This window comes from Schistocerca cancellata, chromosome 2, assembly GCF_023864275.1.
Source record: "Schistocerca cancellata isolate TAMUIC-IGC-003103 chromosome 2, iqSchCanc2.1, whole genome shotgun sequence".
In the NCBI taxonomy this organism is placed as follows: Eukaryota; Metazoa; Arthropoda; class Insecta; order Orthoptera; family Acrididae; genus Schistocerca; species Schistocerca cancellata.
This window is the reverse complement of record NC_064627.1, coordinates 346,935,326-347,079,504: the sequence shown is the minus strand read 5'-3', so window position 1 is coordinate 347,079,504 and position 144,179 is coordinate 346,935,326.

The following is a 144,179-nucleotide window of genomic DNA, read 5'->3' as shown; positions in this document are numbered from 1 at the left end:
CCCCTTCTGCTTCTGCAGACACGCAGACGGCGGAAGAGACGCCCATGGAGACCGAGGGAGAAGAAGAGCTGAAATTTGAGTGCCTGCCCCACCCCAACAAGAATTGTGTGAGGGAGGTACTCAGCAAGATTGCAGACTCCCTAAGCGACGAAACCCATACCCCTTCATTGAAACCGGTATCCGTCCCCTCCCCCATAAACCCTATTCGTTCCACTGGGAGTGTGAACAAGCCGTCCTGTACATCAAACAGAGCACGCCACCAGTGGACCACTCCCGTCTGAACAAAATAGGGTTCGGACAGCCAGGAAACCACAAGCAGAAGAAGAATAAGAAGCCACTAGAGACATCTGGCCGATAGTTCTTTGTTACAGATAGCCCAGAGGCCCATCCAGAACCAGAGGCAAAACCCAACCAGCGAGGAATAGAGGAGGAACAGTTTCCTAAAGCTTAAACTCCTATCACTCGGGCCAAGGACAAGGTACGACATTTTAGCGTCAGTGTCAGGAACGTTATTATTGTACTGGGCTTCCTGTGGCCGCTATAAAAACAAGCAGTGACGTTACAGTAAACAAGCACAGTAGTGACTGAGGAAAGCGCATCGCAGTGTGAATGACTTGAAGGCAGTACTGCGCGTCTTCGTGAAATTTCACGATAAAAACTCAAGATAAAACGACCGAAGCGGCCTCATTCCCAGGTGCAATAATATTGTAGTCGACTAATATTTACAAGTCAAATCTACCTTTCAAGTGGTAACAACATAGAGAAGGGGACTTGTAGTGAGATGCTCAGCGCATGTCACTGACTGCATGTTCACAGACGACTAGACGTTTCACTGATCGGTTCAGGTTGAACAACTTCCAATCACCGACGTTAAATACTACGGGCCTTATTTGTTCTTTGGTGGACAACCACCAATGGACAGCTTGTGCTGTTCGCTTCCTCTTTTTTTTCTTCAGGATTCCGCACCTCAGACGATAAAGACCGAGCCCTATAGCATCATTTTCTTGTCTGTCTGTCTGTTAAGATCTCTTTTTTTCAGGACGGATAGAGGTACCGAATTGAAGTTTATGTCAAATAGTAAGAATTACCTATAACATTTCTATCTTCAGTGAAGGTGAAGAATAGTTACAAGACGCGTTTAATGGAATGAACAGTACGATGAATATAGAATATGAACTGAGAGTAAATCGAAAAACGACGAAAGTACTGGGAAGCAGCTGAAGTGAGAACAGCGAGAAATTTAATACCGGGTTGATGATCACGAAGTAGATGAAGTTAACGAATTCTGCTACCTAGGCAGTAAAATAACCCATGACGGACGGAGCAAGGAGGCATCAAAAGTAGACTAACAGTGGGAAAAAGGTCATTTCTGGCCAAGAGAACTCTACTAGTATCAAGCATAGGCCTTAATCCGAGGAAGAAATATCTGAACGTGTACGTTTCGAGCATAGCACTGTATGGTAGCGAAACATGGACTGTGGGAAATCAGATACAGAAGAGAACACTGACAAGAAGAACGGACTGGATGCAAGGACTTGTGTTAACTTCCAGGGTTCTAGGGGGAGATGCAGACGGTAAAAACTGTAGACCGATGTTAGAATACATCCAGCAAATAATTGAGAACGTAGGTTCCAAGTGTTACTCTGAGATGAAGAGGCTGGCAGACGAGAGGAATTACTGACAGGCTGCATCAAGCCAGTCAGAAGACTGATGGCTCAAAATGAGTAAATAAATGAACTAAGTTATATGGTGTCTTGGCGACGTAAGTCAAGTAGTAAAAAGATAGGCCATTTATGCCACCTCTAACAATTACCGTGGCCTTAAAAATAATTCCGTAATTGTTAGGAAATTGGATCCACTGCTGGGTGGAACATCATGATTCAATTTCTCTGTGCTTCCCATAAATTTCCCTGCGCAGTATATGTGAACTGAATTTCACCTAAGCTACTGCTGATTCGGTCCTGCCGTATGATCGCAACTAAACTGATTCTCTTCTTCTAATGACTGCAGCACTCACTACAATATACTTCGCGATGTTATCAGGAAATTCGCAACTCTGCCGACTCATGGTCACGAGCCTTGAGCTGCTGTCGAGGTTCAGAAAATGTGTGTACTGTTGTTGTCCCGGATTGCCACTGGTGCATAAAATAAGGGAATAAATCCTTGTAATTGTGTCAAGGACTGACACGAAGGAATGGTTGTCAGGAAAGGAGAGACGGGGTCAACGGGCGCCACGCGTCGTTGCGTACAGCCGTATTCTGGCTTTCGGCTGGAGGCTGTTTGATCTGGGGTGTGCGTGGGACAGGGTGAGTGGCTACAGAGTGGAACAAACTTCGTCTTGTCCTGTAATCATAATTTATCCTTTTGTCATTTAAAGGTTGAGCGGGATTCCGTATATTGTTTGTGCTTAGCCGACATTATAATTGCAGTGACCTTCTTTGGTTTATCGAGTGGTGCCTTTCTTTGGTTTATCGAGTGGTGCCTACTATTTGATACTTCTTTAAATGGCAAGCCCATCGATGAAATGAGGTCACAGATAGAGGTGTGGTATTTGAAGGCTAAAAATGAAGGAGATTGTAATTGAAGACAAGAGAGAACACGAGCGTAATTCATTTCACCGTTCAAAAGATCCCGGACTAGAGCGCCTAGAACCGCACGGCCACCGCGGCCGGCTTAGTCCAAACAGATAGCGCTCATCACGTAATTCCTGCGACGCTCGGTGTCCACGGAAAGCGTGTGTTAGTTTTCCGTTACAAACAGAATGACCTTTAAATCGGAATTTTACGCATTCATTGCTGTCGCCAAGCATGCAGCGCTACTGAGTAGCCCCTGGAGTGCTGGTTATTCATCGTGTTTTGCTGTCGCTATTAATACGCGCCGATAAAACAGATATCGCGCTAGACTAATTTGGAGCGCTGTATGGTAGGGGCCTTCCAAGCTGTGGCCTTTTTCTCGCAAGTGTCGGCACCTTGCTGTTTGTTGTGTCGCCTAGCCCGAGGGACACGTCGCAGTGCGCCACGCTTTTGTACCATTGCAGAGGAAGGCTGTCGGCAACTTCGAGCCAAGTTTCAAACTGATGCGTCACAATGTGAGACAATTACGGCGTTTAGAAAAAGCGATCTTTTAATTCTGTTGTGCAGTGCAGTTAAGTCCAAAAGAAATCAGTGTTACTGTTACTTGGTTAATCCAAAGGAAGAACCCCTGTGACAATATTTAACCCTGTAAAAGCGAGAGACCTATCTGCATACGATTATGAACAACTTACTAAATCCCACGAAGGTAATGAATCTTTTCATGAACGCAACGCAGTACAGAAACGAAACCAGATTGCTCAAACACCTTCCGTGGCTATTTTAATGTGCTCTCGCTACTCGATTTAGCTGCAATCATTGTAACTACAAGTCACACCAGCGATCGCCAGATGAAATAAATTTGTAGTGGCGCGCGCGCGCGCGCGCGCGTTGTGTGTGTGTGTGTGTGTGTGTGTGTGTGTGTGTGTGTGTGTGTGTGTGTGTGCGTGTGCGTGCGCGCGCGCGCGGCGCGCGTGCGCGCGCGCTAGGGCGTGCAATGAAGACTTAAGTGCTATCCTTCAGTAACACATGCCATAATGTCTCTAAAAGAAGTCAGTTTCAGTCATTGCCACACAAAGAATAAAGCAAGTCATACATCCAATCAAAATATTTTCGTAGGGATAAGCATTTTGGTTGAATGATAAACAGGATTGTCGAGAAGAAGTGACGTACCCAACACCGAAGGACTACGTTATGTCAATATATGCAACAGCTCAGTCACAACTTTAAGACGAAGTGATTTCACAAAACTATTTTTCGTAAAATGATAACAAATGCAAACAGAAAAGTCGAACATTGACTACAAAGTCTTAAAAAGCCACAGGACATGTGGATGGTCGCTACCAAGCTCATCGATCGATTTGTTGTTCTGAAAAAAAAAACCTGCTCTTACTTAGAAAATGTATTAATTCGACGTAAGAATTCACTTCCCACGATGTTCAAATACGCAAGCCGACAAGGCAGACTGAGCAGAAGGATGTCTGCGAATCATGGGACGCATAAAATCCGCTTTCATGAGCTCTTCTTCTCACCAAAACGCTTACAGCAGGAATTGTAAATCTAATGCTAGTACACCATTAGCATGAATATGTAATAAAGACATGGATTCGAAACAAAGAAGACGTGAATCCACCAAAGCAACTTGCTAAGAAATCCTGCCGCAGCTGTACACAGGATTAGACAAGTAGTGACTTTACCATTCCTAGCATTAATAGGGATATGAAATAATGAAAAGTACTGATTCGACTGCTAGCCGCGTGGTTCTCAGAAGGAAAACCATAATTCATATTTACGTAATCATTGAATCTGAAAAGGTAATTAAATGATTGCAGAAGCGTCATTGAGGATTGAAATAAATAGGAAGTGCAGGGAAGCTAAGGCGAAATGGTTGCATAAAAAATGTGAAGAAATCGAAAGACTGACTTAGCGTACAGAAAAGTCAAAACAACCTCCGTTGAGATTAAAAGCGAGGGTGGTGACACTAAAAGTGCAATAGCAATTTCACAGCAGACGACAGAGTGGATAGGTGGAAAGTGTACATTGAAGGCCTCTATGAGTGGGAAAACGTGTCTGATGACGTGATAGAAGAAGAAACATGAGTCTATTAAGAAGAGATAGGGAATCCAGTTCTAGAAGCAGAATTTAAAAGAGCTTCGTAAGGCCTAAGATCGAATCAGAACGGATAGATAACATTCCATCAGAATATTTAAACTCAGTGGGGAAATGGCAACAAAATGATTATTCACTTTGTTGTGTAGAATGTATGAGTCCGGCGATATGCCATCATGCACACAATCCTGAAGATTGCAAGAGCCGACAAATGCGGGGATTATTGCACATTCAGCTTAACAGCTCACGCATCGAAGTTTCTGACAAGAATAATGCACAGAAGAATGGAAAATAAAATTGAGAATGTGTTGGATGACGATCAGTTAGGGTTTTTGAAAGGTAGGGACACCAGAGAGGCAATTCTGACCAAAGAAAAATCAAGACACCTTCATAGGGTTTTTCGACCTGGAAAAAGTGATCGACAATATAAAATGGTGCAAGATATTCGAAATTCTAAGAAAACTAGGGGTATGCTATAGGGAAGACGATTAATATACAAAAAGTACAAAAACCAAGAGGGATCACTAACAGTAGAAGACGAAGAGGCGAAGAACGAAGTGCTCGGATTAAATAGGGTGTAAGACGAGGATGTAGTGTTTGGCCCCTTCTGTTCAATCTATGCGTCGGAGAACCAATGACGGAAATAATAGAAAGTTTAGAGAGTTGAATTAAAATACAAGGTGAAAGGATATCAATGATTCGCTGATGACATTGGTTTCCTCGGTGAAAATGAAGAAGTAGTGCAGGATCTGGTGAATAGAATGAACGGTCTGTTGACTACGGAATATGGTTTGGGAGAAAATGGAAGAAAGATGAGAGTAATGAGAAGTAGCAGAAATGAGAACAGTGAAAAACTTAACATTAGAATTGATGGTCACGAAGTAGATAAAAGTAAAAATTCTGCCACTTAGGCTGCAGAATGACCAATGACATTCGGAGGAAGGAAGATATAAAAAGCAGACTAGTACCGGAAAGGCATTATTAGCCAAGGGAAGTCTACTAGCATCAAACATTGGCCTTAATATGAGGACGAAATTTCTGAGAATGTACGTTTGGAGCACAGTATGGTAGTGAAACATGGACTGTGTGAAAATGGAAAAAGAATCGAAGAATTTGAGATGTGGTGCTACAGAAGAATTTTGAAAATTCTGTAAACTGATAAGGTAAAGAATGAGGAGGTTCTCCGGGGAATCGGCGAGGAAAGGAATATATTGAAAACATTGCCAAGAAGAAGGGACAGCATTGTAGGACATCTGTTAAGGGATCACGGAATAACTTCAATGTTACTAGAGGCAACTGTAAGAGGGTAAAAACTGTAGAGGAAAACAGAAATTGGGATACATCCAACAAATAATTGCGGACGTAGGCTCCAAATGCTGCTCTGAGATGGAGATGTTGGCAGAGGAGAGGAATTCGTGGCGGGCCGCATCTAACCAATCAGAAGACTAATGACCAAAAAAATAAAAACAAAAAAGCAGAAGAGCTTTCTGAAATGAGAAAGTTGAAAAGTAGACTTCAGAACTTTAGACTCCTCCACGGTGCAAACTATGCTGCACTGGAGCGATGTACGCAACTCACGTGTGGCTCTGCAACTACGACGATCACGTTGACTGCCCAGCTTCCCAGGAATGAGTGCTGCGATCTGAAAACATTTCCTCTGTCCCCTTTGCTCGAAGGGCCAGCGGACAGTACCTGGGCTAACATGATCATGCGGGATTCACAGATCATATTTTAGAAGGGGCAGTGTGCGGCTCAGTGTCGATCGTTTCTTCTAGTCAACATATTTTTCGGTCATGGCTGCACATCTTTGGCAGATTTGCGGTTAGTAACGAAACTGAAGTTTGTAAGCTTTGAATTACATCTACTGGAACCTGACGCCCTTTCTTTATCTTAAGTCAACGATGACGATGATGATGATGATGATGATGATGATGATGATGTCCCATACTTCGAGGAGCGTAAGGGACGATGCGGGAGACCCGCACCGCCATACTAGGCAAGGTCCTAGCGGACGTGGTTTGCCACTGCCTCCCTCCGACCGCATATAAAGTCAATATAACTTTGATAAGTTTTACTATTTTAAAGAACACCAGGTGACCTCTTACGTATGTCAGTGATCTCTTATGTGTGGGATCTTTTCAACATTTCAGTTACACTTCCAGTTTCTGGATATAGTTTCGTTCTTCCCAGTTTGATAAATACATATTTTCAGTGCCAGAAAACTGACAACAGTTCGATACTTCACTTTATGGATGGTATCATTCTGCATTGCCTCCTTTAGCAGCAAGCTAGCGTACTATGGCGCGCGGATTGCTGTGTGTACCGGCACTTCGGAGATGTACTTCCAAACAAACTAAAATTTAATTACGTAAATTCGTTTCTTTGAGGCCGTAATAAAATCTTTTGTATGTTGCTCTGGTGAAATTCGGTCGGCATTACTCCGCACCTAAATGACCTCGGAAGAGAGTGCTAATACTCCCACTGGTGGATGACGTGTGGGACTTGAAAGGCCCCACCATATCTCCCGGTCATTGCGGACAAACGCCGACACGCTCCGTTGAGATGGGCCACGGTCGACCGCCCCACGTTTCCAAACCGTACTGCACACACAGCTAAATCTGCAGATCAAATCGCGCTCTGCCATCCGTGAAGGACTGAGATCTGCGCCGACGGCCTTCGAACTATTAACGCTCTGACAATCCTACAAACGCTATGAGGAACAAAAAAAAAAAAAAAAAAACTGACACCATTTGACAGGCAACAATGTCTTGGCAACATCAAATTGAGCGATACCTAACTAGAAACTTAGCGGCGATGCATGGGTCGTTATCCAGTGCTGCGCTTACTTGCTTGATCTGTTGCAGTCTGTCACAATTCCATTTTGTATCAGATACCATGATTTCACCTTGTACTCCTTTCTCACAGAACCGAGCGAGGTGGCACAGTGGTGTAGCACATTGGACTCTTACTCTGGAAGACGAGGTTCAAACCCACGACTGGCCATCGAAATTTAGGATTTCCGTGATTTCTCTAAATCTATCCACGGAAACGCCGGGATGGTTCCTTTGAAAGGGCACGGCCGATTTCCTTCCCCATCCTTGACAGGAGTCGAGCTTGTGTTCAGATGTCTGCGGAAAGTTAAACCCAGTCTTCCTTCCTTTTCTCTCGCAGACTTTTCTGTGAGATATTTATGAATACACTCTGGATATCGATACTAGATCCGCACGTTTTTTTTTCAATAGTTCGGAGCTTGGCCTTATCGAAAGTGCGATCTCCTGACTAGATGGCACAGCTCTGTTCTTTTATGCCAGTTTTCTGCGGTATTTCATCAGTTCACTTGCATCTCTACACCACACTGGATTTGCACGTAAGAAGAATAGTATCGCATAGTCTGCCTGAAGATTTACAACGAGCGCAAATCCATAGAAAGTTTGATCATAACACGAGGGTAATGCTTCATCCAATCATATTGTTTGTCAGTAACCTAAACAATCCAAAATCCCTCAAACAAACGCGAACGAGGAGGAAAGAGCATGACCTCGTCCTACATCCATTGACGATTCAAATGTTACTTATGTCCGTGTCCGTATATTGAATTACCGATGAGTGACTATTGATGAAGTGCAATTCATGTGCACATTAGTAATGGTACTGTATGTGAAATCATGCATAACCGGCTCAACTTTCATAAAGTCTGTCCAAGAGGGGTCCCAAAGCAACTCGGTGAAAATCACGAGAACAATCCTTTGAGAACCTGTGAGCAGTTTTTCAACCGTAATGACAAGGAACATGAAACTTCTAGGAAACGAATTCATCACTAGAGATCCAATACATCACTTGGAGCAATTGTGCAAACGCCGGAGCATGGAATGGAAATTCCCAGAATCTTCATTCAAAAGGAAATTCGGAAGTCATCTTTTTGCAAGACAGGTGACGCTCACAGTTTCTTGGTACACACAATGGCCACTTCTGGAACATTACCATTGTACCTCACAGTGATATGCTTTGTAAAAATTCTATAGCTGGAATTCGAAAGAAACGCCGAGGTCGATTTCCGGAAGGCGTTAATTTGTATGACAACCTTCTTCAGCAAACCGCCGCCAACACTATGCAGATTTTTCAGTATAAGCACTTCGATGTAATGGAATAACGTACATATAGTTTCGATCTCGCTCCGTCAGACTACTATTTGTTTGGTCGACACATATATGAATTAAGAGGCCATCGACTAGCTCCAATGAACCAGTGAAGGAGGTGCTTAAGTGGCTTCTTGCACAAAAGACTTTTTTTTCATCTGGGTTTAGTGGAGCTTCTTCAAAGGTTAACTGAGTAAGTTTAAAATTGTAAGTTTTATACTGTCGTTGAAATAAATTGCAGAAAATGAGTACTTACTGACATACTCTAGTAGATTCATAACAAGAAGTTACAACGGTATTAGAAAATAATCATTGAGCTGTTTCCTTTGTGACTGTTTCATTTAATTATTGCTGCTACGCTTCCTCGATATACAAATGCTTACCACGCCCTTCGCAAATTACAGCTGCCATAAACGGTACAATACAGAATTTTGTGGAACAGTGCCCTTAGGAAAACAACGAGCGATAAAATTATACTAAAATTATTTCAATAAAACTGTTGAGATCACATGGGAGTTGTACGTATTTCGTTTGATGACGCGTTTCGGTCAGACCATCGTCTGACCATTTCTTGTTCTTTGATGACGTCAGAATCCAGTAGAGTGGCATTTAGATCACTGCTGCAGTGATATAACTTTTACCACATATGCTGCAGTGACCAGGAACTTTCTCATAGCGCACAGAAATAATGGAAAGGGGATTTAACATCGGCTAAACCAAGGGGCACTATGTGATCAAAAGTATCCGGACAACAGTAAAAACATACGTTTTTCATATTAGGTGCATTGTGCTGCCACCTACTGCCAGGTACTCCATATCAGCGACCCCAGTAGTCATTGACATCGTGAGAGAGCAGAATGGGGCGTTCCCCAGAACTCTCGGACTTCGAATGTAGTCAGGTGATTGGGAGTCACTTGTGACATACGTCTGTACGCGAGATTTCCACACTCCTAAACATCTCTAGGTCTTCTGTTACCGAAGCGATAGTGAAGTGGAAACGCGAAGGGACACGTATAGCACAAAAGCGTACAGGCCCACCTCATGTGTTGACTGAGAGAGACTGCCGACAGTTGAAGAAGGTCGTAATGTGTAATAGGCAGACATCTATCCAGACCATCACACAGGAATTCTAGTTTGCATCAGGATCCGCTGCAAGTACTATGACAGTTACGCGAGAAGTGAGAAAACTTGGATTTCATGGTCGAGTGGCTGCTCATAAGTCACACATCACAGCAGTAAATGACAAACGACGCCTCGCTTGGTGCAACGAGCCTAAACATTGGACGATTGAACAATGGAAAAACGTTGTGATCAGTGACGAATCACGGTATACAATGTGGCGATCCGATGGCAGTGAACGTCATCTGCCAGCATGTGTGGTGCCAACAGTGAAATTCGGAGGCGGTGGTGTTACGGTGTGGTCGTCTTTTTCATGAAGGGGGCTTGCACCCCTTGTTGTTTTGCGTGGCACTATGACAGCACAGGCCTACATTGATGTTTTAAGCACCTTCTTGCTTCTCACTGTGGAAGAGCAATTCGGGAATGGCAATTGCATCTTTCAACACGATCAAGCACCTGTTCATAATGCACGGCCTGTGGCGGTCTAGTTACACGACAATAAATCACTGTAATGGGCTGGCTTGCATAGAGTCCTGACCTTATTTCTGTAGAACACCTTTGAGATTTTTTGGAACGCCGACTTCGTGCCAGGCTTCACCGACCGACATCGATACTACTCCTCAGTGCAAAACTCCGTGAAGAATGGGGTGCCATTCCCCAAGAAACCTCCCAGCACCTGATTGAACGTATGCCTGCGAGAGTAGAAGCTGTCATCAGGGCTAAGGATGAGCAAACACCATACTGAACTCCAGCATTACCGATGGAGGGCGCCACGAACTTGTAAGTCATTTTCAACCAGGTGTCCGGATAATTTTGATCACATAGTACACTCCTGGAAATTGAAATAAGAACACCGTGAATTCATTGTCCCAGGAAGGGGAAACTTTGACACATTCCTGGGGTCAGATACATCACATGATCACACTGACAGAACCACAGGCACATAGACACAGGCAACAGAGCATGCACAATGTCGGCACTAGTACAGTGTATATCCACCTTTCGCAGCAATGCAGGCTGCTATTCTCCCATGGAGACGATCGTAGAGATGCTGGATGTAGTCCTGTGGAACGGCTTGCCATGCCATTTCCACCTGGCGCCTCAGTTGGACCAGCGTTCGTGCTGGACGTGCAGACCGCGTGAGACGACGCTTCATCCAGTCCCAAACATGCTCAATAGGGCACAGATCCGGAGAGCTTGCTGGCCAGGGTAGTTGACTTACACCTTCTAGAGCACGTTGGGTGGCACGGGATACATGCGGACGTGCATTGTCCTGTTGGAACAGCAAGTTCCCTTGCCGGTCTAGGAATGGTAGAACGATGGGTTCGATGACGGTTTGGATGTACCGTGCACTATTCAGTGTCCCCTCGACGATCACCAGTGGTGTACGGCCAGTGTAGGAGATCGCTCCCCACACCATGATGCCGGGTGTTGGCCCTGTGTGCCTCGGTCGTATGCAGTCCTGATTGTGGCGCTCACCTGCACGGCGCCAAACACGCATACGACCATCATTGGCACCAAGGCAGAAGCGACTCTCATCGCTGAAGACGACACGTCTCCATTCGTCCCTCCATTCACGCCTGTCGCGACGCCACTGGAGGCGGGCTGCACGATGTTGGGGCGTGAGCGGAAGACGGCCTAACGGTGTGCGGGACCGTAGCCCAGCTTCATGGAGACGGTTGCGAATGGTCCTCGCCGATACCCCAGGAGCAACAGTGTCCCTAATTTGCTGGGAAGTGGCGGTGCGGTCCCCTACGGCACTGCGTAGGATCCTACGGTCTTGGCGTGCATCCGTGCGTCGCTGCGGTCCGGTCCCAGGGCGACGGGCACGTGCACCTTCCGCCGACCACTGGCGACAACATCGATGTACTGTGGAGACCTCACGCCCCACGTGTGGAGCAATTCGGCGGTACGTCCACCCGGCCTCCCACATGCCCACTATACGCCCTCGCTCAAAGTCCGTCAACTGCACATACGGTTCACGTCCACGCTGTCGCGGCATGCTACCAGTGTTAAAGACTGCGATGGAGCTCCGTATGCCACGGCAAACTGGCTGACACTGACGGCGGCGGTGCACAAATGCTGCGCAGCTAGCGCCATTCGACGGCCAACACCGCGGTTCCTGGTGTGTCCGCTGTGCCGTGCGTGTGATCATTGCTTGTACAGCCCTCTCGCAGTGTCCGGAGCAAGTATGGTGGGTCTGACACACCGGTGTCAATGTGTTCTTTTTTCCATTTCCAGGAATGTATATGTTGAAACCATAGCCTTTGCCGCAAATCTGATCTAGCTACCATCTTTGTCGTTGAATCGCTCCTTGAAGGATTGCTTCTTGCATTGACAATGGACTTTTACACTTTATCGAAATAAATGGAAGACGAACTCGTACGGTAGCGAAACAGTGACGTCTTCGTTGCTGCAAACACGCGACTTGAAGTTCCACTGCAACTCACATTTACCTTGTTAGCTGAACACGGACCCTTCTCTTTCGCTGTGAGATATAATGAAACTCAATATAATTCTCTCCTGAACGAGATTCGTAAGTGAGCCCATATACGTATTTAACCAAAGATCAGAGGAGTGGAAAACGACTTCGAAAGTGTCGCAAATCATGTGAATACTGAATAAGCTGGTATACGTTACGCGGAAAATGAATACGAAGTTGCATTAAGAAATACACAAATGGTTTTGTGTATTTTTATTGATGCCAATACCCGTAATGCATATTTTTTTTCAGTTACCACATCGTTAAAAACATTCACTGCAGTTTGGATGTTGCAGCTGCCTGTATTCTGCTTGTTGCTGCTGAAATTTTTCGCTTTCAACAACGTATCACTAAGACTTTTCCTTTGTATGTTTCACAAAACTAGCGCAGTATCAGCTATTTTGCCGACAACGTCTTATATTTCGTCCCAACCTGCTAAAAATGACTTTTGCTATCTGTACACTTGTTGTTTGATAAGGGAATGTTCATCATAAGCAGCTTTTAATAAATTACGGTTGCGGTTTGATACAAAATCTGATGACCCAGAGTGTCACATATTCTTGCCCGATCAAGATCTCACTTAAAAAACTTCACCTCATTTAAGGTGTTCTCAAAGTAAGTGCAGCAATTACAGGGGGTTCAAATTGGTAGCCAGGGGCACTCTCCAGCCTGACAGGACACCACGCATATTCAAAATATTACCAAAAACCTTTTTCCCTTATAGAGATTGTCAGTGAAATCGCAGAGAGGTAGTTGAAGGTTAAACAGTTATTTTTTGCGTTGCACTGGGTGTACCAAAAAGTTTCAATTGATTTCACAATATAATATCGTCAAATGAATGAAATAGAAACTTCGGAATTTTTGTATCTATGGATCGAAACCTTGGCGCCTGTCGAAAATTGCCCTTTCGTGAGGTTGCCGGTATGGGTCTCGGTGTAGCAAGCTTTCTTGCTCGTTCATTACCCATTGGTCGTGGAATCGACATGACGATAAATCAGCAACAAAAGGCGTTTTTCTTTCTCCTTTTCAACAGGTGCAATTCACTTACAGCTGTGAGTACGGCTTGTAAGATCATTTCTCATCCCCCCCCAGTCAAAGGTTCGAGTCCTCCCTCGGGCATTGGTTTGTCTGTTGTCCCTAGCGTAAGTTAGTTTAAATTAGATTAAGGGGCTCCGGAACGCCCTATACTTGCAATGTTAAAATAACGCTAATAAATTACATCTTTCCTCACAAAGTATTTAAGGTAGGAAGTTGAACTTTTTACAGATTATTTATTGGAATATGGGCTACAACTTAACACAGGGATTTTACAAAATTTTAGTTCAGTTATTAAAGATGATTTTTTTTTCAATTGTAATGAAAATTCACAAAATTTTTTTGTAATTTTTTATTTATATATTCAAAAATATACAGTTTTTTGGAAAAAGGCTGTGTTAAATTATGCAGAAGGTACTGTATAACATTTACTGAAAGTTTGAAACAAATATGTTTGGAAGATCCTTAGAAAACATGTAATTAGTATGAGAAAATAAAAGTTTTGGGAATCGAGCGACAAAGATTGGATTAACTTTTTAGTGAATTCCAGGTCCATAGGATGGATTATCTTCATCCTCTGCTAACTCCTCCTCCAGCTTCCTCTTGTTCCTCCTCCTGTTTACTCTTGCTTGTATTTCCAGACTCTTTAAAGCCCTGTCTGCAGCCCGAAGGCGTTCCTTGTATAAAGCAAGCATCGCTCGTACCATGTTAGAACCTATCTTCATTCCCATATTTCTAAATACCTTGCACCTTACAATGTTGCCATCATTGAAAGTCGCAACAACAACTTTACTTTTACTCATTATTATACTTCAACAAAACAGAGACTCAAGAAACAGAATTAATTACGAATATTTTTGAGATAACGACAGATTAAATAAACATGAAACAATCGACAATCACACCAGCGATATATATTGAACCATCACAGGTTAGCCACAACACATACTTTATCTCACATCACTAAAATGTACCTGATGAACACGGACGTTAATAATAACACCATTTGACAGCAGTTTAACAGCGCCACAGTGGGTCACGCCCATGTAGAACACATTTCAAAAAAAATTTAAAAATAGTTGTAGTCTTCGGAATTGAATAAATTATATATCTATTAAAAGGTAATAGTCTGCAGATTCAGAAAACGCAAAAAAGTAAAAATTGAACTTTTCATGATTTTGAGCCTTTCCGGAGCCCCTTAAGTAGTTTGTAACCCTAGGGACCGATGACCTCAGCAGTTTGGTCCCATAGGAACTTACCAGCACCTCATTTGTCATCAACGAACTGCCTCAACCGCAGCACTGTCGCAAAGAGTGTACGTATCTGTCATTGCACTATTGGCCATAAGGATTTCATGACTTCGTGGTATGCGAGAAAAAAATATGTTTCGTGGCCTTTTGTGAAAGACAGTCCATGTGCCTCCTCATCCAAAATTTTGGATGAACCGCGGTGCCGTATGCCAGCAACACAGAATGCAGAAATCCAGATTTGCCCGTAAAATTAAGGGGCGATTTTGACTACCGCCTCAGTGTTTGTCGTACGTGGAGCCCACATTGAATTTTTGTGAGGGGTAAATCAAAATTTTGATCATAAATATAAGTACTGAAAGTTCACCAAACATGTGCATGCGTGTAAAAAATATACCCTTATAATATCGTAGGGTTATTTTCCATTTTGAAACGTTGTAGTCCAACTTGTAAGTTAAAATTTACCACAAGTTTCTATCTTCCTGCATGCAGAAGACATAGTCTTGTGAAATCGGATGAATCATTTTCAAACACCTCCGTTGTGTCCTGTCCAGAGATCGAATATGGTAATTACCTGACTGTAATCGAATTGCTATATAGCAGTAATCACTTAGGTCTGAGTTGGGACTTTTTAATGTCTTGTGAGTTACACAGATGCTGGCTGCCAGTGTCAGAAATATCGATAATAATATGACTCTGAGCACTATGGGACTTAACTGCTGTGGTCATCAGTCCCCTAGAACTTAGAACTACTTAAACCTAACCAACCTAAGGACAGCACACACATTCATGCCCGAGGCAGGATTCGAACCTGCGACCGTAGCGGTCGCGCGGTTCCAGACTGTAGCGCCTAGAACCGCTCGGCCACAAAAGTATCGAAAACTAGTTCACTAGTTCACTAATACAGTAGGGCAGATAGTTCATCCAGGTCACAGGTTAACAGTTTATTTGCCGAAAGCAGTGCACCATGCGGGAAGACGCCGAACGCTCTACTGCACACATGATCTTTTCTGTTTCTCCCAAGGTGGCTGCGTTAATACCACTGTCAGTTTATCTAAAATCCAAACTTTTATTCAAGTCTAGTTTACACAGTTGATCTACTGAAAAATTGGAACTGTGAGTTTTAATCGACCACTTCTATGCTAAGTCCAAACGTTAGAGACTGAAAGAATCATTTAGACGCAACATCCAAAACAAACACTTGTAGACGATGTGCTTGATGGTCGATCGCTAGCTTCCCAATGACCACGTTTGGCTGATAACTAAACTTGCTGTTACTCGCGAAAGAGGATTGTAACTGGAACTGGCTTCACAATTGGAACTATGTATAGTTGTAAAACTACCGAAGGCTACCATAGATTATCGAAAGTAAATGTAGACTACGGTAGTTTTTCTACCACCTTTGGTCAATTAAGATCGTAAGCACATTACCTGTAATTTAGATGCGTTGCATATCTATCGTGTGTTATCTTATTTCGATAGCTTTGTTTGCGTATGAGAACAGTGTCTTACTAGATTCCCCTAGTAACTAAGTGTGGATGGAAAGTTCCACGTAGCCTATGGAACACTTTTGTTCAACATAGTTATCCTCCGTCAGTTACTTAAAAATAAGGAGTATTTACGGCAAAATTGGAACTGTCATTGTTTAGTTCAGGTTTAATTCGAAAATTCTTGATTTGTGACGCGAAGCAGAGGGAGGTTGTTGTGAAAATTAAAAAACAAAAAACCAATACAGATCTATCATATGACTCTAGGAAACGCAATTTCCCAGAAAAAGGTAGAAAAATGCTAAACATCACTTCAGTACTTCGCTGAGCTTACATAAAACATATTTCTGTAATTGCTAAACAATTTTCGCACTCTTCAGTTATAATAAATCTCTTGCCTTTGGCCATGATGAACACCGTCCTGTTGAGTACAAAATGACAGCAATAATTATATAGATATTTTATTGTTTTTGTGCATGTAAACTGTACCTGCATTAAAAATAATTGTTTTGGTTACATAAAAGCGCAGAAGTTACGCCAGCAGTTAATTTTTTTACTTATAGTATGCAGTTTACATTTTGTAAGGATATAAAATACACAGTGGACAAACACTGAACGATGTACAGGTCTAATTATGTCCAAAACAAACAAAAGATGGAGAGAAATCGTTGGCTCGCAGTTCCTCTCTCATATATTCATTTATGTTTCTTTCTTACCAGTTCCACCAACATTAGCGGTAATCCTAACATTTAATAAGTGATTTATGTGCTCCAACTCTAGAACTGATCGCTTGGAGACGTACTGTCCCTTAAATATTCGCGGAGCGAAAGAATACCAGTCCCGCTCACTTGCAAACACATGATCGGCATACGAAAAATTATGCGGTTATTTTGGAACCACCCATGCGAAACTGGCGCCTCCGATCTGAGAGGCATCTTCCTTAATCTAGCCCTGAAAAAAAATAGACACATAGAAACACTTCTAAATGTTCTGCCAATAACAGGCAGTTTTTGTTCTCCTTACCCACAACATTTTCTATGCGATTATTCCAGTTTAAACTGTTCGTAATTGTAATTCCCAAATATTTAGTTGAATTGGCAGCATTTATTGTGTGGTTTGTCGTGTAACGGAACTTTAACAAATTCCTTTTAATGCTCATGTGGACGGCCTCACACTTTTCATTCTCCAGTTATCGGTGGACGTCCAACTTGTACAAGGAGGGAGGACCGACGGATTGTTTAGCACACACTAAAGTGTCGTTCGCACGAGAGCTTTCTCAACGTCCGTTAAAAAACACTGAAATGATACAAATGGGTGCCCAAGTATTTATTTACACGTCATTGCTTTTAAGGATGCAGGGTACTTACAAATGGTGGAAAAATCGAAATTTGTTATGACTTTATTAAATTCTATAGTCTCTCCTGATTGATATATACATTATAGGGTTTCAAATGAAGAATGACCTATATATACTAAATTTTAAAGTTACAGTCATGTATGCCGCCACACCCCCTTTATTTCTGTTACGAAAACCAATGTTATTTAGAAAATAACTGAACTTTCTGTTATGAATGGAATAAAACCATTTTTTAGAGACCTGAGTGACCCTGTTTTGCTTAATAAATGTCTTCATGGGGGCACTCAGAATACAAACGAAAATTTCAACCATTGCATATAGAGAAGATTACCCAAGAATGTTTTTGTAGGACTAAATACATTAGACGTTGGTGTACTAGATGCAGTGATATGTTTCAATGACGGAGGGATAAGAAGGTTGGAAGCCCTGAGAAATTTAGGCATAAGATATGGCTCTAATATGGAAGATCAGTTGCTTGAGTAGACAGACAACAGGTGCATGAAGCTGAAAGATTCGCTCTTCAAGTTACCAAAGAAGGAAGAAGTGCTAAAAGGAATGCCAAGAGGAAGCTTGAAGATGAAGAAATGCTGCAGGATGAAGACTATGCTTCAGGAATGTTCTGAGGCACTGTTTAATTGGACTCATATCTTCATTCGCAATTTCCCGCAAGTTGTATTTTTCAGAATTCAGGTACAAATATTTCCTAAAGTTTATAAAGCATTGCTCTAATTTTTTCTGTAACTTGTATTAGTCCATACTTACGTAGTAGACCTAAGCTTTATTGCAGAACCAACTAAATTATAGAGAAAATAACATTTTACTAGGAAAAAAAATTATATAAATTGAAATGTAAGATGTGATTTTTTAACCTTGTAATATACATAATATATGGAATTAAACAGGTCTAGTACCTCAGCCATAATGGCATGCATATCTGGTAAAAATTAGTCTCCCTCAAATGTATAACATTGGATTAAATGGTACTTCAATTTGAGGAAGCGTTTTGGAAAAAACAATTGCATCAATTTCTTTGTATTTTTTTAATAATCCTAAGCAGGTTGAAGAATATTCAAAATACTTCTAATTTGTTTAGAAAGTGTGCTACATTACCTGATATCAACAAAAAATTTGTAAAACATGCAGATTATAAACAGTGCCTGAAAGAAATAGGTGTTGATTTTTAAATAATATTTTGCCGGAAAAGTACCCTGTATCCATAAAACGCGATGCTTTACTATTGAGCAGTGGTCTGCTTAAAGCGCTGGGCGTTGGATGTTTTTTTAAAAAGTACCATACGGCACTGCTAGTTTGTGTTTACACGAGAGGTAAAAAAGTGCCGCCGTTGCTTTCATTAAGTTGCACGCTCTTAGCATTCACTCGTGCCACGTCTGTGAATTACGTACAGGTTTATTGTTCTCACCCATGTACGCCTCTAGCTTGATACGAAATGTCAACGTAGTGGGTTGTAAATTCTGAAGTGTTGATTATGGGATTGAATATCGGTCTTTCGCTGTATACAAAATCATTGCCTGTGTATGGCAAAAAAATCTTTAAAAAATTATGCCTGGGAGGAGGTAGCTGTAAAATTATCAGGAGACTGGGACTCACTAACCAGCGAAGAACAAACAATGAAATAAAATAATTAACAAAATTATTAAAAAAGTCTTTGATGTAGGCAGTTTCAACAAATGATCTTTTATTCTCTTTTCTGTTTGTGGTAGCTTGGTAATTCCACGGAATCGAATCTTACGATGTAAAATATTTAGGAAAATAATTATATACTTCCAGACCTACAGACCTACATAGCTACTTCTCCGGCCCATCAAATTGGACTCCTTCTTTACGTCTGACAATATTGTGCAACACGCAACATACTTTAACTCCTGACATCGCGCGATCGGTTTGAAGATCTACATTGATGAGCCAGAACATTATGACCACCTGCTTCATAGCTTGTTCGTCCGTCTTTTGAACGATTCTGCGTACCAAGTATCCGACAGTATATTGGTAGATTTCGTGGAGGTATGTTGCATTAGATGTCTACGCACAGGTCATATCATTCGCGAAAATAACGGGCCGATAATTTGCCTAGGCGGTGATGGCACCCGATTGCGATTCAGATGGGTTCCATATGATTTACATCAGGTGAATTTAGTTGCCGAGACATCAACGTGAGTTTACGAGGTGCATTCAAGTTCTAAGGCCTCCGATTTTTTTTCTAATTAACTACTCACCCGAAATCGATGAAACTGGTGTTACTTCTCGACGTAATCGCCTTGCGGACGTACACATTTTTCACAACGCTGACGCCATGATTCCATGGCAGCGGCTAAGGCTTCTTTAGGAGTCTGTTTTGACCACTGGAAAATCGCTGAGGCAATAGCAGCACGGCTGGTGAATGTGCGGCCACGGAGAGTGTCTTTCATTGTTGGAAAAAGCCAAAAGTCTCTAGGGGCCAGGTCAGGTGAGTAGGGAGCAAGAGGAATCACTTCAAAGTTGTTATCACGAAGAAACTGTTGCGTAACGTTAGCTCGATGTGCAGGTGCGTTGTCTTGATGAAACAGCACACGCGCAGCCCTTCCCGGACGTTTTTGTTGCAGTGCAGGAAGGAATTTGTTCTTCAAAACATTTTCATAGGATGCACCTGTTACCGTAGTGCCCTTTGGAACGCAGTGGGTAAGGATTACGCCCTTGCTGTCCCAGAACATGGACACCATCATTTTTTCAGCACTGGCGGTTACCCGAAATTTTTTTGGTGGCGGTGAATCTGTGTGCTTCCATTGAGCTGACTGACGCTTTGTTTCTGGATTGAAAAATGGCATCCACGTCTCATCCATTGTCACAACCGACGAAAAGAAAGTCCCATTCATGCTGTCGTTGCGCGTCAACATTGCTTGGCAACATGCCACACGGGCAGCCATGTGGTCGTCCGTCAGCATTCGTGGCACCCACCTGGATAACACTTTTCGCATTTTCAGGTCGTCATGCAGGATTGTGTGCACAGAACCCACAGAAATGCCAACTCTGGAGGCGATCTGTTCAACAGTCATTCGGCGATCCCCCAAAACAATTCTCTCCACTTTCTCGATCATGTCGTCAGACCGGCTTGTGCGAGCCCGAAGTTGTTTCGGTTTGTTGTCACACAATGTTCTGCCTTCATTAAACAGTCGCACCCACGAACGCACTTTTCATAACTCTATCACCACGTCTCCTTCAACTGTCGATGAATTTCAATTGGTTTCACACCACGCAAATTCAGAAAACGAATGATTGCACGCTGTTCAAGTAAGGAAAACGTCGCCGTTTTAAGTATTTAAAACAGTTCTCATTTTCGCCGCTGGCGGTAAAATTCCATCTGCCGTACGGTGCTGCCATCTCTGGGACGTATTGACAATGAACGCGGCCTCATTTTAAAACAATGCACATGTTTCTACCTCTTTCCAGTCCGGAGAAAAAAAATCGGAGGCCTTAGAACTTGAATGCACCTCGTACTACAGTCCTCCTCAAACCACTGTAGCACGGTTCTGGCTCCGAGACACGGACAGCTGTACCGCTGAAAGATGACATCGCCATCGGGGTAGACATTATGCATGATAGGACGCAGGTGGTTCGCAGCTGTCAGCGTGTCTTCGATTGCTACCACAGGTCCCACGCAAGCACAAGAGAGTGTCTACCATAGCATTATCACCGCACTCACCAGCCTGCGTCCTGGGCGCGCTGCAGGATCGAACCGCCGTTCACCCCGACGATGGCGTTCGTGGAGACGACCACTGCCACGAATTTCTCTCCTGTGCCAACCTCTTCACCTCAGACCAGCACTTGCAACCTACGACCTCAATTATTTGCTGGATGTATTCCAATCTTTGTCTTCCTCTATAGTTTTTGCCCTCTACAGCTCCCTCTAGTACCATGGAAGATATTCCCTGATGTCTTAACAGATGTCCTATCACCCTCCCCCTTCTCTTTGTCAGTGCAGCAAAAATGTGATTCACCCGAAGAACCGATATGTGTCCATTGATCGATAGTCGAATTCAGACGGTCGCGTCCCCATTGCAATCGTAATTCACAATGTCGTTGGGGCAACATCTGAACATTTAGGGGTGGTATGCAGCGGAGCTCCATGTTCCACAATGTACGGTGAGTGGTGTGCTCCAAAACACTTGTACGTGTGCAAACATTGTGCTCTTTCGGCAGAGATGCCACAGATCATCATCTATCCTAGTTTACAGAGCAGACAAGCCTCCGAAGCCCACTTTCTGTGTAGAGCCGTGGACGTCCAACCATTTAGCAAAAATGGTTCAAATGTGTCTGAGCACTATGGGACTTAACATATGAGGTCATCAGTCCCCTATAACTTAGAACTACTTACACCTAACTAACCTAAGGGCATCACACACATCCATGCCCGAGGCAGGATTCGAACCAGCGGTTCCAGACTGAAGCGCCTAGAACCGCTCGGCCACACCGGCCGGCTATTACGTCTGAAACTTGCTTAACAATGTAATTATGGCTGGTACCCTAATTAGAAACTGATAATATTAATCAAGGAAATTGATCTCTGACGACAGAAATCTATAGCAAACGAAAATCAGGTATCAGTAGTTAAATAATTAGTCTTGTTCTTTCTAATTTAGGCAAAGACATTCAAGCAAACTGCAAAATTATAAGAAATGGTTTTCGGCGTGGGTATCAAACCCAGAAAGATAATTCATCAGGACAAGATGCAAAGAAGAGAAAAAATACAGACATTGTGAAGAATTGCCATTTCTTGTTCCACACGTCAAAGATGCCAAAACATCTGGAGACTACAACAAGCTATCATCATAACAATTTACTGAATATTCACCGGCTTCGCCAACTCTTGCTTCTAGCATCGTCCAATGAACCACAAACAATAAAAGAAAACGCTTACATCTTTTGAAGACGAGGTTTCAAAAGAATTGAGACGACAGCACATGATGAAGACTGAACATTTTGTCTCTTCTTGATTAAAACGCTGAGAAAGATGGCTGGTTACACTAAACTGTCAGCAAAAACTGAAATATTCAATGTAATTCGTACATTTTCAAATAGATCACTAAAATGAACTACTACGTCGCAAAAAAAATAATTATTTAGTTAACTGGACCTTTGACTTCTGATTTCGACGCAGATAAGATTTAAACACTCTTGATTTTTTCGTAGATACATAGACTGACTAAACCAGAGGTTGTACAGCGTTTCAGGGAGAGCATAAGGGAACAATTGACAGGAATGGGGGAAAGAAATACAGTAGAAGAAGAATGGGTAGCTTTGAGGAATGTAGTGAAGGCAGCAGAGGATCAAGTAGGTAAAAAGACGAGGGCTAGTAGAATTCCTTGGATAACAGAAGAAATATTGAATCTAATTGATGAAAGGAGAAAATATAAAAATGCAGTAAATGAAGCAGGCAAAAAGGAATACAAACGTCTCAAAAATGAGATCGACAGGAAGAGCAAAATGGCTAAGCAGCGATGGCTAGAGGACAAATGTAAGGATGTAGAGGCTTATCTCACGAGGGGTAAGATAGGTACTGCCTACAGGAAAATGAAAGAGACCTTTGGAGATAAGAGAACCACTTGTATGAACATCAAGAGCTCAGATGGAAACCCAGTTCTAAGCAAAGAAGGGAAAGCAGAAGGGTGGAAGGAGTATATAGAGGGTCTATACAAGGGCGATGTACTTGAAGACAATATTATGGAAATGGAAAAGGATGTAGATGAAGATGAAATGAGAAATATGATACTGCGTGAAGAGTTTGACAAAGCACTGAAAGACCAGAGTCGAAACAAGGCCCCGGGAGTAGACAACATTCCATTAGAACTACTGACAGCCTTGGAAGAGCCAGTCCTGACAAAACTCTACCATCTGGTGAGCAAGATGTATGAGACAGGCGAAATACCCTCAGACTTCAAGAAGAATATAATAATTCCAATCCCAAAGGAAGCAGGTGTTGACAGGTGTGATAATTACCTTGCAGTTTAATAAACCGCAGCTGCAAAATACTATGCGAATTCTTTACTGACGAATGGAAAAACTAGTATAAGCCGACCTCGGGGAAGATCAGTTTGGATTCCGTAGAAATATTGGAACACGTGAGGCAGTACTGACCCTACGACTTATCTTAGAAGCTATATTAAGGAAAGGCAAACCTACGTTTCTAGCATTTGTAGACTTAGACAAAGATTTTGACAATGTTGACTGGAATACTCTCTTTCAAATTCTGAAGGTGGCAGGGGTAAAATACAGGGAACGAAAGGCTGTTTACAACTTGTACAGAAACCAGATGGCAGTTACAAGAGTCGAGGGGCATGAAAGGGAAGCAGTGGTTGGGAAGGGAGTGAGACAGGGTTGTAGCCTCTCCCCGATGTTATTCAATCTGTATATTGAGCAAGCAGTGAAGGAAGCAAAAGAAAAATTCGGAGTAGGTGTAAAAATCCATGGAGAAGAAATAAAAACTTTGAGGTTCGCCGATGACATCGTAATTCTGTCAGAGACAGCAAAGGACTTGGAAGAGCAGTTGAACGGAATGGATAGTGTCTTGAAAGGAGGATATAAGATGAACATCAACAAAAGCAAAACGAGGATAATGGAATGTAGTCGAATTAAGTCGGGTGTTGCGGAGGGAATTAGATTAGGAAATGAGACACTTAAAGTAGTAAATGAGTTTTGCTATTTGGGGAGCAAAATAACTGATGATGGTCGAAGTAGAGGATATGAAAGGTAGACTGGCAATGGCAAGGAAAGCGTTTGTGAAGAAGAGGAATTTAACATCGAGTATAGATTTAAGTGTCAGGAAGTCATTTCTGAAAGTATTTGTATGCAGTGTAGCCATGTATGGAAGTGAAACATGGACTATAAATAGTTTGTTCAAGAAGAGAATAGAAGCTTTCGAAACGTCGTGCTATAGAAGAATGCTGAAGATTAGATAGGCAGATCACATAACTAATGAGGAGGTATTAAAGAGGATTGGGGAGAAGTTTGTGGCACAACCTGACTAGAAGAAGGGATTGGTTGGTAGGACATGTTCTGAGGCATCAAGGGATCACCAATTTAATATTGGAGGGCAGCGTGGTGGATAAAAATCAGTGGCAGTATCATATCTTCTGACTAACAAACTGGTCTCTTAGGGAACATCTTGAATACAAGCTGACGGCGAAATATTACGCGTCGTTCGGACCGTGATAGTAGCAGATTTGCCTAATGGTTCATTCGCGAATAAATCATTATGCACTGTATTGTTAAACACACTGTATGAAGGTCCGGGGATCCAGCATCGAATAAAAGTTCGTAAACGATATTTATCTTCTTTTTCATAAAAGAAATGTTTTTATTCTTGATAACTTCTATTACAAATTGATCTCTGGACTTCAAATTAGGTCTATGTGCAAACTTATCTGATTTCATAAAAGGACAATGTCCAATCGGCATTCCTTATCTCCAACAATTGCTAAAAAGCTAGATGCTTTTTTTTCACATCAAAGAGCGTTATCGTCTCAATTAAGGTAGTGCATCATCGCTGGTACTCGCAGCCGGAATATTACAATAACATTACGTTAGGTAGGGATGGTTGCAATTTCTTCGTTGATCTTAACATTTCAATGACTGTTCCGATGGCGGTAATAGCTTCGTATCTTTTAAAAACCGGTTGGTTTAGAGTTGTAAAGTAAAATGTGCTATGCATGGATTTTCAAATGGCACTGAGGCTAACCGGGAGAGGTTGGCGAAGGAAACTCAAGAATAAAGATCCACAGTGGGACTCGCCAGACCGGCTGTAGTTATTATATTTAGCAAGATCACCGGAACTTTGAGTCACACGTGTTGGTTTTCAGCATGAATATTGAACGAAAGCTGGCCTCGGTGGCCGAGCGGTTCTAGGCGCCTCAGTCCGGAACCGCGCGATTGCTACGGTCGCAGGTTCGAATCCTGCTTCGGCCATGGATGTGTGTGATGTCCTTAGGTTAGTTAGGTTTAAGTAGTTCTAAGTTATAGGGGACTGATGACCTCTGATGTTAAGTCCCATGATGCTCAGAGCCATTTGAACCATTTTGAATGAAAGAATGTTACACAGTATGGAACAAAAAATACAGCAAATCGTTTAGATGTTCGCAGAACTGTTTAGAGTCTTTGAAAACGGAGTCATTCACACAATACAAGATTCATTTAACAGGCAATCATGTTCTCGGATTTATGTCGACGACGCGGTGATAATGGAAGAGGTCGACGGTGCGATGCGGATGGTATAGCAGGATGGTGAGAAGCTTCAAGACTTCGGGATGGAATGGTGGTCGATGGTGATGGCTGGTCAGGTGGTTGGATGCGAAGCTGTTAGTGAAGGATTGGAGGCTGGAATGGTACTACTGAAGTCTCACAGCGCCAAGATAGAAGTTCTCGCGACATACAGTAAGATACAAAAGAATGAGCAGGGACAAAACGGCTAACTACAGCGCCGATCTGAAATAAAACGGGTTAGCGTTCAACTCGACCAAACTCGCTCCTGTGTATAAACAGTCCACTTCGGTACGTGTATGTACTTCTTGCATTCCAGAGTATCCAGCAAAAAAGAATAAATAAATAAATAAAATAAAAAATGTCACAGCACGGTGAAAACAATGTACAACGAGATATCTTCGCAACACCAGATGCGTTGTCCAGAGTATCAACAGTTACATTCAAAAATGACACTAGAAATGTTCAGAGAGGATTGGTGTAGTCACATGTGTACTAGCGACTGTGCAGGATGGATCACTGTCTTTGCATAGTAACACTAATCTGCCTAACACCACAAAAACAGCAGCATCACTATCAATCGACAACACTTCCATTGAAGTTTCGTTGTCAGACAAGACACAGGCCGAAAACAACTCACAAAGTCCACTATCTTTATGTCTCTGAAGGCGAATTCATACAATTCCGAAGAATACTGTCCAGAGCAGTCAGACGTCAATACGGTATTCAAATTCTTGCCATACCCGTCCCAGCATGGCATCGACGACTGTGGTAGTCCCTTCCCGTATTCTCTCCCGGAGTTCTGCTTCTTCACGTGGTAGAGGCGGTACGTACACTAGATCTTTAATGTGTCCCCACGTAAAACAGCTGCCCACTTCTGTAGCACGGCCGGTCCATCGATGCGGCAGCTCCGTGTTTAGGTTTGAATGTTTTCATAGGCAGCTTCTGTCGCAGGACCTTCCACACTGTCATTGGAGCCATTTCGAGTTCACAGGACGCACGACGCACCGATTTCTGTGGACTCTATAAACGTGTCTCGTACGTGCTGCACACGTCGTAATGAATTTGCTGTGACAGTGGTAAATGGCCTTCCTTGTTGGTGGCTTCTCACCGCACTTGGTTCTAAACATCCGTTGAACAGCTGTAGCACACTAGTTTTTGTCGAACTTCAACACACAGAAAGCTCGCACCGCATCTGAACTCGCCATGTTTGCCACTAGGGCGCTGATTATCGGCAAATTACCAAACTACGCTATGACGTTATACATGAAATAAACAAAATAATTTCAGGGTTTCTCTTCAAAATGACATATGTATGATATCTGTACAATGTTTGGTTCCTGTGCAATAAATAATTGAAAGTAATTGAAAGTATTGTATATATATATTACAATGTGATTTATTTCACCATGATTGATTTTCTTGTCGGTTGTCAGTACTTGTAGGATATATATATATATATATATATATATATATATATATATATATATATATATATATATATATATATATTCCGTGCTGCACAGGTTATGAGCATATATTGTCTAACGATCTGAAGATTCAGAAAAAAACTAGAAAACTAGACTAATAAAGGACAAAAGAACAGGAAAACAGATAGGATACCCTATTCAGACGAAAGAGTCCACGAAACTAAGACACAAATTCAGAAACTTGTAAAAAATGGAATAACCTAAAGAAAAAAACAATATGTAGATTATCCTACATGTACTGACAACCGACAAGAAAATCAATCATGGTGAAAGTAACCATAAATAATTCACATTGTAATATGCCTACATCTTGATTGAAAGCTCACTCATTTTAGAACACCACGTCACAGCACACAATGGTGACATATTATCAACACATATCATAGGAAACAAATTACATAACTTAAATAATTACTATTTACAGATCATATAGTTACACAAATCATGACATACATATAAGAAAAATACACAGAATTATTTATAGAACATTTTTAAGTCCTTATGAAGGTACACATCCTTTATTTTCAATGTCTTTGGATATGCCAACAGATATGCACCTGGATGTGGCAGTTTTATAATAAAATATTGTCCATGGTATATTCTTTGCCACTTCTTAGTCCTCTTCTCCAGAAGTGAAGATCTCGAATGAGATCTCAATAGTACCAAATCTCCAACGTTATAGTACTGTCTTCTCTTTACTCCCTCTTCGTCTCTCTTCTTTCTCATAAGAGTTATCTCTTTCATGTTGAGGTAAGCATCACGAATTTTTCCTTCCCATGAGATCCTATTTCGGGGTATCCTCGGTAATGCTTGCACCCGTCCATTATTTTCTTCGGTATTTAGGAGTAATTCTTCCGGAGTATAACCAGTAGTTGTATGCGGTAGATTATTTACGATTGTAGCGAAGTCTTGCAACAGATCAATCCACTTGGTTTGCTTCGTTGAGCGGTAGGTTCTCATAAAACGATTTAACTCTCTAAATACACGTTCTATGGGACTCGCCCCAGGATTGTAATATGACGTTTTGACATGTGCAGTATTTGCTTCCCCTAAATCTTTCTTCTAAGTATAACACGAGAAAATCGTTGCATTGTCTGTGAGAACCGTTCTTGGCTTCCCAACATGTGGAATAAAAATCAGAAAACCAATTCTTGATAATGGATTTGCTGGTGGCTGATCGAATTGGTTACAACATTACATACATAGAAAACGTATCCAAAAATCCAATTATATATTTAATACCTCCTCTTGCCCTCGGAACTGGCCCACAAATGTCCACAGATATTAGATCTAAGGGTTTATGTACAATGATAGAATGCATCTCATCTTGTGTACCTTTGTTACAAGGCTTAGTCAGCTGACAAACTTTCTATTCCTTCAAAACCTGCTGCACTCTTCTCCTGATATTCGGAAAATAACAATAGCTACCTAACCTGCTTGCACATTTAAGTAAGCCAAAACGTTCCCAAACATAGTGAGTGTGCAGTATGAGCTTTTCCACGTAATCTTCTGGTATTCATACACACCATTTATCTGAAGTATCAGATTTTCTGTAGAACGAAACATCATCAACTACTTTGAAAAATCTTCGGAGCTGCCCTCGGTCTGGCTAATTCAGTTTATTCAAAATTATAGACCAATGATTATCTCGTTGCTGGAGGACAGATAGGTTACTAAACGTGTATAAATAATAGCCTCTGGGTCCCAAATCCTTCATCAGCAAGATCCTGTGTTGCTTCTCCTCATCTTCCTCAGTGCTAATGTTCTCCAAACCTTCAGGTAGTCCAGATAAAGCACCTGCTTTCTGGTTATGTTGTCCCTTTATGTATACAACTCTGAAATTATAGTCTTGTAAAACCAGGGTCCAGCGTGATAGACAAGCGTGAAGTAGTTTGCATTGTTGCAAGAATGTGAGAGCTTGATCGCAGTACACAGCAGTGCGTGCTCGAAACAAGTAATAGTGTAATTTTCGAAACACCCATATAACCACCAAAGCTTCAAATTCTGTGGTTGTGTAGGAGCTCTCGCAACATGACAAAATGCGACTTGCGTAAGCTATGGGACAGAACGTTCGCTGATTATTGATGTCTTTGATTTGAAACAAACAGCAACCTAAACCAACGCTCGATGAATCAGTCATATTACCAAACTCCAAAGTCATATCCGAGTGCTGTAACAATTTTGCACCCGCAAGTGTCTTTGATGAGCTGGAATGCAATTTCAGAGACATTTGTCCACCTCCAAGGTACGTTTTTTTTTCGTAGAAACTGGTGTAAGGACTCTGCATTCATCACTTGTTTGTTTAAAAATCGCCTATAGAAGGTCGTCATTCCTAAGAAAGATTTTTAACTGCTGCTTGTTTGATGGTGTGGGGAAATTCTTGATGGCGCTGACCTTCGCAGAATCCGGGATTATTCCTTATTGTCTATTATGTGCCAGAGGAAACGGATCCGTTCGAGTAAAAAATAAGATTTTTGCAGGTTATCTGTTACGCCTGCTTTACTAAATGGCTCTGAGCACTATGCGACTTAACTTCTGAGGTCATCAGTCGCCTAGAACTTAGAACTAATTAAACCTAACTAACCTAAGGACATCACACATATCCATGCCCGAGGCAGCATTCGAACCTGCGACCGTAGCGGTCGCTCGGTTCCAGACTGTAGCGCCTAGAACCGCACGGCCACTCCGGCCGGCTTTACTAAATGCTTTTATGACTTTGGCCAAGAGGTTAATGTGTTCTTCCCAAGAAGATATAGCAGTGAGAACATCACCGACGAAAGTCTACGCATTTCAGGTCCTAAAACAACATCCAATGCCTGGATAAATACACCAGAGCTAACATTTAGGCCAAATGGAAGAACCTTAAAGTCATAGGTTCTTCCTGCATAAACAAATGCTGTGTACTTCCTCGATTCAGGTCATAGCATTATCTGCCAGTAAGAACTTCTGAGATCACAAGTTGAAAAGAATTTCTTGCCGTGAAACTTCTGTATAAGCTCATTAATATTTTCTGGATGAGTGCGGACAGGAACTATAATCTTATTTATCTGTCTTGCGTCCAAAAGTAGTCGACCTTTGCCCTCTGGTTTATTGACAACGAATAAAGGACTACAGTATGGGCTTGTGGATGGCTCTATCAACTTCCAATCCAACATTCGTTGCAAATATCCATCGACAGATCGTGGAAGTCGCAAAGGTACAGGATAAAGCCTTTCACTATACCCGGTTTTTCACTAAAGACACCGATATTCTGCTGCAATAAGTATTCTAATTGTCTTCGCTGCGATCGTCCAAACAGTTAGATTCAGATGTACACTCCTGGAAATGGAAAAAAGAACACATTGACACCGGTGTGTCAGACCCACCATACTTACTCCGGACACTGCGAGAGGGCTGTACAAGCAATGATCACACGCACGGCACAGCGGACACACCAGGAACCGCGGTGTTGGCCGTCGAATGGCGCTAGCTGCGCAGCATTTGTGCACCGCCGCCGTCAGTGTCAGCCAGTTTGCCGTGGCATACGGAGCTCCATCGCAGTCTTTAACCCTGGTAGCATGCCGCGACAGCGTGGACGTGAACCGTATGTGCAGTTGACGGACTTTGAGCGAGGGCGTATAGTGGGCATGCGGGAGGCCGGGTGGACGTACCGCCGAATTGCTCAACACGTGGGGCGTGAGGTCTCCACAGTACATCGAAGTTGTCGCCAGTGGTCGGCGGAAGGTGCACGTGCCCGTCGACCTGGGACCGGACCGCAGCGACGCACGGATGCACGCCAACACCGTAGGATCCTGCGCAGTGCCGTAGGGGACCGCACCGCCACTTCCCAGCAAATTAGGGACACTGTTGCTCCTGGGGTATCGGCGAGGACCATTCGCAACCGTCTCCATGAAGCTGGGCTACGGTCCCGCACACCGTTAGGCCGTCTTCCGCTCACGCCCCAACATCGTGCAGCCCGCCTCCAGTGGTGTCGCGACAGGCGTGAATGGAGGGACGAATGGAGACGTGTCGTCTTCAGCGATGAGAGTCGCTTCTGCCTTGGTGCCAATGATGGTCGTATGCGTGTTTGGCGCCGTGCAGGTGAGCGCCACAATCAGGACTGCATACGACCGAGGCACACAGGGCCAACATCCGGCATCATGGTGTGGGGAGCGATCTCCTACACTGGCCGTACACCACTGGTGATCGTCGAGGGGACACTGAATAGTGCACGGTACATCCAAACCGTCATCGAACCCATCGTTCTACCATTCCTAGACCGGCAAGGGAACTTGCTGTTCCAACAGGACAATGCACGTCCGCATGTATCCCGTGCCACCCAACGTGCTCTAGAAGGTGTAAGTCAACTACCCTGGCCAGCAAGATCTCCAGATCTGTCCCCATTGAGCAAGTTTGGGACTGGATGAAGCGTCGTCTCATGCGGTCTGCACGTCCAGCACGAACGATGGTCCAACTGAGGCGCCAGGTGGAAATGGCATGGCAAGCCGTTCCACAGGACTACATCCAGCATCTCTACGATCGTCTCCATGGGAGAATAGCAGCCTGCATTGCTGCGAAAGGTGGATATACACTGTACTAGTGCATTGTGCATGCTCTGTTGCCTGTGTCTATGTGCCTGTGGTTCTGTCAGTGTGATCATGTGATGTATCTGTCCCCAGGAATGTGTCAATAAAGTTTCCCCTTCCTGGGACAATGAATTCACGGTGTTCTTATTTCTATTTCCAGGAGTGTAGTTTGAGATATAACATAAGTTAATGTGCGTGCTTGATAAACGTCTTCTGCATTTCATCCCCGACTCTTCTTGAAACACCTTACAAGCCTAATTGTTGAACCCCGACAATATCTTCCGTGGCTACAGTCTGCTCTGATCAGCTCCAAACACACATTCCATTCTCATTATCAATCTTAAAAGAGGCGCAGCCCGCAGAGAAGTCGAATTTTACGCCCGTCTTCCGGATACTCTCAATGCCCAAAATACATTCCTCTATTAATTTATTTATTACTAGGAACGTGCATAAAGTCGCTACATTTCCTATTCTTAATTTAGCAAGAGTCTGTATCTTTACCTTCTGTGCCCTGGTACCGATTGCACCTATAAGTTCACAATTACTCACAGGAAAGACTGGTAGTTGCCGATGTCGTGTCAACCTCTCAAACAGTGCTGCGGACCGTGCTCCAGTATCAATAATTACTTTAATGGTATGGTCATAGACTTTTGCATATATCGCCGGTATGACAACTTTCTTGCCAGAGTCCCTTACATCACACCCGACCGTTTCACCGGGGAACGATCCGGTCGCCTTTAGTTTAACGGACGAGTTCTGGGTTGGTCAGTGACATCCGTAATCACTGGCGGCTGCTCTCTCCAGTCATTTATATTCAGAGATTGCTGGTTAAAAAATATTTTGTGGTTGCCAGTTCGGATTTTTCCCGTGGAACTGATGATTATTCCGACTATGTAGGTTGTGGTTATTTTGATTCGTGGTTTGCATCGGATTAAATCTTTGCTCATTAGGTTTATTTTTCACCCTGCGAGGTTTGAACTGCACCGCATTCGTATTCAATCTTTGGCCGCCGTTCATCTGTTGTTTGTTATGCTGAGCTTGGAAGCCTGAGCTCTACTGCGCTATACGATTATTATTGGCGCTCGGTCATGGGTGATATGCAAAGTTCTTGTGTACACTAGTCGACGACCCATTCCCATGATTTTTAGCTCTTAAGTCTTCGTTTAATAGGTCGATGGTGTTGACGACAAAGAGAAAGTGTTAGACATTGTCTTCGGGAGCATACATGAGTTTTTTACATATCTCTACCGGTAACTTTGCCTTAATAATCTTCAAAATATCCACCTGTGTGACTGGAGTATCCCAATATCTACTTTTATTCAGGTACTTCTCAAATTACCGACGCAAGTTCCCACTCTTGACTGAAAATGATTCGCCGGCCAGTGTGGCCGTGCGGTTATAGGCGCTTCAGTCTGGAACCGCGTGACCGCTACGGTCGCAGGTTCGAATCCTGCCTCGGGCATGGATGTGTGTGATGTCCTTAGGTTAGTTAGGTTTAAGTAGTTCTAAGTTCTAGGGGACTGATGACCACAGATGTTAAGTCCCATAGTGCTCAGAACTATTTTTTTGAAAATGATTGTGGATTATAAACCTCTTTTTTCACTCGTTCTTGAATTCCCTTAGACCAATACCTACTCAAGAACGCTCGCTCAAAATCCTCGTAGGTGCCAAAGGTTTCCATAATATCGGTGCAACATAAACCACCTTGCCCTTGTACGTAGCCAGCGACAAAAGAAACCTTTTATGCATCAGTCCATGCACGGGGTGAAACACCACTGTACTCGCGAATGAAACCGACGGGGTTACAGTTCTCTTCTCCGGACAGAAAGCTTGGAACTGCCGGTGCTTTAGGAGCTTCTCCTCCATCAACATTTGGACGTATAAATTGTTGGTTGGTATATTGCCATAAATAGGGTCAGATACCACATGTGCACTTTTTGTCGTAGGCGTCGGGCTACTCATCACTGACGCCGAATTCCTCACATTTTGCTTCGGTTCGTCGGAAAACGTGGCATGTGTGTCGTAACCACTCGCTCTTATTTCCTTTATTGATTTGGAACATTCTTCGATCTATGTGGTTACATTGTCTTTCCACTTCGACAGCTCTTCACCAAATTGTTGGCTTATCACTTCACTATCAATCTGGATCCTTGTTGAATCCAACAAATTAGCCAGTTGGACGTTTTACCCAGCTTGTTGCAGTTGTTCATTAACACACTGTGTCACCCTTTCTTCTATAACTGCGACACAATCTAATTTAACACGTTCCAATTTGGACAAAAGAGAATCTGCGGTTGTGGTAACATCTTTTACTTAGGTTTGAATTTTAGAGATTTCCTCAGGAACTTTTTCCTGAGATAGCTTAAGATTTGCCATTCAGCAAGATCACTTTCCTGAATGCTTAAATGATCCACTTCGCATTTCCAACTCTCAAAATCTTGTTTGGTTGCCAATGATTCAACCATAGCAGTAATATCTTGCATAGTTAGCCTGATATTTGCTTGTTGAGTTACTAGCGCCTCCTGTTGCTTAACGAGACCGTATTGTTCAGCAGACACTTGCCTGTTCTACTGCTACAGTAGGAACTATAGTGGCAATTTTGTCTTGTTCCACTACCATTGATTCTTGTGCAGAAGCCATCCTAGACTGTTCAGTTGTTACAGATTGCGCTTTAGCAGACATCGATTGCTGATTTGCAGTTAACGTCTGCACTGCTTGTGATATACTCTGTAAAAGATCTTTAATGTTAAACTCCTCAGTTCTAGCTGTGGTCATTACAGGTACTATCAGTGGAAGGGACATCCTCAACTGATTGAATATTGTCCCTTGTATTCTGTTCCCGTTCCATTCTCGACTCGGCGCGTGTCCTAACCATAAATCACTACCACGAAGTTTCAAAATACACACATAACAGCATTACAAATCTACACATAAATTTTTTTACATATACATCTCTAATTAATAGAAATAGGAAGACTCTACAGAAAAGGACAGTATTAGATTCCAGATGGTAAACGTGCTGTTGCTTGCCTGCAGCCTTGACATTCAGGTGATCTATTGAGATGAACCGTACAGCACATTTTGCCGGCCCCTGTGTCCCCGTTGTGGTCTATGGTAAGGACAGGGTATGCAACACAGAAACACATGTTATAGTACACTTCTTACCAATAGCATACATACATGGAAATGATACAGAATCCTAACAAGTTTCCTAACTTTGCAAGCAGTCCTGTCAATTTAGTCGTCACTCTAAAATGAACGGGTACGTCGTAAAAAAAAATTTAATTAGCTAACTTGACCTTTGACTTTTGACTTCGACACAGAAAAGACAGGTACTGCATTTAAACTCTTTTGATTTTTTTCCTAGATACATAGATTTAAAAATTTTTTTACTTGTCTAATTTAAAAAATTGACTATAGATAAAATATTTTCTTCGTGGCTGCTGGAAGGAGAGAACGGGTTAGGTACAGGATGAGTTGACGGTCGGAGGTTTCCGTTTCTCCGGTTCGCAGAGAACGCCAGGCAAAGTTGGAGAAAACTGCTATAACTCGCTATGAAGACTCCGTCTCTCATGGCAGCTAAAATACTCGCAGTCGCCGTAAGATTTTCTGGAAAACACTTTCAGAATGAGAAGGTTGAACAATAGTGGCAGTATGATATCTTCTGACTAACAAACTGGTCACTTAGGGAACGGCTTGAACACACAAGCTGACGGCGAAATATTGAGCGTCGTTAGGACTGTGATAGTAGCAGATTCGCCCAGTATTGTTAATTTGCGAAGAAATCACTATGCATTGTATTGCTGATCACATTAATAGTTTTTACGAAGGTCCGGGGATCCAGCATCGAATAAAAGTTCGTAAACGATATTTACCTTCTTTATAAGAGAATTTTTTTTTATTCTTCGTTACTGCGATCACAAGTTGACCTCTCTACTTCAGATTACTTCTATATACAAACTTATCTGACCTCAAAAAAGCACAATGTCCAATTCCTCATCTCCAACAATTGCAAAAAAGCTAGATGCTTTTTTTTCACAGCAAAGAGCGTTGTTGTCTCAATTACGGTAGCGTATCATCGCTGGTACTCGCAAGGGCATAACATTACGCAGCAGTCTACGGTTATTAATTGTTAATACTACATAAACTCGGGGTCATATTTTCGTCAGAAGCAGGTAACTCATCAGCACCACTCTCAGAGGACAGACCAAGCGTCAGCCCTCTTCTATTAAAATAATTATGAATTTAGGGAACTGTAGGACGGTAGGACATCAGTTAAGATATCAGGGAATAGCTTCCATGGTACTAGAGGTAGCTGAAGAGGGTAAAAGCTGTAGGGGAAGTCAGAGATTGGAATACATAAGCAATGAGAACGTAGGTTACAAGTGATACTCAGAGATGCAGAGGCTAGCACAGGGAAAAATTCGTGGCGGGCTGCATCAGACCAGTCAGAAAACTCATCACTAAAAAAAAAATAAAAAAAAAATTTAAAAAAATCCGTACTTCTACATCAGCTACAAACTGTTCTAGACCAGATTCGGCATAAAGCTATTTTGCCTCTTTCCACCTTGTTGCTAAGCAACCTCCATCGGGTACCGACACATCATCTTCAACAACGATGTACGCTCACCTGAAGAATTACACAGCGTGTCTCAATATAATAATTGAATTCAGTACCTATGTTGTTCTGAATAAATAACTACTGACTGAAGAATTTTTTTATGTATTTAACCCACTTACTCCAGTGTCACAGCTAATCGTTGTACAGTCGTGGACAAAACGAGCGAGACCCCTCGCCTTTTCGTTATGCTGATCCGCATGGCTTTAAAGTCTGCTACACAGCATAACAGGCAAGGCGACGAAGTGCTACCAACATACTATGCACTTGCGTGAAATTGACAAACTATCTGAACTTTTTTAGGCTGTTTTCAATAATTTGTAAGACTATATTAATGCTGATTAGTGTGTTAAATACAACACGTAAATATAAGACAGAACTGAAAGAAGAAACGCTAATTGGTATGAACTGTACCAATAAAAATGAATTTCAACTTATCGAGATAACATAATTGTTTTAGTAATACAAAGAACGCCGGATCGTTACGAATTAGTAAAATATTATCCGCTTTCGGCCGCGAAACGGTCTGTGTCAACGTTCAGACCAGTCATACTGGATTACCGTTGCTGACCTACCATGAAAGTGTGAAAATTTAGCAATGCGTGAAGATTCATAACGAAATTCAGTTAAAAATCATTCAGTACCACACTTAAGTCAAATCCATTATTGACAGAAGCGGAAAAAGAAGGCAGTAACATGTATGAAATTCTACAAGAGTGTCATATTGACATGCACAGGGCGCCAGTACAGAATAAAGGTAGCGATAAAACGTATTGGGGCCGCGAGAATTTCTTAAAATTGCTTTACTGATATTCTACCTGCCTCCATGAGATTAGAACCGAAAACAAACCAGACCTTCCTTTCACTACGCTAGCAGACAACCCAAGCAAACCTCTATTATTACCCCAGACATGAATAAGCCACCAATTTCGCAATGAAAATGGCATATTGATCTGCAGTTTCTGTTGCATAGAGCTTTCTGGACTCAAAAACATGAATTTTCTTCCTTTATGTCACCGCTTATGTGACAACCATTCGGGATGTTTATCGAAATAGCAAAATACTGTTATTAGAGAGTAAATTTAGTAGGATATTTCTGCACCACCCCAGGAAATAAACGGCTCCACAGCTGCCAAACGTATTCTACACAGTTTCGAATTCTCCACTAGACTCGCCACAGCCGCAAAACGTTCATTAGCCTCAGTGTTTCTTAAGCTAGCTAGCAATGGGAATGTTGGCACTTCTAAAACGCGGTAGCATTAATACTGGGATGTGAACTACCACGTGTATAGGCAAATGGATTCTATTTGCATTCCTGTAAACGTGATTTGGATCGAAAGCGTAGCTACAATTAATATGCTGATATATCGACTGCCACTAGAACATTTCGAATAAAGAGTAGGAGGTGTTATTTAATCAGCCCTCATCTTCAGTATCTGTCGTAGCTGTTTTCGTTGTTAGGATTTCGTCACCTAAACCGGTAAAAACGGAACCCTACAAGTCTCACTTTCTTGACCGTCTATCGGTCTACCCAAACTTTAAAACCCGTTTACCTCCAGAACGGGTAGACATAATAAGCGGAAATGTATCGCACTTCTTGTGGTAACCGGTCCCTTGGTGGTGTAAAAAAAATGAGCTTCTATGACAACGCAATCTAAAGATACGGCCGTTTATGAAAAAAAAATTTACGTGAAAGGTCAAAAAATGGCTCCAAGAACTATGCCACCAAACTGCTTACGTCATCAGTCCCTAGCCCTATAACTACTTAAACCAACCTAACTTAACACACATCCACGCCCGGGGAAGGATTCGAACTGACGGCGCAAGCAGACGTGCGATCCGCGATATGACGCCGTTGAAAGCACGGCTAACCCGCGCCGGAAAGCTGTTAATATCATCTGATGTTGCTAACAAGTTATTTACTTCTGGTGAATGATTTTCTGCGCAGTTCATTTAAGATAGAATAACTAAAATATATTTGATGTTACGGAAGACGAAGGACACCTAATTCATTTCCCTCTCTTTACTTATTATGTTACATTCGCAATCTGAGCATACGTATTATCCATAACCACACTTTAGCGCCACACAGATACGTGAATGAAACACATTGGAGTACAGTTTTAGACATAAAAACTGACCGCCAGCCGCCTGCCACAGAGACTAAGTCCGAGTTTATTCACTTAACGTAGCCAATAAAACTGACCGGCCATCTGCACAATCTGGCAACACTGTAAGATGCGGAAGCGTAAGGAGGAAGTGTTGTCTACTTCCGAGATGTTCTCGGATTGTGTGAGCCCGTGGTCTAGTGCTAGCCGGCACGGTAGCTCAGCGTGTTCGGTCAGAGAGCCGGTTGGCCTCTGTAATAAAAAAACTGAGTGGAAGGATCAACCACCGAACTTGAACAGGATGTCCTGCGACGTCCGCAATGACCAAACACAACGATCGATAATGAACAATAAAAAAAAAAAGAAAAGAAAAAATGGTAATCGTCATGCATTCTAAGCTTATGGTCTCCTGTTCGTGTCCAACAATTTTTTTTTCCACATTTCGGTCTAAAGTTATGATTCTGATTGAGCATCGAAGATAATTCGCTTAACATTCTACCCACCAGCAATGACAAGTATTCCAGAAACAACTCCGCAGGACAGCTCGTGGCTGCGCCGCGATCATAACAGCTTACGCTCGAGCGTTTCCTCACAATGCAGCGGCTACCGGCCACCGGCCAGACGCCACCCGCCGCCTGAAATCCGGCGCCGCCCATGTGAACGCGGCGCCACGCTGTCAGTGTATATATCAACTGTCATTTTCGAATTTGAAGTTCTAGTTATCATCTTGCAGTTAAACATTCGATTTTGCATACTTGAAAATCATGAACTACACTTAAGCACTGTAAAATTGAGTCGCAAGTGGAAAAAGGTGTAACACCTGAAACACAACGTTTATTTTTGGTATAACAGAGGGGTGAATGCAGAGGAGGCAGCTAGAAAGATTTGAACTATGTTTAGAGCGAGTGCTTTTGGTAAAAATACGCCAGAAAAAGATATTCGTGTTTCAACAAAGATCGTTCTGGCATGAATGATTTTCCACATTAAGGAAGTCTCGACTACTGATATATGTGATAGATTACCATTTAACCATCATGCGACATTTGCATTCAACAGGCAAAGTTCAGAAGTCTGGTGTAGGAGTACTGCATGCTCTAATTCGAAACAACAAAAATCAATGGAGTGACTATTATTGAACGTCATCAGGTCACTCATCGAGCATTCCTTTCGGTCGGAGTGTAAGAAAATCGAGCAACAAAACTACATCACCTGTGCTACTGTATGATAACGCACTATGTTGATTTGAGAAACAAAACAATCCAGGAGATTGATAGAAAAGTCGTCTGTCAGGCACTTGTATTGATAGGGAAGTCCTCTCTCAAGCACTTGTCCCTCTCGTCATATATTTGTAAAATTTTACCTTTCCCGCTCTTGATCGATCAACCGTCAAGGCAATTCATTTCTAGACGGAAATACTCTTAAAACTACTCTGGTTTAATGACATCGTTAGAACCAGTAGGCTTCTACAGGCGTAGAATTTGTAAACAACTTTAGCATTGTCAGATCGTTTTAGATATCGTGAAAGAAAATTCTGCTGCTGATTAATTTCTCTTTGATAATTACTGTTGCGTTTAGTAAACTAATGGAAAATGCAATTAAAATATTCACTGTACTAATATAAATTAAATTCAGCTTACTACAGAAACATCACGACGGCAGTCTATCTTAATAAAGCATTATGTGTCTGTGAGACGATCGAACCTATTTTAACACGAATTAGTAGGATATTACCAACTTTTGACTTCGAAAAGATCTGTATTTATTTCATTTCCTGTACCATTCGCAAGTATTATGAAAATGTGACATTTCATAGATAAAATTATGTATTCACAACAACAAAAAATATGTCGGCAGAAAACAAAAGTGGCATTATGAATTTGGCAGTACCGTAAGATTTTCGCTCTGACACTAAGAGTTACTGAAAGTAGCAAGACGAATTTTGCTCAAGCGTTGTCTTACGATTCCCTTATTGGGTTTTTATCAGCCTGCTTGTAGCTGTGCTACAAAAGAATTAAAAATCTGGCTTTCAGCGAGTCGCGAATGGCGAACGAAAGCAGCTTGCACCTGTTAGCTAAGCATGTTACCTGGGAACTGGTTTTTTCCTAAACTGGAAAGACGTCCTTTTGTGGTTGAATTGTTGGCAAATGTCAGTCAGACGTGTGCCGTTGGTCTAAGTGTTACGGTGTGTTGAATTTGTGCCAATGATTTTTCTACAGGTTTCTTATGTCCCAAATAGAGAGCTGAAGTATCCCACTAGTATTTTCACGTCATCCTGGTGAATTTTGCTCATAGTATTTTCGAGTGTGTTCCAAAATTTTTCGACATTTTCGGAGTTTTTCTTATTTTCGATGTTGGTGGGGACACGTGCATTGATGAGTGTATATTTTTTACTGTGGCATTGAATGAGCATAGTCATAAGTCGCTTGTTGATGGGCCGGCCACGGTGGCCGAGCGGTTCTAGGCGCTTCAGTTCGGAACCGCGCGACTGCTACGGTCGATGGTTCGAATCCAGCCTCGGGCATGGAAGTGTGTGATGTCCTTAGGTTAAGTTAGGTTTAATTAGTTCTAAGTTCCAGGGGACTGATGACTTCCGGTGTTAAGTCCCATAGTGCTCAGAGTCATTTGAACCTTTTCATTGTTGATGGGTGTGATTTCTTTGACAGAGTTGATGATAGATCTGTGTTCGAGAAATGCAATGCCGAAGATTGGTACGCCTTTCGCTACCTTTTGTTGTATTTTGCTTTTGAAGACGCAATGGTTTCCCTAATGCAAAGTTTCATTGTCAGTTAGTCGTGGTTCTTGAAGAGCAAGGATGAGAATTTTTTGTCGGTGGATTTCTTTTGTGAGATTATTTAGTTTTCGTGTTTGGATCATTGTATCGATGTTTACTTTTAAATGTATGTTTCTTCCTTGTAGGGAAATTTACCAGAGATCTTCGATATTCTCTGCCGTGCTAACCTGGACTCCCCAGAATCCGAAAATCCAACTGCCGCCTGTCGACAGCCGGGTTGTGTACCACCTGGGGTAAAGTTGACTTTGCTTGCATAGTTCATGTTTGCTTGTGTTTCATTGGTTTGGCTTGGGTGATACGAGGACCGGACAGGACCAGAGGGTGTTGAAGCCTTTGAAAGCAAATATTTTCAGCCAAGCTCATTGAGCTAAGAGACGGTGACCAGAGTAGCGGTGAATTTCACTCAGACGTGTCTGGATTTTGGGTTCAACGGATTTGGTAGCCGTTCAGGATTGTGTTAGTATTTGGTTCACCCCTAGTATTTGATTTCCTCGGTACCACCCATATGGGGGAGGGTTTCCCCTATCCGCCACACGCGATTATTATTATTATTATTATTGTTGTCATTATGTCATCAGCAAATCCGGTATGGTGTATCTTCCCACCACTGAAATAGATGTGTATTGTTCGATTCAGTATTTCCATCACATAAATGTGGGTTATAATTACGTTACATTGCTGCTAGAAGACATATTTCTCACTTTTTCTTAGCCAGTTGCTACCTGTTACTCCATCATAGGAATTTATGTGCGCAAAATTGTTGCAATACAGACGTTCAAATTATCCGATTTCTGTAATTTCGTTTCGATACCAGATAGTTCTAATCGGATTCAGCTAGGCAGTCTTAATGTGGATATCTGACTACGACTCTCATCATGTGATAGACTGGGCAAATCACATTCATAATCGGACTGTTGAATATAGATCACTTATCTCTGACAGGGCCTGAATTCTTAAACACTGTCGAAAATAATAATCCAATGTGCTTATTACAAATACGTTATTTAAATATAAATACATGGACTAACGAGATAATAGTTTATTTACAGGAGCAGAGCCCCATCCATCATAGCAGAGCAGTGCGTGATTGGTTTCAGGCCCAAGAGAGGATAAAGCTGTTGCCGTTTGTTCCACGATCACCAAACATCAACCAGATAGAGAATATGTGGGCAGAGGTAACAAGGCCATTGCCATGTGGATCTACAAAAGCAAGCGACCTTTGGACAAATATAGAAAACATATGTTGGGAAGTAAACCATCACGCTACACTGTCGACGACTTAATGAAATCAATTCCCTAAGCCTTCCAGAAATCTTACGTAATGATCGTGGGTGGGTTGGTTACTAAAAGTATAAAAAAATGTTCAAATGTGTGTGAAATCTTATGGGACTCAACTGCTAAGGTCATCAGTACCTAAGCTTACACACTACTTAACCTAAATTATCCTAAGGACAAACACACACACTCATGCCCGAGGGAGGACTCGAACCTCCGCCGGGATCAGCCACGCAGCCCATGACTGCAGCGCCCGAGACCGCTCGGCTAATCCCGCGCGGCTACTTAAAGTATACTCGTCCACAAAACCCATGTGGGCAATTATCTGATAATCGGTCAAGATTTGCTTTGTGGCAGCTCTTTAGCATACAAGACCATTTACTTTCAGGCTCCTCCTTACAATTCTTGTAGTGCAAGGTAATTGAAAAAACTCATCCACTCGACGCCAACTGAGGAACTGACTGGTGCATGTGTTATTCAACACACAGTAGTTCTCAGCCTCACTAGAATCAATGACTGTGTGTCTGTGTGTGTGTGTGTGAGTGTGTGTGTGTGTGTGTGTGTGTGTGTGTGTGTGTTTTCGTGTTCATGCACAATCTGAATCAATACTATTAACATTAGAGAGACAACCAACAACAAATAATTCATCAAATATGACTGTAAAGTATTTTAATGCGATGGGAAGTTACTAACTGAATTTTCACCCAACACACGTCCTGCATATTACGTTAAGTAAGATGTATTAACTCCATAGTATCGTTAGCAGAGACAGTGCGCTCTTGTTGTCGAGGCTCGCGACAAGCGCAGCGATCAGCAGTGCCCAATGCCGCCGCGATTTGTTTATGTTGGCTGAGCGTGGACACTGCAGCAGACGCTTCGCCATAAACAGAAAGAAATCACCTTGTCTCTGACCGCAGTGAGCGGATATCACTGCCTGCGTGTTCTTATAGTAACCAACGTGAGACTCTACTCACAGGAGCCATGGAGCAATTGCAATGGGTATCATGTCATTAGTCATCAGAATATTAACCAGTGATGAAATGTCCACTCTATATGAATCCCAAGAAAATAGGAACCTTCTCACAACGGAATGTGAGGTGATATCAAAATTTATCCAACATACAAAAATTAACTGCAGGGCTTTCATGTATGCAGTAGTAGCACACAAGGAAATATTATGTCTTGGAAGCGTATATTTCATTTCCTCTTCTCATTTTAACGCCCTTGTTTTAGTATGAAGTGGGAAAACAAACACGAAAAATTCAAGTTCCTGAGAAGCATATAAGTCATTTCCTCTTCTCATATCATAACTTTTGTTTTAGTATGAGGTAAAAAAATAAACAGTTTAGGGTTCTGAAACATAATATGACACCAGATTCTTATCGTAGGCGCTATCGGAAACGCAAAAAGCAGGGAGCTGTCCATTGTTTTGTCCAAAAGTCTGTTTCCTTTCATGCATTACTCACGTTAGGAGATTCTTATTTAAGGACTTGTGGGCATCAAGTTCTTCAGCAGAACAAGCCCTATGTTATTGTGCTAATTACGGTATGGAAAAAATGCAACAAAGACGAGTTCCCCTGGAGCACATGTCTGTATTCAGCAATGACCGCCAGCTGCCACAACACTTCACAGAATCCTTGCGGCGGGCAACACAACTGTGCGTGCACTTCAGACTTCATTCAGTAAGACGTCAGGAGATGGATGGAAACGTCAAATTAACGTTTCTTTCCGAGTCGTATTCAACCCAGAATGAGGTGTTATTAAGGTAGTTGAACGTTCTAGCAATTACACTTATATAATTCCAATATGAGTATTCAGATAGCCAAAAGAACCCGTTAGTGCGAAACCATCTGGAACTGCATTAACATCAAACTGCAAGAACTTGAGACAATACGTGGACTCTTCTCTTCGCTAGGTGACCTATTACTGATATTTAGGATTCTCACCTGCCTAGGCGTAATGGAAACGGAACTTCAGAGGCGCTTTCCGCTATTCTTGACAAACATGAGAAACTTGTAATCACTGCGAGTTACAACTGCGTGATGATAATGGTTCAGGTTGTCAGTAGTTGTGGTGGTGTTATGCTGTCAAACTGCTTACGTCAACGTTAATGGTGGCGCACATAATTTAGCGCTGACTACCTACCTAAGTAAAGATAGTGTTGTGGCGTCGTCGCTTGTCTTTATTTGGCCTCAGCTTGAGTAATCCGATTTAACGAACATAGTACTACATTCGCGGGCTGCTAATGATACAGTATGACTACAGCGATCATCGTGCGGGTATTACATTAATTCTGCAATGAATTGCTTAAAAAATGTTACCCTCAGCTATGCAGCTGGAATGACTCATTACACAGGTACTCTATGTTGCACTTGGTTAAGTGATCAGTTCGCTGCAATCCTGCTTCTTCTGTTTGTAAATGCTTGTATACGTCAAAAATGGTTCAAATGGTTCTGAGTGCTATGGGAATTAACATCTGAGGTGGTCAGTCCGCTAGAACTTAGAACTACTTAAACCTAACTAACCTAAGGACATCAGACACATCCATGTCGGAGACTGGAGTCGAACCTGAGACCGTAGCTCTCACGCGGTTCCAGACTGTAGCGCCTAGAACCACTCGACCACCCTGGCCGGTATACTTGTATACTGACCATTCGTTATTTGACTAAATATGAACTACAATCTAATTCGCATGTATATGGCATGGGTTAGCTCCGGCACGAAGGTATGACTAAGGATTGGTTTCCGTTGGAGTCCCGTTATTTTGATGGCAAGACTAACGTTCGCAAATCACCTCTATTGCCTCAAAAAACAATTGCATCTTAAATATCGAAGGACCGACGTCCGCACTGTCACAGCTTGTTGAAATACAGCAACGACAGCAGATGAAAATTTGTGACCGACTGAGCTTCGAACCTAGACCTGCTGCTTACTAGACAGACGTTCTGACCACTGCACTATTACTTTTTTTTAAAGTTTGAGAAGAATTTCAGCACCAGGTAGGCGGAGGCAAAGAGGGCAGGGGTCGAAAATCCGAGGCCTGGCCACAGTGCCTTCCCCATACCTGTCACTGAGCAGCTGCATTATTCACATGTATTCCATGTTTGCACTCATATATTCCTTTAAATTGTTGAACAAAATTGAAGTAGTAATTAAGGTAAAATAAATTACAGATTGTCACCTCCAATCGCGTGCGATCCTTGTGGAACATAACTTATAACAGTGAACAGGGTGACGGAAAAATAAATAACAACCATTCATTCAGAAATATATTCACAATTTAAGTTATTATGCACTGGATGCATATGAAGTCTGTAAGGAAGCCATATATTTTTCAACAAATGGAAGAAGTTTCGGAGCCAGAGGGGGTTTGCCAAATAAGAACAGTTGTGATTTAAGAACCGACGTAAAAGAATATTCCAGGAATAAAAAAAAGTGAAAGAATAGTATTCTGCTTCTAATCAATAAAACTGTCCATCTCTTTGTAGCCCACATAAAGCAATAGATAAAATTTTTTTAAAACATTCCTTATATTTGTTATTCTTCTTCAGCTTAAAATGTTCTTCTGCAATATAAAACATGCACTCTTCTAAGTTCTAAGTTTTGTTTATTACGACGTACAACACAAACTGTCCCAGAAGCCACGAATAACTGTTATTCTTTGCGGACGGGTAACATTTCCAGTCAGGTTTAAAGATTCAGTTATCGGTACATGACTTTCTGCGGTTCTGTGGATAGTGCTAATTTCTTCCTAGAACAGAAAACTTTAGATGAGCCGCGGAGACCCAAATAATTATACAGGAAGTTTCAGGAGGAATAATAAATATTGTAGGAGGTGGTAGTATAGACAAGTTGCAGAAAAAATGCCATATTACATGTGTCCAATTTTTATTTCGTACATACAGCTGGGTTCAATGCATTTATGTTTCGTATGTTGGTCCTTAAAGGACCCAGTTGACTATATTTCCTTGAAAATGACTTCCAGCGTTATTGGAAGAGGTTTATTTGGCTACAGGAATGCCTATGTTCCTCCAGCATGACGGGGCTCCTGCAAATTCTAGGCGTCAGGTGACACATTATCCAAACCTAACATTTTCTGGAAGATGGATCATTAGATATGGGCACTTTTCTTGGCCTTCAAGGTCCCTGGACGTTCTCTCTTTGGATTTTTGCCTGTGGGGATGGTTAAAGGCGAAGTCTACAAAGAAAAAGTAAACCCAAGAGCCGATTTGATCGTTCGGATTATGAATAGTGCAGCCCTCATAAAAGAACGCAAAGACGACCTCAGAAGATCTAGACGTGGTGTTATCAAGAGAAGTCAAATGTGCATTGAAGTTGGTGGGGAAATTATTGAAAATCAACTTTGAACGTCCTCATTTGCCTTTGATTTGAGTTTGTTAGGGTTACGTACACTTTTTGCCATAAAACTCGACCGGCGGCCGGCCGCTTCAGAGGCTAAGTCCGCGCCGATCGCGACATGGGACAAAAAAACTGGCCAACTCGCTAATTCTCTAAGTCCGGTTATCTGCACAATCTGGCAACGCTGTAGACTGCGGCACTTCCTGGAGGAAAACTTGTCCCAAGATAGAGAGACTCTAGGCTGATTACGCCTGTGGTCTTGCGGTAGCGTGCGTTGTTTCTGTTCAAAATGTCAGTGGATCGAGAGCAGCTGGCATAAAATATTTTTATAGCTTCTTCTGTCTGAATGCTGAACACGTGAATGTAATGGTAGCGCAGATTCAATCTATTTCGCTTTGTGACACACCGATATCAAAATTTTATCTAGTAACGATTTTGCGGCAGATTTCCTGCAGACTGTCCTCCTCTGGACGCCGTATGCGGCAAAGCTCCGGGATCCATTTGCTGGCTACTGGCAGCGGCCGTGGCGACAGCAGCGGCGCTGCACTCCCCCGTTCTTTATCGAAAGCGCCTGCTACCGCTCATCGCTTTTGATGATTTAAAACGCTTTATTATTAAATGTTGCTCCACAGAAAATTTCTACAATTTCCATTCACGCTCAAAAGCAACGGAGACAGACGCCCTGATTAGTAGGCGGGTAATCGGCAAGAGCTGAGTATGGCCCGAAATTAATTTTATAGACTGGGACGAAATTAAACCACCTCACTACATTTGATGAATTTATAAATGCTTCATACCTCGTTTCTTTTCCTTTCAAACTTAATTATTTGTGCAACTTTTGGTCAATGTTTGGATGTTTTCGTCAAGCCAGAGTGAGCGTCTGTGGTGTAAAGTGTATTACAGTTCTTGTTTCATTCCTTATGGTAAGTCTATGCGATAAACTGTGTGAATACCTTGCAATGCATGCTCTGTAGCAGTGCAGGCACACTGCACATTTGGAGTTCCATGTACGGGTTTATGAAGTATTTATTGTTGATCGGAAGTGATAGTTAAGGTCATCAGATTTAAACCAGAAAAATTTGTCGTTTTGAAGGTTTCAGAGAACGGAAAGGAATTGCTAACGCCGGTGTTAGAAAACGTCTACAGTTAAATGCTATTGCAAAAATTTAGAAGATGGGAACTATATTAATGAACAGGTGCACTTCATAAACAACCTTCCGACATGTTAGACCTATATGACGAACAAAGCTCAAATTTATATCGTTGACAGTCGGTTTGAATCTTTTCAGGACCTATTTTACAGTGAAGCACCTTGGAATTTGCAAAGCAGAAATCCATGATATTAACTTAATTTACTAAGTCGAAATCGGACGAAGATTGATGTTTAAAGGCATTCTTTAGATTTCGCATAAGAAATTTTTACTAGCGGTTTGCAACTCCATTAATTAAAATGAAAAATAAAAGGTTGTAGTCAGCGGCTTCTACCGTGATTCGAACTTATAGTACAAGCACTGCAACGCACAAGGGAACCTCTGCGCTAACGACACACTGGCGGCCAGAGGCGATGTTGCCTGAGCCTCAAAACGCAACCTTAAACACACAAACAGAGGCGGTGGAGATTACTGTTTTAATATCCCGTCGACCACGATGTCATTAGAGACGGAGCACAAGCTCGGATTAGGGAAGGATGGGGAAGGAAACCGGCCGTGCCCTTCCTAAGGAACCATCCCGGCATTTTCCTGAAGCGATTTAGGGAAATCATTGAAAACCTTAATCAGGATGGCCGGGCGCGGGATTGCACCGTCGTCCTCCCGAATGCACACACAAACAGGTGTTACTTATGTGAAGAACGCCGTTCTTGGAGTCCAGAAATTAAATATACTTTCTAATTGTGTCATCTTGCAGTGGATTATATCGTACGAGTCTTCGATGTGAAAAACGAATGTCAAGTGAATTTAGCGAGGTAACGCCGACCTACACCCGGAAGTAAATGCACTATCAGAGTGTTGACAAATACTTGCTACGACGCTGCCATTTCTCGGCTCTCTGACGAAGCAGCTCTTCAGCGAAATGCTTGCCGTGATTCTCCGATACGGTTCTTCAGAGTGGAGACGCGCGCGCACGTTTGGTTTTTATGCGGCGTTCTCCCCTGATGGTTTCTGACGTCGCCTTGTGGGCTATGTATACATATGAGACATTCAATTATCATTAATCCAGAATGATACAAGTTTCAGCTTCCGGCGTGGAAGAAGGCTGTTGACGCCGACATTATATCATTTCAACGTAGGGAAAGCAAAACGGATCATTCAATGTTTCTCATTCAACATAAAGCATGTGAGATAAATTTCCGTAACGTTCATAATCATCTAAAAATACAAACGAAGTAAAAATACACCGGAAGCTTATTCGAATTGAATATAATGTAAGATACCAAACGCTTTGCACCTCGATGTCGAATTTGCCCACTTGCAATCGTTTGCAGCATGCACATAGAATGTCATGATTACCACGAGAATGAAGAAATATGTTGGTAAGGATGGAAGCAAGAAGAGACGCAGTCAACAAATATTCTATTCCTCATGGCATTCATTTCATTTGACACGTAAGAAGAGGTAAAGCGGGAATTTACTTTCGTTAACACGAAAGATATGCCGCACATATTGATAACGAGGAAGTCTGCGTCTTCATACGTTTCCTCCTTGAAATCTGTATGCTCTATTATATACTAAGTAGCCCGATCATTGTTTCAGTAATGTTACCCTCTTGTTTGACCCCGTAACGATGAACAGATTCCAAATGCATGTCTCTGCGTGAAAGTAGCTGTTCGAACCCTTCCTGGGTTGTTTTTTGTGTTTTATTGCTTGGAATTCCTGAAGCAGACCACTGTGCCTTCCCCCCTCGTGGGTTACGTCTCAAAACTAAACCGCTTTGTATCCAATGGCATAATTTATTCATACAGCATCAGCATAAGACTCTTCCGAGTGAGAGAATGACAATAACAATCGTAACAAGAACAAGCAAATAATGAATGATGTTTATTCCAACGCAGAACGAGAATGGCTTTAAATATAAAAATCTATATCTATATCCATATCTATTGATCTTTGAGTTGGCACAATGCAAATATATTCTTAGCATTTAGTTACTGAATTTAGTTCTGCATGTTTGCAGAGAAAAAGAAAAGTCGGTACTTCTCGCTAGTGTAATATAATGTGAACCAGCAACTACCCTTTCCTTAGAACACGACTCAAGCAGGTCCTCAAGCAGGCACTGCTGCATTCTGTTCCCTGACATTGCTCTGATGACGGTTAATGTAGATGGTTCCGATTATGAAATACAAAACGTATTGTAGGTTAGTTCCTAGGATAGTAACATTGAATTTGCGTTGTAGATGGCACATGAACTTGATGACTATCCATATTACTCATCAATATAAAAAGACAATATTTTGGGAATTTAGTAGGATTACTCAAAATGAATTCTGAAATTGGGTGACTGACCGCACAGGTGCTAAACGTCGTCAAGAGTATACGATGTCCTAATCGCATTAGGAATATGAAGATCGTCTTCGACAGCTCGCAACTTTCACATTGCTATCTCCACCCTACTCCAGACAGCTCTCGGTGGAGTTGCACTACGTTGCCGATGTTATGGAAGGCCTTCAAACCGACAACAGACCACATATTGAAAAATACAAGCGAATTCTCTTGCAGCGTAAGCTTATTGTAACTAATCTAAAAATTATTGGAGAGGAACATTGTCCTATTCAAAAAAAGTAAAATGTTACACACTGTTGACGTCAAACGGACATTATCTATGTCCTGTCTTGTGTCCTACTCATCTACACTCCTGGAAATGGAAAAAAGAACACATTGACACCGGTGTGTCAGACCCACCATACTTGCTCCGGACACTGCGAGAGGGCTGTACAAGCAATGATCACACGCACGGCACAGCGGACACACCAGGAACCGCGGTGTTGGCCGTCGAATGGCGCTAGCTGCGCAGCATTTGTGCACCGCCGCCGTCAGTGTCAGCCAGTTTGCCGTGGCATACGGAGCTCCATCGCAGTCTTTAACACTGGTAGCATGCCGCGACAGCGTGGACGTGAACCGTATGTGCAGTTGACGGACTTTGAGCGAGGGCGTATAGTGGGCATGCGGGAGGCCGGGTGGACGTACCGCCGAATTGCTCAACACGTGGGGCGTGAGGTCTCCACAGTACATCGCTGTTGTCGCCAGTGGTCGGCGGAAGGTGCACGTGCCCGTCGACCTGGGACCGGACCGCAGCGACGCACGGATGCACGCCAAGACCGTAGGATCCTACGCAGTGCCGTAGGGAACCGCACCGCCACTTCCCAGCAAATTAGGGACACTGTTGCTCCTGGGGTATCGGCGAGGAGCATTCGCAACCGTCTCCATGAAGCTGGCCTACGGTCCCGCACACCGTTAAGCCGTCGGCACACGGACCGTGCATCCGAACGTTGAGCGTTGAGCGTGCCCAGTTTCTGACGTCATAGCGTGGAATAGCACGCTCGGGAGTCTTTCCGAACGTGCAGAGCAATATCTAGCATGTCAGATATTCTGAGCGTGCGTCTGAGCGTTGACCAATGAGATGACACAACGCCATCTACGTCACAAGCACTCCGTCTCCCTTCAGTACAGAGTTGTGAGGCGCCATATTGGCATTCATTTCAAGCCTATATGTATATATGCCGTTTCTGAGCACCAGCAAATTGAGAATCACAGGAAAACCCGTTGTTAACTGTGTAATTCGTTGCAATAAAATAATGAGAAACATCATATTCGTGGCAAAAGAATTATTGTAACTTGCGTATTGTGAGAGTAGGCTATTTGAAGGCAGCGACACACTGAAGATCGGACCAGAACGTATTTTTCTTGGTACAATTTGTTATAATTAAATTTCAGTTAGTAACATATCTACTATTAAGGATTTCAGCAATAGGTAAGATAACCTGATTAGTTGACGAAGGTGTGATGTTGGTTTAGCGTAATGAGTAGAGTTACTGACCAGCGAAGTGTTTTATAACGAGGCCGTGGTTCGTGTCTTGATTCTCCCGAAATTTTTTTCCTAACATTCGTGCTTTTATTAGGTTCTGATACTGTATTATGAGTTTAATATAAGCATATATTATAATATTTGATGTTATGTAAATATAAGTTCACCTTTTTTTTTAGGGGTGACTTTGTTGGATTGGCTTAATCTACAGTACAGCTTGCGCAACTTGTATGAAGATATTTTGTTCCTTTTTCTTTTACGCCTCGTAGTTCAAATGTTGCAAAGTTTCTGCTACTGCGTAGGAACAGTGATCAAGTAAGACTGACCTTGGGGTTTTTACTAAAATGTGGGAATGATGAAATCTTACGCGGAGAAGTATTCCAAATTTGTAATGCACTGTTTATAATGGAACTTCCATAAGCCTGTGTCCTTATTAATTGGACATGGTGCTTTCCTTTTAGTGGACGATGGAGGAAATGTGCGTTTTAATAGAACTAGCGTGGGAATTTTACGCGCTCCCGTTGAGTAAACAGTGTGATTACGAACTAGAAGCATCCCTCAACTGCCGCTGGAGTGCGTTGCGATCGGGTATACCACGTTGGGGCCCACGCACCGTATGCACAAGTCGCATCGTTCCTGAGCGTTGGGCAGCACGTTGAACTTGCCACGCTCCACGTTAACGTTCAACAGCACGGTCCGTGTGCCGACGGCTTTAGGCCGTCTTCCGCTCACGCCCCAACATCGTGCAGCCCGCCTCCAGTGGTGTCGCGACAGGCGTGAATGGAGGGACGAATGGAGACGTGTCGTCTTCAGCGATGAGAGTCGCTTCTGCCTTGGTGCCAATGATGGTCGTATGCGTGTTTGGCGCCGTGCAGGTGAGCGCCACAATCAGGACTGCATACGACCGAGGCACACAGGGCCAACACCCGGCATCATGGTGTGGGGAGCGATCTCCTACACTGGCCGTACACCACTGGTGATCGTCGAGGGGACACTGAGTAGTGCACGGTAGATCCAAACCGTCATCGATCCCATCGTTCTACCATTCCTAGACCGGCAAGGGAACTTTCTGTTCCAACAGGACAATGCACGTCCGCATGTATCCCGTGCCATCCAACGTGCTCTAGAAGGTGTAAGTCAACTACCCTGGCCAGCAAGATCTCCGGATCTGTCCCCCATTGAGCATGTTTGGGACTGGATGAAGCGTCGTCTCACGCGGTCTGCACGTCCAGCACGAACGCTGGTCCAACTGAGGCGCCAGGTGGAAATGGCATGGCAAGCCGTTCCACAGGACTACATCCAGCATCTCTACGATCGTCTCCATGGGAGAATAGCAGCCTGCATTGCTGCGAAAGGTGGATATACACTGTACTAGTGCATTGTGCATGCCCTGTTGCCTGTGTCTATGTGCCTGTGGTTCTGTCAGTGTGATCATGTGATGTATCTGACCCCAGGAAAGTGTCAATAAAGTTTCTCCTTCTTGGGACAATGAATTCACGGTGTTCTTATTTCAATTTCCAGGAGTGTATAATATCAAGTGTACTATGAAAATGATTATATATAATGGATTATAAGGTAATGCATTGATACCAGATGGTGGGGGCCGGCCGATGTGGCCGTGCGGTTCTAGGCGCTTCAGTCTGGAACCGCGTGACCGCTACGGTCGCAGGTTCGAATCCTGCCTCGGGCATGGATGTGTGTGATGTCCTTAGGTTAGTTAGGTTTAAGTAGTTCTAAGTTCTAGGGGACTGATGACCTTACAAGTTAAGTCCCATAGTGCTCAGAGCCATTTGAACCATTTGAACTATTTAACACGAAATTACATTAAAAATTTAAGTTATTCACGAGCAGCTAGTTGAGAATATGTATGAACATTAAATGACACGACGAACCGTCTTGTTCTGCATATGGATTCAAACCCAGCTCATGCAGACTAAGCAAAGGTTTCGTGACTGACGGAAACTAACAGTCATTCCTGATTAGGCATACAGAGAGGGATATACCTCCATTTTAGACAGTATCAGTTAGCAAATATCAACTTTAAATTGCATAACGCAAACACTTTTAACAGACGTGAATTCCTACCCAGCATCTATTGTCCCTGTTAACGAACTACGAGAGATGTTAAATATTGCTTCTTCACAAGTAACTTACTTGAAATGCCGTGAGGTAAAGCTGTGTGTTGGACACAGATTCGAACCCGGAACCTAATCGGATTGCCATCGAAGCACAGTCAAATGTGACATATCGGAATTTCGCGGCAGTAACTAGATGTTTTAACTGAAATGACGAGACGAAACATTAATTTTTTCCTTCCCAGGACACCAACCCGGCACCTATCGCTGTTATATTCTAGAGAAAACTAACGTTAAATATGGGTTTGTTGCACCAGCAGTGACATGTGAGCATGTTTGAACTGAAATAATATGACGAAGAGTTCAGCGCTCACTGGGAATAGAGCCCCACACATATCGTTGTTGACTACACACCAAGAGACGTCAGCTACCGAATTTTTCTCCACCAGCTGCTCAGAATAGCATCTTGAACTTACAGTCATCTCGCAAATAGTTCTGTGTCTCACTGGGAGTTAAAAACGTCGGATATCGTTAGTGTTGACAGCGAATGAAAATACATTAAAAATCAAAATTATTATCCACCAGCAGATAGGTGTTCTCATGCTAGAGCTTGATAATACATAATTAAATCTTTAGTGCCGGGCCAGGATTCGATCCCATTCACGCATAATATGTGAAGGTGTTGAGGAATCTGCAGTTTTGAACAAACAACAAATTGTAGTCGAGCTGTATTGCCACTAAGGGATCAAATTCCGCGTTAAGGGCGGTCTGAGTTGCATTCCCAGTTCAGAACCAATTTTATCGACATACAGAAGCCCAAATAAAAGATGGAATAAGTGTCCTGTGACCATACATAGCGTTTGTGTCGTCACTTGAAATAAATAACTAGTATAAGAAAGGTTACTGGTGATAGAGTTTCTACATGTCGCCACTCCAGACTTTATTGTGGTTCAACCTACCGTCTACTTGGTAAAGAAGGAATATCATCTTTAATGTGAATTTTCAGACCACGCAGCCATTATATCTCCTTCACTTGGTGTAGCCAGGAGAGAATGGAATCTGTCCCTCCCTATCTAAAATCATTGACAGAAGTTGGAATCGAACCCATACCATAGGTATAACAACCTACCATCCGTCCAACAGACCACGAAATCCTCTTCTCTGCGAGTCATTTTTCTATCGTAACGCAGTTGCGCCACACTGGATGAGAATTCTGACACACAGGCTCCCTGTAGTAATTTGCAGCGTGTCCAGTAAATTCATTTACTTGGTTGACCGAATCACCATGAACTAGCTGCCTCGGCTACCCAGTGCATACATTCGACTATTTTGTAATCACAGAAATAAAATCACGTTACTGCCACCTACACACAACTGCCAACATTGTAGGATGCAGAAGTTTCAATAGGAAGTGTTCCTTTCCACTTGAGCTATTCTATTGCGCTATCTGTTACTAGAAAACGTCGTTCAGTCCAAAAGAAAAGCTGTAACTGTTTGTCTCTCAGAAGTCAAGACCTGGCCAGTGCTGTGGAATCCAAAAGTTCTGGAGGAATAGTTGCCGAGCTCTGGAGCTGTTGTAGCTACGTGTCAGCTTGTAGCATAGATAAGATGTCGCGAGTTCGAATACATGCAGTACTACATTTTTTAAAACGCAATTCTGCTCTCTGCTGAAGTTATCAATCTAATGGAACTTTGAACATAATTCCCTTCACTTCTCAACCCAAAGTAGTCGCATGTGGAAAAAGAACTAACTACTGTGACATTTTGTTCTATTCAGGTTTAATAGACAGCAGGCAGCAGATGCATCTCGAAGATGTGCAGGGAGAGCGCATCGTGCCATAATATGTCAGAAAAGTATTTTCTACATTAGCCGTCGTGTGGTAGTGATATTTGATTCTTCTTCAAACTTTGATTGACAGCTTTAACTCAGAACAAATTTTCTACATGCATGTAATCAATAAACTGCATGTGCATTGTCAGACTGTCTTAGGTAACATCAGAGAATTCGCATATATCGTTGATGATTAATTTCTCTCTCATATTTACTATTGTTTTAACAACACTAAAGGAAACCTTACGAAAATTGTGCACTGTATTATAAGAAATGAAATAAAACTAACCATGATAACCTTACGACGAAAGTATCTGTACACAAGCATGCCTCTATCGACACGAATTAATAAAATTCTACTCACTTAGATTTTGATTGGGTCTGTGTTTCATTGGTATGCTGCGTCATACTCAAGAGGTATGCAAATGTGGCATTTCATAAATATAGTTACGTATTCCTAGAAACCCAAAATTCGCTTGTCAGCAGCGAAAAGAGGCGTTACCTGTTGTGTAGCATTGTAAGTTTTTCAACATTGCACTATGAGCTGAAAGCATTTTCTTGCGATTTCCTTATTGATGCTTGATCTGACTGGTTGTAGCTCTTTCACAGAAGGGATAAAAACGTTTCAGTCAGTGAGACTGGAACTGCGAACCGGAACAGACGCTGTTTCACAGGTCATCACGTTACCACAGAGCTGGCGAGGAGGTATGGGTCTCAGCTTCCTATTACGACGGCAATAGTAACTAGAACTCGTAAACCGCTATTTAAAGGTCGAGATTAGTTGCGATTTCCACCTGCAACGACTTTCCTGGGCTGAAAACCGTAAATTTTCAATCTTTTGTTACCCTTCAAGCTTTAATAACTCAGATTATTCAATGGAAATGACAGGTAAAATCAAGTGAACTTTGAGGCTTAATTCCGTGCACACCAGGAAGTAACTCGTCGATCACAGAGTTGCCAAACATACGTTGCGTTGTTGCCAAATCTCAGTTACAGTACCAGCAGGAAGAAGACGAACCGATGTGATCCTACAGCGGTCTGGGAAGTGACCATAGCTGGTGTCTCCAAGTCGCGGCTGCTACGGCCTGGAATACGTAATGCGTCTGATTCGCTTTCTGTAACTAGGTTTAGGGACTGGAGCGTAGTTACTAATAATACTCAGAACTGACTGCAAACTGAGCATCATAAATCAGTAACTCTCATTATTGTTTTTATATTTCTTTCGTAAGTGCACTCAAAACTAAGAAAGTCATTCACAGGCGTTTTCGTGCCTCGCCGATAGTCGAGCACAACATACAAATAAAAATAAAAAAGAATGTGTGTGTGTGTGTGTGTGTGTGTGTGTGTGTGTGTGTGTGTGTGTGTGTGAGAGAGAGAGATAGAGAGAGAGAGAGAGAGAGAGAGAGAGAGAGAGAGAGAGAGAAATAAAAAGCAATGAGAGAGAGTGTAAAAAATTGTTGTAAAGAAATTGAATCATGGTATTTAAAAAAATCTTTCATTAAAATGACACGTTCCACATCATTACGAAATGTCGTATTCATGATCTATGGAACAAGAGTTAATGTAATGTAATCTAATCTAATCTAATCACATCATATTGATGATTAGCCATGAAGAGTCATGAATTACCGAAAGTTTTGCCAATACCAGTAACCAAATCTAAACTTGAAAATAAAAGACGACAATTTTTGTAATAAACCGTGACTCCTATCAAGACCCTTTCATCCCTGTTATCTAACCACGAAATATGTCTGATATACCTCCATTCTGAAGTAACAAAGTGTGCATGCATTTAAAGATGAAGTGCATGATGTGAAGTTCTGTGACGGAGATACGAACCCAACACGTAATCCGATTGTTAACTAAGAAAAATCAAATGTTACGTATCGGTTTTTCTTACGAGCCGCTAGGTGTCTGAATCTAAAATAAGGATACAAACTTTTGTGCCTAAGCGACAATCGAACTGCACACCTACCGTGCATCCACGAATATAGGTTAAGTATCAGTTGCTTACTCATGAACAGTAAGATGTGTGCGTGTTTGACCAGAAATAACGACACCTGTTGCGATTGTTGGCAACACATGAACAGACATTGAAATTGCGCGTTAATTTTCACTAGCAGGTGGGTGTGCACTTGATAAAGCTAGAAATGAAATAATGAATATTTTTATACTGGATCAGGTTTGAGACCCACATACTTACCTTTGGAGGAGACCTAGAGAAGATTGCAGTCTTGGGAAAAGGAACGAAATGACTGAACTATACTGTTCCGAGAGATTCAGATCCTCGAAAGAGGAGATACGAATTCGAATCACAGTCCAGCACCAAATTTTTAAACGTCTCTAGTTCAATCAAGTACAAGTAAAATAAGAGCCCTGTCCCTTTAAATGGCTATCGGTTCATCAAATAAAATAAAATTTTCTAATGTAAGTAAGCTTACTGGCGACTGTATTTCTTTTTACCATGACTTCCGCTGTGTCATTTCCCAACGTAAACCGGCTCTGCCCAGTTGGTAATGAAGGAACGTGATGTTTAATGCGGATTCTGGATTATAACGTCTTTCTCTTGAGGTTACCAGGGGTAAAATAAATCTGTTTGTGCCTCTTAAAAGTAAATGCCTGAACCCACGCATTGCACCTGTGATAGCTCGTTCCACCAGACCACTGTGGCCACATTACCCAGCCCCAGGAGTGTGCTGTAACGGATGATGTGCTTAGCTTACAAAATTAGTCACGGTGGAAAAAATGCGAGTCTATTAAATGGTCAAGTAGAAGCAAGCTTCTGACGCAGAGATTATGCTATTCTCATGTCAGCAGGATGTAAAGACTCTTCTAGGCATCATAGGCTGGATGTGAAGCCATTTTGATTTTTCACAAATTCAGCAAATTTCTTAGTTCGAGAAAATCCACTGTGAAGTGTGAAGTTGCCGGATAATTCGATTATTACTGTTATTATTAATATCATTTTATTCATACCGCTGATGGAACACGACCGAAGTCTTGAGGTAAAACGTGAGGCCAGCTAATATGACGTCTGGCGACCGAAAGCTCATATCGACAACATTTTTATCGCCCCTTTCCTCTCGATGCTGAAGCTATGAGTCTGTTGGACGGATGGTAGGTTGTTATACCTATGGTATGGGTTCGATTCCCACTTCTGTCAATGATTTTAGATAGGGAGAGACAGATTCCATTCTCTCCTGGCTACACCAAGTGAAGGAGATATAATGGCTGCGTGGTCTGAAAATTCACATTAAAGATGATATTCCTTCTTTACCAAGTAGACGGTAGGTTGAACCACAATAATGTCTGGAGTGGCGACATGTAGAAACTCTATCACCAGTAACCTTTCTCATACTAGTTATTTATTTCAAGTGACGACACAAACGCTATGTATGGTCACAGGACACTTATTCCATCTTTTATTTGGGCTTCTGTATGTCGATAAAATTGGTTCTGAACTGGGAATGCAACTCAGACCGCCCTTAACGCGGAATTTGATCCCTTAGTGGCAATACAGCTCGACTACAATTTGTTGTTTGTTCAAAACTGCAGATTCCTCAACACCTTCACATATTATGCGTGAATGGGATCGAATCCTGGCCCGGCACTAAAGATTTAATTATGTATTATCAAGCTCTAGCATGAGAACACCTATCTGCTGGTGGATAATAATTTTGATTTTTAATGTATTTTCATTCGCTGTCAACACTAACGATATCCGACGTTTTTAACTCCCAGTGAGACACAGAACTATTTGCGAGATGACTGTAAGTTCAAGATGCTATTCTGAGCAGCTGGTGGAGAAAAATTCGGTAGCTGACGTCTCTTTGTGTGTAGTCAACAACGATATGTGTGGGGCTCTATTCCCAGTGAGCGCTGAACTCTTCGTCATATTATTTCAGTTCAAACATGCTCACATGTCACTGCTGGTGCAACAAACCCATATTTAACGTTAGTTTTCTCTAGAATATAACAGCGATAGGTGCCGGGTTGGAGTCCTGGGAAGGAAAAAATTAATGTTTCGTCTCGTCATTTCAGTTAAAACATCTAGTTACTGCCGCGAAATTCCGATATGTCACATTTGACTGTGCTTCGATGGCAATCCGATTAGGTTCCGGGTTCGAATCCGTGTCCAACACACAGCTTTACCTCACGGCATTTCAAGTAAGTTACTTGTGAAGAAGCAATATTTAACATCTCTCGTAGTTCGTTAACAGGGACAATAGATGCTGGGTAGGAATTCACGTCTGTTAAAAGTGTTTGCGTTATGCAATTTAAAGTTGATATTTGCTAACTGATACTGTCTAAAATGGAGGTATATCCCTCTCTGTATGCCTAATCAGGAATGACTGTTAGTTTCCGTCAGTCACGAAACCTTTGCTTAGTCTGCATGAGCTGGGTTTGAATCCATATGCAGAACAAGACAGTTCGTCGTGTCATTTAATGTTGATACATATTCTCAACTAGCTGCTCGTGAATAACTTAAATTTTTAATGTCATTTCGTGTTAAATAGTTCAAATGGTTCAAATGGCTCTGAGCACTATGGGACTTAACTTCTAAGGTCATCAGTCCCCTAGAACTTAGAACTACTTAAACCTAACTAACCTAAGGACATCACACACATCCATGCCCGAGGCAGGATTCGAACCTGCGACCGTAGCGGTCACGCGGTTCCAGACTGAAGCGCCTAGAACCGCACGGCCACATCGGCCGGCCCCCACCATCTGGTATCAATGCATTACCTTATAATCCATTATATATAATCATTTTCATAGTACACTTGATATTATACACTCCTGGAAATTGAAATAAGAACACCATGAATTCATTGTCCCAGGAAGGGGAAACTTTATTGACACATTCCTGGGGTCAGATACATCACATGATCACACTGACAGAACCACAGGCACATAGACACAGGCAACAGAGCATGCACAATGCACTAGTACAGTGTATATCCACCTTTCGCAGCAATGCAGGCTGCTATTCTCCCATGGAGACGATCGTAGAGATGCTGGATGTAGTCCTGTGGAACGGCTTGCCATGCCATTTCCACCTGGCGCCTCAGTTGGACCAGCGTTCGTGCTGGACGTGCAGACCGCGTGAGACTACGCTTCATCCAGTCCCAAACATGCTCAATGGGGGACAGATCCGGAGATCTTGCTGGCCAGGGTAGTTGACTTACACCTTCTAGAGCACGTTGGGTGGCACGGGATACATGCGGACGTGCATTGTCCTGTTGGAACAGCAAGTTCCCTTTCCGGTCTAGGAATGGTAGAACGATGGGTTCGATGACGGTTTGGATCTACCGTGCACTACTCAGTGTCCCCTCGACGATCACCAGTGGTGTACGGCCAGTGTAGGAGATCGCTCCCCACACCATGATGCCGGGTGTTGGCCCTGTGTGCCTCGGTCGTATGCAGTCCTGATTGTGGCGCTCACCTGCACGGCGCCAAACACGCATACGACCATCATAGGCACCAAGGCAGAAGCGACTCTCATCGCTGAAGACGACACGTCTCCATTCGTCCCTCCATTCACGCCTGTCGCGACACCACTGGAGGCGGGCTGCACGATGTTGGGGCGTGAGCGGAAGACGGCCTAACGGTGTGCGGGACCGTAGGCCAGCTTCATGGAGACGGTTGCGAATGGTCCTCGCCGATACCCCAGGAGCAACAGTGTCCCTAATTTGCTGGGAAGTGGCGGTGCGGTCCCCTACGGCACTGCGTAGGATCCTACGGTCTTAGCGTGCATCCGTGCGTCGCTGCGGTCCGGTCCCAGGTCGACGGGCACGTGCACCTTCCGCCGACCACTGGCGACAACATCGATGTACTGTGGAGACCTCACGCCCCACGTGTTGAGCAATTCGGCGGTACGTCCACCCGGCCTCCCGCATGCCCACTATACGCCCTCGCTCAAAGTCCGTCAACTGCACATACGGTTCACGTCCACGCTGTCGCGGCATGCTACCAGTGTTAAAGACTGCGATGGAGCTCCGTATGCCACGGCAAACTGGCTGACACTGACGGCGGCGGTGCACAAATGCTGCGCAGCTAGCGCCATTCGACGGCCAACACCGCGGTTCCTGGTGTGTCCGCTGTGCCGTGCGTGTGATCATTGCTTGTACAGCCCTCTCGCAGTGTCCGGAGCAAGTATGGTGGGTCTGACACACCGGTGTCAATGTGTTCTTTTTTCCATTTCCAGGAGTGTAGATGAGTAGGACACAAGACAGGACATAGATAATGTCCGTTTGACGTCAACAGTGTGTAACATTTTACTTTTTTTGAATAGGACAATGTTCCTCTCCAATAATTTTTAGATTAAATACAATAAGCTTACGCTGCAAGAGAATTCGCTTGTATTTTTCAATATGTGGTCTGTTGTCGGTTTGAAGGCCTTCCATAACATCGGCAACGTAGTGCAACTCCACTGAGAGCTGTCTGGAGTAGGGTGGAGATAGCAATGTGAAAGTTGCGAGCTGTCGAAGACGATCTTCATATTCCTAATGCGATTAGGACATCGTATACTCTTGACGACGTTTAGCACCTGTGCGGTCAGTCACCCAATTTCAGAATTCATTTTGAGTAATCCTACTAAATTCCCAAAATATTGTCTTTTTATATTGATGAGTAATATGGATAGTCATCACGTTCATGTGCCATCTACAACGCAAATTCAATGTTACTATCCTAGGAACTAACTTACAATACGTTTTGTATTTCATAATCGGAACTATCTGCATTAACCGTCATCAGAGCAATGTCAGGGAACAGAATGCAGCAGTGCCTGCTTGAGGACCTGCTTGAGTCGTGTTCTAAGGAAAGGGTAGTTGCTGGTTCACATTATATTACACTAGCGAGAAGTACCGACTTTTCTTTTTCTCTGCAAACATGCAGAACTAAATTCAGTAACTAAATGCTAAGAATATATTTGCATTGTGCCAACTCAAAGATCAATAGATATGGATATAGATATAGATTTTTATATTTAAAGCCATTCTCGTTCTGCGTTGGAATAAACATCATTCATTATTTGCTTGTTCTTGTTACGATTGTTATTGTCATTCTCTCACTCGGAAGAGTCTTATGCTGATGCTGTATGAATAAATTATGCCATTGGATACAAAGCGGTTTAGTTTTGAGACGTAACCCACGAGGGGGGAAGGCACAGTGGTCTGCTTCAGGAATTCCAAGCAATAAAACACAAAAAACAACCCAGGAAGGGTTCGAACAGCTACTTTCACGCAGAGACATGCATTTGGAATCTGTTCATCGTTACGGGGTCAAACAAGAGGGTAACATTACTGAAACAATGATCGGGCTACTTAGTATATAATAGAGCATACAGATTTCAAGGAGGAAACGTATGAAGACTCAGACTTCCTCGTTATCAATATGTGCGGCATATCTTTCGTGTTAACGAAAGTAAATTCCCGCTTTACCTCTTCTTACGTGTCAAATGAAATGAATGCCATGAGGAATAGAATATTTGTTGACTGCGTCTCTTCTTGCTTCCATCCTTACCAACATATTTCTTCATTCTCGTGGTAATCATGACATTCTATGTGCATGCTGCAAACGATTGCAAGTGGACAAATTCGACATCGAGGTGCAAAGCGTTTGGTATCTTACATTATATTCAATTCGAATAAGCTTCCGGTGTATTTTTACTTCGTTTGTATTTTTAGATGATTATGAACGTTACGGAAATTTATCTCACATGCTTTATGTTGAATGAGAAACATTGAATGATCCGTTTTGCTTTCCCTACGTTGAAGTGATATAATGTCGGCGTCAACAGCCTTCTTCCACGCCGGAAGCTGAAACTTGTATCATTCTGGATTAATGATAATTGAATGTCTCATATGTATACATAGCCCACAAGGCGACGTCAGAAACCATCAGGGGAGAACGCCGCATAAAAACCAAACGTGCGCGCGCGTCTCCACTCTGAAGAACCGTATCGGAGAATCACGGCAAGCATTTCGCTGAAGAGCTGCTTCGTCAGAGAGCCGAGAAATGGCAGCGTCGTAGCAAGTATTTGTCAACACTCTGATAGTGCATTTACTTCCGGGTGTAGGTCGGCGTTACCTCGCTAAATTCACTTGACATTCGTTTTTCACATCGAAGACTCGTACGATATAATCCACTGCAAGATGACACAATTAGAAAGTATATTTAATTTCTGGACTCCAAGAACGGCGTTCTTCACATAAGTAACACCTGTTTGTGTGTGCATTCGGGAGGACGACGGTGCAATCCCGCGCCCGGCCATACTGATTTAGGTTTTCAATGATTTCCCTAAATCGCTTCAGGAAAATGCCGGGATGGTTCCTTAGGAAGGGCACGGCCGGTTTCCTTCCCCATCCTTCCCTAATCCGAGCTTGTGCTCCGTCTCTAATGACATCGTGGTCGACGGGATGTTAAAACAGTAATCTCCACCTCCTCTGTTTGTGTGTTTAAGGTTGCGTTTTGAGGCTCAGGCAACATCGCAGTGACTATAGTCCGCCTCTGGCCGCCAGTGTGTCGTTAGCGCAGAGGTTCCCTTGTGCGTTGCAGTGCTTGTACTATAAGTTCGAATCACGGTAGAAGCCGCTGACTACAACCTTTTATTTTTCATTTTAATTAATGGAGTTACAAACTGCTAGTAAAAATTTCTTATGCGAAATCTAAAGAATGCCTTTAAACATCAATCTTCGTCCGATTTCGACTTAGTAAATTAAGTTAATATCATGGATTTCTGCTTTGCAAATTCCAAGGTGCTTCACTGTAAAATAGGTCCTGAAAAGATTCAAACCGACTGTCAACGATATAAATTTGAGTTTGTTCGTCATATAGGTCTAACATGTCGGAAGGTTGTTTATGAAGTGCACCTGTTCATTAATATAGTTCCCATCTTCTAAATTTTTGCAATAGCATTTAACTGTAGACGTTTTCTAACACCGGCGTTAGCAATTCCTTTCCGTTCTCTGAAACCTTCAAAACGACAAATTTTTCTGGTTTAAATCTGATGACCTTAACTATCACTTCCGATCAACAATAAATACTTCATGAACCCGTACATGGAACTCCAAATGTGCAGTGTGCCTGCACTGCTACAGAGCATGCATTGCAAGGTATTCACACAGTTTATCGCATAGACTTACCATAAGGAATGAAACAAGAACTGTAATACACTTTACACCACAGACGCTCACTCTGGCTTGACGAAAACATCCAAACATTGACCAAAAGTTGCACAAATAATTAAGTTTGAAAGGAAAAGAAACGAGGTATGAAGCATTTATAAATTCATCAAATGTAGTGAGGTGGTTTAATTTCGTCCCAGTCTATAAAATTAATTTCGGGCCATACTCAGCTCTTGCCGATTACCCGCCTACTAATCAGGGCGTCTGTCTCCGTTGCTTTTGAGCGTGAATGGAAATTGTAGAAATTTTCTGTGGAGCAACATTTAATAATAAAGCGTTTTAAATCATCAAAAGCGATGAGCGGTAGCAGGCGCTTTCGATAAAGAACGGGGGAGTGCAGCGCCGCTGCTGTCGCCACGGCCGCTGCCAGTAGCCAGCAAATGGATCCCGGAGCTTTGCCGCATACGGCGTCCAGAGGAGGACAGTCTGCAGGAAATCTGCCGCAAAATCGTTACTAGATAAAATTTTGATATCGGTGTGTCACAAAGCGAAATAGATTGAATCTGCGCTACCATTACATTCACGTGTTCAGCATTCAGACAGAAGAAGCTATAAAAATATTTTATGCCAGCTGCTCTCGATCCACTGACATTTTGAACAGAAACAACGCACGCTACCGCAAGACCACAGGCGTAATCAGCCTAGAGTCTCTCTATCTTGGGACAAGTTTTCCTCCAGGAAGTGCCGCAGTCTACAGCGTTGCCAGATTGTGCAGATAACCGGACTTAGAGAATTAGCGAGTTGGCCAGTTTTTTTGTCCCATGTCGCGATCGGCGCGGACTTAGCCTCTGAAGCGGCCGGCCGCCGGTCGAGTTTTATGGCAAAAAGTGTACGTAACCCTAACAAACTCAAATCAAAGGCAAATGAGGACGTTCAAAGTTGATTTTCAATAATTTCCCCACCAACTTCAATGCACATTTGACTTCTCTTGATAACACCACGTCTAGATCTTCTGAGGTCGTCTTTGCGTTCTTTTATGAGGGCTGCACTATTCATAATCCGAACGATCAAATCGGCTCTTGGGTTTACTTTTTCTTTGTAGACTTCGCCTTTAACCATCCCCACAGGCAAAAATCCAAAGAGAGAACGTCCAGGGACCTTGAAGGCCAAGAAAAGTGCCCATATCTAATGATCCATCTTCCAGAAAATGTTAGGTTTGGATAATGTGTCACCTGACGCCTAGAATTTGCAGGAGCCCCGTCATGCTGGAGGAACATAGGCATTCCTGTAGCCAAATAAACCTCTTCCAATAACGCTGGAAGTCATTTTCAAGGAAATGTAGTCAACTGGGTCCTTTAAGGACCAACATACGAAACATAAATGCATTGAACCCAGCTGTATGTACGAAATAAAAATTGGACACATGTAATATGGCATTTTTTCTGCAACTTGTCTATACTACCACCTCCTACAATATTTATTATTCCTCCTGAAACTTCCTGTATAATTATTTGGGTCTCCGCGGCTCATCTAAAGTTTTCTGTTCTAGGAAGAAATTAGCACTATCCACAGAACCGCAGAAAGTCATGTACCGATAACTGAATCTTTAAACCTGACTGGAAATGTTACCCGTCCGCAAAGAATAACAGTTATTCGTGGCTTCTGGGACAGTTTGTGTTGTACGTCGTAATAAACAAAACTTAGAACTTAGAAGAGTGCATGTTTTATATTGCAGAAGAACATTTTAAGCTGAAGAAGAATAACAAATATAAGGAATGTTTTAAAAAAATTTTATCTATTGCTTTATGTGGGCTACAAAGAGATGGACAGTTTTATTGATTAGAAGCAGAATACTATTCTTTCACTTTTTTTTATTCCTGGAATATTCTTTTACGTCGGTTCTTAAATCACAACTGTTCTTATTTGGCAAACCCCCTCTGGCTCCGAAACTTCTTCCATTTGTTGAAAAATATATGGCTTCCTTACAGACTTCATATGCATCCAGTGCATAATAACTTAAATTGTGAATATATTTCTGAATGAATGGTTGTTATTTATTTTTCCGTCACCCTGTTCACTGTTATAAGTTATGTTCCACAAGGATCGCACGCGATTGGAGGTGACAATCTGTAATTTATTTTACCTTAATTACTACTTCAATTTTGTTCAACAATTTAAAGGAATATATGAGTGCAAACATGGAATACATGTGAATAATGCAGCTGCTCAGTGACAGGTATGGGGAAGGCACTGTGGCCAGGCCTCGGATTTTCGACCCCTGCCCTCTTTGCCTCCGCCTACCTGGTGCTGAAATTCTTCTCAAACTTTAAAAAAAAGTAATAGTGCAGTGGTCAGAACGTCTGTCTAGTAAGCAGCAGGTCTAGGTTCGAAGCTCAGTCGGTCACAAATTTTCATCTGCTGTCGTTGCTGTATTTCAACAAGCTGTGACAGTGCGGACGTCGGTCCTTCGATATTTAAGATGCAATTGTTTTTTGAGGCAATAGAGGTGATTTGCGAACGTTAGTCTTGCCATCAAAATAACGGGACTCCAACGGAAACCAATCCTTAGTCATACCTTCGTGCCGGAGCTAACCCATGCCATATACATGCGAATTAGATTGTAGTTCATATTTAGTCAAATAACGAATGGTCAGTATACAAGTATACCGGCCAGGGTGGTCGAGTGGTTCTAGGCGCTACAGTCTGGAACCGCGTGAGAGCTACGGTCTCAGGTTCGACTCCAGTCTCCGACATGGATGTGTCTGATGTCCTTAGGTTAGTTAGGTTTAAGTAGTTCTAAGTTCTAGCGGACTGACCACCTCAGATGTTAATTCCCATAGCACTCAGAACCATTTGAACCATTTTTGACGTATACAAGCATTTACAAACAGAAGAAGCAGGATTGCAGCGAACTGATCACTTAACCAAGTGCAACATAGAGTACCTGTGTAATGAGTCATTCCAGCTGCATAGCTGAGGGTAACATTTTTTAAGCAATTCATTGCAGAATTAATGTAATACCCGCACGATGATCGCTGTAGTCATACTGTATCATTAGCAGCCCGCGAATGTAGTACTATGTTCGTTAAATCGGATTACTCAAGCTGAGGCCAAATAAAGACAAGCGACGACGCCACAACACTATCTTTACTTAGGTAGGTAGTCAGCGCTAAATTATGTGCGCCACCATTAACGTTGACGTAAGCAGTTTGACAGCATAACACCACCACAACTACTGACAACCTGAACCATTATCATCACGCAGTTGTAACTCGCAGTGATTACAAGTTTCTCATGTTTGTCAAGAATAGCGGAAAGCGCCTCTGAAGTTCCGTTTCCATTACGCCTAGGCAGGTGAGAATCCTAAATATCAGTAATAGGTCACCTAGCGAAGAGAAGAGTCCACGTATTGTCTCAAGTTCTTGCAGTTTGATGTTAATGCAGTTCCAGATGGTTTCGCACTAACGGGTTCTTTTGGCTATCTGAATACTCATATTGGAATTATATAAGTGTAATTGCTAGAACGTTCAACTACCTTAATAACACCTCATTCTGGGTTGAATACGACTCGGAAAGAAACGTTAATTTGACGTTTCCATCCATCTCCTGACGTCTTACTGAATGAAGTCTGAAGTGCACGCACAGTTGTGTTGCCCGCCGCAAGGATTCTGTGAAGTGTTGTGGCAGCTGGCGGTCATTGCTGAATACAGACATGTGCTCCAGGGGAACTCGTCTTTGTTGCATTTTTTCCATACCGTAATTAGCACAATAACATAGGGCTTGTTCTGCTGAAGAACTTGATGCCCACAAGTCCTTAAATAAGAATCTCCTAACGTGAGTAATGCATGAAAGGAAACAGACTTTTGGACAAAACAATGGACAGCTCCCTGCTTTTTGCGTTTCCGATAGCGCCTACGATAAGAATCTGGTGTCATATTATGTTTCAGAACCCTAAACTGTTTATTTTTTTACCTCATACTAAAACAAAAGTTATGATATGAGAAGAGGAAATGACTTATATGCTTCTCAGGAACTTGAATTTTTCGTGTTTGTTTTCCCACTTCATACTAAAACAAGGGCGTTAAAATGAGAAGAGGAAATGAAATATACGCTTCCAAGACATAATATTTCCTTGTGTGCTACTACTGCATACATGAAAGCCCTGCAGTTAATTTTTGTATGTTGGATAAATTTTGATATCACCTCACATTCCGTTGTGAGAAGGTTCCTATTTTCTTGGGATTCATATAGAGTGGACATTTCATCACTGGTTAATATTCTGATGACTAATGACATGATACCCATTGCAATTGCTCCATGGCTCCTGTGAGTAGAGTCTCACGTTGGTTACTATAAGAACACGCAGGCAGTGATATCCGCTCACTGCGGTCAGAGACAAGGTGATTTCTTTCTGTTTATGGCGAAGCGTCTGCTGCAGTGTCCACGCTCAGCCAACATAAACAAATCGCGGCGGCATTGGGCACTGCTGATCGCTGCGCTTGTCGCGAGCCTCGACAACAAGAGCGCACTGTCTCTGCTAACGATACTATGGAGTTAATACATCTTACTTAACGTAATATGCAGGACGTGTGTTGGGTGAAAATTCAGTTAGTAACTTCCCATCGCATTAAAATACTTTACAGTCATATTTGATGAATTATTTGTTGTTGGTTGTCTCTCTAATGTTAATAGTATTGATTCAGATTGTGCATGAACACGAAAACACACACACACACACACACACACACACACACACACACACTCACACACACACACACACACAGACACACAGTCATTGATTCTAGTGAGGCTGAGAACTACTGTGTGTTGAATAACACATGCACCAGTCAGTTCCTCAGTTGGCGTCGAGTGGATGAGTTTTTTCAATTACCTTGCACTACAAGAATTGTAAGGAGGAGCCTGAAAGTAAATGGTCTTGTATGCTAAAGAGCTGCCACAAAGCAAATCTTGACCGATTATCAGATAATTGCCCACATGGGTTTTGTGGACGAGTATACTTTAAGTAGCCGCGCGGGATTAGCCGAGCGGTCTCGGGCGCTGCAGTCATGGGCTGCGTGGCTGATCCCGGCGGAGGTTCGAGTCCTCCCTCGGGCATGAGTGTGTGTGTTTGTCCTTAGGATAATTTAGGTTAAGTAGTGTGTAAGCTTAGGTACTGATGACCTTAGCAGTTGAGTCCCATAAGATTTCACACACATTTGAACATTTTTTTATACTTTTAGTAACCAACCCACCCACGATCATTACGTAAGATTTCTGGAAGGCTTAGGGAATTGATTTCATTAAGTCGTCGACAGTGTAGCGTGATGGTTTACTTCCCAACATATGTTTTCTATATTTGTCCAAAGGTCGCTTGCTTTTGTAGATCCACATGGCAATGGCCTTGTTACCTCTGCCCACATATTCTCTATCTGGTTGATGTTTGGTGATCGTGGAACAAACGGCAACAGCTTTATCCTCTCTTGGGCCTGAAACCAATCACGCACTGCTCTGCTATGATGGATGGGGCTCTGCTCCTGTAAATAAACTATTATCTCGTTAGTCCATGTATTTATATTTAAATAACGTATTTGTAATAAGCACATTGGATTATTATTTTCGACAGTGTTTAAGAATTCAGGCCCTGTCAGAGATAAGTGATCTATATTCAACAGTCCGATTATGAATGTGATTTGCCCAGTCTATCACATGATGAGAGTCGTAGTCAGATATCCACATTAAGACTGCCTAGCTGAATCCGATTAGAACTATCTGGTATCGAAACGAAATTACAGAAATCGGATAATTTGAACGTCTGTATTGCAACAATTTTGCGCACATAAATTCCTATGATGGAGTAACAGGTAGCAACTGGCTAAGAAAAAGTGAGAAATATGTCTTCTAGCAGCAATGTAACGTAATTATAACCCACATTTATGTGATGGAAATACTGAATCGAACAATACACATCTATTTCAGTGGTGGGAAGATACACCATACCGGATTTGCTGATGACATAATGACAACAATAATAATAATAATAATAATCGCGTGTGGCGGATAGGGGAAACCCTCCCCCATATGGGTGGTACCGAGGAAATCAAATACTAGGGGTGAACCAAATACTAACACAATCCTGAACGGCTACCAAATCCGTTGAACCCAAAATCCAGACACGTCTGAGTGAAATTCACCGCTACTCTGGTCACCGTCTCTTAGCTCAATGAGCTTGGCTGAAAATATTTGCTTTCAAAGGCTTCAACACCCTCTGGTCCTGTCCGGTCCTCGTATCACCCAAGCCAAACCAATGAAACACAAGCAAACATGAACTATGCAAGCAAAGTCAACTTTACCCCAGGTGGTACACAACCCGGCTGTCGACAGGCGGCAGTTGGATTTTCGGATTCTGGGGAGTCCAGGTTAGCACGGCAGAGAATATCGAAGATCTCTGGTAAATTTCCCTACAAGGAAGAAACATACATTTAAAAGTAAACATCGATACAATGATCCAAACACGAAAACTAAATAATCTCACAAAAGAAATCCACCGACAAAAAATTCTCATCCTTGCTCTTCAAGAACCACGACTAACTGACAATGAAACCTTGCATTAGGGAAACCATTGCGTCTTCAAAAGCAAAATACAACAAAAGGTAGCGAAAGGCGTACCAATCTTCGGCATTGCATTTCTCGAACACAGATCTATCATCAACTCTGTCAAAGAAATCACACCCATCAACAATGAAAAGGTTCAAATGACTCTGAGCACTATGGGACTTAACACCGGAAGTCATCAGTCCCCTGGAACTTAGAACTAATTAAACCTAACTTAACCTAAGGACATCACACACTTCCATGCCCGAGGCTGGATTCGAACCATCGACCGTAGCAGTCGCGCGGTTCCGAACTGAAGCGCCTAGAACCGCTCGGCCACCGTGGCCGGCCCATCAACAAGCGACTTATGACTATGCTCATTCAATGCCACAGTAAAAAATATACACTCATCAATGCACGTGTCCCCACCAACATCGAAAATAAGAAAAACTCCGAAAATGTCGAAAAATTTTGGAACACACTCGAAAATACTATGAGCAAAATTCACCAGGATGACGTGAAAATACTAGTGGGATACTTCAGCTCTCTATTTGGGACATAAGAAACCTGTAGAAAAATCATTGGCACAAATTCAACACACCGTAACACTTAGACCAACGGCACACGTCTGACTGACATTTGCCAACAATTCAACCACAAAAGGACGTCTTTCCAGTTTAGGAAAAAACCAGTTCCCAGGTAACATGCTTAGCTAACAGGTGCAAGCTGCTTTCGTTCGCCATTCGCGACTCGCTGAAAGCCAGATTTTTAATTCTTTTGTAGCACAGCTACAAGCAGGCTGATAAAAACCCAATAAGGGAATCGTAAGACAACGCTTGAGCAAAATTCGTCTTGCTACTTTCAGTAACTCTTAGTGTCAGAGCGAAAATCTTACGGTACTGCCAAATTCATAATGCCACTTTTGTTTTCTGCCGACATATTTTTTGTTGTTGTGAATACATAATTTTATCTATGAAATGTCACATTTTCATAATACTTGCGAATGGTACAGGAAATGAAATAAATACAGATCTTTTCGAAGTCAAAAGTTGGTAATATCCTACTAATTCGTGTTAAAATAGGTTCGATCGTCTCACAGACACATAATGCTTTATTAAGATAGACTGCCGTCGTGATGTTTCTGTAGTAAGCTGAATTTAATTTATATTAGTACAGTGAATATTTTAATTGCATTTTCCATTAGTTTACTAAACGCAACAGTAATTATCAAAGAGAAATTAATCAGCAGCAGAATTTTCTTTCACGATATCTAAAACGATCTGACAATGCTAAAGTTGTTTACAAATTCTACGCCTGTAGAAGCCTACTGGTTCTAACGATGTCATTAAACCAGAGTAGTTTTAAGAGTATTTCCGTCTAGAAATGAATTGCCTTGACGGTTGATCGATCAAGAGCGGGAAAGGTAAAATTTTACAAATATATGACGAGAGGGACAAGTGCTTGAGAGAGGACTTCCCTATCAATACAAGTGCCTGACAGACGACTTTTCTATCAATCTCCTGGATTGTTTTGTTTCTCAAATCAACATAGTGCGTTATCATACAGTAGCACAGGTGATGTAGTTTTGTTGCTCGATTTTCTTACACTCCGACCGAAAGGAATGCTCGATGAGTGACCTGATGACGTTCAATAATAGTCACTCCATTGATTTTTGTTGTTTCGAATTAGAGCATGCAGTACTCCTACACCAGACTTCTGAACTTTGCCTGTTGAATGCAAATGTCGCATGATGGTTAAATGGTAATCTATCACATATATCAGTAGTCGAGACTTCCTTAATGTGGAAAATCATTCATGCCAGAACGATCTTTGTTGAAACACGAATATCTTTTTCTGGCGTATTTTTACCAAAAGCACTCGCTCTAAACATAGTTCAAATCTTTCTAGCTGCCTCCTCTGCATTCACCCCTCTGTTATACCAAAAATAAACGTTGTGTTTCAGGTGTTACACCTTTTTCCACTTGCGACTCAATTTTACAGTGCTTAAGTGTAGTTCATGATTTTCAAGTATGCAAAATCGAATGTTTAACTGCAAGATGATAACTAGAACTTCAAATTCGAAAATGACAGTTGATATATACACTGACAGCGTGGCGCCGCGTTCACATGGGCGGCGCCGGATTTCAGGCGGCGGGTGGCGTCTGGCCGGTGGCCGGTAGCCGCTGCATTGTGAGGAAACGCTCGAGCGTAAGCTGTTATGATCGCGGCGCAGCCACGAGCTGTCCTGCGGAGTTGTTTCTGGAATACTTGTCATTGCTGGTGGGTAGAATGTTAAGCGAATTATCTTCGATGCTCAATCAGAATCATAACTTTAGACCGAAATGTGGAAAAAAAAATTGTTGGACACGAACAGGAGACCATAAGCTTAGAATGCATGACGATTACCATTTTTTCTTTTCTTTTTTTTTTTATTGTTCATTATCGATCGTTGTGTTTGGTCATTGCGGACGTCGCAGGACATCCTGTTCAAGTTCGGTGGTTGATCCTTCCACTCAGTTTTTTTATTACAGAGGCCAACCGGCTCTCTGACCGAACACGCTGAGCTACCGTGCCGGCTAGCACTAGACCACGGGCTCACACAATCCGAGAACATCTCGGAAGTAGACAACACTTCCTCCTTACGCTTCCGCATCTTACAGTGTTGCCAGATTGTGCAGATGGCCGGTCAGTTTTATTGGCTACGTTAAGTGAATAAACTCGGACTTAGTCTCTGTGGCAGGCGGCTGGCGGTCAGTTTTTATGTCTAAAACTGTACTCCAATGTGTTTCATTCACGTATCTGTGTGGCGCTAAAGTGTGGTTATGGATAATACGTATGCTCAGATTGCGAATGTAACATAATAAGTAAAGAGAGGGAAATGAATTAGGTGTCCTTCGTCTTCCGTAACATCAAATATATTTTAGTTATTCTATCTTAAATGAACTGCGCAGAAAATCATTCACCAGAAGTAAATAACTTGTTAGCAACATCAGATGATATTAACAGCTTTCCGGCGCGGGTTAGCCGTGCTTTCAACGGCGTCATATCGCGGATCGCACGTCTGCTTGCGCCGTCAGTTCGAATCCTTCCCCGGGCGTGGATGTGTGTTAAGTTAGGTTGGTTTAAGTACTTATAGGGCTAGGGACTGATGACGTAAGCAGTTTGGTGGCATAGTTCTTGGAGCCATTTTTTGACCTTTCACGTAAATTTTTTTTTCATAAACGGCCGTATCTTTAGATTGCGTTGACATAGAAGCTCATTTTTTTACACCACCAAGGGACCGGTTACCACAAGAAGTGCGATACATTTCCGCTTATTATGTCTACCCGTTCTGGAGGTAAACGGGTTTTAAAGTTTGGGTAGACCGATAGACGGTCAAGAAAGTGAGACTTGTAGGGTTCCGTTTTTACCGGTTTAGGTGACGAAATCCTAACAACGAAAACAGCTACGACAGATACTGAAGATGAGGGCTGATTAAATAACACCTCCTACTCTTTATTCGAAATGTTCTAGTGGCAGTCGATATATCAGCATATTAATTGTAGCTACGCTTTCGATCCAAATCACGTTTACAGGAATGCAAATAGAATCCATTTGCCTATACACGTGGTAGTTCACATCCCAGTATTGATGCTACCGCGTTTTAGAAGTGCCAACATTCCCATTGCTAGCTAGCTTAAGAAACACTGAGGCTAATGAACGTTTTGCGGCTGTGGCGAGTCTAGTGGAGAATTCGAAACTGTGTAGAATACGTTTGGCAGCTGTGGAGCCGTTTATTTCCTGGGGTGGTGCAGAAATATCCTACTAAATTTACTCTCTAATAACAGTATTTTGCTATTTCGATAAACATCCCGAATGGTTGTCACATAAGCGGTGACATAAAGGAAGAAAATTCATGTTTTTGAGTCCAGAAAGCTCTATGCAACAGAAACTGCAGATCAATATGCCATTTTCATTGCGAAATTGGTGGCTTATTCATGTCTGGGGTAATAATAGAGGTTTGCTTGGGTTGTCTGCTAGCGTAGTGAAAGGAAGGTCTGGTTTGTTTTCGGTTCTAATCTCATGGAGGCAGGTAGAATATCAGTAAAGCAATTTTAAGAAATTCTCGCGGCCCCAATACGTTTTATCGCTACCTTTATTCTGTACTGGCGCCCTGTGCATGTCAATATGACACTCTTGTAGAATTTCATACATGTTACTGCCTTCTTTTTCCGCTTCTGTCAATAATGGATTTGACTTAAGTGTGGTACTGAATGATTTTTAACTGAATTTCGTTATGAATCTTCACGCATTGCTAAATTTTCACACTTTCATGGTAGGTCAGCAACGGTAATCCAGTATGACTGGTCTGAACGTTGACACAGACCGTTTCGCGGCCGAAAGCGGATAATATTTTACTAATTCGTAACGATCCGGCGTTCTTTGTATTACTAAAACAATTATGTTATCTCGATAAGTTGAAATTCATTTTTATTGGTACAGTTCATACCAATTAGCGTTTCTTCTTTCAGTTCTGTCTTATATTTACGTGTTGTATTTAACACACTAATCAGCATTAATATAGTCTTACAAATTATTGAAAACAGCCTAAAAAAGTTCAGATAGTTTGTCAATTTCACGCAAGTGCATAGTATGTTGGTAGCACTTCGTCGCCTTGCCTGTTATGCTGTGTAGCAGACTTTAAAGCCATGCGGATCAGCATAACGAAAAGGCGAGGGGTCTCGCTCGTTTTGTCCACGACTGTACATGTGGCATCGCCAATCGCATGTTGGCGTCATGGAGTGTTATTCGCAGCCTCACTATTCGCAAGAGGTCATCGAATGTGCTAATGGACTTCCAAAAATAGTTAAAAAATTTATCATAATCCTTCCTCAAATTTTTGTAAATTGCTACAAATTGTCCTTTTAAATATCGTTTGGCCCACAGAGTACTTTCTGTTTATTAGCCTTCTAGCAACACAAACCGCTATTGCTAGTAATTTCGCTGATTTCATTTCGCGTCCAACTGCAGCGAGAAACGAGACGAAGGTGATTTTAAAGTCCGTATGAACAAGGACGTCAAGTACGTTTTAAAAGCGCCTACGTCGGGTTTTAACGCAACGCTTTTTAACTCTCGTGCGAACGAGGCCTAACAACTGCAATGGCGATGACAGGGGCCATTTAGCGGGCTGTCCTGCCTATGCAACACACCTTGTGTTGGCTGCATGCTGGCAGCCGGCCATCTTGAGCCACAAGTCCCACTTCTGCCTTAGAAGCGACGACCACCAGCTGTGTTTCTGGAGACAGTGGAGAGCGCCACGAAGAGCGATTTATGATCTCACATCACACCCTCCAGCCTGATGCGTAGTGTGTGGAGAAGAGTCCTACGGTACCCATTCAGCATTATTGTTACTAATGGGCTCTGTGACAGCCACAGCGCAAGTGGAGAGGATCCTGTTGTTCTTGAATGTCCACGCCATGTCCCATTTAAACAGGACAACGCTCGTCCTCATATCACTGCCATTTCCCGAGCATACGCATGCGCTGCAGCAATGGATTCTCTGCCGTGGCCAACCACATAGCCCAATCATCTCTCCCTCCGACCGAGAATGTGTGGGGTGCCATGGAACGTGTCATCGGGAATTCTCCTCCACCTACCAATCCGTGGGGACTGCGCGCTCAGGTGCAAGCGGCATGGGATGGAGAATGACAGGACTACATCCGAGACCTGTAAAACTCCGGGCCAGCCTGGGTGGCCGAGCGGTTCTAGGCGCTACAATCTGGAACAGCGCGACCGCTATGGTCGCAGGTTCGAATCCTGTCTCGGACATGGATGTGTGTGACATCCTTAGATTGGTTAGGTTTAAGTAGTTCTAAGTTCTAGGGGACTGATGACCTCGGCAGTTAAGTCCCATAGTGCTCAGAGCCATTTGAACCATTTTATAAAACTACACGGACACTTGTATTCACAGCTATGGGGACCCGATGCCATAAATCACAATGAATGCTGGTTGTCCAAATTTTAAAGCGTAATAATTTCGTATGTGTGGCACCATCTACCTGCTTGCCAACAATGATAGCAGTCCGCCTTGTTCTTCTGGGTGCAGCTCTTTTAATGACGATTATTGTACAAATCCAAAATCGCATGGCTGAGAGAAGTAGGAATAGATACCGAAAATGTGGAGGTCGACAAGGACGCAATAAGAAACAGTACACTTTTTAAAGAAGCAATAGAGAAGACAGACTTTCAGGACACGAAAAAAAATCAGAAACTGGAGGTAACTGAAAGAAAGTGGATACAAAGGGAGAAGGAACAACAATCTCGAAGAATGAAGGAAATTTAGGCCCCCAAGAAAACTGCAATTGAAAATAACGCGAGGGATAGAGTCGCAAAGGTTGATTTCCCGTGCCCTCTAAAAGGGTTATTCGAAATTAAAGAAAATAATAAACCTCGTAATAAATAATATAATAGCTGTCATTATAATACTGCATAATAGTATATTCTAAACGTTAATGAAATTCTAGTTATAAAGACTAGTTGAGTACCTGGCTTTGTGTGGCTATGTATTTATTCCCATCTGCATTGGCAGGGTATGTAGTTATTCCAATCTGCACTGCACAGGTATGCATTTATTCCAATCAGTTGGTCCATCTCCTCCATTCCCCTCTATGTTTCTACTACCTCCCCCCCTCTCTCTATCCATCTCCTCCTCCACCTTCTCTCTCCACCCTGTCACCCCCCTTCCTCTACACACAGTGGTTTTTTTTCCAGCTTGTAAATAGTATGTGTACCAAGTGTGGTTGAAAATGACCCAGGAGTTTAGAAAGAGCTTTTTACCTGTGGCTTTTGCACACGTATTCACATTCACATGTAAATAAAATATTTCACACATATCTGTACACATAGTAGTAGACTTATTCCACCCGTGTGTCTAGTGAATTTCGCTCTGTAGTTTCGTCTTCACGCAGCTCAATGTTTATAACGTCATGTCTCCTTAACTATGTGTCGTACAATGATTCAAATTTGCAGGTACATGCAGTGCAACATGTGAGTACTCTCTGCGAAATGTGTTGCGAACAGAGTTAGTAGCAAAGAAGTTACAAATTAAAACGTCATGCTGGATGCGGCAATCTTACTGCATGAACAGCGAAAATGTAGTAATGGATAAATGTTTTCGTTTTCATCTTTTTGTGGTGGTGTCAGTGAGAAAACCACTCGTAAAGATTTGAAATTTTGTGTAAAGTTGGTTGCAAGAAACTAAGTGCTCCTATTCTCAAGTATTGGATGAATACATTCTGGCCGGCCGTTGTGGCTGAGAGGTTCTAGACGCTTCAGTTTGGAACCGCTTTGCTGCTACGGGCGCAGGTTCGAATCTTGCCTCGGGCATGGATGTGTGTGATGTCGTTAGGTTTATTAGTTCTAAGTCTAGGGGACTGATGACCTCAGATGTTAAGTCCCATAGTGCTTAGAGCCATTTGAACAAGTTTTTTTAACACATTCTGTTCGTTGGCGCGTCGTGAGCTGTACTCCTTTTTCACCCCACCTCCACCCATTTGAGATGAAGGTGGTTACCCCCTCAGTAGTTCTTTCTGATAGTAAGTGGTATGTGTACCAAGTTTGGTTGATATCGATCCAGTGGTTTAGGATTAGATGTGGAACGCACATACATAGATACACTTTTGTAATATGTGTGGATACTTCAAGCTTCGGTCTTTAATTTTTTCAAAAATCGACGGATTACACTGAGGAGACGAAAATCATGGGATACCTCCTAATATCGCGTCGACTCCTTCTTCGAGCTTAGTACAGCAACGGGGCGTGGCATGAAGAAGTCTTTGGAAGTCCCCTACAGAAATATCCACCCATGCTGCCTCTATAGCCGCCAACAACTGCTGAAGTGTTACCGGTGCAGGATTTGTCCACGATCTGACCTCTCGACGATGTCCTATTAATGTTAGATGGAATTCGCGACGGACGATCTGGGTGGCCAGATCATTCGCTCCAATTGTCCAGAATGTTCATCCAACCAATCGCGAACAGTTGTGGCCCAGTGACATGGTGTATTTTCATCAATAAATATCCCATCGTTGAATGGCTGCAAACGGTCTCCAAATAGCCGAATATAACCATTTCCAGATAATGATCGGTTCAGTTGGACCAGAGAATCCGGTCTGTTCCATGTAAACATAGACCACACCATTATCGAGCCACCTCCAGCTTGCACGGTGTCTTGTTAAAAACCTGTGCCCATGCTTTCGCGAGATTTACGCCACACTCGAACCCTGTCTGTTAATTCCCGTCGTGCGGCCATAATCACGACGGAAATCTTAGTGACAGCTAGCTAATGCACTTCCGTTTCATAACTTTTGTGCACGGTACTAACACCATCTGTATATGTGCATATCGCTGCACCATTGTTTTTATCACCACAATGTTCGTATGAATGATTCACAAACCCGATACCTGCACCCAGAAGCTTTCTGTAATCTCAATATGCTAACAGGTGGTACGTGAGGGCTGCTACTGGCGACGACTACAACGATTATTACATTAACGCAGTAATTTATGGTGTCAAGTATCAATAAACCGGAATTCCCGTCAAGGGAAAGCTCCCAGCTAATGAGAACAACTTTTCTGCGACGTCATTTGCTTTCCCTTATGGAATGTGTCGCGCAGACGCAGTTATAATTGGGTCGCTACCGGCCGTGACAGGTCCTGGCGGATGCCACTCTAGGCCAAGGCCGGCGCCACCTGTTAGAGCTGGACAGACCGGCGCGGCGCCGAAAAGCAAAACAAACCGCCGACTCACGCAATATCCGCGGCCTTCTGCCGCGAGCACGCACATGTGTTCGTTAGAAGCACGTAATTATTGTGCCATTAAACAATATAAGGAAATTTACACTACTGGCCATTAAAATTGCTACACCACGAAGATGACGTGCTACCGACGCGAAATTTAACCGACAGGAAGAAGATGCTGTAATATGCAAATGATTAGCTTTTCAGAGCATTCACATAAGGCTGGCGCCGGTGGCGACACCTACAGCGAGCTTACGTGAGGAAAGTTTCCAACCGATTTCTCATACACAAACAGCAGTTCACCGGCGTTGCCTGGTGAAACGTTGTTGTGATGGCTCGTTAAGGAGGAGAAATGCGTACCATCACGTTTCCGCCTTTGATAAAGGTCGGATTGTAGCCTATCGCGATTGCGGTTTATCGTATCGTGGCATTGCTGCTCGCGTTGGTCGAGATCCAATGACTGTTAGCAGAATATGGAATCAGTGGGTTCAGGAGAGTAAGACGGAACGCCGTGCTGGATCCCAACGGCCTCCTATCACTAGCAGTCGAGACGACAGATGGTGTACTCAACAACGAACCTGGGTGCACAAATGGCAAAACGTCATTTTTTCGGATGAATACAGGTTCTGTTTACAGCATCATGATAGTCGCATCCGTGTTTGGCGACATCGCGGTGAACGCACATTGGAAGCGTGTATTCGTCATCGCCGTACTGGCGTATCACCCGGCGTGATGGTATGGGGTGCCATTGGTTACACGTCTCGGTCAGCTCTTGTTTGCATTGACGGCACTTTGAACAGTAGACGTTACATTTCAGATATGTTACGACCCGTGGCTCTACCATTCATTCGATCCCTGCGAAACAGTACGTTTCAGCAGAATAATGCACGACCGCATGTTGCAGGTCTTGTGCGGGCCTTTCTGGATACATAAAATGTTTGATTATTGCCCTGGCCAGAATCCAGATCTCTCAACAATTGAAAACTTCAAGTCAATGGTAGCCGAGCAACTGGCTCGTCACAATACGCCAATCACTACTCTTGATGAACTGTGGTATCGTGTTGAAGCTGCATGGACAGCTGTACATGTACACGCCATCCAAGCTCTGTTTGACTCAATGCCCAGGCGTATCAAGGCCGTTGTTACGGCCAGAAGTGGTTGTTCTGGGTACTTATTTCTCAGGATCTATGCACCCAAACTGCATGAAAATGTAATCACATGTTAGTTCTAGTATAATATATCTGTCCAATGAATACCCGTTTATCATCTGCATTTCTTCTTGGTGTAGTAATTTTAATGGCCAGTAGTGTATCAGTCAGTGAGACAGTAATATGTAATCCTTTGACGGGCAGATGGCACGCTCTAAAGTAGTTATTTTTACGACAAACCCCGCTTCAGTTTGTACTACATCGAGAGCCGTGAAAGTCTCACGCTGCCGTGGTGACCGTAGTTGGTGGGAAAGCAGACGAAATGCGGTGGTTTGGCGCACCGTGCGGTAAATTTTGAGAACTCAACTTTTACGTTTTGAACAGAAAGTGAATAATAAAAAGTATACAACGGAGGTTATAAAGCCAGAGTTGTTGCCCCCGCTCCAAAGACTTCTCAGCAGGACAACGTCAGATCTCGCGTAACGGGGAATGTCCAAAAGTTTTTCGAAGGCCAACGGCTGCCACTGCTTCAATGGATTTGTACATTCGCCTGAGATGACATGCGTGGAATATATGTCGGATTACACGACCGAACGAACCTACGGAAAGAAAGTAGTGGTGCGATTTAGGGACTACGAGTATATTGCTGCGATTATCAGTGCAAATCAAGACGTGATTTTTATCTAATTAACATCTGTGATGAGCTGTAAAATCTCAAGCTGACTTTTCAAAGTAGTGATGCGCTCAAACAGTTTGAGTTCGACCACCCTTAAATTTCTATTTAACTGGTCTGGACAGTTCTTGTACTTCCAGATAGGTGCAGTGCTTGTTCAGTGAGGATGATCTTTTAACTGGCTACCGCGATCCTTCTAAACAGATAAGATCGCACCCTGTAAAATCTAGTTTTTATGGCAATCAGTAGTAACTTGTCTCTGAACGATATAAAATGTAATTTTCCTCCATTTGAAAAAAAAAAAAATGCTGCTCCTTTCTTACATCTCCCCGGCGGCACTGAGAGTTGAGAGCAGCGACTATTGGAAATTACTGCCCACTGTAGGAAAACTACTTATTAAATTATATTTTATCATATAGCTAATAAAACTTCCGTCTTTTTCATCTGAATTTGTCTGTACCAAACATGTTTCACCTATGTATGATAGGTATCTTCACGAGTATATAATACAAAGAAAATAACATAATTATACATATTTGATACGAGATTTGTAATGATTTTGGCAGTTCATTTAAATATAGCTATTTCTATCTAAAACTCGCGATTGTGGTTTTTTCTTACTAATACTATGAAGAACACTTCCTAATGTTCTCCAAATATGTGTATTTATTTGATCACGAACCGGCTCTCGGCTTCTCAGGTTATCTTCAGGTGACAAATGAATGTCGCAAACAACGATAAACATGATGCGCTACTTACGCAGCATTTATTTGTACAGATACAAAAATGACTGTGTGTTTACATAGTGAAATATTAAGTTTTTTGCCACATAGAAATATTAACATTAACTAAAAAAGGGGGTAAACGAAGTTTCTATATTAGATACGTTTAAGATCGGATGAGAAATAGGATAAATTTAAAGTCAATATCTAATACTTGTAACGAAACCTTAATTGAACAAAGGGGTTAATGGAAACAGAGTCTGATAAGTTAATACTAGGCTGGCATTCTAAGTGTTTGTCGAGTTGTAATATTTTCAGTATGACCATCTTTCTGCTTTTCTTGACAGAGTATGAAACTTCAAATTCTGTAACATTTGAATAATTTTGTGCTAAAAGATGATCAGCAAAGTATGAATCTTTCGTCCTTAATCTCCATCTTCTTCTCATGTTCACTATGTTTGACTGACCAATATACATTTTTTCACACTGCTCGCAGGTGATTTTTCACTTACGTTTATTTTCTGTCGTATTTATTGCAAGCAGTTGATGTTTTAGGTGTGCTAAATGGAGTGGTACAGATTTATTCCATTACGTATTCTATAGCACACGGCACGTGCCTTAGAGCTGACTTACGGGATCGAAGAAGCTGTAGAAGAGGAGAGCGAAGTGGGATGTTGGGTTTGCGATGGAGGAAGCGTGGGTGGTTGAGCACTGTGTGTGTGTGTGTGTGTGTGTGTGTGTGTGTGTGTGTGTGTGTGAAGTGGGTGGCGGGATTGGGGGGGGGGTGTTATTTTGTGGGAAATGCGAATTAGATTGTTGTTCTTTAGGTCTCCGAGAATATTTTTATTTTTATTTATGGCCTTCTGCATGAAATACTCCTCTTGTAGGGTGAGCACTCCCTTTTCTTTTGTTGTGACACAAGACTGCCATGTGATGGTGATTTTCTTGTATTAGATGTTCTGCGTGTATGGAGTGGGTACATTCAGTCTTCAATGCACGTATACGTTCTTTGTGCCTGTTTTAAAATTCCCTGCAATCATCCCAATATATTTGGAATTGCACCTGTTATATGTTAATTCATATATTCTTGAACCATCACACGTCACAACCAACTCACATGCAAGATTAATAACATCTTCAAAAACATAAAATTAACAAATCCTTCGAGACAAATAGCACAATACCAAACAAACTTAAAATCTGTGACAGAAGAAAAAGACAAATATTTTTTCTTCTGTCACAGTTTTTAGTTTTTTTTGTATTGTGCTGTTGGTCTCGAAAGATAAGTTAATTTTATGTTTTTGAAGATATTATTCATCTTGTTGAGAGCATTTGCACCCTACGTCCTCAGTTGGGTGTATTCCAGTCTGTGCATTCGTCTACAGTTTGTAACCTCTCCAGCTGCCTCTAGTATCGTGGAAGCTATTGCTTGGTGTCTTAACAGGCGTCATCCCGTCCCTTCTTCTTGTCGCTGTTTTCCACATGTTCCTCTCCCCGCCGATTCTGCGAACAGTTCACGTAATTTTCAATATCCTTTTGCAGTACCACATCTTAAACGCTTCGATTCTCTTCTTTTCTGGTTTCCCCACAGTCCACGATTCCCTTTCATACAGCTCTCTTCTCTGCTAAACGTAAATACTCAGAAAAGTGGTCCTCAAAATAAGGTCAGTGGTTGATAGCAGTAGTCTTCTTCTGTCCAGGAACGCCCTCTTTGTTGTGTAATTCTGCTGTTTATGTCGTCCTCGCTTCGTCCCTCATACATTATGTTTCTTTCAAGGTAGCAGAATTCTTTCGCTTCGTCTACTTCTGCATCATAAAAAACTCAAATGCGTACGACAGTTTCAGCCACAGTGCGTGCCCGATAAAAACGGCTAGTGTTACACAATTATATATTTCAGGCTTTTTTCATCAAAGTCTGCCTTTAATAATCACTGCAACGATTTGCCAAAACCATCAGCTCTCTATGTGTGATCGTCGCCCGACGAAGCGCGGGGACACCCTGAACACGCCTGCCTCATTTTGCGCTTTCGTTGACATGTAGCACGAAACGACTTGACATGGTTTCCTGAAGCTGATTTCAGGAGATTCTTGCTTTACCCACCCTCACTAAATAAAGTAACTTCTCAGAACAAATCTCTACACGAATTGTCATGTCTATTCTCCTGTTGCAGAGGACAATTGCTCTTTCTCAACACAAGGAACGTCTTTCCCATGAGATACTCACTAACGTGAAATTAAAGATATGTAAGGTTACTGTATTTATGTGTGCTATTATTTAAAGTGAAGTACAAATGAAGCTACATAAATGAGTTTCTATTCCAAAGGCAGGCCATGCAAACGCAGAAAAGTGTGATAGTTGGTACTAGACGACGGCAAAAAAAAAAAAGAAAAAAAATGGTTCAAATGACTCTGAGCACTATAGGACTTAACATGTGAGGTCATCAGTCCCCTAGAACATAGAACTACTTAAACCTGACTAATCTGAGGACATCACACACACATCCATGCCCGAGGCAGGATTCGAACCTGCGACTGTAGCGGTCGCGCGGTTGCAGACTGAGGCGCTTAGAGCCGCTCGGCCAAACCGGCCGGTAGACGATGGCAGTCCGTCGCAAATAAATGCAATTGCTCTTATGAATGCGAGAACAGCTATAGTTCTTGTCGACGATAGAACATAAACGTAAATAAAAAAGACTTACTGGTGAAAGCATAATTTGCAATAAAAGTAACCACTGAGTAATGCATAGGCTCTACAACAAGTGTTCTCCTACGGACAGAATTGAATTACTGAAACTTTGTATATTTTGTGACCAAGTTTTGAGGAATGAATTACATGAAATCTTTGAAATGTGATCAATTTACGTATAAATAAATTTTATGGTCCTAGGACTCTGCACTTATAAGCTGCAGAAAAGTATCAATATCTCTGTAATTACTGGCTCGTGTGAAAAATTGTACAAAAGTTTTCAGGCCCTTGCTGCATTTTTTTCTTATTTTGAGATTCTGTACACGGCTCCCCCTGCTCCTCCTCCTCCCCCTCCCCCCCCCACCCCACCCCCGCCTCCACCACCACTACCACTACGATGCGTGAATATTCCTTTCCACCTCAGACAATAAAGTTCCGTGAACAGTCCTGTAAAATTAACGTAGATGAACTATGAATTACAGTTACCTTACTGTCCTTCTAAATAGTCACCTCCCATAACAATGCACCGCTGAGCTCTGCGATACATGTCCTGGAATGTTGCACGAAGTCTTCCTTTGGGATAACGTTCAAAAGCCGCGTCACGTTTCGTTGAATGTCAGGAATATCGTCAAATCTCTGTCCTTTCAAAACGAGTTTGAGTCGAGAGAATAGGAAGAAGTCTGGAGGACGGAGATCCGAAGAGTATGGTGAATGTTCAAGTTGCACCACCCCCTTTTTTGCTAGGAACTGTTCAACGATTTTGGCTGTGTGTGAGTGAGCGTTGTCGTGAACGAAAAACCAGGAACCTCGTTGTTTGTACTGGGGTTGTACCCAGCGTAGGCGTTGCATGAAACGGGCCAAAATTTCAACGTACTGTGCAGCGTTCGACGTCGTTCCCTCAGGTAGAAATTCCTTGTGGATAATGCCTTGACTATCGAAAAGCATCGTTTTGATGCGAGATATTTCAGCTCTGACCATTTTCTGACGGGGTGATGTCGGAGAAGGCCATTCCATGCTTTGCCGTTTCGTTTCAGAATCGTACCGGAGACGCCAGGTTTCACCCTCCATGACAATACCGTTCAAGAAATTGGGTGTCGCATCCACAGTTTCGACAAAATCCTGTGAAGCCTCAAGTGATGTGGCACAAGACGACAGCACGTTTTCCTCTTCCCTGACTCCTGGGTAAAGATTTGTAGCACAGATTCACGGTTCACCTGCAGTTCATCCGCTATCATGCTCACAGTTAATCTTCGGTTGTTCGTGGTTAATGTCCTCATTTTCTGAATGTTTTCATCACTGACGGCGGTCGCCGGTCGTCCGTTATGGGAATTGCCAGAAAAACTTTCCCGGCACCCTCGAAAACGGGTGAAACACTCTTACACACACTTCATGGACAGTGCTTGATCCCAATAGCCGGCCGCGGTGGTCTAGCGGTTCTAGGCGCTCAGTCCGGAGCCGCGCGACTGCTACGGTCGCAGGTTCGAATTCTGCCTCGGGCATGGATGTGTGTGATGTCCTTAGGTTAGTTAGGTTTAAGTAGTTCTAAGTTCTAGGGGACTGATGACCATAGATGTTAAGTCCCATAGTGCTCAGAGCCATTTTTTTTATCCCAATAAACACGTACCAGCATTGCATGCCTTTCTTTCGGTGTCTTGCCAAGCTTAAACCAAAACTTTAGATTGATCCTATTCCCAGTTCAGAACCACCGCACTAAACAAGCACTTCGTATAACAGGTCTAACACGGAACACACACGATGTTCAACTGAACTACGGTAGGGGCAGGTGCAGCGTTGTGAGTCGCCAGTGTTGCTCGATCGACCGTTCTGACTTCACTCACCGAACTTTGTCAGAGGTTGTGTAATAATGTAGGGTTACAGAGTCGAAATTTATTTAAAACTGAAATTTCTTATGGGTCCCGTAGGCAGTTGAATTTCTCGGCTGTCAGTTTACCACTGAAAAACTCTAAGCTTTAAAAAAATGAAGTTTGGTAACTTGCTGTTTTAAACTGCTTACTCTTCAGTCCATCTGGGTGTTTCTCAGTAACTACCTCAGGCATATGCATGTTCCTAGAATGTTCCTTATTTAGTGCGCTCTTCAGAAGTGCCAGCAGCCAGACGGTCATGAAGCACTTCTATGGCTGACGGACGCATTCAAGTGAGTCCTTCCATCTTGTTATGACATTGCGGAGGATGCTGCGTAATTCTTACGTGGCTGCGCTGAAAAGGGTACGTGCGGACCATGAAAAGAAAGGTGACGTCAGATGACGCCACAGAAACTCCAGTGCTTCACACCTGCTGCAGTTCCATGTTTACCTTTATTATTTATTCAGTTTTCACGCAGAGGCCTTGCTTGCAAGTCTTGTAGTCATTACAGCTCTTGACGGACAACGAAATCGGTGTGTTCCGTGACCATAACGAGATGACACAGTGGTTAAGACTGTGAACTTGGTTAAGAACGGGGACTTCCAAAGTTACGCTTGGTTTTCACGTATCGTTACCTAGGATTATCGTGGTGTCCCTGAATCTATTAAGGGGACTTCCTGGATGATTAACTTGAAAACGACAAGGTCGACGTCATTTGCTGTCCTTGACTAGGGTTGCCATAATCCAAGTACGAAAATCGAGGACAAAATTCGCTGATTATGAAGATGTGGTTGAAACACGGACCGATATGTTGTGCAGGTGACCATTGGTTTGCATTTCAGTTAAATCTTCACCATTGCTTTACAGTGGTGATTATGAAGAGGTGGTTGAAAACTATCGCCAGAAAATAAAATTGCGGGAGACTTGGTTTTTAAACACGTACAGTTGAGTAATTTGATCAATTATAATACTCATTTGTATGCTTTCTACTTATTAGCCACTTTTTTTCGCGGACATTTTCGTCTTTGTCCAGAACACCCGTCTTCGAGCATAAAATCGCGGATTGTCCGCGAAATGCGCGACGTATGGCAACCCTATCCTTGCCCTCTTTTGACTTCGTTGTTGAACCTAAATCTTCAGTTTTTTTTCTGTGCTCAGTGATGAAGTAATAACCGAAGTTCTCCACAGAATCCGTGAATAAGAGAAATGAACTGGGTGCAACATGCTAGGCAGTAACTTCAGTAGCACAAAAAGCAGCCGTAGATGGTAATAAGTAAAGTCAGAGATTTGAAGGTAGCCAAAAAATAAATGAGGTGTAAGAGGTAACCTGAAATGAGCACACTGAAACAAGTGAGGGAGTTGTGGAGGCCACTTGATCCAGAAGAATGATCACAAAAAATTGTCGCTACATTTCTTTGTGGATATTTAACCAACCGACAGTAAGATAGTTATTAATTGGAATATTTTACAGCTTTGACTTGGGAGAGGAACTGGTTAATGGTGTTACTTAAAATCTAACTATGTTAGTCATATAGAAGGAGACCAAATATATGTCTCACACACATTACAGATTCTAGGCTGATCTTGATCAATTTGAGCCCGTCATTGGTAAGGGGAGTTCTGAAGAAAGTGATTTTAACGTTCTATTGTGAAACACTGAACATACAGAAAAATCTATCGTGTCCTTCTACTATTTAGTGAAATCATGGAAAATTCAAACTGCTATCCTTCAGAACGCTTCCAGTTTCCTATCATATGTATGCTTTGTGAACCTTGTAGACTGTGATATTACTTTTCCAAGAACATACATTCTAAGGAGGAAAAAAAAAAGAAAATCATCACGAAGGAGTTACGAAAATTGGTCAGAAACTGATATTCATACAGGTATTGACAGAAAATGCGAAACGTAAACTTTGGCAGCCGATGAATGAGTATGTGATGCTGGAGCGCAATTTCACCGTGCAGTTGGCAAGGAGGATGAACATCGGCATGTCGATACGAGGGCATAAAGTCTTTAAGAATTTAATTCTCTGTACTCAACTGGACAATAACTATGCCTCGAAAACAGCCGTGTGAACAATATACGTAGATGTCAGCATTTGAGAGAGAATGTGTAGGTAAACTCTAAGAAGCCGGTTGGAGTAATCGCCGAATTGCTCGACATTTGACTAGAGACAGTGCCACTATTCGACTATGTTAGCAGGAATGTGTGACCCATGACCGAACACAGCTTCAAGAAGAAAGTGGAGAACGTAGAGGTACGATTACCATTGATCTCTTTACACCAACAAGCACATTTGCAGTGGTGTCGGGTACGTTCGGCTTGGAATCTTATTGACTGGAGTACAGTTGTCTTCTGTGCTGAGTCCCGCTTTAAACTGAGCCGCCGGCCGGAGTAGCCGAGCGGTTCTAGGCGCTACAGTCTGCATCCGCGCGACCACGACGGTCGCAGCTTCGAATCCTGCCTCGGGCATGGATGTGTGTGATGTCCTTAGGTTAGTTAGTTTTAAGTGGTTCTAAGTTCTAGGGGACTGCTGACCTCAGAAGTTAAGTCGCATAGTACTCAGAGCCATTTTTAAACTGAGCCGCGATGACTAGCGAAGACGTGTCTGGAGACACCCCGGACAGTGGTGGGATATCAGCCTGAGTGTCGGTATGAGTGGCATTTCTTTTTACAACAGGACCTCTTTGATTGTCATCCATGGTACCCCCGTAGCACAACGGTACGTCAAGGATCTTCTGCGCCCCGTTTTATTGTCCTTCATGGCAAGCCACGTTAGGCTTACATTTCAGAAAGATGATGCTGCCCGTACGTGGCGAGAGTTTCTATTGCTCTTCTTCATGCCTGTCAAACCCTACATTGGCCGCAATTGGGAACAATTGAGCGTTGCGGGCAAGGCCCTCCAACCAGCTCGGGATTCTGAAAATCTGACGCGCCAATTGGACAGAATTTGGCACCGTATCCCTCAGGAGAAGGTCCAACAACTTGATCGGTCAGTACCAAGCCGAATAACTGCTTGCGTTAAGGGCCAGGGACGGACCAACGCGTTACTGACTTGCTCAGTTTGTGCTCTTTTTCTTGAATAAATCGACCAATCATCTAAAATTGTATCATTTGTTTGTCTGTACATGTACACCCTATTTACCCATTCGGATAATTCCATCATCGTGCGTCGTTTTCATTTTTATCCCCCTTAAAGTCTATTGTATGTGATTCTCGCTAAGGATAGGAACATATTCACCAACCATTCTAGCACTAACAGCCCCGATACATCCACAACAAAATTCAACTCGGCAATCAGTAACTAGTACTTTAGATCTGCACACTCTATTGTTTCAGCGATAAGGCTGTCAGTGAGCGGACACATTGTTGAACTGGGGCTTGTTACTTTTGCCGCTTCAAAATTAGTGGACCATGTGGAAATACTGAAAAAGACGTAAACACAGAGACAGAAGGTGTCGAAAAACGCTGTTAAACGTTACGATCAGCCCACTCGACATATGACAATTTCACTGCTTTCGCTCGGCTGGTATTGACATGACTGTATCGTCTTGTTTTGTGTATTGACGATACTACAACGAAATCACTGCTATCGTTCTCCAGTTGCTCTTATCCTGTCGGCTTCAGTGCGAACCGTATTATTTTATCGGAATATATTAATATTTTTCTTAGTATTGACCGGCGTTTGTTGTTTTCCATTCATATACCATCAGTGAAATGATATAACACAACGTTATAAATGTTATTACTTGTAGGGACATAAAAATAAAATTGCAACATTTTGATCGCGTTGCAAATGTCATGTAACCGATTAGGCTGAGAGATATTAAAATATGATAGGGGCGTGCGACGTTAGTAAAAAGGGCGCTGCACGTGGAAAACTTAAATCTGGCCTCCTTCTTTTGAATGTGAATCCATTGTCTTAAATATTGCGCCACCTCTCGCTGCTGAAATTTGCGGCTACACACTGGGCAAATACAATCAGAACAACTTCCCAATTCTTATTACCAGTTCGCATTTTATATCCTCCTTGCTTTAGACACAGTTACTTTGTTGCCCAGTGATCGACTAGCGTTATTTCATTTCCTAATCTCATTCCCTGAGTTACACGTGATTAGATCGGCTACACTGCATCACCTTTGTTACCGATCTTCAAAGCTCTTGCCATCTCTGCCACCTCTATCTGAATTGTAAGTTGAATGTACAGTTAAAATTGAACGTTAATGAGGCTTTTATTAAAATAAGTCATAAATGCCTAGGTAATCATTATAATGAAAGATATGCATTTTATGGCACACTGGAAACAATTGTTTCTCTACTATTCTTATTACAAAGCTATTATACGGTTACAGGCCTTTGACGTTCGCATAAAAATGGATATTGTCAGTTTTTGTGTATTGTATGTTGATAATTTTCTTTTAGGATATATGAGACACCAAATGAATAAAACCGTTTTAAGTGTGTGGTCAGTTCCCTCTCATTGCTTATAGAAAATACGGAAAATCCACGTAACGACATTTTCTCTGCTACTGTGCTGCAAAGAGCTGGAGGAGGTCATGAACGGCATGGGTTGCTCGTCGCCGTTATTTGTACACCAATAGTTATTACGTTTACTAGTTATTAAGTTCACTATTATTTGGCACCTACGGGTCCACAGCTATGGTGTATTTCTTGTGGGAAGTCATTCCCCTGCGCAGGCTGTTTTATTTTTAGATAACGATTTTATTTCGTAATAGTTGAGCTCTAGAGGCGAATTATATTGCAAAGGGGAATGCGCGGGACAAACAGCCGGTAACGCGCGCGCGATTGGCACATGATACTCATTAAAGCCTGTACTATGGTAAGTTGACGGGCTTAACCTTATGAGAAAGGATTTTCGTATAGATATTGACCGCGTGTACCTGAATGGAGGCAAATCAGACTTACACCCACTCTGTAATAACAATGATACGTCAAGCAAGTCCGAAGTGCAACTACATGTCAGGACGGACAAAAAACAACACAGCAGATGCTACCAATTTGTTAATAATACGGTCGCCAGCCTAATTAGGCATTAACTGAGTTTCTTCCCTGAACAAGTTGATGTACGTTCATGCAAAACAACACGTAGTAACACTGCATAATATGGTAAATTTTAGAACCAGAAAATCTACTGAACTGATAATTTTACTTTCTGTACTGATATGGATAAACCATAAATACACAACACTACACTATAATGTTTACTACAAAACTTCGTACTGTCTATTGATCTGATTAAAATCGGGCATAGGTTACCCTAGAAATAGTAATTTCGAGCCACAAACAAAATGTCAATTTTAATAAAGATAAAACACTGATAAATTTTGGCTTTTATATTGACTTTAACTTTGCTGGTCAAATCAGTTTAGAACACTTCAGAATTCAAATGAATAAAAAAGAGGGGGGGACCCTGAAACTGTTATGGTTACTGTATTGAAAAATTTGATTACTGAAATCATTATGTTCTCAAGATTTGCAATGTATGAGTTACTACTCTTTTCATCTTATTTCCTGCTCAGTTAAATACCATTATATCTGTCTCATAATAATTAAACTTCATTACTAAATCGATATCAAATTTATCTTCCAACTTTGTCAGACCTCCGTTATTTATCTATTGGTTCATTAACAAAACAGTTCTTTAAACATCATTTTAACGTAGCTAGGTCTGCAGGTAATTATTATTAACACAAACTTTAATTTTTCATTTCGGGACACTCGGATTGCACAACATTTGGAAAGGACCCTGTCTAGGTTAGTTGTAAGGATAATTAAATGATAGGACAGTTCTGGTAAAATTTAAGTTGTTATTGAACAATATGGAACAAAAGTAACACTGGTCCATACGAATACAGTACTAAAAGTTTCAACCTGTTCGTATCGATGCGGCGGTTGGCGGGCGGCGAGATGGCGAGGCACAGATCACACATACAACCACAGCAATGGCTCTTGATGTATCAGCACTTTACTTCTTCATAGCGTCGCAATACTTTTCCATTTAGTGCCTATGGAATTTTGCCATGCTGTATGGGCGTAGGAACGGTATATCCGAGGCTCAATGAAACTGGCGTCTTCCAGGAGAGCCTCCTCGCTCCAGAACGTGTTGCTCAGACCAATGCCCAACTCCGACTACTACTGCTGAGCCCGTTATGCCGTGCAGCGCCCGTGTGCATTTTCCCGCGCTCGCCTGCCATCCACCTTTTACCGCTCCCTTCACCCGAGGTTTTGCATTCTACATATTCTAATACATTGCCTACGTATGGACCAGACGCACAATTACAATTTTAACATCTTACAACAGTCTCAACATTTGTTACACTTCAATTCTATTACAATATTGCTTGAAATTTGACATAAACATTAATATTCACATCGAAATTTGTTTACAGTTTTCTTAACACAATGACATAAAACCAAAAGGAAATGAAATCAGAACATCGATTACACTAATTTATCGAAAATTCAGAAGAGAAAAAAAATAATATTTATATGTACAATAGTACAGCGTTGTTGTTGTTACAAGCCCCATTACGTACATTACAATATAACAGAAAAAGTTCTGTGAGGCAGTTAGTGGTATGATTCGTGACTATATCGTTTGGATCGCTTAATAAATTTCTTTATTTATTTCGTCATTTCCGCTACTGGCATTATTAGGTATACACACATCAAAAAAAATTTTGTATCATCCCGGTTCCCAGAACTCCTGAAAATAGACGTTGACTGTAGATATTGTATAAGTGACAAAGTCCCTTTGACTGTTCAGAGATGTCACTAAACCCGCCCAAAGATGTAAACAACCAAGCATGAGCAGCGCCTATTAGACGGTGGGTGTCCGACAGCCGATCAGTTCCAGTCATTCCATCAGGAAGGAGGTACACGGCTCGTGTTGTCTGCAGTTCAACCATGCCTAGACGGTCAATACCGCGGTTCATTCGCGTCTGCATTGTTACTTTGTGGCACGAAGGGCTCTCAACATGGGAAGTGTCCAGGCGTCTCGGAGTGAAGCAAAGCGATGTTGTTCGGACATGGAGGAGATACAGAGATCGACGACATGCCTCGCTCTGGCCGCCCAAGGGCTATTACTACAGTGGATGACTGCTGTCTACGGATTGTGGCTCGGAGGAACCCTGACAGCAACGCCACCATGTTGAATAATGCTTTTCGGCAAGCCACAGGACGTCGTGTTACGACTCAAACTGTGCGCAGTAGGCTGCTTGATGGGCAACTTCACTCCCGACGTCCATGGCGAGGTCTATCTTTGCAAGAACGACACCATGCAGCGCGGTATCGATGGGCCCAACAACATGCCGAAGTGACCGCTCAGGATTGGCACCACGTTCTCTTCACCGATGAGTGTCGCTTATGCCTTCAACCAGACAATCGTCGGAGACGTGTTTGTAGGCAACACGGTCACGCTGAACGCCTTAGACACACTGTCCAGCGAGTGCAGCAAGGTGGAACGATCTGGACCAACAGTGCCCTGATGAACTTGTGGATCGTATGCCACAACGAATACAGGTATGCGTCAGTGCCAGAGGACGTGCTACTGGGTATAGAGGTACCGGTGTGAAAATCAATCTGACCACCACATATGAAGGACTCGCTGTATGGTGGTATAACATGTAATGTGTGGTTTCCATGAGCAATAAAATGGGCGAAAATGGTGTTTATGTTGATCCCTATTCGAATTTTCTGTACAGGTTCCGGAGCTCTCGGAACCGAGGTGATGCAAAACGTTTTTGGTGTGTGTGTGTTTGTGTGTGTGTGTGTGTGTGTGTGTGTTTGTGTGTGTGTGTGTGTGTGTGTGTGTGTGTGTGTGTGTATTCAGTTGTAGAAACATGAACAACAGCCGTTTATTATACAACACGAAGCTACAAAATATAAGTATTAAAAGGTTAAAAATATTTGTAAGAAGTTCACTCACCAAATAATTTAGAAGTTGAGTAGCCGTAATGCCATAAATCTGCATAAAAATGCAGGAATGTTTGAAGTGAGACTGCCTTTGGTTCAGGGACTAGCATTTGACTTTCGACTGGCATTTGACTTTCAACGTGAACAAATATAAACTTTTGCTTACAAATAGGCGAAATGTACCGTTACTGCTTTATAGCACCATAGATCGAGCACTCTAACAGTAACAACCATCAACTATCTCTGAATATCCGTCTGTAGTGACCTGAATTGGAACGGTCACTTAAAACAAGATGCAAGCAAGGCATTCATTGGATGAGTGCTAACGAAATAATGTTCACCCACCACAAACGGGGCAGCTTAAACAACTCTGACCCATTACTGTATGAATCTTACTTTACCAAAGAATCTACTGCAGGAGATGGAGAAAATCAAAAGAAAATCGACATGTTTCATTACTGGCTCGTACAGTAAGCGCAAGAGCGTCATACCGGTAGCAGAAGTTGCAAGAGACATTTACAACTGAAATTCCATAGCGTACATTCCATGGATAAATAAGTAACATATTACTCCTGTCACATACACATCACTAAAAGAACGCCACGAGAAAAAAAATAGATAAATTTGGGCTTATATGGAGATTTGCCGGCAATCGTTCATCCCACGAGCCATTCGCGAATGGAAAAGAAGCGGAAAGAATTATAATGCTTTACGAATTACCCTCGGTCACATATCGTAAACCGGCTTGCAGTGTATAGATCTAGTTGTAGTTTTAGATGTAGATACATACTAAGAATGATATCGTTTGTTGTTCCAAGATTGGAAAAAAAGTATTCTGATTGTTGTCCACAGTACTCAGTATCTACAAAGATTTAATTCTGCAGCTGTCCGCTATTCGCCACTTGTTCCACGTCTTCTCCAAGTCACACTTTTCTGTTGTATTCAGACTGTCTTTTTTGTAGCTACCCACGTGATCAATGACTGACGCTTTTTGTGGAGGCAGTGATTTAACGACAATCTGCCGCCCACTACACGTAATCCCAGCAGCAAATCTCTGGAAAATTAATGGACAAGCTTATATTGCATGAAGTTCAAATTGCCTACGTGACTAGGCGTGCATGCAACTATAAATGCAAGGCAATGTACACAGCGTTATCTGCAGGCCTCCCTGCACAGCGCAGCTGAAAATCCCTGGCCATACCGGCTTTCTAACTTCCTACTTCCATAACTGTGCTTTGTCTCATTACAGACTGCCACACCTGTAGTGATACTGTTCCTTGAGACGTTTCTCGCCTCAGGCGTCCCCTCCCCCCCCCCCCCCCCCCCATATACTCTTCATAGTGTCCATGTTATCGTGAAAAATTTAATTCGGGACTGCACTTATTCCTGACAAACACAACATTCCCTAAGACATTTATAGACGTAGCTTGTATGATAAATTCCTTCAATGAGTGCACTAGTTAAGGCCACCGACACCCACCCCCTCCCCCCGCGTGGTGCATATTAAGACAAGGCATCATAAGAGGATCGACAGCGCATCAATTATCAGTTTAAAAATAAATTAGGCTCAATGTCCTCTTCCTCCATTGCCACCGTCCACGGCGCTCCAAGTGAATTTCGCGCTGAAGGAAGCATCAATCGTCTGCAAATCTATTTCCCACACCCCTGTTGTCGTTTTGACTATGAGATAAGACGAATATTCACACCTCCCTCTTTACTATGAATGAGACCTGTAGCACTGTAATTGATGGAAAAAATCCCGTACCGTATATTCAGTTACTCGACCGGAAGATAAAAAGTCGTTTTCTATCTCCGCTAATCCAGAAAACCCCCTTAAGGGGATCCGTTCATGACCAGGGATGTATTTCTAATATTCTCTTCCTCCTCACAGTATTAATGATCTATATAAATCAGAAGCAGCTCAGAATTTGTGCACATAAGGATACTAGTCAAAAAATTTCGTAGAAAATCAATTAGGTATCTATTATATTGTGATGTCGGCAACAATATTTGCAAATGGCTAAAAAACAAAACACTGCTCAACTGAGGTACCATTTTCTTTTGTACCACTGACTTCATAGCTTAGAAAAACAGCCAGGCTAACGACAACATTCAAGAAAGTAAGTTAGGCTTCCAAATTCCTTTGGTACAATGCTACGGTAACTGTCGAAGTCGGATCGGCGACTATGTAGAGAAATAGCTGGAAGGTGTCGCTGACGTTGCATATAAAACATTTTTTATTTTCACAGTGGTTTACATTTCGCGACCGATCGGAACTTACTTTCTGGACAACCCTCGTATTACTGCATCCATTACAACTATCCCAAATGGGATTCAGTGAGAGACCATGGAGATATATCCTAAGAAGATTTTCATTTGCCACAGCCCTTTATTTAGATCCATCCATAACAGCAAGGAATGCTTGCGAAAGTATTGTATGCCTCTGCACACAATTTCGGTATGTAACTCTCGAACCAAACGATATGTGTTATTCGATGTTACTTCGAAACCTCAATTTGGTATTAAATTTATTTATTCTCGCGTTTCTGACACAGTAAATACGCACATTGCAATACAACAATACAGCATCAATTACGAAGTACACGTGCTTCAAATTCAGAAAGCAAGAAGTAAACAAGTATGTCATAACATTTGTGGTGGTAACGAAGCCACAGCCTTCTAGATACACGTGTGCCTTGGATCCAGTACTGAGAGCCTTCTAGAATAAGCTGTGTTTGGAATTCATATCTAAAAGCTAAAAAGAAGTAAGGAAAACAAGAATATATCACATAGTCTGACTCACTTTCAAATGACAGAGCGGCTTGGGACATGTGAACCATTATGTTGAAACTAAATTTACGAATAAACGGAAAATGAGACTTTCCATAAATTATACATTTTTGTAATAGGCATGAAATGTTCCTTTCTATAGAGCTGAATTATTTTTTTATATAATTTTTGACGAGCAGGTCCCCTTTTACCTCTGAGATTGTGCAGTTTCTGGGTAATAGAATGCATGAAAGTAAAATCGTTATTTCAGACCAAACACTATTTCCAGCGAAACAGCAGTATATTCAGCTTAATCCATCCTTTCAACCACGGGTTCCACCAGATGATAATTGATAGTATTCTCTTAATGCAGACTAAGAACAGTTTCTCTCCAGACACTTCATCAAAAACAGCCGTTCGCAAAACTAATCGCAACGTCACTCCGCACGCCCTCAGCACATACAACTACATCTACCGCACAACTGTAGTGTGTATGGTGGAGGGTACTTTGTGTACCAGTGTTAGGTTCTTCCTGTTCCAGTCACGAATGGTGATCGGAGAGAACGATTGTTGGTAAGCCTCAGCGTGAGCTCTAATCTCTCGAATTTCCGCGAGATATACGTAGGAGAAGCAATAATAAGATAAAATGTAATACTTAAATCGGTAAAAGCAACTGATACATAATTATTTCTGTGAATGCGACGAACTGCGGCGCTCTTCTATGTATCGTCTCAGGTTCCTCTATTAATTCCATGCTTGATCCCTGACTGACGAACAATACTGCTCAACAAGAGATCTGTAATTATTCCCTTCATGAATGGACTGCACATGAATACTGAAGTCCCTCTGGACCCATTAACAAAAAGTTCAAAATGCGTAAGAGCTACCGAAACATTATCGGTTCTGCACTGAAGTGACAGTATGTCTAAACAGTTTAAGGATTTACTCAGCTCAAACTCGCGCTCGAGTCTTTCAGAAATCGACTCCAAGCAAATTTTTAACATTTCAGAACTTTATCCAATCTGTGCTGTAGTTGCAATTTGATTTTTCTCAGTTGTAAGCATCCTATTAACAGTAACCAGTTGTAAGTTTCTACCTCCTGCCAAGACATCTCAGTGTTAATGTTCCAGCGAATTCCCCTGATGTAATCGGAAAACTTCTTAAAAACAGGCCAACTTAGTATCTCCTGCAAAGTCTCTCCTCAGGCATTGAAAACATACCTGGAACAAACTTGGGCTAGCGTAGGGGAGCAAATTATGTTAACCAAATGTTGTTACATTTCAGATAGACTCCCCCTGCGAGTACAGGGGTTAGAACAGGCCCAAGGTATTCCTGCCTGTCGTAAGATGCGACTAAAAGGACTTTCACACATTTCGGACTTTATGTGAAGGTCCCCTGGAGGGTTTGACCTCCATTCTTCAAAATTTTCCCGAAGAGCGAGCCGATTGGGTAAGGGCGCCTTATATGGTGCGTTGTGTCCATCGTGCATTGAAATCTTTAGCCCACTTTCTCGTCGTCGCATGAAGTCCCACCCATTCTTCATCTCTTGGGCGAGGACACCTTCCTGGGTGCGTTTTCCACCATGCACTATGCAGTGTCGCTTTCTGTGTCGACGATGACCTTGGACTTCTTTGCACCTGATATCTAGCACGGTAGGCAGTCCATTGTGGTGGGGCCGCCATGTACCCTATTGGTTGTAGCCCCCTGGCCACACAGGGATCGCTCTGCTGATGCCTGCACTGTTAACTTCCCACGTATGCCAAGGGGTAGATGCCCATCCCCCTGGGGCATCGTGACTCCCGGCAATGGCCATCCTGCCAGGTGGCCTTGGGCGGCTGGGTGGCGCACATGGGGAGGGCCGCTAGTGGGAGTGGATGGCATCAGAGGGGATGACACGAGATAAAGCGTAGTCTATCATCTCTTGCTGGTGGTCAAACACCAGCAGTCTCTAAGCGTTCAAGAGCTCAATTAAACGCACAGAAGTATGACCCAAAATCGTTCCCCTCCCTGGCCACACCATGGGAGGAACGTCAGGCTAAGAATAGCAGTGGATCTCATTCGCCCCGGTACTTGTATGTTAGAGAGCTCATCGGGAATCATTCATTACAACAAAGCCTCATTTTTTGTTGATCATTTAGAGGACAAGTCTGGGGTGGTGGAGGGCTTGTTCAAAATGAGATCTGGGTCAGTCTTGATCAAAACAGCATCCTCTGCCCAGTCGCGGGCGTTACTCGCTTGTGACAAGCTGAGGGATGTTTATGTAATCATCACGCCCTATAAGAGCTTAAATATAGTCCAGGGTATCATATTTCACAGGGACCTTCTTTTACCATCTGACGATGAGCTGCACACCAATTTAGAGCGGTGAGGTGTACATTTCGTCCGACGTGTTCACTGGGGTCCGGGGGATGATCAAGTAGCCAACGATGCCTTTATCTTGGCCTTAGAGGGTGATACATTGCCCGAGAAGGTCAAGGTGATGGTCTACTGCTGTGGTATAAAGCCCTGTATCCCTCCCCCTATGTGGTGCTTTAAGTGCTGGAAGTTCGTCCATATGTCTTCCCACTGTACTTCCAGCGTCACATGTCGAGACTGTGGACGCCTATCACATCCCAATACTCCATGTGCCCGCCTCCATCACCAGAAAGAAAGGAAAATCATGGAGTACAAGACCCTGGACCGACTGACCTACGCTGAGGCTAAGAGGAAATTTGAACTCCTACATCCTGTGCATATAACATCGTCTTACGCCACCGCTACAACAGTTCTAGCCCCATCAGCTCCACCAACCCAAGTCACCTCTCAGAATTGGAAGACTACACGTGCCCCCTTGATGGTGGGGGGTTCTTCCCTCCCTGTTGCTCCTGCACCACCTACTTTGGGAGTAACCCACCCTCCCCCCCCCCAAACTATTGGAGATATCAGTCCCCACTTCTGCGCCAGAGATGCGTAAGCCTTCTTCGGCTCCTCTCGCTAGGAAGGGGTCCCTTGGGTCACTTCCTTCCCAGATTTCTGTTAGTGGGGAAGATGACACCCTCCAGTGGCTGAAGAGCTCAAAGGCAGCTGGTCGTAGGGCTTCACACTCATCCTCAGTCCAGAAGACTGAATCAGTGAAGTCCTCCCAGCCAGGGAAACCCAAGGAGAGTGAGAGAAATCCAAAAAGAAGATCCCCAAGACCAAGGGAATTGCGGTTTCACCCACACCAACGCTACCTGCAAGCTCTACTTCTGCGGATGAGGTGGAGATTCTGGCATCTGCTGAAGACCTAGGTCTCGCCAGACCCTCAGACACAGTGGATATAGTCTGCTCAGGCAGTCCGCAGCTCGTGGTCGTGCGGTAGCGTTCTCGCTTCCCGCGCCCGGGTTCCCGGGTTCGATTCCCGGCGGGGTCAGGTATTTTCTCCGCCTCGTGATGACTGGGTGTTGTGTGATGTCCTTAGGTGAGTTAGCTTTATGTAGTTCTAAGTTATAGGGGACTGATGACCATAGATGTTAAGTCCCATAGTGCTCAGAGCCATTTGAACCATTTTGCTCAGGCGATAAGTCGGTGGCAGCATGTGACCCTGAGGTGTAAATTCATTGATTGTTCCATGCCTTCCCAGTCTCACGATGACGTCATCCTTCAGTGGAATTGTGGCAGATTTTTGCACCGCCTGGCTGAGCTATGGCAACTGTTAAGCTTTACATCTGCTTTCTTCATTGCCCAAACCTGGCTCCCAGCATTGTGGACCCCTGCCCTCCGTGACTATAAGGGATATTACAGGAACTGTAGCGACTATAATCGAGTGTCTTGGAGAGTTTGCGTTTATGTCCTAAACTCAGTCTGTGGTGAAACTGTGGCCCTTCAAACCCCTCGAAGCTGTGGCTGTCAGAACAAGGATGATGCAGGAAATAACTGTCTGCAATGTATATCTTCCTCCAGATGGTGCATTAACCCTGAATGTATTAGCTGCATTGATTGATCAACTCCCTAAACCTTTCCCACTTTTTGGAGATTTTAACGCCCATAACCCCTTGTGGAGTGGCACCGTGCTTACTGGACAAGGCAGAGATGTCTAAACTTTACTGTCTCAGATCGACCTCTGCCTCTTAAATACTCGGGCCATTGATTTATCAATTTGCCAGGACTTCTCCCATCTATCCACTGTGTAGTAGTGACCACTTCCCCATCTTCCTGTCACTGCCCCGGCGTCAGGCACACATATGCCTGCCCAGATGGGCTTTAATCAAGGTGGACTGGGAAACTTTCACCTCTGCTGTCACCATTGAATCTCCCCCACACGGGAACATCGATGTGATGGTTGAGCAGGTGACTACAACAATCCTTTCTGCGGCAAAGTACCCGATCCCTCGTTCTTTAGGGTGCCCTGGCAAAAGGCAGTCTCTTGGTGGTCGCCGGAAGTCACTGAAGCAATTAAGGAGCGTCAGCAATCTCTACAGCGGCGTAAGCGGCACCCTTCCCTGGAGCACCTCATAGCTTTTAAACAGCTCCGTGCCCGCGTTCGCCAACTTATCAAACGACGGAAGCAGGAGTGTTGGGAGAGATACGTCTCGACCATTGGGTACCATACTTCACCTTCTGGGTAAGCATAAAACGTGTTTTCGTGTACCAGACCCCAACAGGTGTTCCTGGTATTAACATAAAAGGCTTGTTATTTACCGACGCAATCGCGATTGCCGAGCACTTTGCTGAGCACTATGCTAGAGCCTACGTGTCGGTGAATTATGCCACATCCGTTTGCACTCTCAAACGGTGGCTGGAAGGGAAAGTCCTCTCGTTCACTACACGCCACAGTGAATCCTATAACGCCCCATTTACAGACTGGGATATCCTCAGTGCCCCTGCACATTGCCCCGACACTGCCCTTGGGCCAGATCGGATCCAAAGTCAGATGATTAAACATCTCTCGTCTGACTACAAGCGACATCTCATGATCTTCAACCGGATCTGGTGCGATGGCCTCATACCAGTGCTCATACCCGTCAAAAACCCGCTTGGTGAAATAGCTATCAGCCCATCAGCCTCACCAACGTTCTTTTTAAGCTGCTGGAACGTATGGTGTGTTGGCTGTTTGGCTGGGTCCTGGTGTCATATGGCCTACTGGCTCCATGTCACTGCAGCTTCCGCCAGGGTCACTCTACCACTGATAATCTTGTGTCCCTCGAGTCTGCCATCCAAACAGCCTTTTTCAGAAGCCAACAATTGGTTGCAGTATTTTTTGATTTACGAAAATCGTATGACACGACCTGGCGATATCATATCCTTGCCACATTATACGAGTGGAGTCTCTGAGGCCCGTTCCCGATTTTTATCCAAAATTTCCTGTCGCTTCGTACTTTCCATGTCCAAGTTGGTGCCTCCCATAGTTCCCCCCGTATCCAGGAGGATGGAGTCCCGCAGGACTCTGTATTGAGTGTATCTCTATTTTTAGTGGCCATTAATGGTGTAGCAGCAGCTGTAGGGCCATCTGTCTCACCTTCTCTGTATGCAGACGACTTCTGCATTTCGTACTGCTCCACCAGTAATGGTGTTGCTGAGTGGCGCCTACATGGAGCCATCCACAAGGGGCAGTCATGGGCTCAAGCCCACGGTTTCCAGTTTTCGGCAGCAAATTCGTGTTATGCACTTCTGTCGGCGCCATACCATTCATCCAGAACCAGACTGATGATCCACTCACTGTAGGGGAGACATATGTTCATAGCACTGGGTTTCTACGCCTAATTAACTTGGCTTCCTCACCTTCGTCAGCTTAAGCGGAAGTGCTGGCATCATCTCAATGCCCTCTGCTGCCTGAGCAACACCAACTGTGGTGCAGATCCCTCTATGCTGCTGCAGCTCTACAGAGCCCTTGTTCAGTCTCGTCTGACTATGGGAGTCTGGTTTATGGTTCGGCGGCGCCCTCAGCTTTGCATTTACTCGACCCAATGCACCACTGTGGCGTTCGCCTAGCGACACGAGCTTTTAGAACGAGTCCGGTGGAGGCCGTAGTCCCTCCATTGAAGGTTAGACGTGCACAACTGCTGGCCAGTTACGTTGCAAACGTTCGTAGTTCTTCTGCGCATCCGAATTACCGTCTCCTTTTCCCACCCACGGCGGTTCGTCTCCCGCATCCGTGGTCCAGGTCAGGGCTTCCAATGGCAGTTCGTGTCCGATCTCTTCTTTCCGAACTGGAATCCTTACCTTTACCACCTATACTTGAGGTCCATTCATGTACACCTCCTTGGTGTACAACTAGGCCGCCTGGACCTTTAACATGGCCCTAAGGACTCAGTTGATCCCGCAGCTCTCCACTGCCAACTCCTCTCGATTCTTGACATTTAACGAAGCCATGATGTGGTTTACACCAAAAGCTCAATGGCTGATGACCACGTCGGCTTCGCTTATGTCCATGGAGGACATACTGAACAGCATTCCTTGTTTGATGGCTGCAGTGTTTCCACTGCCGAGCTGGTGGCTATATCTCGTTCTCTTGAGGATATACTTTCATGCCCTGGGGAGTCGTTTCTTCTGTGTACTGACTCCTTGAGCAGCCTACAGGCTATCGACCATTGCTACCCTCGTCATCCTTTGGTAGCGACCGTCCAGGAGTCCATCTATGCCCTGGAACGGTCTAGTCATTCAGTGGTGTTTGTCTGGACTCCAGGTCACATCAGAATCCCAGGTAACGATCTTGCCGACAGGCTGGCCAAACAGGCTACGTGGAAACCTCTTATGTCGATCGGCTTAACTGACCTGCGTTCAGCACTAAGCAGCAAGGTTTTGCAGCTTTGGGAGACAGAATGACATAACCTCAGTACGCCATTAAGGAGACTATGAATGTGTGGAAGACCTCCACGTGGGCCTCTAGCAGGGAGTTTGTGGCTCTCTATCGGGTCCACAATGGCCACGCTTGGTGACACGACTACCTTCTGCGCCGCGATGACCCACATCAGTGTTAGTGTGGCGCCCAGCTGATAATGGCCCATATCTTGGTGAGCTGTCCTCCTTTGGCTGCTCTGAGATGGACTCTTCAGTTACCGGACTCGTTGCCATTCATTTTAGCTGACGACGCCTCATCGGCTAATTTAGTTTTTCGTTTTACACATGACGGTGGGTTTTATCATTCTATATAAGTTTTCGCGCATGTTCCCCACTCTAACTCTGTTTGGCTATGTTTTAATGTGTCGCAGAGTGGCTGGCTTTTCCTTGTTATTCTTGTGGTCGGCCAGCCAAGGTCATCTGCCTCTTGAATTTGTCCCTTCTACCTGTTTCTTGCTTCCCTCCGTTGTTTTCTTATCCATTTTTGTCCATAGTAGTGTTGGTTGTCTTTCTGTCGTTCTTCTAGTTCTTTCATTCTCCTGTTATTGTTCTGTACGTCTCCTTTCTTTTCTTCTTTCCCTTGCGTAACAAGGGACCGATGACCTCACAGTTTGGTCCTCCTCCCGCCCCTCCCTCCACCTTCCTTTAAACCAACCAACCAACACAAGACCTAAGAGTACTTAATGATTATTACAGAAATTGGGACCGAGCGAGGTGGCGCAGTGGTTAGCACACTGGACTCGCATTCGGGAGGACGACGGTTCAATCCCGTCTCCGGCCATCCTGATTTAGGTTTTCCGTGATTTCCCTAAATCGCTTCAGGCAAATGCCGGGATGGTTCCTTTGAAAGGGCACGGCCGATTTCCTTCCCCATCCATCCCTCACCCGAGCTTGCGCTCCGTCTCTAATGACCTCGTTGTCGACGGGACGTTAAACACTAATCTCCTCCTCCTCCTCCAGAAATTGGGGATTGTGTCCCAACCCTACAATAACTGGAGTGACAGCTTTTCACCTCAACAATCGCTTAATAAATCAGCCGCTAAAATTCACCTTCTGTAACGAAAAGGTTAACAATAACCCTTACCTTAAGTATCTGAGAATCCCAATATATCACTCACTATCATTCAGAACTGAGCTGCGGAAAAGATCAGGAGCAAAATTATCTGAAAACAATCTGGAACTTTCTGCGGCTCAAGCTAATACTCTCCATACCGCATACCTTGTCTCTTGTACATTCCAGGGCCGAGCATTGCACACCAGTATGGTGCAAGAATATGCTTGTCAGTAAGGTGTATACCATGAGAATCATGAAACATCTTGAGATAAACTGTCCACCTTGTCCATCTGCTCTCAGTAACATTGCTCAACCACATTTTAGACGACCGTGAATAGTAAAAGATTAATAACTTGGAATTTTCCGAAAAGCTACTTGTCCAGGTAATTGTGCTCAGTCCACCCAGCATATGCCTCAACTCAAGGAAACCATTCTGGACAACTCGTGAGATCCAACCACAGACACTTGAAGGTGTGTGGAGGAAGACATGGAGAAACAGCACCCGCATAAGCTGTCGTGACCTCGAAAACCCCCACACTTATATCTGGCTTGCAACTGCCTAAAAGAACCTGTTATCAAATGAACAGAACCAGACGTGGATGTGGAAGAACTGAGTCGTTCATGTAAAAATGGGGACTCTCAGACTCCCCATTTTGTGACTCTAAGGTTCCAATGTCTCTCTGACAGCACGGGAATGGATAGATACTCTTGACATCAATCTGTAATGTCGATGGAAACCAGGATTAGTACATATGCTTTTTGTACTTCACTGTGTAAATATTACGTAGAATTGCACTGAGGCATTCAATAAATAATGCGACACATTTTTATTCTGGAAGCAGGTTGGTTTCATTCAGGATTACAACAGACCATATTGTTCCCCCCTCTTCTGGCTACAACACACTATCTTTCAACACAATCTCCGTTCAGTGTGACAGCCCTACGCTATCTTACTGGGAAGGCCTTTACGCCAGCATGATACCGCCCTATTGGTCGACGTCGGAGCCAACCTCTTGCTACATCAATAACCTTCCATCATCCGCGTAGTGCTTCCTAAGGAGCGCGTCCTTCATTGGGCCAAACAGATGGAAGTCGGAAGGTGCGAGATCTGGGCTATAGGGTGGATGAGGAAGAATAGTCGAATGAAGTTTGGTGAGCTCTCTCCGGAGTGCAGACTTATGTGAGTCATGGAAAAGTTCGTTTGCATTTTTGTGGCGACGAACACGCTGAAGTCGTTTGTTCAGTTTCCTGAGAGTGGCACCTTGAGGGAGGACATCAAACAGAATATCGGCACAGGATACAGCTTTGTACTTTTTCTTGGGAGAGGTTGAGTGATACCACTCCATGGATTGTCGTTTTGTTACCTGTTCGAAGTGATGAACCCATGTTTGATCGCCTATGATGATGATCGATAAAGAACTGTCACGAACGTGCAAACATTCTGCATAGATGGTCCTTCGTTGCTGTTTCTGGTCCTCTGTTAGGCAGCAAGGAACCCAGCGGACAACATCTTTGAGAACCCCAACTCGTGGTCGAGTGTGTCAGCGTTACCATTAGACAGGTGCAGTTGAGCAGCGAGGTGTTCAATTGTGATCCACAGATCACGTCGAATGAGAGTCACAACTGTGTGCGACCGGCCGGCTCTGGTGTTCCGCCAAAAGAAACTCAATGACAACTCTCTACTTGGAACGCGCCTCCCTCACAGACGCCAGTTTGATGGCTACCTATAGCGCTGTCAGCTATCGGGACTTCATGAAGCTACAGGGGCTGAAGTGCGAATGTTCCACATGTTCCTCAACAAGTCATCATTTTTCCAATCTTAATATAGAAGAGAAAGAAAGTGTTGCTCTGAGTATTGAGCGCCCCTCGTACATCCCCACAATAAATAAGTAAACTGCAAATAAATGAAGTACTGGACGTAGGGGTGGCACCTCATCGTCTTCAGACGGGTCCCAGTTCTACGTACAGCATCTCAGTCGGTGAATCCGTGTGAGGAGAAAGAAGAAGTTGACACGCTGTATTAGTCATCGACATACCGATCTAGCACTGGTGTCATGGTATGGCGTGCCACTGGGTACACAACACGATTATCTCTAGTTCACACGATCGTAAATTGGGACAGCTGGTATTTTTTTGGGACATGTTAAGGTACATGGCTAGTCCTTACCTTTGGTGGGTTCGCGTCTTTCTCATTCAACAACCCTATCTCGACAGATACGTTGCCAGGCTAGCACCTTCTCTAGATCTGTCACCCATTGAAAACAGTTGGTTACTGTTTTCCCAGCCACTATTGTTGACGAAGTCTAGTACAGAGCTGAAGAGACCTGAAGTGATGCGGCCGCATGTCATCGAAGCTCATTTCCATTCGATGCCCAGCTGACTTCGAGCCTCGTTGCTGCCAGAAATGGCATCTCTGTGTACTAAATTTTGTACCCTGTATACTGCCACATCATTTACAAATTTAATCATTTATTCTCCCTGATATATTGCAAAAGCACGTTAAGTAAAAGTTTATTTGCTGTTTCTCCTGAAGTTGCAATTTTAATGGCTAATAGTGTAGATAGGTCTCGGTGTAATCATGACGAGACTGATGTTTTCTAAGTTCAGAACTGCAGGTATAGGGGAATACACGATCTGTATGTATCTATGGCCAAAGACTGGAACCGTGCCACGTAACTGCAGATCTTTATGCAAGCAAAAGGTTCATCGCCACTATATTTAGCAAGGCTGAGGTAGCCCAGTAGTTCTGCATATGCAGAAAGTCGTCACGTAATCACCAACTGCTCGTGAAAGATAATTAATTACCTCAGACGTCGCGGAGTCACACTGTCGCCGTTCTTTTGTTTTTTTCGTTTTTTCTTCTTTTTTCTTTTTGTTTTTTTTTCTTTTTTTACGCACCTAGCTCTCTCCACTGCCTCGCAATCTTTAAAGCCTGTATCATAAACTTTCTTTGGTCATGTTGGCAGTATGTACATATCGAATGAAGCAATCCGTTGACTCCATACAAAACAAATAACATTGTGCGTTATTGACGAACTAGTGAAGTTGTTTTCGATCGTAGGGTAAATTTAGAGAACCGGTGGAAATATTCTGCTGCTTCCAATGTGTGTCTAGCGTAATCGTCATGAGAATAAGATTAGAGACTATTTTAGTGAAGCCGGCCGCTGTGAATGAGCGGTTCTAGGCGCTTCAGTCCGGAACCACGCGGCTGCTACGGTCGCTGGTTCGAATCCTGCCTCGGGCATTGATGTGCGTGATGTCCTTAGGTTAGTTAGGTTTACGTAGTTCTAAGTCTAGGGGACTGATGACCTCAGATGTTAAGCCCCTAGTGCTTAGAGCCATTTATTTTCGTGGAGTCGACTATGCACCGAATAACAATAGGACTTTTTGCTGTTATTTATTTATTCCAATGAACGTTAATTTCCTTACAGCTTTATGTTTTATTTAATTTTTGTATCTGTTTCAGGTACAGTCTCATCTTTAGCTGCTTGCTCATAGATCGAAAATCGTAAGTACAACTGTAATCTTTCGGTTTTTGAGTGTGTGGTACTTCAAGGTTCGTGTGATCCGTCTGGAGTTTGGCAGTAGTGAGTGCAAACTGCATGCCAGAACTGCCTACTTAGCTGGATGGTAAGGTGTTTGCCTACCATGCAGTGGGCCTGGGTTCGATTCCCGGCCGGGTAGGAGATTTTTCTCCACTCTTGGTGTTGCGCTGTCCTCCCCATCATTTCATCATCACCGACAGGCAACTCGCCCAATGTGGCGTCACATGAAATAATGTTTTTAACCCCGTGGCCAGGCTTTCCCGGATGGGGCCTCCCGGCCTTCAACGCCACACGATCATTTCGTTTTTACTGCCTGCCACACTTGCGGACTCAAAACACGAATTCTACCAGCTCCGCGACACCTTGTAGGTTTACAACACCGCCGAACGACATTTGCTATGTTAGCCACTCACGATGCTCAGTGCAGGTGCATGTGAAATTTAATTACTAGTAAATAACCCTCCAAAAATTCAAAACCGAAAGGAAAGAAACAATTATCTTTTCTGATGAATAGAAAAAATGTTCCAGATTATGTCACCTGTTTTGCGCCAGAATGCCGACACAAAGAGTGCACGATTCAGGCATATACAGCCGTATGATGATATTTATTTAGAGAATAGGGTCGCCTCATCGAACGGCTGTAGAACATAGAAAACGGTTATATCGTCAAAGTTCACCATGTCATGAATAATGAAATTAGTGTTCATGTACTACAAAAAAGTGGTTCAAATGGCTCTGAGCACTACGGGACTTAACGGCTGAGGTCATCAGTCCGCTAGAACTTAGAATTCCTTAAGCGTAACTATCCTAAGGACATCACACACATCCATACCCGAAGCACGATTCTAACCTGCGACCGTAGCGGTCGCGCGGTTCCGGACTGAAACGCCTAGAACCGTTCGGCCACAGCGGCCGGCTATGTACTTACAAAAAGAAAGAAATTACCCAGTCTCGAGATAAAATTCCACTATATATTGACTGCAGTGAATAAGTGCTGAAGGTACTTGAATGCCCCGCGGAAAATTGCCACTCACCATTGTGAGTTGCTCAGTGGACAAGAAGCACAAATGCTAACCGCGACACTTTCAACAAGAACAGCGAAAGGAGCTGGGCCGGACGTCTCGTGACACCTTCGCGACAAGACGTCCCCTGAACGGTGCACACTACGTCCTCGTGCCCGACTCTTTTTGTGGTCTTACATCTTCCTCACCACCCCTCTACACAACAGGTGGTGGGGAGGAATCCCCAGTTTCGCCATCGAGACACTCGAGAATTTGGTACTGGACAGGCTTCCACATTGGTTGGCTAACCGGGTGGGCCTGTATCCACCTTACCTGGATCCAAGACACGAAGCGCCATCCGTTCGGCCAGTAATGAACCGATGGCCCGTGTTCACAGCAAGCCTCCACAAGTCCAGAACACCGCCTCCGCTGGTTTGCTGCACCAACTTCCTGCTCCGCCTACTCCAGCTGACTGCCTTCTCAGATTCTTGCTTCCCGTAGCGCCTTCTCGCTGGCCGTCTTCATCCCCCACGTCTCTGCTGAGGCTTCCCGCAGTCCTCCATGGCAGCACCAGCACCTAGCGGCCACTCTTCACGCGATCTCTGCGCAACCTGCTGACAGTTACACGCTGGATACTCCCCACTAGCGGGTGGGAATATAAATGTGCCCTTTTTTAATTTCACGTCTTCCAAAGTTCTGTCAAACCATGAAATGCTGAGTCCCTATGTGTCTTCCATTACGACTACCAATTCTTCTTGTATCACGGCATCAGAGAAGTCATCCTCCTCATAGAGGCCATCAGTGTTCTCTTTCCACCCATCCGTTGTCTCCTCTGCATTTAACCATAGACCTCCCATCCTGCTGTTAATGTTGCCGTCCTTCCTTTTAATTTCACTGACGGTTGTTTTGACTTTCCTATACCATTTCTTCTTCGATTTTTTCGCATTTTTCCTGCAGCCATTTGCATTGGCTTCCATGTCCTTCCCATCTATAGCAATCCTAAGCGTCTTAAACTGCTATATTCCCGTCGTTTTCTGAACATTTTTGAACGTCTTTCTTTCGTAAATAAATTGAAGTATGGGTCTCCATAGTTACCTTCCTTGTGCCTATGTTTGTAGACTATGTGATCAAAAGTATCCGGACACCTCCAAAAACATACGTTTTTCGTATTAGGTGCATCTACTTCCAGGTACTCCATATCAGCAACCTCAGTAATGATTAAACATCGTGAGAGAGCAGAATGGGGCGCTCCGCAGAAATCACGGACTTTGAACGTGGTCAGGTGATTGGGTGTCACTTGTGTCATACGTCTGTACGCGAGATTTCCACACTCGTAAACATCCCTAGGTCCACTGTTTCCGATGTGGTAGTGAACTGGAAACGTCAAGAGACACGTACAGCACAAAAGCGTACAGGGCTACCTTGTCTGTTGACTGAGAGAGACCGCCGATAGTTGAAGACGGTCGTAATGTGTAACAGGCAGACATCTATCCAGACCATCACACCGGCATTCTAAACTACATCAGGATCCACTGCAAGTACTATAGATGTTAGGCGGGACGTGAGAAAACTTGGACTTCATGATCGAGCGGCTGCTCATAACTCACACATCACGCTGGGAAATGCCAAACGACGCCTCGCTTGCTGTAAGGAGCGTAAACATTGGACGATTGAACAGTCGATAAACGTTGTGTGGAGTTACGAATCACGGCACACAATGCGGCGATCCGATGGCAGGGTGTGGGTATGGCGAATGCCCAATGAATGTCATCTGCCAACTGTGTAGTGCCAACAATACAATTCGCAGGCGGTGATGTTATGGTGTGGTCGTGTTTTTCATGGAGGGGGCTTGCACCACTTGTTTTATGTGGCACTATGACAGCACAGGACTACATTGATGTTTTAAGCACGTTCTTGCTTCCCACTATTGAAGAGCAATTCGGGGATGGCGATTGCATATTTCAACACGATCGAGCACCTGTTCATAATGTACGGCTTGTGGCGGAGTAGCTACACGACAATAACATCCCTGTAATGGACTAGTCTGCACAGAGTCCTCACCTGAATCGTATGGAACACCTTTGGAACGGCGACTTCGTGCCAGGCCTCACCGACCGACATCGATACCTCTCCTCAGAGCAGCACTCCGTGAAGAATGGACTGCCATTACCCAAGAAACCTTCCGGCACCTGTTTGAACGTATGCCTGCGAGAGTGGAAGCTGTCATCAAGGCTAATGGTGGGCCAACACTATACTGACTTCCAACATTACCGATGGAGGGCGCCACGAACTTGTAACTCATTTTCAGCCAAGTGTCCGGATACTTTTGATCACATAGTGTATCTTCAATTGCCATTTTTAGTGATGTCCGTTCAACAAGCCTGTCTACTGCAATATTATCTATCTAAATTTTAAGAGAACTTAAACACACCTTATCATTTGTCGGTACTTTCGTATCGCAATTCTTTCCACTTTAATTCTTCCAGACGATTCTCAAGATCTTCAGTCTACTCTTCATCATTACTGAATTTTGATCAGAGTCTATATGTGATCCTTTGTACACCTTGCAATCCAATATCTGATTTCGGAGTCTCTGTGTAGACATGACGTAATTCAGCTGAAATCTTCCCATGCTTCCAAGAATTTTCCGCGGTATCCTCCTCCTCTTGTGACTGAATAGTGCATTCGCTATTACTAGCTGAAATTTATTGCAGAATTCAGTTACTATTTTCCCTTTCTCATTCCTTCTACCAAGCTCTTCCATTCCTGCTCCCGCTATTACGTTCCAAAACTCCATGATTTTTAAGTTTTCATCTCCATTTACTTTTTGATTTACCCTCTTGATGTCCTCATGTAGTTTAACCTCTTTATCTTTTGCTTGTTACGTTGGGGTACATGAGCTATTGTTCACGGCGTTGGTTTGTTGCCGTTTCTGATAACAACCCTATCACTGAACTGTTCAAAGTAACTCAGTCTCTGATCTACCTTGTTATTCATAACGAATTCTGTTCCCGTTATACCTTTTTCTTCTGCTGTTTATAGTACCTTACGTTGGTCTGACCACGAATCCTTGCCTTCATTCCACAGCACTGCACTGATCCCCACTATATCCAGATTGAGTCTTTGCATTTACCTTGTCGGGGAATGAAGACTCCTACGCCATCTATTGGTGTTCTGTTAAGTCTGTACATTGTGCTGTCCTCTGCAGCGGATATATTTCAACCATAACTGTAAAATGGACGTGTGAGAATAAAGGTGTGTGTGTGAGCAGAAGTTTTACTGTGTCCTTGATTTCACTAGTGTGTAGCAACATTTTGGTGCCGAAACCCGGGAGAACATGAAGAGATAGAGTGCTACTACACATTAAAGAGGACTCGACGCCGGCGGAGAGGGTTTTGAGCGACTTCAATCTCAAAATCCGGTCACGTCACGCCACGTTCAGCTCACACAGATAAGTTGCGGCATTGCTCTGAAACTGTAGCAAAGGACACTGCGGGGCGATTGATTTGTATGTGATGTTACTTGGTGCATGTTTGTTGGTGGCAGAGCAATAGAGGGCAGTTGGCGTATTATTTGCAAAGCACAAATGGGACTTGCTAAAGTATTGGTAGACTGCAGCGCCATCTGTTAGCAACAGCGACCACTACTAAAGGTCGCGGAAGTAGAAAATTGCACGGTCGCGTCATCTGTTGAGAACTACAAACACCACTAGGGGGCTGCTAACGGTTCACACTCCATGACAGCGCCATCCCTTAGCGATAGCATCCAACTGACGGGGTGTCTTGACCTTGAACGCACTCTCGTGACAGAAAGCAAAACCACCAACTCACCATGGCAGAAGCAGTAGCTACGAACTTGGGGAGGCTGCGCCGGAAGCGGACGATCTTGCGATCGAATGCGACGCGTTTCGTCAGCCAAATAAACGCCTTCGATGGTTCTACAGCTGCAGAAGAAGTAGAACACTTCCAGGAACGCCTTCAGGAAACAGTAGAAGAGTTGACCCGACTCAACGATACAATACAGGACTTGCTGGATGACTCTGAATACGAAGCCGACACGGAAGCTTGTGAGGAATATATCTACATCTACATCTACATCTACATTTATACTCCGCAAGCCACCCAACGGTGTGTGGCGGAGGGCACTTTACGTGCCACTGTCATTATCTCCCTTTCCTGTTCCAGTCGCGTATGGTTCGCGGGAAGAACGACTGTCTGAAAGCCTCTGTGCGCGCTCTAATCTCTCTAATTTTACATTCGTGATCTCCTCGGGAGGTATAAGTAGGGGGAAGCAATATATTCGATACCTCATCCAGAAACGCACCCTCTCGAAACCTGGCGAGCAAGCTACACCGCGATGCAGAGCGCCTCTCTTGCAGAGTCTGCCACTTGAGTTTGTTAAACATCTCCGTAACGCTATCACGGTTACCAAATAACCCTGTGACGAAACGCGCCGCTCTTCTTTGGATCTTCTCTATCTCCTCCGTCAACCCGATCTGATAAATGCAAACGGGCCCTCCGAAAGGCGAAAGGCCTTCTAGGAGGAGCGCGCTCAGGAGACAGAAACGCGACGTCAGCGGCTCAACAACACGCCTGTATGGACGTAAAATTGCCTACTATCAAACTGCACCCATTTTCAGGGGACATAGAAGCTTGGCCTCGATTTTGGGAGCAATTCACAGCTTCCATAGACGAGAATCCGATGGTGTCAACAATGAACAAGCATGTATTCCTCCGTGGTTACCTTGATGGGGAACCTAAGGACTTGGTCGATGGCATTGCTGTTACAGCTGATACATATGAGCAGACTAAGCAAATTTTGAAATCCAAATATGGGGATAAGAACAGAATTATCCAAAGTCACCTGGATTTCTTGGAGAATCTTAACACTTCGACTTCAGGCAGTCCAGAGGCTCTCAATTCCACCTACATTGAGTACCATAAGCGCATCCAAGCATTACGAGCTCTAGGAGAAAATGTGGGCTCTTATGGGAGAGTGCTTGCACCCAAACTTCTTCGAGCCTTTCCTGAAGAAATTTGCAAAAATTGGCTTGTTCATGCCCGAAGGCAAAAGATTGAAGAAGGGAACCTCACCCACCTTATGGAGTTCTTAAATGAAGAGGTGGAAGGAGCTATCAACACACGCAAAATTCGTGGAGATACTGTACCACGCGAAAATTACGTACCAACAGCATCTGCCTTCCATGTAAAGGTTAAAACGAAGAGGTACAAGAAGAAGCAACTGAATTCAGAGCCCTTCTGTGTGTATTGCGGCGAAAGAGGGCACTGGGGCCAAGACTGCCAAAAGATTGCAAGCTTGCAGGCAAGAATCGACGCCCTCAAGACAATGAACCGTTGCTTTCTATGCCTGAGACGTGGCCACAACAGAAATCAGTGTTTCAAACGGGGAAAAGCGTCCTGTGCGAAATGTAAGGGGGAGCATCACATTTCTATCTGTAGTAGCCATACCACAACAGTAAATAAAATTGAAACTATGACTTCTAACTTCACATACCTGCAGACTGCTCGTGTGAGTATCACAGGACCCACTGGTAAGAGCAAACAGACACGTGCCATCCTGGACACAGGGAGTCAATCGAGTTTCATTCACCATTCACTGATCGAATCTCTCCAACTAAGTGTCATTGGAAGCACTACTCTCGAGATCACTACTTTCGAATCCAGTTACAGTTCATCACTCTCAAGGAAGAAGGTGCAGTTTAATATGATGGGTTGCTCCACTAATTCCCACATATCAATAACAGCCTTTGAAAGCACAAATAATTTTTCACAGCAACCAACAGTGCCACAAGATGTAGGAGATATGGCCTTGAGGGGTGGTACACCACTCGCAGATCCTAAAGGAGACAGTGAAGATCTACCTATTGAGATCCTGATTGGAGCTGATTATTACTGGAGAATCGTGACTTTGGAACAACCAGTCAAGGTATCACCATCATTGGTTCTTCTCCCAACAATCTTTGGATATATTCTCAATGGAAACAGATCTAGCACCACCATCAACAGAGCAACTGTCAACTTTATTCAGGGCAGCTGCAGTGATATATCTGATGAGTCAGTCCGCCGATTTTGGGACCTGGAGACAATCGGGATAACAGGACATCAAGAGCGAGCATTAAAACCCATGGACCACCCTATTTATCAGGAATTCCGAGAATCATACTGTGTGGAATATGGCCGCAGAGTTGTATCTCTGCCTCGAAAGAAGGATATGCCTCTCTCCTGCAACCGCAAAACTGCTGAAGCGCGTCTTCGCTCCTTACGAAACAAGCTGCGAGGGGGAGGCTGGTGGGAACGCATGATAGGCTCAGTCAAGCGCTGCCTGAGGGAAGTTCTTGGTCGCTCCCAGGTGGATGAAGAGAGCTTAAACACCACCTTGATCAGCATAGAAGCCGCAATAAACTCACGACCCATCACTCAAGGAGAGAGCGACACTACATTGACGCCAGCTCACTTTCTAAATGGTGGGAATTCCATGTGGGCCAGAGCCAGCAACTAGAAAGGACCTTGCCAAGGAGTTCCGACTCAGACAAAAGGTCAATGACGACATCTGGCGCAGGTGGAAGACAGAATACCTCCTGCTGCTAAGACAATATCATGAGGTAAAGGGATACCCTTCGCAAAGGAAACCGGAAATTGGAGAGGTTGTTGTGCTCCAAGAAGACAGCAAACCACGGCACTTGTGGAAGAGGACTGTGGTAGAAGAAGTGCGGCATGGCAGAGACAGTAAAATACGGTGCATCATCCTCCGCCAGCCAGATGGTATGAAGATCTGTCGACCGGTCCAGCTGGTCATCCCCCTCGAGATGGACCAGGGTGGGGAGGATGTCGGGGAATGAAGACTCCTACGCCATCTATTGGTGTTCTGTTAAGTCTGTACATTGTGCTGTCCTCTGCAGCGGATATATTTCAACCATAACTGTAAAATGGACGTGTGAGAATAAAGGTGTGTGTGTGAGCAGAAGTTTTACTGTGTCCTTGATTTCACTAGTGTGTAGCAACATACCTTTTCATCTTTTCTAACTCCCCTACCACGTTCAAACTTTTGATATTCCACGCCCAGACTTGTAGAACGTTACACGTTACCGCCGGGTGGGGTGACCGAGCGGTTCTAGGCGCTACAGTCTGGAACCGCGCGACCGCTATGGTCGCAGGTTCGAATCCTGCCTCGGGCATGGATGTGTGTGATGTCCTTAGGTTAGTTAGCTTTAAGTAGTTCTAAGTTCTAGGGGACTGATGATTTCGGAAGTTAAGTCCCATAGTGCTCAGAGCCATTTGTTACACGTTACCGTTTCTTTGATTATTCCATATTTTTCTCTTTTTCTCATGGTCATCTGTCTCCTTGGCAGTCCCTCCCATTCATCCAAATGGGGGCCTAGTCAGGGATCTGTTGCCGATAGGAAGGTCATCATAATACTTTTTTAATCTGTTATATATTATTATTCTTTGGATACAAATTGTCTTCAATACAGTCGATTCCACTGCCTTTTGTATCCCTATCCGTTGATTATTGCTCATTGTCACGTCTTTTAGAGGCAATTTGCAAAGCCAAGGTTAAGAGTTTGCCATCAAACGGTGCCCGTTCCTCCATTCTCTCTGAAAGAATGAGGGTAACCATTACATCGAAAGTCTTCGGCCACCATTAATGATGATTTTCATTCTGTATTTAAGCAGTACCTGGGATCGAATCTGGGGCCCAGGACGTTTTGATTACTAGTCAAGGACTTGTTTTTCTTCTTTTTTTTCGTTTTGATCGTTATTGCTCTTTGCGTTTGGTCGGTGCTGACGTCACATGACGCCCCTACAAGTTGATCGTTGAATTCTTCAATCAGTTTTTTCATTACAGACTGCAGCCAGTTCTCTGACTGAACGCGCTGAGCTACTGTGCCGACACCACTAGACCACGGATAAGCATATGAGGTAAATATGAAAATAAAAATTACGGCTGTATGAAAACTGTCATTGAAATAAAAAGAGTTATGGCGTGTACAGCGAGTATCATTTTTTGTCTCGCACCATATGCGAGTGAAATGGGTCAAAATATCGAAAATGTTGCTGCAAAGTTCCTTCATCCTTGCGCTGCACAGTGGTTTATAAAGTATACATTTAGGTCTGTGAAGATTTTATCTGTCTTTCTATGGCAGTGTTTAATTAAAACATAGGGTGGGATACCGTAATATTAGTGTCTGCCTAGTGAACGGACTTTGTTAATCATATGTTTATATGCTGTAGCGGAAAGTTATTTCTTAGCTTCTTCTGACCCTCGGTATACGGACATTATTACGTTATAAATAGATTACAAAGTAACATTTACTTTGTCATATTCAACAAATATAATAAATCATTCCTAGCAAACTATATCGGCGAAATAAATTACAGTATAGCAATAGACTATGACTTACAAATGCTACATACTTTAATGAGGAAGTGGAAAAAGTGTGCCTCATGAAAATGGTCATATGTGAAATAATGGAACCCATATATCCAAAATATTTTAAAAATGGATTTACGCGTACGTATATAACATTCCACATCACCTCTTAACCTACCGGATCGAATTCAACTAAACTTGTTACACATATCACTCGCTACCTGTAAAGACTCACTGTGGGGGTAAGAACAACAATGTAATGGATGGAGGTAGGGTTGAAAAAGCAGCGCAGCTCACAACGCGGAATTTCGCAGACTTTATTGATCCGGTATGTGAGAATGAGAGCACATATAGTCTTGCAACCGACTTTATATGTAATCTTAGAACTTTACTAAACTTTTTCTCCCTGAAAACGCCCATAGAATGATGAAAGTAAAAAAAAAAAAAAAAAAAAAAAAAAACTTTATCGTTAGTATATATTCACTGTTCATGCAGTAACACTACAACATCAGGCATGACGTTTTGATTTATTGCTTCTTTTCTAATGACTGTATTCATGACACATTTTGCAGACAGTATTCACATATACCATTTTTTTTTTTTTTTGTATCTCCAAAACAATGTAATTGTACAACGCAAAGTTCAGGAAGTATGACGTCATAAAGATTAAGCTGTGTGAAATCGAATCTGCAGGACGAAGTTCGATACAGATACAGGAGAAATATGTGTACAAATGTATGTGAAATATTTTAAATATATGTGCGTACTCTGGCAATGCCTTGGCTAAAAAGCTCCTCCTAAAAACCTGGATCGATTTCTACCAAACGTTGTACACATACTACTATCTGGAAAGCAACGCTGTGAGAGTAAGAACCAGCAACCTCCTGTTAACTCGAGAATGATACAATGGAGAGAGGAAGAGACAGGAAGAGACGGCAAGAGAGACAGAGAGGGAAGGAGGACACGGAACAGATTTGAAGGAGGAGGGCATTGATACAGTGACGAGGCGAGGGATATGGTCAGAACAAGGAAAGAGGAGGAGATAGAGGAGGGGGCTGGAGGATAGAGAGGGGGATGGAGGAGATAGATGGACAGGAAGAGATGGGCTCAGAAGAGGGGATGGAGAAGGAAGGAGCAGACGGATAGAGGGGCAGGATTAGAATGGCAGAGAGAGTGAGGAGGACCAGATGAACAGACAAAGGGACAGGAGGAGACAGACAGTGGGGATGGGGGGTGAAAGAGGTGAATGAGAGGGAGGGGGAGGAGATGAAAAGGGAGGAGAGGGAAGGAGGAGGAGCTCGTAGACTTGGAGTAAATACACATTCAGGCAGTGCTCTTCTATTCCAATTTTCCCACAGTCCACGTTTCACTGCCATATGATGCTGGCTCCAAACGTGTGCTCTCGGAAATTTCTTCCTCAGATTAAGACATTTGTTTGATACTAGTAGACTTTTCTTGGACAGGAATGCTAGGTAATCAGTGCTAGTCTACTTTTTTTATGTTCTCCTTGTTCCGTCCGACATGGGTTGATTTGCTAACTTGGTAGCAGAATTTCTTAATTTCATCTACATCGTGATCAACAACTGTGATAAGTTTCTCGCTGTCCTCCCTGCTACTTTCATTACTTTTCGTCTTTCTTCGATTCACTAAGCCATATCCTGTATCCTTTAGACAGTTCATTCCATACAGCAGATCATGTAATTCTTCTCCGCTTACACTGACGACAGAAATGTCATCAGCGAATCTTATCATTAATGTCGTTTCCCCTTGCCTTTTAACCCCATTCTTGAACCTTTCTTTCATTTCCATCAATGCTTCTTCGATGTATACATTGAACAGTAGGGGCGAAAGCTACATTCCTGTCTTACGCACTTTTTAATCCGAGGATGTCGTTCTTGGACTTCCAGTCTCATTGTCCAGTCTTGGCTCTTGTACATGTTGTATTTTACCTATCTTTCCCTATAACTTAACCCTTTTTTTGTCAGAATTTCGAACATCTTGCACCGTTTGACATTGTCAAATGCCTTTTTCATGTTGTCAAACCCTTTGAACGTGCTTGAATTTTTCATTAGGCTTGCTTCTACACTCCTGGAAATGGAAAAAAGAACACATTGACACCGGTGTGTCAGACCCGCCATACTTGCTCCGGACACTGCGAGAGGGCTGTACAAGCAATGATCACACGCACGGCACAGCTGACACACCAGGAACCGCGGTGTTGGCCGTCGAATGGCGCTAGCTGCGCAGCATTTGTGCACCGCCGCCGTCAGTGTCAGCCAGTTTGCCGTGGCATACGGAGCTCCATCGCAGTCTTTAACACTGGTAGCATGCCGCGACAGCGTGGACGTGAACCGTATGTGCAGTTGACGGACTTTGAGCGAGGGCGTATAGTGGGCATGCGGGAGGCCGGGTGGACGTACCGCCGAATTGCTCAACACGTGGGGCGTGAGGTCTCCACAGTACATCGATGTTGTCGCCAGTGGTCGGCGGAAGGTGCACGTGCCCGTCGACCTGGGACCGGACCGCAGCGACGCACGGATGCACGCCAAGACCGTAGGATCCTACGCAGTGCCGTAGGGGACCGCACCGCCACTTCCCAGCAAATTAGGGACACTGTTGCTCCTGGGGTATCGGCGAGGACCATTCGCAACCGTCTCCATGAAGCTGGGCTACGGTCCCGCACACCGTTAGGCCGTCTTCCGCTCACGCCCCAACATCGTGCAGCCCGCCTCCAGTGGTGTCGCGACAGGCGTGAATGGAGGGACGAATGGAGACGTGTCGTCTTCAGCGATGAGAGTCGCTTCTGCCTTGGTGCCAATGATGGTCCTATGCGTGTTTGGCGCCGTGCAGGTGAGCGCCACAATCAGGACTGCATACGACCGAGGCACACAGGGCCAACACCCGGCATCATGGTGTGGGGAGCGATCTCCTACACTGGCCGTACACCACTGGTGATCGTCGAGGGGACACTGAATAGTGCACGGTACATCCAAACCGTCATCGAACCCATCGTTCTACCATTCCTAGACCGGCAAGGGAACTTGCTGTTCCAACAGGACAATGCACGTCCGCATGTATCCCGTGCCACCCAACGTGCTCTAGAAGGTGTAAGTCAACTACCCTGGCCAGCAAGATCTCCGGATCTGTCCCCCATTGAGCATGTTTGGGACTGGATGAAGAGTCGTCTCACGCGGTCTGCACGTCCAGCACGAACGCTGGTCCAACTGAGGCGCCAGGTGGAAATGGCATGGCAAGCCGTTCCACAGGACTACATCCAGCATCTCTACGATCGTCTCCATGGGAGAATAGCAGCCTGCATTGCTGCGAAAGGTGGATATACACTGTACTAGTGCCGACATTGTGCATGCTCTGTTGCCTGTGTCTATGTGCCTGTGGTTCTGTCAGTGTGATCATGTGGTGTATCTGACCCCAGGAATGTGTCAATAAAGTTTCCCCTTCCTGGGACGATGAATTCACGGTGTTCTTATTTCAATTTCCAGGAGTGTATTATCAACCGAAACTTGAGAACTGCCTCTCTTGCACATTTACCTTTCCTAAAGCCAAATTGATCATCATCGAATAGATACTTAGTTTTCTTTTCCGTTTTTCTGTATATTATATTTGTCAGCATCTTTGATGCATGAACTGTTAAGATGATTGTGCCATAACTCTCTCACTTGTCGGCTCTTGCAATCTTCGGATTTGTGTGGATGACGTTTTTCCGAAAGTCAGACGAAATATTGTCAGACTCATACATTCTACATACCACATGAATAACTTTTGTTGCCACTCCCCTCTAATGATTTTAGAAATTCCAAAGGAATGTTATCTCTCCCTTCTGCCTTATTAGATCTTAATTCTTCCAAAGCTCTTCTAAATTCTGATGATAGTGTTGGATCCCATATCTCTTCTACATCGACTGTTGTTTCTTCTTCTACCTCTACTTCTTCGACCTCTTTGACAGGGCCGTTGGGGGAATGGGGGTGACTTCCTATGCCGGATGTCTTCGGCTGCCATTGCTGATGATTTTTATTCAAAATTTATGCGGCGGCGTGGTTCGAACCCAGGACCGAGGACGTTTTAATCATTAATCAGAGACGCTACCCACAGACCACGATCATTCTGCTGGTCATTAATAAAATGAAGACTTTCACGAATACAAAAGTTTTCACTAATTTTTGATATATTCCCGTTATCATATGTAGTATACACGCATGGATTCATTTTGAAGAGTATAAATTTAAATTTAAGAACTATTATAAATGCCAAATGAGGCGAGAAACACATTCGAACTATGAAGAAATAAATGGTGTTTTGTGTACTGCTGACTCTAGAAAAATCTTTAAAGCTAGAGTAAAAGCTATACAAATGGAACTCGAAAAACTGTCTGCTTAGAGAGATAATTGTGTAAATTCAGCACATTACTGTGATTATTTTACTTTACTTGAAAGGATAGACAAGGCAAAACAACTATTGACCTATCAGTCTCTTATATGTAATGTAAAAAATATCGTCACGAATGTACTGGTTTTAGAAGTGGATGGAACAGAGTCAGGTTGTGAACGAAATTATGGAACATAGCAGTCTGAGATTCAGGCATGCTGAGAAAGCTTTAGACTTAACTTCGACAAAATCTGTACTGATAGCCCTTGAGAACCATTGCGTTGATTCAACCTTTGTTACAATACCCATCAATATTCACACCAAAGCTATAGCTTTCACTAGACTTCCGAATGGAAAGAGTCGGGTAATCTAGATGTAATCTAAAATTTGAACAGTTATCTCCGGATGAATCGCTTCGAAACTCCACAGGAGTTATTTGTTCGTAATAAATAGCGTTGTTAGCAGTGGCTTGTTGGTGGTTTCACTTTTTGTAAGAATTAACCTACAATTTAAGAAAGTCTATAATGATATGGAATGGACACATCTAAAAAATGGCACAGATCAACAATACAAGCAGTTAATAAGATTTTGTGTTTAGGATGGGTCAAGAGAACTGGATAGGCAGCAGGCAAAAGAAGCAGTAACAATGACCTATGATGCTCTTCGTATCAAACATTTCTGATTGATGCTGGTTGGTGTACGTCTAGTATGTTAATTTCAACATGTAGTTGCAGACAAGAAAAAATAAAACGGCTATGGATAAGGTTACTTCCGTACTAGACGACAAGGCACTGACCATCTGGGATCGAATAGCCACTGACGAAAACGTACGACTCGCCTGTTGCCTGCGTTCGTCCACCGTAAATTGTCCCTTGTGCAACTCTGGCCTTCGCCGTTTATTGCTCCTGTTACCATGGGAACCTTTCATTTCTCCTTCAGAGAGTGTAACTGTCATAGCATCTTTATGAGTTGCCTAATGCCGTATGACTCATCCTGTTCGCAAGAAGTTACGTAACTCATCACACACAACAATGTGACCTCACTTTCTCTGCGACCATAGGACCTGTGATTTCTGTTGCTTTATTGTTCTTTTGTAACTTTTGAGGAAAATCGCGAGGACATAACAGTAACTGACGAAACTTTCAGAATCCAGGATCGCTAAAACAGCATTTTATTGGAGGACTGGTTTTGACGGAGCTATGCTGTCACCATCGGATCTTATGCTTTAGAATTTTCAGGACATATTATCCATCAGTGTTACAAGTCGCTTCACACTGCATATGTACAGCCCACTACCACAAAGATTACTAAACATCGGCGTGTCAAATGTAAAAGTCTTATGTACACACTTAAACATAACTATGCTGCCCCGATTGCGAGTATTAATGTTTTAAGTAGGCTGTTCAGGTTTTTATGTTGGAAACGCCACGTGGCGCTCTGTATGAAAATCACTGACTGTACTGTGTGCAGTCTGTGGCTGGTTGGCATTGTTGGAATAATCACTATTGTAGTGTTGGGCAGTTGGATGTGAACAGCGCGTAGCGTTGTGCAGTTGGAGGTGAGCCTCCAGCAGTGGTGGATGTGGGGAGTGAGATGGCGGAGTTTTGAGAGCGGATGATCTGGACGTGTGTCCGCCAGGAAGAGTAAATTTGTAAGACTGGATGTCATGAACTGATATATAATATTACTTTTGAACACTATTAAGGTAAATACATTATTTGTTCTCCATCAAAATCTTTCATTTGCTAACTACACTCCTGGAAATGGAAAAAAGAACACATTGATACCGGTGTGTCAGACCCACCATACTTGCTTCGGACACTGCGAGAGGGCTGTACAAGCAATGATCACACGCACGGCACAGCGGACACACCAGGAACCGCGGTGTTGGCCGTCGAATGGCGCTAGCTGCGCAGCATTTGTGCACCGCCGCCGTCAGTGTCAGCCAGTTTGCCGTGGCATATGGAGCTCCATCGCAGTCTTTAACACTGGTAGCATGCCGCGACAGCGTGGACGTGAACCGTATGTGCAGTTGACGGACTTTGAGCAAGGGCGTATAGTGGGCATGCGGGAGGCCGGGTGGACGTACCGCCGAATTGCTCAACACGTGGGGCGTGAGGTCTCCACAGTACATCGATGTTGTCGCCAGTGGTCGGCGGAAGGTGCACGTGCCCGTCGACCTGGGACCGGACCGCAGCGACGCACGGATGCACGCCAAGACCGTAGGATCCTACGCAGTGCCGTAGGGGACCGCACCGCCACTTCCCAGCAAATTAGGGACACTGTTGCTCCTGGGGTATCGGCGAGGACCATTCGCAACCGTCTCCATGAAGCTGGGCTACGGTCCCGCACACCGTTAGGCCGTCTTCCGCTCACGCCCCAACATCGTGCAGCCCGCCTCCAGTGGTGTCGCGACAGGCGTGAATGGAGGGACGAATGGAGATGTGTCGTCTTCAGCGATGAGAGTCGCTTCTGCCTTGGTGCCAATGATGGTCGTATGCGTGTTTGGCGCCGTGCAGGTGAGCGCCACAACCAGGACTGCATACGACCGAGGCACACAGGGCCAACACCCGGCATCATGGTGTGGGGAGCGATCTCCTACACTGGCCGTACACCACTGGTGATCGTCGAGGGGACACTGAATAGTGCACGGTACATCCAAACCGTCATCGAACCCATCGTTCTACCATTCCTAGACCGGCAAGGGAACTTGCTGTTCCAACAGGACAATGCACGTCCGCATGTATCCCGTGCCACCCAACGTGCTCTAGAAGGTGTAAGTCAACTACCCTGGCCAGCAAGATCTCCGGATCTGTCCCCCATTGAGCCTGTTTGGGACTGGATGAAGCGTCGTCTCACGCGGTCTGCACGTCCAGCACGAACGCTGGTCCAACTGAGGCGCCAAGTGGAAATGGCATGGCAAGCCGTTCCACAGGACTACATCCAGCATCTCTACGATCGTCTCCATGGGAGAATAGCAGCCTGCATTGCTGCGAAAGGTGGATATACACTGTACTAGTGCCGACATTGTGCATGCTCTGTTGCCTGTGTCTATGTGCCTGTGGTTCTGTCAGTGTGATCATGTGATGTATCTGACCCCAGGAATGTGTCAATAAAGTTTCCCCTTCCTGGGAAAATGAATTCACGGTGTTCTTATTTCAATTTCCAGGAGTGTATATGCCTATCAGCAGTTAGTGCCTTCAGTAGTTAGAATCTTTTATCTAGCTGGCAGTATTGGCACTCGCTGTATTGCAGTAGTTCGAAAACGACGATTTTTATGTGGTTAAATGATTCATGAAGGGTATAGGTTATTGTTAGTCAGGGCCATTCTTCGTAGGGATTATTGAAAGTCAGACTACATTGCGCTTAAAAAAATATTGTGTGTCAGTTTACTGTTGATCAGAATAAGTAAAGGGAGAAATGTCTGAGTAAGTTCAGTTTTTCTCAGCTGTTTGAAAATCTAATAACGTAAGAGTTTTATCAGCTCTGTCATTATTAATTTTTCCAAGAGGATGTTTCAATGTTCCCTAGCAGCTGGCAGCAGAAGATTATCAAAAATTAAAAAACAAAAACATAAATATTTAAGGACTTGAACGGTGAACAACACGGAAAGTGAAAATCCACGCGCGATGTTCGTCGCGCCTAACTTCTATTATTTACAAGTTTTTTATTTATGCAATAGTTTTTTTACACAGGTCGGAACTATAATAGTACTTATTATAATATTATATTAGAGAAGGCATGCGTAACTGATTGCCCAGTTTTCTGTAGGCGAGTACCTGAGGCTCATTTGGAGCATTGATTGCTGATGTACTCCAAAAAGGTTATCTCAAAATTTCTACCGGTTTGACCGATGTACCTTGAACTACGCTCGTCATATGTCATGCAATATACTCCTGGAGATTTATAACTTACGGATCTCGACTTTCTCTTTGTCTGAACCTCTTGCCGTTATTTGTAGGAATGAAGCAGGCCGGAACTATGGTTTTAGAACATAAATGTTTGCAGTTCCTTCTGGAAAGGTATTCTATGATAAACCTTGTCATTACTCGACATATTGAGCCTACCGGCGAGGGTAATGGAACCTTTCAAGGCAAGACTTTAACAGCCTGAGCGGAAGTCTATTCAACATGCCATCATTTTAAAGTTACATGGAATCATTAGGTCTCATGATGGCTGCAAAGACGAAATGGTAATGAGTTTGAATAAGCGTAACTCGTGACTAGCTAACATTCTGTAATAAATTTCTATTGAAAGGTAACAGTATGATGGAAACGAAGCCATTCTTAAAATTTATCGATATGAACTTAGTCAGGAAGTCAATGGGGATGAACGTCAGATATTTGAAGTTGTTCCTTCGTATTAACATTACACGTGGTGTTACGTTAATTTATCAAGTGAATTTTTCTTTTGTTAGAGCATGATTCTTTGTCTCAGGGATATTATCTTTTCTTATCACTTTTACTTACATGCATTAGTAAATATGAAACGGGTTCTTGAAGGGCCGTTGTTATTCATGTACCAACTTCAGAGTTTGGACGTGATGACTAAAATATAGTTGCCGTTAGCTGAATTGAATGTAATTTGATTAATTCCTATTTATTGATTGCAAAGCAAGGCTCGAGAGAATTTCGATTGTTGCCGTGGAGCGGCCAAGATAAAACTTACTGAACTCATGGAATCTGTAAAATTTAAAAAAACGTAAATTAATTATCTGTTGGAATTTAGAAAGGTTCTTACAACGAAATCTCTTGCATTTACAGTTACTGTTAACACTTTGAAAAATAAATTAATACTTCGGCGTGTAACGGCCGACCAGAGGCTGCATCGGAAGATGAGCTTCCCGCTGCGCAAATTACTGAAAAAAAATCTTATTAAAAATAATTAGCCGCTGCGACCATTTGAGGTGACAACTATTACAAAGAAATTCATTTTGTGATAACAATAATTAGTTTATTTTAGCAGAATACCGAATAACGTACATAAAATATGTGTATCTGCTCAATGGCTGCCTTCCGTATCGCGAAACAAAACAGTGTGCGTACCATAAAGTACGTCTTTCCTCCTGGGCCGTACAATCGCGTCTCTTAACGATCCTTTTTTATTTTCATAGATATATTTTAAATGAAGATGCTACTTTTAAATTATCGCTGCATATCAGTTGTTTCAAGAACATTAACTGTATCTTTTATAGTAATTATGTTAAGTGTTTACAAATAATTTTTGGTTCACCCTTAACACTTCACAATATTGTTCACCGTTTACAACCGATGAAAATGTCAATATTTATGTGACGTACCGTCACAGTAGGCTACTGGGAAACTGAACTGTTAACTGCTTGACAAGACACCCAGGAAGACTGGAATGTCAGACCATTATTATTAATTCAGTTATCAAATGATTGTCAGCTTTAACTTGCGATCCAATGTCACGAAGGAGATGTGCGCTTAACTCAGCACGCTCTTAACACTGCTTCTGGATCACTAAATAATAAGACACCACTTGTTATTAAATTGTTGTTGATGTGTTTCTCGCATGTCCCTTCATCAGACTACCAGAAACAACCGTAGTACAAAACATCAGGTTAAATGCCTCAAGTTTGATATTCTGATAATGGCCATGTCCGAAATATGCCAATGAACTTTTTATATGAAGTGGGTTCTTGCTGCTTGTCGATCTGATCCAGTGTTAAAGGGCGTGCTCACTTAGGTGCGTCAGCTGCCTCGTCTAACAACTGGATGTCCTTGGCAATCGTAGAATGCCTGCAAAATGCACTTACAACGAGAGCAGATATCAAGGATGGATCTGTAACTCTCGGCGCCTGTTACGCGTGCGCAGACTGACTGCATCGCCTGGACTGGAGCGTCTGGCCGACACGCGATGCTGCACGTGAGCGGACGGGAGATCGCTGCGGCTGGAAAAACGGCTCCTGCCGGCCAGTTATTATCCTGCGGTGCTCTGCCCAAGGTTAGACGGCGTGACGCCACACCGCGGTCGTCTCTAATGAACAAACAGTTCTCTCACGTGGCTCGTCACGTTTACAACTGGCTCACGATCAGGCCCTCGTCTGCCTTGTCCCATCCGTCCTTATCTTCACAACAGATGGGTCGCTAATTGATGCAATGACATCTTGTTTGATGCAGTACATTATACCTACCTCTTTTTCCTTGTATTTCTACACTGTTAGTCATTAAAATTGCGACACCAAAGAAAGGATATCAGAAATCAAACTTATACTTACTGTTCATGAAAAATAGGGATGGTGGTTGTCGCTAAAATAACTGTTAAAACCCCTCAAAGTAACTGGTTTCCGAAATAAACTATTTTCGGTTTTTTTATTGCTTATACTTCCAGTAAGGAACTTAGACTTCGGTTAAAGATTGAAAAGTTCTGATGGTGGTGAAGGAGTTGCAGATTATGATCAGTATGGGGTCGAGGAAGTGGCAGTAATATACCGGGTGATCAAAAAGTCAGTATAAATTTGAAAACTGAATAAATCACGGAATAATGTAGATAGAGAGGTACAAATTGACACACATGCTTGGAATGACATGGGGTTTTATTAAAACAAAAACAAAAAATACTAAAGTTCAAAAAATGTTCGACAGATGGCACTTCATCTGATCAGAATAGCAATAATTAGCATAACAAAGTAAGCCAAAGCAAAGTTGATGTTCTTTACGGGAAATGCTCAATATGTCCACCATCATTCCTCAACAATAGCTGTAGTCGAGGAATAATGTTGTGAACAGCACTGTAAAGCATGTCCGGAGTTAAGGTGAGGCATTGGCGTCGGATGTTGTGTTTCGGCATCGCTAGAGATGTCAGTCGATCACGATACACTTGCGATTTCAGTTAACCCCAAAGCCAATAATCGCACGGACTGAGGTCTGGGGACCTGGGAGGCCAAGCATGACGAAAGTGGCGGCTGAGCATACGATCATCACCAAACGGCACGCGCAAGAGATCTTTCACGCGTCTAGCAATACTTTTTTTTTTTTTGGTTCTAATAAAACCCCATGTCATTCCAAGAATGTGTGTCAATTTTTACCCTCTATCTACATTATTCCATGGTTTATTAAGTTTTCAAATTTATACTGACTTTTGATCACCCGGTATATTACTGTCTCCAGTGAAGATTGCGAAAGTAAAGAAGATGGACACGGCGACGTCGAGAACGGAAGGTCACAAATTGATGACTTCCCTGCGTCGTGACATTTGCAAGATACCAATTTTTCACCTTGAAGCAGCCACGTAATCAAAGGTTCAGTTATTATCCCAAGTTTATACACTGAAGAGCCAAAGAAACTGGTACACCTGCCTAATATCGTGTAGGGACCCCGCGAGCTCGCGGAAGTGCCGCAGCACGACGTGGTGTGGACTCGACTAACGTCTGAAGTAGTGCTGGAGGGAACTGACACTATGAAGCCTGTAGGGCTGCCCATAAATCCGTAGGACTACGAGGGTGCGGAGATCTCTTCCGATCAACACGTTGCAAGGCATCCCAAATATGCTCAATAATGTTCATGTCTTTGAAGTTTGGAGGCCAGTGGAAGTGTTTAGACTCAGAAGAGTGTTCCTGGAGCCACTCTGTAGCAATTATCGACGTGAGAGGGGTGTCGCATTGTCCTGCTGGAATTGCTCAAGTTCGTCGGAATGCACACTGGACATGAATGGACGCAGGTGATCAGACAGGATCCTTACGTACTTGTCACCCCTCAAGAGTCGTATCTAGACGTGTCAGGGGTGCCATATCACTCCAGCTGCAGACGCCCCACACTATTACAGAGCCTCCACCAGCTTGAACAGTCCCCTGCTGACATGCAGAGTCCATGGATTCATGAGGCTGCCTCCATACCCGTAAACGTCCATCCGCTCGATACAATTTGAAACGAGACTCGTTCGATTAGGCAACATGTTTCCAGTCATCAACAGTTTTCTTTAGCCTTGCTTGTCGGTGTTGACGGGACCAGACGAGGCGTAAAGCTTTGTGTCGTGCAGTCATCAAGGATACGCGAGTGGGCCTTCGGCTCGTTAAATGGTCATACGGGAAAACGCGTAATTCATCACTGCCTCGGCGATGCTGTGTTCCATCACACGTTCGCCGACTGTAACAACACGTTCAAACGTACTTCGATCTTGATAACCTGCCGTTGCAGCATCAGTAACCGATCTAACAACTGCTCCAGACACTTGTTGTCCTATATAGGCGTTGCCGACGGAAGCGCCCTATTGTGCCCGTTTACAGATCTCTATATTTGAATACGCATAGCTATACCAGTTCCTTTGGCCTTAAGTGTAAAACATCAATAAAATTATGGATACATCAATCAAATTTACCTTCGCTTCCAACAAACGTTGTGGATGTATTCTCCGTATGTGATGCCGCAAGTTTGTTGTGCCTCCTCCGGTTTTTCGTCTTTAAAAACAAATGGAGCATTGTACTTCATTTTTACGACACTTCATAAAATATTTCCGAAGTCGGGACGGTACCATTTTGCAATACAACTTATGTCAAGGACGACAGCAAGAAACTACCGTATAGACAAGGTGGCAGCAAGACTTGCACATTTCCCGTGCACGCGAACTGCCTAATAAGCCACGCCACACGGCATCAGTCACATGGTTGTCTCTGCTATGCTGTACCGGTTCTTATGTCATGTGTTTGTTGTTCGTTTGTAACTGATGGCGATTTCCCAATTTCTATAATAACCCAATATTTGGAAGCAACGAATAAACTCCACTGTTTTTTTTAAAAAAGTTAGCAGTGCTGCTATGGCACATCGATCTACCGATTTTTACCCGGTCATTACTTAAAAACAAAAAACACCTGTTGTAACCGGGATCAAAAAATACCGAAAAATACGTGTTATTCATAACTAAAATACTGGTATGGGTTTTAACCGACCTGTTTTCCCCATCCCTAGTGAGAAACACCACCTCCAACTGCTTGTCTTAATCCATAGTTTTCAAGATATCAGTTGAGAATAGCGTGAGTTCCACATGACCGGAATTCACGGAATCCATGCTGTCTGGCATCGAGACGATTCTTCTTTACGAGATACCTCATTATGTTTTAACACAGGATATGTTCTAAGACTCTACAACAGACGGATATCAGGGACTGTGGACAGTATTTTTGTGATGACTGGTGTTGTCTCTGCAGATGTGTGCTTACTCCAAGGCACGACCACAGCAGTTTCTTTGTGAGATCTAATATTATAGTTAATAGAGTTGCAAACTTGGCTGCAAACTCCGCATTGAATCTGTCAGGCGACCCTTATTCAGTGTTAGTCCTTTCAGCTGTTCCTCTATGTCAGTGATATCTGTATCAGTCATTTTTTGTAGCAGTGCTAGAATGAAAGTGAACACCACTCCTGAACCTTCCTGTGGGGTGGAACATTTGAAAACGTAGTTCCGTATTTCTGCTTTATCTTTACTACCCTTAGTTTGGGTTACTGTGTCAAGAGTTGATACTATTTTTGCTGCCACAGCAGCCTCAACATACGACCTGAGTTTCTTTAGGTTTTGCGAAAGATATTTCTAAAAGATTCTTTTACGGCAGTCACTGATTTTGCCACAAATTTATCCTTTTGACAGCAAACGCGTTTCATTTAGCGTCTATCTACAGTCCTGTGCTTTGTTTTACATCTATTGCGTAGTAATCTTCAGAAGCTACTTTCTACAAACTGCATTCCATGGAGGGTCTCTTGCATCATGAACTGATCCACTACCTACATCCTTCGCCGACAGTAATTACACGCTGCACCTTACCATATGCCGTCCTTAACACCACGTGTCATCCTTGTGAAAAGATTTGCAATTACCGCTAAGTGGAGAGGAATGTAAAATATCTGCAAATATCTGCACTTCACCAAATGTAAAACTGTTTTACTCTTTCGTTGTACAGTTAAAGGATCTGAGTCCATTACGCCACTTTGGAGTAAAAATGTGTAAGTGGACCAGTTACGCAGGCTCAGCTGTAGGATAAGTAAAGGACAGTCTTCGATGGTTTTCGTAGTGTTCTGGAAAGCTGCAGTTATGAAAACGCTTTCAAAGCACTTGTACGTTTCACACTGAAATACTGCCTATGTGTGTACCAACAGAGGGAATTTTTTTTTTTTTTTTGTCATCAGTCTACTGACTGGTTTGATGCGGCCCGCCACGAATTCCTTCCCTGTGCTAACCTCTTAATCTCAGAGTAGCACTTGCAAACTACGTCTTCAATTATTTGCTTGACGTATTCCAATCTCTGTCTTCCTCTACAGTTTTTGCCCTCTAACGCTCCCTCTAGTACCATGGAAGTCATTCCCTCATGTCTTAGCAGATGTCCTATCATCCTGTCCCGTCTCCTTATGAGTATTTTCCACATATTCCTTTCCTCTCCGATTCTGCGTAGAACCTCCTCATTCCTTACCTTATCAGTCCACCTAATTTTCAACATTCGTCTGTAGCACCACATCTCAAATGCTTCGATTCTCTTCTCTTCCGGTTTTCCCACAGTCCATGTTTCACTACCATACAATGCTGTACTCCAGACGTACATCCTCAGAAATTTCTTCCTCAAATTAAGGCCGGTATTTGATATTAGTAGACTTCTCTTGGCCAGAAATGTCTTTTTTGTCATAGCGAGTCTGCTTTTGATGTCCTCCTTGTTCCGTCCGTCATTGGTTATTTTACTGCCTAGGTAGCAGAATTCCTTGACTTCATTGACTTAGTGGCCATCAATCCTGATGTTAAGTTTCTCGCTGTTCTCATTTCTACTACTTCTCATTACCTTCGTATTTCTCCGATTCACTCTCAAATCATACTGTGTACTCATTAGACTGTTCATTCCGTTCAGCATATCATTTAATTCTTCTTCACTTTCACTCAGGATAGAAATGTCATCAGCGAATCGTATCATTGATATCCTTTCACCTTGTATTTTAATTCCACTCCTGAACCTTTCTTTTATTTCCATCATTGCTTCCTCGATGTACAGATTGAAGAGTAGGGGCGAAAGGCTACAGCCTTGTCTTACACCCTTCTTAATACGAGCACTTCGTTCTTGATCGTCCACTCTTATTATTCCCTCTTGGTTGTCGTACATATTGTATATGACCCGTCTCTCCCTATAGCTTACCCCTACTTTTTTCAGAATCTCGAACAGCTTGCACCATTTTATATTGTCAAACGCTTTTTCCAGATCGACAAATCCTATGAAAGTGTCTTGGTTTTTCTTTAGCCTTGCTTCCATTATTAGCCGTAACGTCAGAATTGCCTCTCTCGTCCCTTTACTTTTCCTAAAGCCAAACTGATCGTCACCTAGCGCATTCTCTATTTTCTTTTCCATTCTTCTGTATATTATTCTTGTAAGCAACTTCGATGCATGAGCTGTTAAGCTGATTGTGCGATAATTCTCGCACTTGTCAGCTCTTGCCGTCTTCGGAATTGTGTGGATGATGCTTTTCCGAAAGGGAATCTTTAACTGACAGGAATGAGGAGGAGGACGTTTTATATCTCTTTAGAAAAGTCCAAGAACAGCCTGGAAGAACAGAATATTCGTGAGTCCCCAACTATCCTTCAACAAACACGGAGGCGAAAAATTAGACAAATTACAGCTCGCATGAAGGTACCCAGGCAACAATTTTTCCCACATCATGAAGAGCAATCGGAGAAATCTTAATGTAGGAAGAACTAATGATACTGACCAAGGCCGTGGAAGCGTAAGTGATTTTATCATTGCGTCGTTTAATTTAGACGGACGTATCATGTATTTTGGGGTGGCTAACCACTAGAAAAGCAGCCGTGAAAACAGAATTAACAATAAAAAAGCTCCTTGCTCATCAAGAAAATAATAGTATACAGAAAACAAAAGCAGTAAAGATAACCGAGACAACATGATGAAAGATTCACAGTTCTCATTAACAGAAAAAAGCTGTAGTACACTAACAGCCCAACAACTTATCACAAAAAAAAACCTGTCACAGCATCCCCCTTTTCTAATGCTCACCTTATCCACTCCAAATAACCTCCTACCTGAAACCATTGATCTAAACACCTAACAGCCCTTACTCCGGCTAGCCACCAACGTGGGAAATCCTTCCCTTTAGCCTTTACATAGTGTTAGCGTCCCTCAAATAATCTTGTTGTTCCTTGCTCCCCACACACACACACACGAGTGAGCGCGCACGTGTTGGATAAACAAAAGAATTCGACGTTTGGAAGTGGAGTGTAAAGGCGACTTTCAGCCTGTGGTAACATGAGAGAGAACCCTAAAATCATCATGACATAAAAGGGAAACAACTGTGAAGGACATTTCAATTATGTACAGCAATAGAACACGAAACCCTTTAAACTTGTAATTCATACATGCAAAAAGAAAGGTTAATGTTCCAGACTACCTACTGAGGCCGCATTTCTTATGAAAGGTGAAACTCTTCTGTGCAAATAAATATCAATGTTAAAGTACGAAATATGCGTTTTGTTTACTAACGAATATTTAATTGCGTGTATTACAAGCAAACTTCCGCTTTTTCATATTTAATTTCTGTTCGAAGCAGCAAATTTCAGGCCGACCCGTGTGACCAAGTGGCTCTACGCGCTTCAGTCCGGAATCGCGCGACTGCTGCGGTCGCAGGTTCGAATCCTGCCTCGAGCATGGATGTGTATGATGTCCTTAGGTTAGTTAGGTTTAAGTAGTTTTCTAAGTTCTAGGGGACTGATGACCTCAGATGTTAAGTCCCATAGCGCTCAGAGCCATTTGAAAGCACATTTCAGACGATCTTTTCCTATTATTTCCCCACTGTTCCACTTTTCTCACTTTCCTTGCGCCCACCCATAGTATTTCGAACTTGCCTCTTAATATATTCAGAAATGAGAAATTTTTAGTAGTTATGTGTCGACTTAGGCAAAGCGATGGTGAATCTAAAATGTTACGAGATGTATGAAATAGGCACATGCGGTATAAGAGATGTGTTACATATAATATGTGAAAGAACTTAAAGGGAAGAATAGGAATAGAAGACCAAAAAGTAAAACAGGACAGAAATGATGAAAATGGCGTAGGGAACGGATCCAGTCTTCCCCTCCTGGTCAATCTGTATGTCGAAGAAACTATTAAGGAACTAAAAGAACAGACGTGACAAAAAAATAAAAACATGTACAGCCGTCCTTATGATTTTATTTTGTCGCTAGCAGTTTTCAACGCTTCATTGCGTAACCTTCTGGCGGTTTAGATGCGGCACAGCCCGAAGATGACGCAATGAAGCGTTGAAAACTGGTAGCGACAAAATAAAATAAAATCGTAAGGACGGGTGTAGGTGTTTTTATTTTTTGTCACGATAGTAAACGGCCATCGTCCCACAGACGTCCTGCTAAAAGGATGGAAATACAAAAGCTAAAAGAACAGAAGTGGGATTCAGAAAGAATTACAGAACCTGTGGACTGAGTTGTCTGCGGTTTGCATAAAACCGTGTGAAAGTAAAGCAAAGAAAGCCGAAGTACTCTGAGGCGACAAAAGTCATGGGGTACCTGCTAATATCGTGTCGGACCTCCTCTTGTCCGGCGTAATGCAGCAACCCGACGTGGCATGGACTCATCAAGTCGTTGAAAGTCCTCTGCAGCAATACTGAGCCACGCTACCTCTTTACCCTTCCATAACCGAGAAAGAGTTGCCAGTGCAGGCTTTTGTGGACGAACCGACCTCTCGATTACATCCCATAAATGTTCGATGGTTGGATTTCGGGCGATCAGGTCGGCCAATCATTCGTTCGAAATTTCCTGAAGGGCTATTCAAACCAATCGCGAACAATTGCGACCACGTGACTTGATGTATTGTCACCCATAACAATTCTATCGTTGTTTGGGAACATGAAATCCATGACTGGCAAAATCTGCACATAACTGTTTTCAGTCAATGATCGGTTCAGATAGATCAGAGGAACCAGTCCATTCCGTGGGAATACAGCCTCCACACCATTATGGAGGCGCCACAAACTTGCACAGTGCCTAGGTGACAACTTGGGGTCCATGGCTTCGTGGGGTTTGCGCCGCACTCGAAACCTACTATTGGCTCTTACCAACTGAAATCGGGACTCATCTGACCAGGCCACAGTTTTCCCAGTCCTCTATGGTCCAACCAATATGGTCACAAGCCCGAAAGACGCGCTGCAGGCGATGCCGTTGTGTTACCAAAGACAATTGCGTCGATCGACTGCTGCCATAGCCTATTAATAGCAAATTTCGCCGCACTGTCCTCACGGTTTGTCGTATGTCCCATATTGATTTCTGCGGTTGTTTCACGCAGTATTGCTTGTCTATCAGCAATGACAACTCTACACAATCGCCGCTGCGCTCGGTCGTTAATTACGTCGGAGGAGGATATTAATGTTTAACGTCCCATCGACAACGAAGTCATTAGAGACGGAGTACAAGCTCGGATTAGGGAAGGATGGGAAAGGAAATCGGCCATGTGTTTTCAAGTTAACCATCCCGGCATTTGCCTGAAGCGACTTAGGGAAATGACAGAAACACAAATCACGATGGCCGAACGCGGATGTGAACCGTCGTCCTTTCGAATGCTAACCACTGCGCCACCTCGGTCGGTAGGAGGCCGTCGGCCACTGCGTTGTCCGTGGTGAGAGACAATGTCTGAAAATTCGTATTTTCGGCACACTCTTGACACTGTGGATCTCGGGATATTGAATTCCTTAACGGTTTCCGAACTGGAATGTCCAACGTATCTACCTCAAACTACCCTTTCTAGTTTAAAGTCTGTTAATTCACGTCGTGCTGCCACAATAACGTCGGTAACATTTTTCCGCCAGTGTAACGCCCTTTTATATCTTCTGTACGCAGTACTATCGCCATCTCTATATATACATATCGCTAGCCCATGACTTATATCACCTCAGTGTATTAATACAAAGACGAATATAAATGAAATTAGTGATAGTGATCAAAGCTGGGGACTACGTAGAAAATGGAGTTCTCCTATCTTGCAAGCAAAACAACGAATAGCTACGGAAGGATCTTACAAGAATCACATTAACACAGGCAAAGAGGGCGCTTCTCGCTAAAACAAGTCTAGCAATATCAGCCATTTGCATTCATTCGAATCAAATTATTTTGGGTTTTAGGCCACATCATTATAAAATACTAAAATATTTATACCACCGACGTTTCGGTGTTCTGTCCAGTGCTTCTCTTCAGGGTAAGTGGAAATGTGGTCGAAAATTAGATGGTGTAGTTGTTTCGGTGTTTCATAATGACGCAGCCTAACACACAAAATGATTTTATTCAAACTGGCAATGGCCTTGGAGGCCTAAGAACTTACAGAGGCTTTAAATTAAGAAAGAAATTACTGAGAATGTACGTCTGGAGCATAACGTTGTGTGGGAAAGCCGGAAAAGAAAAGCGAAGCCACTGAGTTACCATGTTTGTGAAAAAATGATAAAATAAAAAATGACGAAATTCTTAACAAAACTGGCGGGAAATGAAATTTATGGACAAAATTACCTAGAAGAAAGCACGAGAGAACACGGCATGTCTTAAGAAATCAGGGAATAAATTTTTTCGTGCTAGTGAGTGTCATGCAGAGAAAAAGGTAAGGAAAGACAGAGACTGGAATATAAATAATTATGAATGTTGAGTGGCACTGCTATTATGAGAAGAAGTCACTGGCTCAGAATAGAAAGCTGGAATAAATATCCATATTTTGCAATCCTATGCACGTTTGCCGTAGCCACTCAAGAATATAAACTATTGCGGGCTTCTTTCTATTCCTTCTAAACGACTCTCTACCTTTCTCATTCTGTTTATAGGACCAGAAAATGTAAGGTTGGAATGTGACGACAGGAAGGCGTGAACGAGTTTGGCTTCTCAATAATCTCAAATTGCGGAAATACAATAGTAGAAATCAGTATAAATGTCTGGATATTTGCAGAAAAATGAACATTCTCGCTTGGAATAGTTGCGCACAGTGTTTATGGAATAGTATGAGATGCAGTATACTGAAAAAGGCTGTCAATATGTAATGTCATATGATGGCACTAGAACAGCATCATTACAACAAGACGTCAGCGGTTCAGGAGGTAGAGAGTGGTACTGGTATCAAGGCAGTCGGCTGTGTGCGGTGTTAGTACGTGCGTACGAGCCTTTTCTGCAGATACGAAACAGACACTATTACGACAATGCGATTTGTCTACGTAAATCAATATTGTGACAATGCCACACGGAAAACAGTTATCATGTGACGAAAGAGCAAAAATCGGTGCTCGGAAGAAAATGGAACACTCTAATAGTCAAATCGCCAAGAAATTGAATCGTTAAAGTACAGTGATTTATAATTTCTTTAGCTTGGATCCACACGATGTGGGCAGAACGGAAAATATGAGCGAAGTAGAAAATCATCTGAGGCATCGAGACGATTACTCTTGCGTGATGCAAGGGCCAGAAACCGGTCGCGCGGGGTAGCCGCGCGGTCTGGACGCCTTGTGTCAGTTCGCGCGGCTCCCCCCGTCGGAGGTTGGAGTCCTCCCTCGGGCGCGGGTGTGTGTGTGTGTGTGTGTGTGTGTGTGTGTGTGTGTGTGTGTGTGTGTGTGTGCGCGCGCGCGCGCGCACATTGTCCTTAGCGTAAGTTAGATTAAGGAATGTGTAAGCCTAAGGATGGATGACCTCAGCAGTTTGGTCCGATGCGAACTTACCACCGCCACCACCGCCAGAAACCGTTATTCTTCTCAACTTGTTGTTGATTTATGTTTACCAGTAACTGCCTGACATACAAATTCTGTCAAATGAAAACATCTTCCATTCAAGAAATGACTGCAGAAACCTGCTCTAACCCGCAAACATAAATAGTCTGGATTGGGATTTGCTGACAAACGTATGTAATCGACTTGAGAATGGGATAAAGTGACCTTTCAATGATAGGACAATTAGTTGGATCGTCTGGGTGGGTTGAAATATGACCGGCATGAAATGAGAACAAAAGAAAGCAGCTGGTAAGAATGAGCAGAAATTTTGGTGGTGGAAGTCATGATTTCGATATTTTTCTGCACTAAATGTAAATCACATATTGCTTGGGTGAACACTAGAATGGACTCTGATATATATTTTCAGATGTTATAGACACAGTGGATTACAATGTGTGGCGACCTATGGGACTGAAGTCTACTGTTTCAACAGGGTAACGCATCGATGAATGTTTCTGCTACGAAACAACATCAGTTCTAACATAAAGATATCGATGTCTTGGCCTGGTGTACACGCAGGATGGATTTGAGCTGTGTAGAAAATCTTTGGGGTATACTTGCAAGGCGTTTTTATTGCAATAGAGGGAAATTTGTGGAAGTTTTTGCACTGAAAAGAGCGATACGAGAAGAATGAGAGACAGTTTCACTGTAAGAATTATAAACCGTAACAAAATCAATACTCAAGAGAATTTTTGAGGTAATTAGGAAGCGCAGAGGTTGAAGAAGTACTAACAATGCAATAACACAACAGAAAAATGAGTTCCTTTACATCAGCTCCCGTCCAGAAAATGCAAACACCTCGTTTAACAAAGAAAAAAACTGTGCAATGCCGTTACGATTGTTTATGTCTTACATAGATCTACTAGTTTCACAATAAATTCGATACAGTGTATATTACTATCGTAGGAGCCCTGCCTTTACATTTATTTCCACTACTGTATAACGCCCTTTTTGCATGAAGAGCATTTACTTTTCCTTTCCAAGAACCTGACGCTTCTGCATCTGTAAGGGGTTGTGTTACGTGCTTTTAGAGTCTCCAAATCGTCCCGCCAACGCAAATCACGCTCATAAATTGCTTCTGGGACACTTGGTAGCTCTGTCAGCGCCTCGGAGACCACCTCAGAATTCCCCACACTCGCCAATTCGCCTAACAAAGGAAGAGACAAAACAGCACCCATTCTGCTTTGCCACTAATGACTTCCCCAGTGGTCAAGTGGTTCTGTTCTTGCAGAGCTTTCTTGCTAGTCAGGGTATTTTACGCAACGGCGAGTCTAGATTCTTGCGGCAGGTGACCACTGAGATATTTGCCCGCAGGAGTCGTGACGGCGGAACCCCCGGAGCTACGCCGTGAGTCGGCGCTTTGCTCCAAATGTCAGCCTTACACTCAGCACGCTAGAAGCAGACACGACGGAATCCTCTGCTCGCTAAAGCTTCAAGCTTTTATATCAGAGCATCATTCTCCAGGCACCAAAAATATAGTTCACAACAGGAAAGCATGCGCTGCAACATATGTTCAGTCCCATAGGGAAAACTGTTGTTCTCGCGGAAGTAATTTCCTTTCATCTGCTCACCCGTGCCACCAAAGACTGGAGGGATACAATGCAAACATTGTTAGCACTATCCGGCTCGCTCCGGAGCGACACAGGAATTCGTGAAAACTTGAGACTGGACTCCCCGATTTACGGTTCATGCACGTTGTTTCTAATCTTATCAGTGTGTCAGGAGATTTAAAGTGCCCGCCATCAATTTTCAACTCTTCTTACTTACTATACTCAGTACTCTGGATAATTTACTTTACTTTATCTCACTGTATCTTCTTCGTTAAGGCATTGGAAACGTGTTCGGAAGTAGCAGGGTGCTTACTGTAGACACAATACACAAATCAAAAAAGTTTTGCATCACCCCGCTTCACAGAACTTCTAAAAACAGACGTTGACTGTGGATATTGTATCACAGACACAGTCCCTTTGTCACTAAACCCACCCAAAGATATAAACAACCATGCATGCTCAGCGCCCATGAGACGGAGGGTGTCCTATAGCCGATCAGTTCCAGTCTTTCCACCAGGAAGGAGGTACACGGCTCGTGTTCTCTATAGTCCAACCATGCCTAGGCGGTCAATACTGCGGTTCGATCGCATCCGCGTCGTTACTTTCTGCCAGGAAGGGCTCTCAACAAGGGAAGTGTCCAGGCGTCTCGGACTGAACCAAAGAAATATTGTTCGGGCACGGAGGAGATACAGAGAGACAGGAACTGTCGACGACATGCCTCGCTAAGGCCGCCCAAAGGATGATCGCTGTCTACGGATTATGACTTGGAGGAACCATGACAGCAATGCCAACATGTTGAATAATGCTTTTCGTGTTATGAATCAAACTGTGCGTAATAGGCTGCATGATGCGCAACTTCACTCCCGACGTCCATGGCGAAGTCCATCTTTGCAACCACGACACCATGCAGCGTGGTACAGATGGTCCCAACAACATGCCGAATGAACCGCTCAGGATTGGCATCACGTTCTCTTCACCGATGAGTGTCGCATATGCCTTCAAACAGACAATCGTCGGAGACGTGTTTGAAGGCGACCCGGTCACACTCAACGCCTTTGACTCATTGTTCAGCGAGTGCAGCAAGGTGGAGGTTACCTGCTGTTTTGGGATGGCATTATGTGGGACCGAGGTAGGTAGCTAGTGGCCATGGAAGGCGCCGTAACTGCTGTACGATACTTGAATGCCGTTCTCAGACCGATAGTGCAACCATATTGGCAGCATATTGGTGAGGCATTCGTCTTCATGGACGACAACTCGCGCCCCCATCGTGCACATCTTGTGAAAGACTTCCTTCAGGATAACGACGTCGCTCGACTAGAGTGCCAACATGTTCTCCGGACATGAACCCTATTGAGCATGCTAGGGACAGTTTGAAAAAGGCTGTTTATGGACGATGTGACCCAACCACTCTGAGGGATCTACGCCGAATCGCCGTTGAGGAGTGGGACAATCTGGACCAACAGTGCCTTGATGAACTGGTGGATAGTATGCCACGACGAATACAGGCATGCATCAGTGCTAGAGGACGTGCTGCTGGGTATGAGAGGTACCGGTGTGTACAGAATTTTGGACCACCACCTCTGAAGATCTCACTGTATGATGGTAAAACATGCAATGTGTGGTTTCCACGAGCTATAAAAAGGGCGGAAGTGATGTTTATGTTGATCTCTATTCCAATTTTCTGTACAGGTTCCGGAAGTCTCTGAACCGAGGTGATGCAAAACTTTTCTTGATGCGTGTATAATGTGTCAATAAAATGTCTCAGCCTCATTAAACTATGATCACTGTACTTAGTTTTATACTTACTAACCCGCAAAGCAGAAAACTAGTTTTCCTGGCTTGTGTATAGGCCACGACTGTCACAAATTTAAGCGTCAGAGTCTTCCGACTGAATCTTATTTTCTAGCAGCAGTTTGATTTCGACTTTCAAACGACGGAGAAATATTTACTACTGTGATAATTGAATCAGATTCTTCGCCACAGTCAATTAGTCATCCCAAATGTATTTGTCTGATGAAACAGTTACTGGATCAAATTTTACGTCGCCAGCGTCACGCTTCATACAGCTCTTACTTGGCCCCGACTGATTTTCATCTCTTTACTAACACGAATCGCTGGCTATGAGGACAGCATTTTGGCACAAACAACGACCTGCAGACCAGCGTAGGGAATTTGTGGAAATCACAAGCAGCTGCCTTCTATGACAGGGGTACTGAAAAGTTGGTACCACCCTACGACTACTGTCGAGAGGCTATTACGTAGAGAAGTAGCTGGAAGGTATAGCTAAATGTTGCATACAAAACATTTTTGATTTTTACTGTGGTTTCCATTTCGTGACCGGTCGATAACGATGATAGCGACGAAGTTAACATCGCAGCAACGACTATCCTGACTAGGTTACAGGGACAAGCTGAAATGAGATCACCCTTGTGTGTGTACGTTCGTATCAGTTATTTCTTACCTTAAGGATACTCCGTCTCCGTAGCCGAGATATCTATCGCACG